Source organism: Panthera tigris, chromosome B3 (assembly GCF_018350195.1).
Source record: "Panthera tigris isolate Pti1 chromosome B3, P.tigris_Pti1_mat1.1, whole genome shotgun sequence".
Taxonomy (NCBI): Eukaryota; Metazoa; Chordata; class Mammalia; order Carnivora; family Felidae; genus Panthera; species Panthera tigris.
The window spans coordinates 83,692,524-83,836,702 of record NC_056665.1 but is presented as its reverse complement, the minus strand read 5'-3'; the positions used below and the strand labels follow the sequence as shown (position 1 = coordinate 83,836,702).

General features: G+C 41.0%; 3 protein-coding genes, 1 long non-coding RNA gene and 5 other non-coding genes across 11 annotated transcripts; 5 read left to right on the top strand and 4 right to left on the bottom strand.

The window, feature by feature from the left end:
• The first annotated feature begins 1,327 nt into the window (after positions 1 to 1,327).
• On the top strand, positions 1,328 to 5,344 carry CFL2 (cofilin 2). Of its 2 annotated transcripts, none has more exons than XM_042989556.1 (4): positions 1,328 to 1,494; positions 2,570 to 2,877; positions 2,994 to 3,070; positions 3,153 to 5,344. In XM_042989556.1, the coding sequence occupies exons 1-4, from the start codon at positions 1,492 to 1,494 to the stop codon at positions 3,263 to 3,265; spliced, it is 501 nt and encodes a 166-aa protein (XP_042845490.1). In that variant the 5' UTR covers positions 1,328 to 1,491; the 3' UTR covers positions 3,266 to 5,344. The 2 variants fall into 2 exon arrangements, with proteins under 2 accessions (XP_042845490.1, XP_042845491.1); XM_042989557.1 differs by lacking the exon at positions 1,328 to 1,494 and adding an exon at positions 1,652 to 1,728.
• Positions 5,345 to 56,557: 51,213 nt separating this feature from the next.
• SNX6 (sorting nexin 6) lies at positions 56,558 to 116,857 on the top strand. Its single transcript, XM_042989552.1, has 14 exons — positions 56,558 to 56,609; positions 56,766 to 56,813; positions 73,004 to 73,108; positions 73,983 to 74,093; positions 76,931 to 77,052; positions 79,042 to 79,165; positions 86,971 to 87,066; positions 88,775 to 88,880; positions 98,082 to 98,157; positions 100,602 to 100,641; positions 105,841 to 105,927; positions 108,552 to 108,711; positions 108,799 to 108,884; positions 116,111 to 116,857. Exons 1-14 carry the CDS (start codon positions 56,604 to 56,606, stop codon positions 116,162 to 116,164), a joined length of 1,221 nt encoding a protein of 406 aa, XP_042845486.1. The 5' UTR covers positions 56,558 to 56,603; the 3' UTR covers positions 116,165 to 116,857.
• Positions 116,858 to 119,235: 2,378 nt separating this feature from the next.
• Positions 119,236 to 119,399, bottom strand: LOC122239914. Its single transcript, XR_006219302.1, has one exon. It is a non-coding gene; the product is annotated as a U1 spliceosomal RNA (small nuclear RNA).
• A 494-nt stretch (positions 119,400 to 119,893) lies between these two features.
• Positions 119,894 to 128,995, bottom strand: LOC122239586. Of its 2 annotated transcripts, XR_006218799.1 has the most exons (5): positions 128,313 to 128,995; positions 127,855 to 127,924; positions 127,042 to 127,154; positions 124,116 to 124,301; positions 119,894 to 120,266 (listed from the first exon to the last, which is right to left on the bottom strand). It is a non-coding gene; the product is annotated as an uncharacterized LOC122239586 (long non-coding RNA). The 2 variants fall into 2 exon arrangements; XR_006218800.1 differs by lacking the exon at positions 127,855 to 127,924 and having other exon boundaries at positions 128,313 to 128,990.
• On the top strand, positions 125,841 to 126,004 carry LOC122239903. The gene has a single exon (XR_006219289.1). It is a non-coding gene; the product is annotated as a U1 spliceosomal RNA (small nuclear RNA).
• Positions 126,548 to 132,673, top strand: LOC122239584 (SNRPN upstream reading frame protein-like). The gene is given in 6 exon segments (XM_042989553.1): positions 126,548 to 126,660; positions 126,900 to 127,022; positions 130,512 to 130,634; positions 131,248 to 131,376; positions 131,379 to 131,405; positions 131,408 to 132,673. Coding segments are annotated over 3 exon segments (186 nt in total). The 5' UTR covers positions 126,548 to 126,660; positions 126,900 to 127,022; positions 130,512 to 130,634; positions 131,248 to 131,324; the 3' UTR covers positions 131,515 to 132,673.
• On the bottom strand, positions 130,141 to 130,230 carry TRNAY-GUA. The gene is given in 2 exon segments: positions 130,141 to 130,176; positions 130,194 to 130,230. It is a non-coding gene; the product is annotated as a tRNA-Tyr (tRNA).
• Positions 132,674 to 133,560: 887 nt separating the features above from the next.
• Positions 133,561 to 133,723, top strand: LOC122239958. Its single transcript, XR_006219345.1, has one exon. It is a non-coding gene; the product is annotated as a U1 spliceosomal RNA (small nuclear RNA).
• Positions 133,724 to 143,210: 9,487 nt separating this feature from the next.
• Positions 143,211 to 143,373, bottom strand: LOC122239925. Its single transcript, XR_006219315.1, has one exon. It is a non-coding gene; the product is annotated as a U1 spliceosomal RNA (small nuclear RNA).
• Positions 143,374 to 144,179: the final 806 nt, after the last annotated feature.

Below are 144,179 nucleotides of genomic sequence, written 5' to 3'. Positions count from 1 at the left end.
TCACGGAGTGTGAGATCATGACCTGACTTGAAGTCGGCCACTTAACTGACAGAGCCACTCAGGCACCCCAATGAGAGTTTGTTTTACAGATGAAGTATGTGAGGTCTTCTGGGTAGAAAGCCCTTCAAGGTTACAAAGATAGGGGCAGTGCCAAGATTAATCCCCAAGTCTCCCAACTCCCAGCCCAAAGTTCTTGCCTGTGCACTGCACTTCTGGCTTAGTCTGTATCAAGGTGTATCTGGACTTATGATTTTCTTCCCAACAGTTTTAGGCAAAAATAAATGTGCTTTTTTTAGTGCAAGTCTTTTTCACAAAGTAAGTTTAACTATTGATCAGAGCTTTAAATTTAGTTTACCAATTTTACAAATGAAGGGAGTTAGGAAGAAATCGTCAAACTTTAGGAGAAAAGGCAGCATACAAAATCAACCCCAAATAGTTTAACACTTTATTAAACATTCATTACAGATAAGCACATAAAGTGTTTCACTGATAATACAGTATTTTCATATAAACTCATGAAACATTAAATTTTTATGAAAATTTTCCTCAAGTATAAAGTGACAATTTTTTCTTTGATAATTGGGACACATGTGTAAGTAACAAAAAGGTTTAGAGAAGAGTCTTGGCTCAGTTACATGGCATTGCTAGAAGAGGTTGTGATTGCCAAGGAGGAGGAATCTCTACTCTTGGGTCCATTTATTTGATGTCAGCTGTCACAGCCGGGGCTTCATGAAGAAAAGACTACCAGCAGAGAATACATCCATATCCTATGAGTCTAATATACAAAACGATATTACCAAGGGATGTTACTACCCGATTTCCCCCCGTTGTTATTATGTCAACCACAGACTTGGGGAAAGTGATTTTCCACTTCTGTTTATCATTTTGTTTTTGCTGAGTAATTAAGTCAACTGGGGTAACCCTCCCGCCCCCCTAGTGTTTATTCTCATTTAACTGGAGGAAGGAAATCGAAACAATTCACAGCATCTCAAGTGGGTTTTCCAAAATGCCTCAAAACACTGGACTCTAGCCCCTTCGTTGGAAACCACAGGTGAATAAAAGAAAGACACCTTGGAGCACCGTTCCCCTCGCCAGCGCCCAATCCCGAGAGCAGCGCCCCTCGGGGAGCCGAGCGCCTTCCCGGGCCGGCTGACGGGTGGTGGCCCGGGCCGGAGGCGGCTCTGCCAGGCCCCCGCGCCCTAGCCACAGTAGCGCGGCCGGCCAGGCCCGCAAGGCGCGCGCGCCGGGGTCAGGTCGAGGACGCGGGCGGGGCCGGGAGGCGGAAGGGCCGGCCCGGGGCGTGTCCACGTGACTGCCCCGCCCGCCGCCCGCCGCCTGCAGCCCCCCAGCCACCGCCGCCGCCTCCGCCTCTCGGGCTGCAGCTCCCGGCGTGCCCCGCACTCGCCGCTGGCTGCCCGCCCCTCCCTCTCCTCCTACCAGTGCCACAGAGCCGGAGCCGGAGCCGCCGCCGCAGCCACAGCCGCGGACACTATGGTAAGGTGGGCGCGCCGGCCCGGGGGGCTGAGAGCGGGGACGCGTCGAGCAAAAACCCTCGCACGGCCTTGCAGGACCCTGGGAGTGAGGCCGCCATTTTAACCTGATTTAGGCCTTAAAGGTGGGGGCTCCTGCGCTGCGTCCGGCCCCGCTGCTTTCTTTCCAGCCACCCGGCCGGCCTACCCGCCCGTCGTCAGGCCAGGCCCTGCCGCTTTTCGGATTCCTGAGGGCGAGGTGGGCGCGCGCGTGGGTCGGGGGGTCGGGGCCTAAGTCGGACAGGCGCCTTCTGGAGAGGTCGGGATCCTGGGAGCGGCGGCCGGCGGCGCGGGGCTCATCCCGCGCACGCCGTGTTTGCGCGGGGCTTCCTTATTTTACTCAGCGCTCGTCTCTAAAATTGGTACGCGCCTCAAAGCCCTTGCTGAAGACTTTCGGTTAAGGGTCTCGGTGCCCTGTAATAAAACCCCTAAGAGGAGTTCAGGAGGTGAGAAAACGCTTTTAAAAATGCTTTCTCGCCGTAAAAAGCTTTTACACTAGCTCCGTTAGTTTTTAAGTGTCGGCGTTTGAGCTGTGAGGCAATTATGTTGTAGCCGTGGGCGGATTGGAGTTCACACTTGATTCTCTTTCCTTATGAGGAAACGGCACTGGCTAGGATGACTTTAAAGAAAAAAAAATAGTAGAAGCTTTAACTGAAATCCAAAAGTGTTTTTTTTAAGGCCTGCAGAGTTGACACAATACAGAAGGTATTTTTGCTGCTGCTCCTGAAGCTCTGACATCACCCAATGAAATAGGAAACATTTCAGGGATGGAACAGCTTGTATTTGTCCCTTTCCCTCTACCTTCCATTTACTTCAACCTCCAAACCCCTTTAAAAAGGATGAATGGGACAGGATGAGCTAGAATCCTTTGGGTGTATCTCATACACTGCTACTTAAAATGTGGCAGATCTGACTGGACTGCTTGTACTGTAGGATGCAATTTTTGGTGTCCAGATTAAAGTGAATCCTCTCTAGGCAAACAGTAATTTTGGTTAAAACCAGAATACTTGTTCTGAATTACTGTTCTTTTTTTATTTCAGGCTTCTGGAGTTACAGTGAATGATGAAGTCATCAAAGTTTTTAATGATATGAAAGTAAGAAAATCTTCTACACAAGAGGAGATCAAAAAAAGAAAGAAAGCCGTTCTCTTCTGTTTAAGCGATGACAAAAGACAAATAATTGTAGAGGAAGCAAAGCAGATCTTGGTGGGTGACATTGGTGATACTGTAGAGGACCCCTACACATCTTTTGTGAAGTTGCTACCTCTGAATGATTGCCGATATGCTTTGTACGATGCCACATACGAAACAAAAGAGTCTAAGAAAGAAGACCTAGTATTTATATTCTGGTGTGTAAAAACAAAAGAAAAAGTACTTTTAAAATGCAAGGATTGTTATTAACATAGTCAGTTTTGCCTTTGTTATTCTTTTAAGTGGGATTCAACAATTTTTTTTTTTTCTGTAGGGCTCCTGAGAGTGCACCTTTAAAAAGCAAGATGATTTATGCTAGCTCTAAAGATGCCATTAAAAAGAAATTTACAGGTACAAACGTTAAAAATTTTGTGCAAAGGAATTACTCTTTCTTTATTATAAGATTTAATGCTATCATGTTTTTCCTTTTTAGGTATTAAACATGAATGGCAAGTAAATGGCTTGGATGATATAAAGGACCGTTCAACACTTGGAGAGAAATTGGGAGGCAACGTAGTAGTTTCACTTGAAGGAAAACCCTTATAAAATGCCAGTCAAGTGCCATCTGGATCTTAAGGAGCTTCCATTTCTCCAGCTCAATCAATTGAAATAGTGTTAGGTGTTTTTTGTTTTTGTTTTTGTTTTTTTTCTCTTCCCACTGGGTCCTTCCAATACAGTGAATGAAGGAAATACCATTCATGTAAGCAGCCTATCAGTGATTGCCATTAGACTGTTTAATACTGTTACTTTTATGTAGAACCCAAGGAATGCCTTCCCGTCATATTTTAGCCAAAACAACTGGTTATATGCCTCCCTTGCAGCAAGCACTACAATGAAAGTGATTGTCAATGTGAATAGCTTAGAATACTGCAAAGGGTAAGCTGATTGAATGCCTTGAAAGTATTATCCACTGGTCAGATGGTAAACTTTATTCAGTATTATTTATAGTTGCACTTGATTGCAGTTTTGTGAGGCTCGAGCATTCATACACCTCACCTGCCTTGGCAAGCCTATTTTTGTGACATGGCAGCACAGATATAACACTATGCATTGAAAGCACTTTTTTTGTAATGAGTTTAACTCACCCTCCCTCCCCCAAAAGGAATGCCAATTAGGTTTTGTTAACGGTGTCATCAACTTATCCTGGTACCTCAGTATTCATTCCTGTTACCTGCATATCTTAAAAGAAACAGCTGTTAATGCCTTTTTGTTTTACATTGAGTGTACACTACTGAATAAGTGTAGGAGTTTATGTTTACCATGTAAGTTTTGCAACACTAAAAATATTTTGAATATCAGTCATGATGGCAATTTCTGTATAAAAGAGCCTTAAATGGAACATTGTTTTTGAGATCAAACTCCCTACCCTCACAAAAATGGCCACGTCGCAATAAAAATTGTGGCATATTACAGAACGTTGCCTTGTTTTCCTTGGACATTTTGCAAAATGTTATGTGAAGCAACTTTTAGAGTAAACAGCTATTACTAATCTTTGCACTGGTCATTTAAGAATTTTTTTGTACAACATTCATGCATGATATTTTCCAGTTTGTTGAGTTTAAAAAATATTCTATCCTAAAGCCAACAAATAGAAAATATTGTTACAGAGGGATACTTTTATAAACATTAGTTTATTTATTTCCTTATATGTTAATATGAAGATCAGAAGTTATTTTTTGCACTTTGACATAAATATTCTTCAATACCAGATTTGTTTTCTGGATAAATTAGGGTAGTTATTTTTTAATTCACGTTTATGTTTCTAAGTAACTGAGTAGTAGAAGCAGGAAGCTCTTAACTGCATATTTGGTCATGATGAAAGTAATTTATAAAATGTCCTTCAAAAGTTAATAATACTTCTCGTGTTTAGGACCTTTCACTTCAGCTATTATTTCTTAATACATCTTGCAAATTGGGGGAAAAAAATGATGTAGCAATCTTAAGTATTAGTAGTGAGATTTGGCTGTGGTCCAGACTGCTCTCCTTATAGAGAATTTGATCTGCTCAGTGTGAGCAGTTTGCTGTTAGCCAGAGCTATTTATGGCAAACACATGCTTTTGTATCTTGTCATAGTTATCCACAAATGGCAAAACTGGACTTGATTCTACTGGTATGCAAAACAGGCATGCTAGTAAGCAGTCAATCGTGGCTTAGAACTTAACCCCATAGCTCTGAAGAATGCTCTTATCAGAAAACAGGAAACAAAAATTCTTTTTTTTTTTTAACGTGTTAGTAACTTAAGTACAATTAGGTATTTTCCCATATTATCAGAAGATTTTTAAAGGTGAAAACAAAAGTAGGACTTAAATGTTTAGGCTTCCATTTAAAATTATATGAATGGCTTGGGATCTTTTGCACTGAGCTATCTTATTTCAGGCTTCCAGCTGTCCTTTTGAGTTATCCTGGACATTTTGATGGTTTTTTGGTAAGGCTGAACTCATAAGGAAAGTATGAGAATACTGACATATACTGAACCGTATATGTAACTGATTCTTAGAATTTTCATTATTTTCCTCATTCTAAAAAAATAGGGACTTTAAATAAGTTACGTAGTACTGTTTGTTTTTATAGCTGACTTACCAACTTTCTTATATGCCTCGTATAGTAATAATTTCAGAGATTATTGCTTTAAACTGTGGTACTTTGATTTGTTAGACTGACAGAACTGAGTTCATCTTTGAAATACATCTTTGTGCATAGAGCCAAAAATAATGATAAAATTAATGGTTCACATGTTACTTGAGACTAATTTGGCATTTGAAATGATTTTATTTTACAATCATTTACAATGAAACAATGTTCCAGTTAGCTTTAAAAGGTATACGGTGCTAATTAGTAAAATATTGAGGGCAATATTTTACTGCTAGCTTGCAAAATTATAAGTGTTTAAAAAAATAAAATGTATGAAAATATATAAAGCTGTTGAGATGTGTTTACTTATACTTCAGAACACTAAAATTTTAAAAACTGATGTTGCAGATCAAAGAGGCACCTTTAGTCTTTTTTTAGGGTTTTAGTTGATATACTTTCTCATTTACAGATACCAGTATTCTTTGAAAACTTAGTGTTATAGCAATTTTAACATTTTTAGACAAATGGGAACAGTTGGCATTTGTCCCAAACTGGCTGTCATCAGCTGTTGTTTTCAATCATTATCTAAAATGTGGCTTTTAGTAGATTGAAAGAAAAGCCTCTTACTATGTTTGAGTTTTTCTGATATAGATCTTTTATAGCAGCTAATTTATGGAATCTAGCAAGTGAGTTTTGGGAGAAAATTAAGTGCTTCCTTATTAAGGAATAATCTCAGCAATGGTCAATCATAGAAGGGTTGAGAACACCCTTCGTTAGGTTTTCCACTCTGAGAAAATAATCTGGTTCTGCTCTTCATAGGTCCTATTTTTGCTTGCAAATTTAATAGTAGTTTGAGATCAAACAAACATGAATATTCATTTTTTGGTGAATATTAAAACAATCAGAGATGTGTAAGCAAGCTCCAACGAATATTGCTTTTCAGACAGTTCGAATTTGTAAATGCTCTGTCTCATCTCAGGCAATAAAGAGATCTGAGGCTTTTCTTTTGCTCTAGAATATCCAAATTGCTTTTTTCCTTTTACATTGGGGAGTCATCCCTCTACTTCAATTTCTTATCCTAATGCAGTTGGGCAAATTAATCTTTCTGAGCCTCAGTTTCTTAACCATAACATGAGAATGACGATAATCTATCATACCTCATTGTAGAGGATCAAATACGGAAATGTTTTTGGAAAATGCTATCTAAACATAGTAATTTGGTTAAGTAGATAACCATGTTAAAAATAGGATTTATTGTAAGTCTTTGAACCTCTTCATTTTGTAACTATTCCACTTAATCTCATAGTTTAAGGATTAATTAGCTGATATGTAGCATCTGTTTTTCAGTAGTAAAGTGTAGCCTCTGAATTGATGTTTGTTGACTGCTATTAATCTTTTTAGTGTAGTTTTCTTTTTCACATGTAACCAATCAGTTACTAATTTTTTCTCCCAAATAATTGTGAAGTAAAAAATAAGAGAGGAAGTAAAGTTAGAAATACTGGTTTGGAATACTTGTCATAAATTCATAAGCCATGTTGTTGAAAACCTGTGACTATTTATTATTAATATCATAGATTTATGTAGTCCTTTCTATTTCCCACAGAACTTGAAATTTATCTAATCACCTTAGGTCCTCTTAACCAGCTAACCATAGTTCCCTGCTACACATGAAGAAACTGAAGTCTGGAGAGGTTAAGGGACAGCAAATCTGATTCCAGTCCAGTATACTTTTCAGTCTGCATTTATGTAGCATATAGTGAGTTACTAATTTTCTTTCTCTATTTTTTTTAAGATTTTATTTTTTTAAGTAATTTCTACCTGGAGCTTGAACCCATAGGCTTCAATCCCAACATGGGGCTTGAACCTCTAACCCGGAGATCAAGAGTCGCATGGTCTACTAACTGAGCCAACCAGGCACTCCACAAATTTTCAGGGAAAAAAAAAGGATTATCTGATTCTTTTGAGCAGGACATAATTATTCAGTATGTTTTCAAAGTAACGTCTCAATATTTGAAAAATAATCTTGGAATTTTTGTTTCCTAAGGAAACCTATGCTCATAAAAGAAATAATTTCACACTTCAAAGATTTTCTTAGATGTTTCAGTATTGTAAATGTATGGGATTGTGGAAACCATAAGGACTGTATGGACATATTTTCCAGAAAGTTCATACCTCTAATCTTGTTCCAAAAACTTGGATATCTCCCTCCCTTTGTTCCTCAACCCATCTTTCTAAGGAGAGATAGTACTATGTATTAGAGTGGTTCAGTACTAGAACTTTGGTATCAGACTGCCTGGGTCATTCACATATAGGCCTTTAACACTTACTAATTGAGTGACCTTAGGAAAATCAACCTCTCAGAGCCTTAGTTCATGTAAAAGAGGAGGTAATAATTGTACCCTGTCATAGGATTTGATGATAAATGAAAGCACCCTGAGTAGTTACTAGCACATAGAAAGCATTCGATAGGATGATCTTAAAATTCATAGCCCAAACAGGACAATTTTTTGAGAGTAAAAGTGAAAGCTATTAATAATTATGCCAGGACAACAGGCTTAAGTTGGGACAGTCCCTAGCAAACCAGCTGTAGTCACACTGCCAAGAAATAGGCTGATATCAAAATGTTAATACTTAAATAGAAGAAACTATTAAAGACGAGGTGGTTAATTTGAATTTTATGAGGTACTAGTATGCTAAGTTTCTTTTGAAGTATATAATTACTCTTTTTTTTTTTTTTTTTGAATGTTTATTTATTTTTGAGAGAGACAGAGACAGAATGTGAGTGGGTTAGGAGCAGAGAGAGAGGGAGACACAGAATCCGAAGCAGGCCCCAGGCTCCGAGCTGTCAACACAGCCCGATGAGGGGCTTGAACTCACAGAGCTGTGAGATCATGACCTGAGCCGAAGTCAGACGTTCAACTGACTGAGCCACCCAGGTGCTCCAGTATAGGATTACTCTTAAGTAATTAACCCCAGAAAGGTCAACTTTGGACTTTTTTTATGCTGCCTTTTTTTTTTGTTGTTTTTAGCTTTCCTTTTGACCGTCATACTTGTAAACTCTCAGATACTGCATTTTGCTATTAACAGTTTGCTTTACTTATAGTGTTGGTTTCCATCTCATGTAGATTTGGAAAGCCAGTGTGTTTAGAATTGTGTATAAGAAAGTGAATAGACTCATTGTGGGCTTGAGAGCAAAAGTCCTGAGCACATGAACCTTCTAACATTCCTTCTGGCTATTTAAAGAGGTTTGATGTAGTTTCCGGGTTTTTGTTTTTTGTTTTTTTTGTTTTAATGAGTGAAGTGTGTAAGATAAGACAGCTGAGCTGTAGATAAAAGAGGCATCACTGTATCCCAGTAAGGTGTCTAAAATGTCATTTATTTATTTATTTATTTATTTATTTATTTATTTATTTATTTTAAATGTCATATTTTTAAGTCATATTTCTCTTTGAAAATACTTGTATCATTAAAGGCACACAAATAAATTTGTTCCCATTCAGAGAAAAGGCTTATTCTTGAGGCGCCTAGGTGGCTCAGTCGGTTGAACGTCCGACTTCAGCTCAGGTCATGATCTCACGGTTCGTGGGTTTGAACCCCGCATTGGGTTCTGTGCTGTCAGCTCAGAGCCTGGAGCCAAGGAAAGGCTTATTCTTGACCCAATTTTTTTTAGATTATTGAAACAATAGAATATGAGAACATGCATTTGATAAAGCAAAATAATCTTTAAAAAATGTAAAATGCCAGTTGATTTTTTTTTTAGCTTATTAGATTTTTCTTAAATGTACCCTGGATGTGTTCACTTGGAAGTACCTTTGATTGCACTTCATAGATAATATGCTTTCATTTACTCTTGACCTCTGACAGCTAATTAATTATGCATATACAATGTTTTAGTAGTTTATTTGGCATAACATGAAAGTTTAGACATAACCTGAAAATTCATGGCAGATTTTTGTTCAAACGTGTAATTTTCTCACAGCAATGAAAAAGCACTTAAGTTAATGGTATACTGTCTTCTTGTAGCTCTTTTTTCCTCATTTTGTATATTCTTAACGGTGGAATTTCAAATATTTCCTTTGGGAAGTTGATAGTTACTGAGAGAATCACAAAATTCCTGGGCATTTGGCCCATAGTTCCTATGTGTTCCTGTGAGCTCTCAGGACCTTTTTTCTTTTATTAGTAACAAACTAAATCACCAGATAAAAAGAAAGTTCCCAAAAAGGCATAATTAGTTTTATCAAAGGTAAAAATGGCAGTGGAGTACTTTGTTCTAGAAATCATAAAATTTTGCTATACAATACAAAGAATAATACAGGAAAGAGATGTAGGGGCGTTTGGGTGGCTCAGTTGGTTAAGCGTCCGACTTCGGCTCAGGTCATGATCTCACAGTTTGTGGGATCGAGCCCCACATGGGGCTCTCTGCTGTTAGTGCAGAACCCGCTGGGATCCTCTGTCTCCCTCTGCCTCTCTCCCCAACTCTCAAAAATAAATATTGTTTTTAAAATTTTGTAATGTTTGTTTATTTTTGAGAGAGAGCATGAGTGGGGGAGGGGCAGAAAGAGGAAGACAGAATCTGAAGCAGGCTCCAGGCTCTAAGCTGTCGGCACAGAGCCCGACATGGGGCTTAAACCCACAGACTGCGAGATCATGACCTGAGCCCAAGTCAAACACTTAACCAACTGAGCCACTCAGGCACCCCAAAAATAAACATTTAAAGAAAGATATGGGGGCGCCTGGGTGGCTCAGTCGGTTAAGCGTCCGACTTCAGCTCAGGTCATGATCTCACGGTCTGTGGGTTCGAGCCCCGCGTCGGGCTCTGTGCTGACAGGTCAGAGCCTGGGGCCTGCTTCGGATTCTGTGTCTCCCTCTCTTTCTGACCCTCCCCCGTTCATGCTCTGTCTGTCTCTGTCTCAAAAATAAATAAACATTAAAAAAAAAATTTTTTTTTAAAAGATAATGAAAGAGATGTAGACTTCATGAAATAAGTGTAAAAGAATTTTATGTGAGGATTAATGTGTAAACCTTTTGTGTATAAAATAGCTATGGATCAGGGATGCCTGCCTGGCTCAGCTGGTGGAGTATGCAATCTTGATCTTGGGATTGTGGGTTCGAGCCCCACGTTGGGTGTAGAGATGACTTAAAATTCTTAAAAAAAATTTTTTTTTAATGTTTATTTTTGAGAGAGACAGAGCTCAGGCAGGGGAGGAGCAGAGAGAGAAGGTGACACAGAATCTGAAGCAGGCTCCAGGCTCCAAACTGTCAGCACAGAGCCTGATGCAGGGTCTGAACTCATGAACTGTAAGATCATGATCGAGCTGAAATTGAATGCTTAACCAACTGAGCCAGCCACCCAGGTGCCCCTAAATAAAATCTTAAAAAAAAAAAAAAAAAGCTATGGATCAAAGATTGAGAGAAAGAGTGGCAATCCTTTTACTCATTACTGCTTATTGATAATTGTGTTAATGAAGAGTTGTATAGATACATAGTTTTCATTTCAAAAGTCTTTTATATGAGGGGGAAGAGGATGAAGCACTAACAAAACTGGTGTCAACCGTTTTCCTAATTTGCAGTCTATTTACATTTTAGAATGTATCTGGGCTTTTTAGGCTTAACTGATTTTTTTTCAAGATTTAAAAAATTTTTGAAGTAATCTGTCCCCAACATGGGGCTCAAAGTCAACCCCAAGATGAAGAGTTGCATGGTCTACCAACTGTGCCAGCCAGGCATGCACTAATTTTTAAAAGTAAAGTTGCTGATTTACAATTTGTATTACTGTTGCATATTGAGTAATGTGTACACTTTGAATAATTGCATTAGAATTAAATTTGTTATGAAGTTGATTTAGCAGTACTTCTCTCCTTATTTTGGCTTTGTTTTTATCTACTGGCTAAAGAAAAGTGCCTTATAGTTATCCCTGAATACCAATGTTTAAGAAACATTGACTGAATTAGATCATCTTGTGTCTTAGCTATAGAAAAAAGTTTTGGGATTAAAGTGCCATTGCCACTGCAACAATAAAGTTTTCTTCTCTGAGCTGGGATATTTTATTTCATTCAAATTTTCTCTTGGCAATATGTAAAATAAATGAATAGAATTCTAAAAAATGAACCTTAGGTAAAACAGAAACTAATGACATTCTCATAGGAAAACCCTAAAAACTGGGTAGTCTAACATGATTGATATTTTTCTGAGTTAACTTTTTAAAATGATTATATTTTTATTTCAAAAATAATGTGTGTAGTGTGGAGTCTACAAAATACAGTTAAGAGCAAATAAAGTTAAATCATGAGCTGATTTTAAAAATTATTGGTGTATTTGAATTTATGAGTAATATGGATGTATCTGTAGTTAAAACTAGTTTTTAAGTTGGGGCGCCTGGGTGGCTCAGTTGGTTAAGTATCTGACTTTGGCTCAGGTTGTGATCTCAAAGTTTGTGGGTTTGAGCCTCGTCATGCTCTGTAGTGACAGCTCAGAGCCTAGAGCCTGCTTTAGATTCTGTGTCTTCCTCTGTGCCCACCTCCTCCACCTGTGCTCTTGCTCTCTCTCAAAAATAAATAGACTTAAAAAAATAGTTTTAAGTCGTTTGTACATGCTGGTAAGAGGATAGACTTTATCCTTAATTACTTAATTATTGTTTCTGCAATTTCTTAGTATTTTTTTATCCCAGAAAAAGAACTTTGTTGTGGCTGTAGTCACAGAGGAGCAGATTTGGATCTTGAAAATTATGTGTTGCACCTACCTATATGCTTGCTGTGACTTGGTTCTGTCTACCTAAATATTTGAAGCCACAAAATTTCCCTGTATCTCTTATGCCACCTACTTTGGTTTCATAATAGGCACCACTTACATAACTTTTAGTGTTCCCCAAAGGAATTATTCTACAAAATAGTTTCCAATGTATCAGGACTCTACTTTTCTCCTGGTATGCGTATGATCAAATTGAATAAGTACTAATTCCTAGTGCACAGTATAAATAATCCATCCTTTAAGGTACTTTGTACTCTGCTAAAATTAAGATTAAAACATAATATATATATTTTGCACTAAGCCAGAAGCAATCTATATTTAAGGATTTGTGTTTTGTGCGCTGTTCCAAGAGGGTCTGATAATCCCTGTGATTAGAGAAACATAAGATTTATGTTTGCTGTGGAGAAACATGATCATCTTGGTTACTATGAATCATTCTGGAAACATCCTATCTCTGTTTCCCAATTACTCAGATCATTAGATCAAATTTAGTTCAGTTCAACAAACATGAAGCACCTTTTAATGTCTCAAAAAGTCTACAGTGATACAGGGAGCACAAGCATATAAACAATTACAATGCAATGTGGTAAGTACAGTGATACAAGATTTGAAGAGGGAATGATTACCTTTGGAGTTGGATGGGCTTCAAGAAGGCCTTATAGAAGAAGTAGTGTTTGAGCTGGGTCGTGAAGGATGATAGAGTTATCCAGGACTCTATGAGAGGATGGCCCTGGAGAAAGAAAAACTGTGCAAAGGCCCTGCAAATAGTTCATTACCGCCGATTAGTGTGAGGCACTGTGATGAGAGAAGTGCAGGACAGGGAAGTATGAGCCAGATCATTGAGGGTCATGGGATACTGTGCTAATGAACATGAAACTTGTCCCTGATGAGGAGCCAGTGCAGGGTTTTAAGCAGAGGAGTGTCATGATCTTTCTGAAACACAAGTCTGATCATTTTATGAACATGCTGAGAATGTATGGGAAGGTGAGGAAATTGGAGGCAGCTAGGAGGGCTGAATTAAGGCATTGACAAGTGCACTTGGGATGGGTGTATTTAAGAGGCATGTGGGAAAATTAACAGGACTTGATTGATTTCAGAATTGAAGGGTACAAGGCATTAACCATTATTTGGAAAATGTTAGCTATATTTTTTAGTATCGTTGACATTTCAAATCATTTAAACATCAGATTTGTTCAGAAGAGACTTAATAGGAAATTTGTAAACGTGGAAAGAAAAAATATTCACCTTTTTAATGAAAGCATTTTGAAATAAATCATTGGCTAAAAAGTCATAGGTCTGCTACTTGAATTTAGATGTACAAGCCTGATTGGCAGTAATTTTCATATAACAATGGTTTCAGTAGATAAGAAAAAATTAAAACTACTATAACTATAACATCTTTGAAATGGAATATATCCTATAGTTTTTAGAAATCATGGTTATATTTTCATGGTTTTATGGAATGGAATATATCCTATAGTTTTAGGAATTATTGTTGTATTCTATGCTTGAACTTTCATTGTAAAACTCTTATTTGATCACATATAAGCCATGGCTGAATTCCTGAGTTAAAAATTTTAGAATTTAGTAATATTCATATAATCTCATTAGAGAAAGCCTGTCCAACTCTGCTGGTGATAGAAAATGGAATTTTCAGATCATTTGCAAGATCACTTTCCATTAAGGAAGATTTTTAATCCTTACTCGTAAGTAAAAGCTATTTATAAACATATGTCTTAACTCCTTTCACAAAATACTTTCCAGAGTCAAAGATTCCTCTTTTTTAGCACCTTATAAACATTATTTAACCATATTGATTTTTAATACTGCTTTTATGGTAAATAAGTTCACTTCTGTGAAAGGCCTTATATTCATCAGGAAACATGTATTGAGTGTCTATTTGTAGAACACTATTCTGGCCATCCTGAGAAATAAACTTCTCAAGGGCACTTTTATAATCCAGTTGGCGAGACAAAATAGCCTTGTGAACTAGTAAGTGTTCAGTGATAAGCAATTGAATAAGCATCAAGGGAATGCAGGAAAAAAGAATCTAAAGAAAAAAGGTTTTGTAGAAGTGAGTGTTAAATAACATTTGGAGAAAAATGTTTTTTAAAAAGCCATTTTCCTTTCAAATACAGGATTATTATTTGAAATGAGGTTCCAACAGGCTCTTTCTTCACTGAATATCTCTTTAAAATTAAGAACAAAAGGGCCTGTTTGTCACCACTTCCATTAAATCCTTTTAAAGAAGGACTAAGGCCAAAGTAGAGACTTTACTTGTGAGCTCTGTGTTCCATGTGGGTAATTGCCATGGAACCTTGAGTTTCTATAGGGGTTCTTAACCTCTTCCTGTACCACCGATCCCTTTCTATGAATCCCTTCATAGCATAATGTTTTAAAATTTATATTGTATGGAAACCAATTTGACAATAAATTTCATATTAAAAAAAACACTGAATAAATGTGTAAAAATAAATAAAAAATACAATTTATATATATATATATAAATATATGTATATGTATATATGTATAAATATATGTATATATTTATATATATATATATATACATATATATATATATATGGGGTGCCTGGTGGCTCAGTTGGTTAAGCATCTGACTTCGGCTCAGGTCGTGATCTCACAGATCATGAGTTTGAGCCCGGCGTCAAGCTCTGTGCTGACAGCTCAGAGCCTGGAGCCTACTTTGGGTTCTGTGTCTCCCTCTCTCTCTGCCCTTCCCCCGCTCGTGCTCTGTATCTCTCTCTCTCTCTCTCTCTCTTTCAAAAATAAACGTTAAAAAATTTATATATATGTATTTTTAAAATATATATAAAATATATCATTCAAAAATGATACCTTAATGTATATGCTTCTTTATTAACACATTATGTAACAGTGTCTAGTGGCAGTATAATAACTACCATAATATGTAGTGACGAATGTAAATGATTATTTGAGATCTGTAATAACATAACATGACTTGAATGTGTGATTTCTATTGGTGATGAACCCATAAGTACTACTGATAGTATAGTGGTTTATGGTCTATATTCACAATTTTTTTGGTCTAAATTCATAATTTAAGGAGGTATAATAGATTTCAAGTAGTGGTTGGTTAAAATCAAGATGTAATTTTTCATGGGCCCTGAATTCTTTCCATGGATTTCTTGGGCATCCAATGACCCCAGGTTAAGAAACCTTATGAGAAGGGCATGGCTGGCTCAGTTGGTAGAGCATGTACCTCTTGATCTCAGGGTTGTGAATTCAAGTCCCATGTTGGGTATGAAATCTACTTTAAAAAAAAAAAAAGAAGAAGAAGAAGAAGAAAAGAAACCCCATGGTTCAGCAATTACCTGAGAGCCCCAGAAAGTAAAAGACTAAATGGATAGGGCTCACAGCCATTTGAAAGAAACTGTTTTTATTTTGTTTCATATATTAGAATTCATATAAGATTTTATTTGGAATAAAAATGGTTTCTTGGGGTAAATAATATTTAATTTTTGAAAAAAATTATAAATGAAAAATTGGTTCTCTGTTTATCTTGCTTTTTAAACTTAAACTGAATGCTTTTCTAAATCTTCTAAGCACATTAGTGTACCATCAAGTTTATAGCCCTGGAAACAGAGATTTAGAAGTCAACAGTATATAGTCGAAACCATGGAACATCAGTAAGATTGTCCTGCAATAATCTGTGTGAATGTAACATGAGAAGAGAAATAGGCCAAGGAGTAGGCAAAAGAGAAGCCTGGAAAGACAGAAGGTGTTGTCAGCGAGGTGAGATAACACAACTTTGTAATGTTACAGAAGCAAAAGGTGGAAAGTGCTGGAGATGTCATTTATCATATCATGAAGACAAAAAAGAATCCACCACACTTGGCCATAAGGTCAGTGACATTTCCTGTGGCATTTTTAGCAGCATGGGGAGGGCTGATGGCAGTTTGAAATGGCTTGAAGCCCGAATGAAGTGATGAAGTGGAAACAGTGTGGTATAGACCAGTGCTTTTCAAATGTCTCTGGTGAAGCACAGTATCTGTAATTTCCACTCTGTATGGACTGACTGCAGTCTTGCTATGTGTGCCTATGTCACTTGCACCAGGTACAAGGTACCCTGAGAGTTGGATGACACAAACTAATGTATACTCTTCAACAAGACAAATTTACTGATGACAGGCTTGGATGTCATGGCCATGTCAAATTGCCACAAAAGTTCTAAAAGTTTGTTCTTAATTCTGTACATTAACAGAGGAATAGATTTTTCTTTCAAGAAACTTATCTGTCAAGGAAGAGAGAGACTAGTTAGTATTCTGTGGGGCGTTACAGGGTTGGTAGAAGGTTTCTGCCAATATTATTTCTTCCAACTTTCTCCTCTGAATATTTCCTGATATTCTCCATGCTTCACATTCTTTCCAAGCCCTAATTTGGATCTCCAGTACCTAAAATAGTTCCTGGTATATAGAAGCATTTAAATTAAAGGGTTGTTGGGCACCTCAGTGGCTCAGTAGGTTAAGAATCTGACTTCGGCTCAGGTCATGATCTCACAGTTTGTGAGTTTGAGCCCCACGTCGGGCTCTGTGCTGACAGCTCAGAGCCTGGAGCCTGCTTCGAATTCTGTGTCTCTCTCTCTCTTCCCCTCCCCTGCTTGCACTCTGTCTCTCTGTCTCTGTCTCTGTCTCTCTCATCTCTCAAAAATAAACATTTACGAAAAGTTTTTTAATAAATAAAAGGTTGTTGAACAAATGAATGATCTTTCATTTGAACTGTGGAGGATCCACATTTTATAGTAGTATATCCTGCCTCATTTAATCTCTGAATATTTATTTTGCCTGTAGTCAGGGAATTATCAGGGAGGCTCAGAATCTTCACAGTCTTTGCATTAAAGCCTTACCTTGTTATGAAAAATGACATCACTGACGTTTACTTAGTAGGACCCATGTTTTGAGAGATTTTTTTCCCTTTCAAAATTGGTTTTGGATTTCCTTTTTGCTTTGCCTTCCCTTCCCTCTTTAAGGGCATACATTAATAGAAGATGACAGGTTTGGGACCATACCATGGCCACAGAATAAAGAGAATTAAATTGGCCTGCACAGAGGTCAAAACTTAAGATAGTATTTTATGTAAAAGAACTCTAATCTTTTATGAATCTCTTCACTTTCCTCTTTCTCTAACTGGACTGATTTTCAAATATTCCTCCTATTTTTTCATCTAAAGTGTCACCTCTAGTCCCCACAGTGGAACTCAAATCTGTGCCTGGAAAAACGAGATCTCTAATACAAAACGTGGGCAATATGAATGGGAGCCAAAGAAAAGCAGACAATTTCAGTCACTCATGCAGCAGACATTTACTAAATGCTTAGTATGTGGTAAACACAGCACTGAGTGCCAGGTATGAAATTGCCATCCAGGAAGTTGTAAACTCAGGTCCAGTTAGGTGTAGCAGGCTAGACTTCTTTTATTTATTTACTTATTTAGGTATTTATTTATTTATTTTGACTTCTTTTAAATATTCAGCCAGACTGGTTACCTACAGTAGCTGGAAGGCTTTTCACACTTGTATTGTACCACTTAAATGCAGCTCTGGTACATTCTACACTAGATTGTTAACCTTCATCGGGCATTGTTTTACAAATTTAAGGAAGAAGCAGGACAGTCCCAGCTGGGTACATGTGTATGGTTTGGAGAATGGGGTAAAGAGGGAAGTGATTAAATGGGAACTTTCAGTACTTTTTGGAAATACATGGTACCTGAATTTATAGCTTAATCAATAAGGGTTATTAGGACTTTTTGCCCAATTCTGGGATGAGGAGTACCTTAACTCTTTAGTTGTAAATCTTATTCTCCCCATCTGGACCTTAGCATGAAGTACACAATCTATAAGATAATATATTGCCAGTATTAGAGCCAGTGACTGTTCAAGTGTGTGGCTTACATGTATTTGTTCATCCTTCCCTTCATTTGCTCACTCATTCAAAAACAATTTAGCAAATCCATTCTATGTTTAGCATCCTTAAATGCCCTAAAGGAGCTGGGCTGACAAGAGAAGAAAAATACCCCTAACACAAGGTGGGAAGTGTTCAGTGCTGGACTTAGATAATACATGCTTAATTCCATTAGCCTGGCTGTGAAAATAGCCCAGGGCCATTCAGGTATACCACATGAATAGATGGAAAGTCAGTTTGTTTTGCTAACAGTGACAAATTGTCATCTTATTGATCCACTTCATGTCAGATGATCAAGCTAGAGCAGTTTGGGGAACATTAAATAAATAATATCACTTTGGCATAAAAGGCTGTGTCAAAATTAGACATGTGGTTTTATTTAGCACATTAATTTCTCACATGCAGATACATAATTCTTTTTTTACATGATTGATTGATTTAGAGAGAGTGTGAGCAGGGTGTGGGCAGAGAAAGAGAGGGAGAGAGAATCCCAAGCAGGCTCCATGCTCAGCTCAGAGCCCAACGCGGGTTTCATCTCAAGACTGTGAAATCAACCTGAGTCAAAATCGAGTCAGACGCTTAGCCCACTGAGCCACCCAGGCACCCCTGCAATTACATAATTCTTAAAGCACCTTCTATAAATGCATATTGTACCACAAAAAATACATCTACTCTGGCAAGCAAAATGACATGGTGGAAGAGCCTGGCTTTTACAGTCATATATTATTAGAATGCTTTCTCCTATTTTCTGTTAGGTGCATGACCTTGGGCAAAGTATTAACTTTTGTGGGCCTCAGAGTCCTCATCTGAAAAATGGGAATAATACCAAACTCTAGAGTTATTGGATAATCCATCATCATCATAATAGCTAACATTTGTTGAGAATTTACTAGGGGTACTTCACATAGATTATCTCATAGATTATTCCTCCAAACAAAGCTAGTAGTGGTGTTATTACTCCTCTATTTGCAGCTCAGAAGTGGTAGCCTAGGGGCACCTGGGTGGCTCAGTTGGTTAAGCATCCGACTTTGGCTCAGGTCGTGATCTCACAGTCCATGAGTTCGAGCCCCGCATCAGGATCTGTGCTGACAGCTCAGAACCTGGAGCCTGCTTCAGATTCTGTGTCTCCCTCTCCCTGACCTTTGCATGTTCGTGCTCTGTCTCTGTCTCAAAAATAAATAAACATTAAAAAAAAAATTAAAAAAAAAAAAAAAAGAAGTGGTAGCCTAGAGGTTAAATAACTTGCCCAAATTTACATGACAAAGAAGGTGGTAAAGAAAGTGGTAGAGACAGGATCCAAACCCAGGTAGTCTGGATTTGTCATTCTTGTTTTTAAACAGCTTTAATTGAGATATAATCCATATGTCATACATTAAAGTGTATAGTTCAGTGGGTTTTTAAATTTTTTTTTAATGTTTATTTATCTTCGAGAGATAGAGTACAAGTGGGAGAGAGGTAGAGAGAGAGGGGGATACAATACGAAGCAGGCTCCAGGCTCTGAGCTGTCAGCACAGAGCCCGATGCAGGGTTCGAACTCACGAACCATGAGATCATGACCTGAGATGAATTCTGACGCTTAATGGACTGAGCCACCCAGGTGTCAGTGGTTTTTAGTATATTCACAGTTATGTAACTATCACCACAATCTAATTTTAGAACATTCTTATCCCCCAGCCCCTACCAAAGAAACCCCATACCCATTAATAATCACTTCACCTCAACTTCCTATTCACAGCCCTAGGCAGCCACTAATCTACTCTCTGTTTCTACTGATTTGCCTATTCTGACATTTGATATAAATAGAATCATAAAATATGTGTTTTTTCTGTGTTGGTTTCTTTTACTTAGCATGGTTCTTTCAAAGTTTATCTGTGTCATTGCATATATCAGAACTCCATTCCTTTTTACTGCCAAATAAAATAATACATTGTATGGATAGATGACTTTTGTTTCTCTCTCCATCAGTTGATGGGCTTTGGGGTTTCCACTTTTTGGCTATCATGAATAATGAATAGGGCTATGAACATTTGTCTACAAGTTTTCTTGTGTACAGATGTAAATTTTCACTTTTTCTTGATTATATATCTAGTAGTTATATGCTAGGTCATATGATAACTACATTAACTATTTGAGGAATTTTTCTTTAATTGCAAAAAATTTACAAAGTTGATATTCGTACAGACTACCTGTATACCCTCCATTTGGATTCCGTAATTGTTAACATTTTGCCAGTTTTATATCCCCACTTCCCCCCCCACACACACACACACACATACATCTATCTCTCTCTTTCTCTCCCTCTCTCTCTCTTTCTGATTTCAGTTTTTAGAGCCAGACCTCTTAACTACTACTTTATATTATCCCCAATTAAATGATTGAACATAGGTGAAATAGTTTAATGCCTGGCCAATAATAGCTACTCAGTAAATATAAATTCCCTCCTTTCCTCTTTTCCCCAATACTTAGAAATGTTATGTAGGATCTGGGCTGCAAGCTCTACATTGAGATAAGAGAAGTGAGATCTAGGGGCACCTGGGTGGCTCAGTCAATTAAGCCTTGGACTTCGGCTCAGGTCATGATCTCACAGCTCATGAGTTCAAGCCCCGCATAGGGGCTCTGTGCTGACAGCTCAGAGCCTGGAGTCTGCTTTAGATTCTGTGTCTCCCTCTCTCTCTGACCCTCCCCCACTTGTGCTCTGTCTCTGTCTCTATGTCTGTCTCTCTCAAAAATAAACATTAAAAAATTTTTTTAAAGAAAAGCTATTCTCTCTCTCTCCCTCTGCCCTTCTCCCCCACTCATGCTCTCTTGTTCTCTAAAAATAATAAATCTTTCAAAAAAAGAGAGAGAAGTGAGATCTGAAAGACTCATGGAGCTTACTTTCTACAGTATTCCTGGACCAAGGTCAGTGGAAATAGGTAGGTAGTCACCCAAACTGTGGCGACCTAGCTGTCCAATTTCTGGTTGATTTTATTAGGGTGATAATTAGAAAGAGCAAGATAATTCTACAAATAGTTACATTAATTTTCATATCTCCACATTTCCTGTGTGGACATGAGGAAGGAGCTGTGAAAGAAAGCTGACTGAAGCTGAAGTTTTACCAAGAATGCTAACAGGAAGGGTCTGTTTCTTCCTGGACATTGACATAGAACAGGTGAAAAGTAGGGCAGCACATGACCTACTTATTATTGATTTGTTTAGAAGAATCAATCATAACATTGGATCCTTGGGGGTTCCAGAACAATCCTCACTCCAGTGATATCCACCAGCTTTCTAAGAAACTATTGGGCTTACCGGAATTTTTATGAATTCCAGCCCTGCCATTTATAACTTTTAGACATCAGACCCTTAGCAGCCACTTCTTATCCAGCTATATTCTTGGAGCAGAGGTTTTCTCCTCACTGCTGAGATAAATCCAGAGATATTATGACTACTCTTGGTCTTGCAGGCACCTAAGTCTGCTTCTTGAGTCCTATTGGGCCTGGACCTGACTATGTATCAAAAAGAGACCATTATTGGGGCACCTGGGAGGCTCAGTCAGTTAAGCATCTGACTTTGGCTCAGGTCATGATCTTGCAGTTCATGGGTTTGAACCCCACATCGGGCTCTTTCCTGACAGCTCAGAGCTTCGGATTCTGTGTCTCCCTCTCTCTCTGCCCCTCCCCTGCTCATGTTCTCTCTCTTTCTCTCTTAAATAAACATTTTAAAAAATGAAAGAAAGAGAGACTATTATCACACCTAACAAATTGTTTCTTAATATAATCTAATACCTGATATATAGTTGAATTTTCCCAACTATCACCAAAATGTCTTTTTTTTTTTTTTTTTTTTTACATTTTATTTATTTTTGAGAGAGAAGACAGAGCACAAGTGGGGGAGGGGCAGAGAGAGGGAGACACAGAATCCAAAGCAGGCTCCAGGCTCTGAGCTGTCAGCACAGAGACCGACGTGGGGCCTGAACCCACAAACTGTGAGATCATGACCTGAGCTGAAGTCAGTTGCTTAAACAACTGAGCCACTCAGGCGCCCCTCCAAAATGTCTTCTTTTTTTTATGTCTTTTTTTTTTTTTTAAGTTTTTTAATTTATTGTGTGTGTGAGAGAGAGAGTATGAGCAGGGGAGGGGCAGAGAGAGAAACAGTCCCAAACAGGTTCCAAGTTCATCACAGAGGCTGACATGGAGCTCGATCTCACAAACCATGGGATCATGACTTGAGCTGAAATAGTTGGGTGCTTAACTGACTAAGCCACCCAGGAGCCCCCAAAATGTCTTTTTATAGCTTATGTATTTGAACCACTATCCAACAAAGTCCATGTTACATTTGGCTTTTATTCTTCTTAAGCTTCTTATAATCGAGAACAGTCTCCAAGAAACCTTTTTTTTTTAATGCCACTGACTTCTTTTTTTTTTCTTTGTCAGAGAGTTTATTTATTTATTTATTTATTTTTCAATATATGAAGTTTATTGTCAAATTGGTTTCCATACAACACCCAGTGCTCATCCCAAAAGGTGCCCTCCTCAATACCCATCCCCCACCCTCCCCTCCCTCCCACCCCCCATCAACCCTCAGTTTGTTCTCAGTTTTTAAGAGTCTCTTATGCTTTGGCTCTCTCCCACTCTAACCTCTTTTTTTTTTTTTTTCCTTCCCCTCCCCCATGGGTTTCTGTTAAGTTTCTCAGGATCCACATAAGAGTGAAAACATACGGTATCTGTCTTTCTCTGCATGGCTTATTTCACTTAGCATCACACTCTCCAGTTCCATCCACGTTGCTACGAAGGGCCATATTTCGTTCTTTCTCATTGCCACGTAGTACTCCATTGTGTATATAAACCACAATTTTTTTTATCCATTCATCAGTTGATGGACATTTAGGCTCTTTCCATAATTTGGCTATTGTTGAGAGTGCTGCTATAAACATTGGGGTACAAGTGCCCCTCTGTATCAGTACTCCTGTATCCCTTGGGTAAATTCCTAACAGTGCTATTGCTGGGTCATAGGGTAGGTCTATTTTTAATTTTTTGAGGAACCTCCACACTGTTTTCCAGATGCTACTGACTTCTTGATGAAACTCAGTATGTCCTGTAGAATGTCCCACCTTCTGGATTAGTCTGATGGTTTCCTTGTAATGTCATTTCCTTTGTTCCTCTATTCCATGCATTTCCTGTAAGCTGACAGTTAGATCTAAAAGGTTGGTTAGGGACACCTGGGTGGCTCAGTTGGTTAAGCATCTGACTTTTAATTTTGGCTCAGGTCATGATCTCATGGTTTGTGGGTACCAGCCCCATGTCTGGCTCTGCACTGATAGTATGGGGCCTGCTTGAGATTCTCTCTCTCTCTCTCTCTCTCTCTCTCTCTCTCTGCACCTCCCCCAATTGTGCATGTACAAATGTTCTGTCTCTCTCTCTCTCTCTTTCTCTCTCTCAAAATAAATAAATAAACTTAAACCAAAAGTTTGGTTAGGTTCAGACTAAACATTTTTGGTAGGATACTTCCTAGGTGATTCTGTGTCCTTCATACTGTATCACATCAGGTGCACACAATATCTGGTTTTCCCACTGATAGTGAAGCCATGATTGATCAGTCTGATCCTTTACAAAGTTGTGTTTTCCCCTATGACCAGTAAACTAATCTGTAGGATGATACTTTCGTTCTTCTATTAACTGCCACCATGTGACATGCTGAGTCCTGGAAGATTAAAGGGTAAACAAAATAAAAATTGTCTTTGCCTTTCTGGTTTGAATCAGTGGGTTGAAACAAAATATGTTCCCTGATGACAATGGAGTGAAATTAGAAATTAATAATGGCAAGTAATTTAGGAAATGCCTAAATATATGGAAATTAAACTCCTAAATTTTAAAATTTTCCATTAAACCAAGATTATAAAAATTATTTCTCTTAATGTTTATTTATTTTAGATACAGAGAGACAGAGCATAAGCTGGGGAGAGGCAAAGAGGGAGGGAGACACAGAATCTGAAGCAGGCTCCTGGCTCTGAGCTGCCAGCACAGAGCCCGATGTGGGACTTGAACTCATGAGCTGTGAGATCATGACCTGAGCCGAGGTCAGACATTTAACTGACTGAGCCACCCAGGCGCCCCAAAATTGGTTCTTTACAAAAGAAGAAAAAGATTTCCTAACCCAGCTTCATGATTGTATGACCTCCCACAAACTTGCTTTTTTGCCAGTATTCCTGATTGAGGGAGTGTGCCTCTGGTTCTGTAAGTCAGAAACCAGGGAGCAGTCCTACAACTCCTTCTCCCTCACACTTCCTTAACCAGTCCATCACCAATTCTCTAAATCTTATCTTCTAAAAGATCTGGAGGATTTGTTTACCTCTTCCTGTGTCCCTGGCCGAGGCTGCTATCATCTGTCAGCAAGATGACAGTTAAGATTCCTCACGGTCTTGCTCCATCTCCTGTATGTCCTCCATGCAAGCAGAAGGACCTTTCTCAACTCAGAGTTCATCCTGTTGACAATCCTTCATTCTCTTCACATTTTAGGATAAAGCTCAAGATCTTCAATGAGGCCTGCAGGGACCAACCCTCACCCTTTTGCTATCTCCCCCACCTCTCTAACTCCTATACCCTCTTGCTTTCCGGGCTACATCTACTCCAACTATGCTGACTGTTCCTCAAGTGCCCTGTGCTGCTTCCTGTTACAGGACCTTTGCATTTACTGTTCCACTGCCTAGAATGCTATTGTCCAGCATCCTTGCTCAGCTAACTCCTACTTTTCATTCAGATCTCAAGCCCATTATTACTTCATTGGACAGATTTTCTGTAATCCCCTAGACTAGAGCAGATCTCTCTTTTGGTACATTCTCATAGCAACATGTGCCTTTCCTTTTTATCACAGTATGTATTTATAATTTTTTGTGCGGTGGATTAATGTGGATAAGACTCTTTCACTAGATTGCTAACTCCCTGAAGGATGAGATCATGGCTCTTTTCCTCACCATTGTCTCTCTTATACCTAGCCTGGTAGGTAGCACATACTAGGAGTTCAATACATATTTGATCATTCATAAGAATAGAACAAAAATGTGGGGCACCTGCGTGGCTCAGTCGGTTGAGCGTCTGACTTTGGCTCAGGTCATGATCTCGCGGTTTGTGAGTTCGAGCCCCGCGTCAGGCTCTGTGCTGACACCTCAGATCCTGGAGCCTTCTTCGGATTCTGTGTCTCCTCCTCTCTCTGTCTCTCCCTCCCATGCTCATGCACTCTCTCTGTCTCTCAATAATAAATAAACGTTAAAAAAAATAAAAGAATAAAGAAAAGAATAGAACAAAAATATATGTAGATGTTCACCACACTTTTATTTATGATAGAAGGAAAGGTATCAATATAAAGACTAAATGATGGGAAATTTACATAATGAAATATGGCCATTAAAAATTGTTTCTGAGTAATATTTAATGATATTAGAAAATACTCATTACATCACGTTAGATTAAAAAACATGATGAATGTGGAGTAAGAGTCCTATATGTTGATTTTTTTTAGAAGGAATTATTCAACATAGTTTTGTTTCCTGCTTTTTTTTTTTTACTGTTTATTTCTTTTTGATAGAGTGAGCAGGGGGGAGGGGTGCAGACAGAGGGGGAGAGAGAGTATCTCAAGCAGGCTCTGAGCTGTCAGAACAGAGCTTGATAAGGAGCTGGAACCCACAAACCGCAAGATCATGACTTGAGCTGAAATCAAGAGTCAGATGCTGAACCAACTGAGCCACCCAGGCGCCCCTTCCTGCTTTGCTTTGCTTTTTTTTTTTTTTTTTTTTCATTTTTTTCCTGCTTTTCATTTAGCATTGTTTGAAAATATATACATTGTGTGTATGCTAAAGATATATATGCAGAGAGAAAGGTTGAAGACAATGTTACTGGTGATTTATTTCGGTAGATGGGATCTCAGGGAATTTATTTCTTCTTCAGACTTTCTGTATTATCCAAATAGTTTTACAATAAACACATATGTTTTTATAGTTTAGAGGCAGCTGTAATTAGGAATATGGACTCTGGGACACCTGGGTGGCTCAGTGGGTTGAGCATCCAACTCTTGATTTCAGCTCAGATCATGATCTCAGGGTGATGGGATCAAGCCCCATGTCGGGATCTGCACTGAGTGTGGAGCCTGATTAAGATTCTCTCTCTCTCTCTCTCTCTCTCTCTCTCTCTCTCTCTCCCTCTCTCCCTCTCTCCCTCTCTCCCTCCAATCCCCTCCCTCTCCCTCTTTCTCTCCCTCTCTCTCTCTTTCTTTCTGTCTCCCCTCTGCTCCTCTCCCCTGCTTGTGCTCTCTCTCTCTCATAAAAAAGAGAACAAGAAGAAGAAGAATATGGACTCTGCTGTTAGCTAGATCTGAATTCCAGCCCCAGCCCCACCTTTGCCACCTAGTAGTTGAGAGGCCTGGGCAAGTTACTTCGTTTCCCCTCAGAAGAATACCTACCCATGAGGTTGTTGCAGGAAGCAAATGGTATAATACTTATAAATCACTTAGTACAATTTCTGCCACATCAATAAATAGCAGCTCTTGTTATAAATTTTGATCTGATAAAAATGTTACTTAAAAAAATAAAACCTTCCATTGGGAAAGAAAAAATGATAACAAAACCCACATCTAGTTTCAAATAGTTTAAAAAAAAATTTTTTTTTAACGTTTATTTCTTTTTGAGACAGAGAGAGACAGAGCATGGACAAGGGAGGGTCAGAGAGAGGGAGACACAGAATCTGAAACAGGTTCCAGGCTCTGAGCTGTCAGCACAGAGCCCGATGCGGGGCTCAAACTCATGAACTCACGGACCCTGAGATCATGACCTGAGCCGAAGCCTGCCGCTTAACCGACTGAGCCACCCAGGCACCCCTAGTTTCAAATAGTTTTAAAAAGAAAGGAATGAACATTGCAAAAGTGAAAGTCTACCGGACCTGGAGGAACAGCAGCAGGAAGCAAGATCATTGAAATTCAGGAAATTATTTCCTGAGTCACTTTCTGAAAAGCAAAACCAAAAACCCTGATGTTGCCAACTTAAAGAGAGGTGAGACAGCAATCTTGGAATGGATTCCTCTACTGAACTGCGGCTGCTTCAGCCGAGCCCCTCAGAGCTGTTAATACTGTGCTCTCAAGCAGGAAAGAATTTAGCCAAACTGTTTGACCTGACTTGTGTCAACAACATCGTGGCCAGCTCTGGAAGCTGGATAACCCTCTACTCAATGGGTACAGAATTACACAACCTCCAGCTTCTCTGTAGCAAATGTCGATTTGGCTCTACAACCAGGTTGATAATATGTTAACTATCCAGGATTGTGCATCCTGCTCCAGTCAGGGCAGCGTGGATCAGGGAAACAAGTTTTGTAACAATTGTTAGGTTTCCAGTGTGGAAAGACCTGCTTTGAATCTCGGCTGCCACACTTAACCCACTTTTATGACTTAGGGCTAAAACTTAGTCACTCATGAGCTTTGTTTTCTCATTTGTGGCTGGGAATGATCATTCCTACCTCCCAGGAGGCTGAGCAGAGGAAGGGAGGTGATGTATGTGAAAGCTTAGAACAGAGTTTGACAACTGGCAGGAGCAATGTGTTACTTCCCACCTCTGGTGGAGACCGTCTCTCGGAGAACCCAGTGCGCCATGCCTATATCTGAACATAGCTACTGGCAGTAATACCAGTAATACGTGCAGCCCAATTTCTTCACGGAGCATGTGTCCAGCCCACAGGGTTTTCTGCCAAGTGGTGGAGGCCTTTGGAGAGAGGATTAACGCAACCCCTGCCTTCAGGAAGCAACATTCCTGAACGGCCTTCCACCCATTAGAACAGTTCAAACTGTTATTAGTTTTAAATAGACAGTGATCACATCTGCTTTCTTGAATGATCATACCTCCCAAATTTCTAAATATAAATTTAAACCATGATCACCCTACACACATACACAGAGTCCTTGAATCAGAAGAGTGATTTTCTCTACCAGTCACAGCTTTTCCCCAACTTTTTATTTTGAAAATTTTCAAACAGAGAGAAGAGTTAGAAGTAGTGCCACGAACACCATATGCTGTTTACTTAGATTTATGAGTAGAATTTCACTGCATTTGTTATCTTTCGTTCTGCTTTTTAATTCTTAACTTTTTGCTGAACCATTTAAGAGTTAATTATAGACACTGTGACACTTCATCCCCAAATACTCCCGTGTGTATTTATTTCCTAAGAAGAAGGACATGCCTCCCACATAACCATAGAATTAAGTATCTCACTCAGGAAATTTAACATAAATGCACTAGTATTATCTGATATACAGTCCATATTCAAATAGTCCCAATTATCCCAATAGTATCCTCCTTAGGGTTAAAAATCTAGACTTCAAAAAGGAAAAAAAATCATACGTTGCATTTAATTGTCATGTCTCATCCAGTCATTCTGAAATTTAGCCCTTCGCCCTTTGGTGCTAAAGCTGTTGTTTTCCTCTTAATTTTTATTTCCATGATGAGCCTCAAAAGTAAATGCAAGCCCCAGTAATTTTTCATCTTCATTTTTGGTCCCTGTACTTTTTTGAAAAGATGGCCTGAGGGCATCTCAGTGGCTCAGTCGGTTAAGCATCTGACTCAGGTCATGATCTCACAGCTCATGAGTTTGGGTTTGAGCCCCACATGGGGCTCTGCACTCATAGCACAGGTCCTGCTTGGGATTTACTCTCCATCTCTCTCTGCCCCTCCCCTGCTCACTCTCTCTCTCAAAATAAATAAATAAACATTTAAAAAATACATAAATAAATAAAAGGTGGCTTGTACTGAAAATAATCCCACTATTTTTCAGTTCTTAGCTTTTTCAGTTCTTAGCATATTTAAACAGAGTAATAAATGTTAGCATCTACAGAATGACAGGTGTGAAGAGGGAAGGGATGGGGCATTCAGGTTGGGGCATGTTCAAGTTAAAGTAATGACAGAACATTCAGGTGACAAGCCCAATAGGTTATGATTGGAGATGGGAACCTGATTCTCTTCCCTTTTTTTTTTCATGTTTGTTTATTTTTGAGAGAGAGAGAGACAGAACACAAGTGGGGGAGGGGAAGAGAGAGGGGGAGACCCAGAATCCGAAGCAGGCTTCAGGTTCTGAGCTGTCAGCACAGAGCCTGACACAGGGCTCGAGCTCACGAACCATGAGATCATGACCTGAGCTGAAGTTGGATGCTTAACCCACTGAGCCATCCAGGCACCCCTGATTCTCTTCCTACATAAGGTAAAGAAAGTCACTTACAGAGAAGTGAAGGGGAAGCCACAGAATGGGTGACTTTCACAGGTCGGGGGACTATTCTGGGGGAGGCTGGTCTGAAACTTGGGGAGATTTCTAGGCCAGAGGAGAAGCAGCAGGGTCTGCTGGACACCCAGACAACCAGGGGAATGGTGTGCAGAGGGAATGAGGAAGAAGCAATGAATCCCACCCCTGAGCTGCTTATGGTTTTTATTTTATTTTATTTTATTTTATTTATTTATTTAGTTTATTTTTTTTTAGGGAGAGAGGGAAAGCACAAGAGGGGGAGAGGGCAGAGGAAGAGCGAGAAAGAGAGAGAGAGAGAGAGAGAGAGAGAGAGAGAGAATCCCAGGCAGGATCCACACTCAGTGCAGAGCCTGATTTGGGGCTTGATTCCACAAACCGTGAGATCATGACCTAAGGCAAAGTCAATAGTCAGACCCTCAACAGACTGAGCCACTCAGGCGCCCCTACTTATGGTTTTTAATTCAAGGTGCAAATTAATTCTCAACACTAGGCTAGGAGAGGGGCCCTGGGACACAGAGCTATGCCAGCTGGAGTCAGATCAGGTACCCTTCTGGAGAAATGGGAGAGGTTAGCCTAGACCTGCAAAGCCTCAGATCTCCTGAGGCAAAACTCCTGTAGGTAAGGAAACCAGAAAAAGAAACAAGAATAATCAGGAAGAGAAGCTAAAGAGGAGACTGGGAAGGGACAGGCTGGGGGACAAAAGCCAATTCAGTTGGGATGGCCAGAGAACAAATGGAAAGAATCTGTGTCCTTGACAACATTGAGCCACCAAATTAACCAACTCCAGAACCGCCCCACCTCTGAACTTCTCGTTATGTAAAATAATACATTTCTGTACTGTTAAAAAACAAGAGGTAACCAAAATTGATGGATTAAGAAACTCCGCAAAGAGCATTTTTACCGTGAAGTCTTAAGAACCAGGAGAATGAAGTAAAAATATCAAATAGGGGAACATAAAATGGTCACAACGACTGCAGCAAATCCACTCAGCTTATGAACCAGATCTTATACATATGATTACATTTAAAAGTTTATGAAGGGGGCGCCTGGGTGGCTCAGTCGGTTAAGCGATCGACTTCGGCTCAGGTCATGATCTCATGGTCCATGAGTTCGAGTCCCGCGTCGGGCTCTGTGCTGACAGCTCAGAGCCTGGAGCTTGTTTCAGATTCTATGTCTCCCTCTCTCTGACCCTCCCCCATTCATGCTCTGTCTCTCTCTGTCTCAAAAATAAATAAATGTTAAAAAAAAATTTTTTTTTAAATAAAATAAAATACTATTAAAAAAAAAAGTTTATGAAGAACAAGCCTACGAGGCAGCAATTCAGTGATTTTTATTTTTTATTTCTTATTTTTTAAAGATTTTTATTTTTAAATAATCTTTACACCCAACATGGGGCTCAAACACACAACCCCAAGGTCAAGAGTCACATGCCCCAGCAACTGAGCCAGCCAGGTGCCCCTCAGTGATTTTTAAAGGATCACGAGGGGCGCCTGGGCTGGCCCAGTCAGTTAAACATCTGACTCTTGGTTTTGGCTCAGGTCATGATCTCGTGGTTCATGGGTTCGAACCCTTCATCGGGCTCTTTGCTGACAGTGCAGAGCCTGCTGGGGATTCTCTCTCTCTCTCTCTCCCTCTCTCTTCCCCCTCTTGCTTGGGTGCGCATGCACTCGTGCTCTCTCTCTCTCTCAAAGTAAATAAACTTTAAAAAATAAAATATCAGAAAAGGCAGGCAAAAGGAAAATCTGCTGTATAGGCCCTCAGTTTCTTAAGACAAAATATATGAATATATGTATACACATATGTATATGTACATATACATGTGTGTATTGTATATAAATCTACGTATATGTGTGCACACATACACATAAATGTGTGTGTAGTATAATATATATGTATTTATGCACAAAATTTGCCCTGCACAGGAGGCACTGAAGAAAACATAAGCAGTTCTGATTTTTGAGGTGAAAGCGAAATCAGGGTAATGATTGCTGAAGGTTGAAAAAAAGCTGAAGGTGCCCTTGCCACCTACCAAGGGGATTTTTGCCAGAATAACTGGAATAAATAGAGCTTTCACAATGCACCAATTTTAATAAGGTTTCAAAGCAGTGTGAGTAATGGAGGGGGAAGTGTCGTGACACTGTTTCCATTGTCGTGCTTCTCTGCGGTAAACTCTTCTCAGCTGATACTGAATCATCAGGGGAGGTTATTAAACCCTTTTCATGTCTAACAGTTAACCCCAGAGTACTTCAATTTACTGGTACAAGTTTGACTTTAGAGTTGTTTACAGGACCGCGAATGAATTTAACAGGCTCTAGTTTACACATCTAACCCTAAAATTTTTAAACTTATTTCCTTCAACTTATGAAGATAGTCTGTGCTGGAGTTATGGAGAAGAAAGGGGGAGGCATATTTTCACCCCTTTCACCCTCAAATTAGTGGTACAGCTGTTTAAATGAAGCATCCATAGTTCCTTTAGAGACTAGTAGCAGTGACTAGATCTTTCTTGTCCCTCAGACCCTCTAACCTCCAGGCGTGGTGCTCCTCAGGATTCGAACAGCTGCACATTTCCAACATAGTATTCCCTACATGGTGTCAAATGACTGGGAATGAAGTTTTGGTGACTGGATGATTTATTCACTTAGTCATCGTTGTTCCATCAGGGGAAACAATAAGAGGCTTTTGTTTGTGTTTCTGTGTGTAGGGTGTGAGGGATGAAGAGAAGAAAATAGCCATATAATGAAATCTTGGTCCTCTTTTTTCCTCTCTCAAAAGAGGTCTTTATCTTCAAATTACTATAAATGTATCATAAATATATCATAAAAAAGTACTGCACTGTGTCTCTTCCTATAGTATGTTTTCATATTTTCCTGGAAAGATTCTTTCTTCCTTTTCTGTTAAAAAAGTAATGCATGAAGATGTTCTAATCATAAAACATTCAAACATAACAAAAGTATACAGAATGAAAAACAAAGGTCTCCCTTCATTGCCTCTGCCCAACCCCCCTCTCCTACCATTCTGCCCCTACAAAAAAGTTCTTTTTTTTTTTTTTTTTTTTAATTCTATTGCCCCAGTTTGGGGCACTTTCAGAACAGATGGCATATTGCAAGCAACAGGCAAATTCCAAAATACAAGCAATCAGAAATCACTGAAAATGAACCTCACGGTGGAACACATTCCCAAAAAGTGCCAGGAAAAGTCATGGCAGAGTGACTGAGTACAGATCAGAGAGCTCTCTGGAAAAACAGGCACACAGAGCCAGAAACATCTGGGTTTGCTTCTATCCTGCCACTAGTTAGCTGGATGTCCTTGAGCAACTTCTGTTTCCCCAGGTAGGCATGTCAGCAGGAGCGTGAAATGAGATTGCGTATAAAACACCTAGCCAGTGCCTGACGAGTGCTAGTTCTTTGGCAAATATTAGTTTTCCTCCCACTTCCAGAGGATCTTTGCTGCATCTAAAATGCACATTGGTTTATTTCTGCTGAGGTTCTAGTTATGTCTGCACGTTTACAGGGAAAGTTATAATCCTATTCTGCATGCTGCTTATAAAAAGATGAAAAAGAGCACGCTTTACTCTCCTGCCAAGTTGCTCAAAGCACATTACAAGTTCTTTAAAGGCTGATGTAGAAATAGATCTGCATTACATTTGGGTTCAGGCAATGTATGTGGATTCAGGCAAGAGCATTCAGGATTAAGAAATCCTGACAATCATGCGTGTGTTATTTCCTGAAATCCTGTATCATTAAGTGACTGATTCAAAAGAAGTTGACTAGTGGGGCAACACTGATACAAGAACTTTGGGTTATTTTTTAATTATTCATGTAATATTAACATGACTGTTTGGGAGTTCAGAAGTTTTGGGTTTGTCACCAAGAAAACTACTCTGCAATCATCCAAGAGGCAAGCTCATAATAAGGTGAAAATATCTTTCAGGAAGAAAAAGATTAAGGCTTCTGGATTGATCCACAAGCATTTTTTGCAGTCTATGAAGCCTGGAGTGCCCTCTACTGGTTACCTTCCAGAGAGCCAGGCAGCTAATGGTTCATGAGAGGACTCAAATTTTTGAAACACTTTAAATATAACCCTTTCCCTCTGTAACTTTTCTAGTGAGTGACATTTTTCTGAAGGCTTATCCTCTGAAAGAGAGAGCAATAACTTTTTTTTTTTGGAACCAACTTGATTCCTTAATCAGAAGTGTGTCTGAGATATCATTTACATGTGATCAATTGTCTGTTAACATACTAATTTCTAAAGTAATAAACATGTCAGAAGAATAACTAAATGGAATAAAGTGACCCCAAAATATTTAACTGGATTTTATATTTTTAAAAAAATATATTTTTGTAAGCTACACAGTTTCTAATGTACACTAGTCTCTCCATACTGGTTTTTCAACTTCTTGCAAGTCTATAATTATTTCAAGATAAGAAGTTGAAAAAAATCTAGTGACTACTTTGCAGCTTTAAATCATTTAAAATTTTTTCTGAACTTATTGAACCTTAAAAGAAAGAAAATGTCAATGACAGAGATAGAAAAATATGCATCATTTGAAATTTGTATTCTCTACTATTTTTCTTTCCCTGCTTCACTCCCTTTGCCAGTAGCCAATAACCCTTCCTGATGTCTTGAAGGGCTTGCAAGGGTCCAGTAAGAACAGGTATGCCCACACTCACTGGCCATCAGAGCTAACTGGACTTCTAATGTGAACTGGCTCACTGCTTTCCATTCATGTGTTGAAAAGCAGAATCCTTGGAGTGCCTGGGTGGCTCAGTCGGTTAAGCGTCCGACTTCAGCTCAGGTCATGATCTCACACTCTGTGAGTTCGAGCCCCATGTCAGGCTCTGTGCTGACAGCTCAGAGCCTGGAGCCTGCTTTCAGATTCTGTGTCTCCCTCTCTTTCTGCCCCTCCCCTGCTCATGCTCTGTCTCTCTCTGTCTCAAAAAACCCCCAAAAACCAAAAACCAAAAAACACACACATTAGAAAAGCAGAATCCTTATCTTCTGGTGCAGTGTAACCTAGAATTCATCCACTTTTCATTTATCCATGCATTCATTTATTCCCCAGTTATTAAGCACCTATTCTGTGCCATACACTGTCTATATGTCATGAGTATATGTCACTTCTACAAGATGAGGGTCCCAAATGTAATCACATTCCTTTTAATGTTAAAACTAAATAAGTCTACTGCATGCACACACATATGCATACCAATCCCAGGAATGTGTCTTTTTTTTTCCTTCGCCAGAATTCCTCTCTGTAATAAATCCACGAACTCCAGAAGGCAGACTCAGCCCTGGGACCCAGTCCTTCTCTTACTTGGCTACTGCTCTCTGTTGGGAGTGTGGGGACTCAGATTTGGACTAGTTTATATTGCCCCCCAGCATTGCCCTGGATTGTTCCCCACTCCAGATAATTTCAATGAGTTCTAGAAGAGGGAAGGACATTGTCCTTCCCACCCAGTTTAATGCACACAAAGGGCAGATATTCCAAACTGCTCTTTACACACACACACACACACACACACACACACACCAAAGCCACCTTTCCCTAGAGAACTGTCAGCTGGAACACCCCATCTTGCATCCATGGCTTCAGAAGTCTCTAAAACAAAGTAGCCTATCTTTGAGTCCTTGATCTGGAATCCTCAGTCACATTCTTGGTTATTTTGTTCAATATAAAGCAGACAACAGAGCTGTCCTGGTTGAAGTAGGGATGAGGCTCTTTCTCTTTCCTTCTGTCCTTTCTCTGTATCTTTCCCCTCCCAGGTTGGTGGACATTGAGGTGCCGCTGTGGAACTGTGGCATTTTGTGAAATACAGATTGAAAGCCACTCATCTATTTTAAAATTCTTATTTTACAGATGAGAAAAATGAGGCCCAAAGTGCAGTAAACTGCTGGTCTGGAATTCAAGCTGAGATCTCCTGGTTTCACACCCTTTGCTTTTTTGGTGGTGTTATGTTGTTTCTCTTTTATCTATGTGAAGATTTATTTGTTTTGTGTCTCATTCCCTCCAAGCCCAAACTTAGGTAATTATACCTTGAAAAGCAATCTCAAAAGCTAATTTATAATTGGATGTTTATGGCCAATAATAGCTTGGCAAATTGCTTCTCTCAAGTGTATCTAAGTCCCAGGAGGAAACAGATGGCACACTCAAATTAGGATAATCAAATGGGTTTAATAAAGGTCCCATTTACACAAGTGTGTGCAGTGTGTAGGGAGACCACCAAGGGTAACAGTATCAGAGCTAATCCTGTCCGTTGGCCTGGAAGGACGAAGGGAGGGAGCACACTCTTCAGAGAGACGTGGAGCCTGCCAGAGAGAGGAATGTGACATTTGGTCAAGGGACTAGCAGCCCAAGGTGACCTTTCGGGGATGAGGTTGGGCAATTATAACATCACCTTCTCTGTCTTCTCTTTCTCTAATCTCTGCTAGAGATCTTCTTGGTTGAACCCAACTGGAAGTCAAAAACATTGAACATATGGGTTAGTCACTCTACAGAGCAGGGTGAAGAAGAGTGAAGAGTAGATCTGGAGGCCAAATGGAAAATATCCTTTTTACAAAGGTATACAATTTCACAAGTTATCAGAGCTGGGGACCAAGATTCTAGAAGAAAAAAACAAACAAACAAAAACACAGAAATCATTTTAGTCTCTACCTTTCCGGCCACAGCCAATCAGTCACTTAATGGAGGCAGTCCTGGGGCACCTGGCTGGCTCAGTCAGTAGAGCATGTTACTCTAGATCTCAGGCCTATGAGTTAGAGCCCCATGTTGGGCTTGGAGTCTACTTAAAAAAAAAAAAATTTAATAAAAATATAATGGAGGAAGTTCTCTTTTTTTTTTATTTTTATTAAAAAAAATTTTTTTTTAACGTTTATTTACTTTTGAGACAGAGAGAGACAGAGCATGAACTGGGGAGGGGCAGAGAGAGAGAGGGAGACACAGAATCTGAAACAGGCTCCAGGCTCTGAGCTGTCAGCACAGAGCCCAACGCAGGGCTCGAACCCACGGACCGTGAGATCATGACCTGAGCCGAAGTCGGACGCTTAACCGACCAAGCCACCCAGGCGCCCCTGAAGTTCTCTCTTTTATAAACACTTCTTGATCCATTTCTCTAACATCCAGCTTGATTACTACTCATTTAGTTTTGGTCCCTACCACATCATAGCTGGATAGGGCGATAGCTTCCTAACTAGTATCCTGCCTTTAATTCCCCAACTTCCACACCACAGGTGGGATTATTATTATTTTCTAATGTTTATTTGTAATTTTTTTGTAATTTTGTAATTTTTTTGTAATCTAATGTTTATTTGTATTTATAGAGAGAGAGAGAGAGAGGGACAGAGAGACAGAGTGCAAGCAGGGGAGGACAGAGAAAGAGAGAGAGGGAGACACAGAATCCGAAGCAGGCTCCAGGTTCTGAGCTACCTGCACAGAGCCCAACATGGGGCTCAAACTCACTAATGGTGAAATCATGACCTGAGTTGAAGTCAGACGCTTAACCGACGGAGCCACCCAGGTGCCACAGGTTTTTTAAGTGTTTTTAAGATGCAAGTCTGACCATGTAGTTTTCTGCTTAATACCCTTCAATGACTTAACATCACCTCAGTACATTTGATATCAGTAATAATTTATCCTAAAATGTAGGGGCTTAAAACAACAATAATCATGTATTCTCTCTCATTGTTTGTATGCGTCAGGAATTTGGAAAGGGCTTGGCCGGGAAGTTCTTTCTTGGAGCCTTTCATGAGGACACAATCAGATTTTGTCTGGGGCTGCAGTTATCAGAGGCAAGGATCCCTGGGGGCCATCTTGGAGCCTGGCTATTTACACATACCTAGGATAATGTCTAATTCTAAAGTGTCCTATAGGGCCATTTACCCTTGTCATCAGGAATAAGGACCTGCCATGGCCATGTTCTACTACCTCTCAAGTTTGCTATTTTAGAAGTAAGAGGTATTTCTTTTATTTTTTTTTATTTTTATTTTTTGAAGTTTATTCATTTTTGAGAGAGAGAGAGACAGACTCTGAAGCCAGCTCCAGGTACTGAGCTATCAGTACAGAGCCTGACTCGGGGCTGGTACCCACGAACTGCGAGATCATGACTTGAACCCAAGTCAGATACTTAACTGACTGAGCCACCTAGGGGCTCTGGAAGTATGAGGTATTTCTTAACTGATTCACCTACATCTAAGGCCCAGGATTAGAGGTATGGGCTCTGTTTAACTCATTTATTTTAATTTTCTTGGGGAAACTGGGTTAGTGCTGCTTAAAAATAAAGCATTCTCGGAGTACCTGGCTGGCTCTGTCAATGGAGCATGCGACTCTTGATCTCAGGGCTGTGAGTTCAAGCCTCACACTGGGAGTGGCAATTACTTTACAAAAATTAAATTAATTTTAAAAATAAAGCATTCTTTGGTAAGCATTACTGACAAATACAAAATTATCTCTAAGTCATGTATATAAAACAGAATACATTAAACTAAACAGGTATATTCAGAGCAACATAATATACTTAACATATTTAATTAGTTTAATTTATTTAATATATTGGATAATTTAAATATACTCAATACTTAAACCCAAAATTCTGTTAATAAAATTAAATTTACCAAATATTTCTCATCTGCTGTCTTTTCCTAAGACAAGAAAATCATAACACTTTTCTTTATCTCCTTCTATAGCAGTTCCCAGCCCAATTCTTGGTATAAAGTAGGTGGTCATTAAATATTTGTTGAATTAAATTGAGTAATACCAAGAATAAATAATGATAATCCCCAGCCTTTTCTTTAAAGTTCCTTCTGAATTTCTGCAGAGTAGTAGGCAGTACTGTGTTCTAGGCACTCTGCTAAGCACTTTATATGCATTATCTCATTAATCTTCACACCAATCTTATGAGGGTGGTACTTTATTTTACCCATTTTACAGAGGAGAAAACTGAGGTTTAAAAAAGTTGGCCTCGGGGAGCCTGGGTGGCTCAGTCGGTTGAGCTTCCGACTTCAGCTCAGGGCATGGTCTTGCAGTTCGTGAGTTCGAGCCCTGCGTCAGGCTCTGTGCTGACAGCTCAGAGCCTGGAGCCTGCTTCAGATTCTGTATCTCTCTCTCTCTCCCCCTCCCCTGCTCATGCTCTGCCTCTTTCTGTCTCTCAAAAATAAATATTTTAAAATATTTTTTAAAAAAAGTTGGCCTCTACTGTTCATATCCTCTCTAATTCTTCATATTCCGTAGTTTGAGTCCAGAAAAAGATATTCAGTTAACTTTATGCCCTGTTATGAATATACTGATTTTATGGTTTCTATTTGAAAGACTACTGGGCATGTATTTAGCAACAATATTATTGAAATAGCTTTCTCTTCTGGATGTAGAGTATGCTGTATAAGACCAAAACAGAAAGTACAATATTCCTTGCTTCTAATATACAGTTTTATTTTTCTATTTAAAGTTTTGAAATCAATTAATGTAATCCCTATCAAAATACCAACAGCATTTTTCACAGAACTAGGACATATAATTTTAAAATTTGTATGGAACCACAAAAGATCCCAAATAGCCAAAGCAATCTTGAGAAAGAACAAAACTAGAAGTATCACAATCCCAGATATCAAGATATACTTATAAAACTATAATAATCAAAACAGTATGGTAATGGCATAAAAATAGACACAGAAGGGTGCCTAGGTGGCTCAGTCTGTTGAGCGTCCAACTTTTGATTTCACCTCAGGTCATGATCTCAGAGTTAGTGAGTTCAAGCCCCATTCTCTCTCTCTCCCTCTCTCTCTGCCCCTCCCCTGCTCTCTCTCTCTCTCTCTCTCTCTCTCTCTCTCAAAATCAATAAGTAAACTTAATAAAATAGACACATAAATCAATGGAACAGAACAGAGAGCCTAGAAATAAAGCCACATTTACATGGCCAATTAATCTTCCACAAAGGAGGAAAGAATATTCAGTGGGAAAAAGATGCTGTCTTCAACAAATGATGCTGGAAAAACTGGACAGCTACATGCAAAACAACGAAACTGGACCACTTTCTTACACCATACACAGAAATAAACTCAAAATAAATTAAAGACCTAAATGTGAGACCTGAAACCATAAAAATCCTGAAAGAGAAGACAGGCAGTAACTTCTCTGACATAGGCCATAGAACATTTTTCTAGATATATATCCTGAGGCAAGGGAAATAAGAGCAAAAATAAGCTGTTGGGATCACATCAAAATAAAAAGCTTCTGCACTGTGCAGGAAACAATCAACAAAACTAGAAGACATCTTACTGAAAGGGGGAAGATATTTGCAAATGACATATCCAGTAGAGGGTTATTGTCCAAAATATATAAAGAACTTACAAGGGCCACCTGGGTGGCTCAGTTGGTTAAACATCCAACTCTAGGTTTGGCTCAGGTCATGATCTTGAGGTTGTGAGATCAAGGCCCATATCATGCTCTGTGCTGAGCGAGGAGTCTGCTTTGGATTCTCTCTCCCTCCCACTCTCTGCACGCTACTCAATAAATAAAAATAAACTTAAAGTAAAAAAGAACTTACACAGCTCAACACCAGAAAACCAAATAATCTAATTAAAAAAGACATGAACAGACATTTTTCCAAAGAGGACATCCAGATGGCCAACAGACATATGCAAAAATACTCAACAACACTCATCATTAGGGAAATACAAATCAAAATTAAGTATCACCTCACACCTGTCAGAATGGCCAAAATCAAAAACACAAGAAACAACAAATGGTGGTGAGGATGTGGAGAAAAAGGAATCCTTGTGCACTATTGGAGGGAATGCAAACTGGGATGGCCACTGTGGAAAACAGTATGGAGTTTCCTCAAAAAACTGAAAATAGAACTACCATATGATCCAGCAATCCCACTACTAGTTATTTACCCAAAGAATAAGAAAACACTAATTTGAAAAGATATATGCACACCTAATGTTTATTGCAGCATTATTTACAATAGCCAAACCACAGAAGCAACCCAAGTGCCCATTAATAGATGAATGGATAAAAAGGAATGAAATCTTGTCATTTGCAACAACATGGATAGAGCCAGAATGTGTTCTACTAAGTGAAATAAGTCAGTCAGAGAAAGGCAAATACTGTATGATTTCACTCACATGTAGATTTAAGAAACAAAAGAAAAGAACAAAGAAAAAAAAAAAGACAGACCAAAAAGCAAACTTTTTTAAAAAAAGTTTATTTTTCAGAGAGAGAGAGAGAGAGAGAGAGAGAGAGAATGCCCAGGAGAGGGGCAGAGAGAGCACGCAAGCAGGGGAGGGGCAGAGAGAGAATCCCAAGCAAGCTCCACAACATCAGTGCAGAGCCCCACATGGGACTCAATCCCACAGAACTGTGAGATCATGACCTGAGCCCAAACCAAGAGTTGGACACTTAACTGACTCAGCCACCCAGGCACCCCCAAAAAACAAACTCTTAACTATAGAGAACAAACTGATGGTTGCCAGAAGGGAGGTCAGTGGGGAGATGGGTGGAATAGGTGAAGGAGATTAAGAGTACACTTTTTATAATGAGCATTGAGTAATGTATAGAATTGTTGAATCACTATATTGTACACTTGAACCTAAGATAACATGGTGTGTTAACTATACTGGAATTGAAAAAAATTTTAAACAAGTTTATTTATTTATTTTGAGAGATAGAGCAAGCAGGAGAGGGGCAGAGAGAGAGGGAAAGAGAATCTCAAACAGGCTCCACGCTGTCAGCACAAAGCCCAATGTGGGGCTCTAACTCACGAACCATGAGATCATGACCTGAGCCAAAACCAAGAGTGAGACATAACCAACTGAGCCACCCAGGTACCCCTAAAAATTTTTTTTTTTTACATTAAAACCAAGCCATCAAAGCAGTGTAGTATGTGAAAATAAATAAATAAATTTTTTTAAAAAATAAAGTTTTTAGGGGTGCCTGGGTGGTTCAGTAAGTTAAGCATCTGACTCTTAATTTTGGCTCAGGTCATGATTTCACGATTTGTGGGATCAAGCCCTGCTCTGGACTCTGCACTGACAGCAAGGAGCCTGCTTGAGATTCTCCCTCTCCCTCTCCTTCTGCCTCTCTCTCTCTCTCTCTCTCTCTCTCTTTTTCTCTCTCTCTGAAAAAAAAAATAAACTTAAAAAAAAGAATATAAAAAATAAAGTTTTGAGATCAGGATGTAGTTTATTGTTGGTGTCAAAATTTAATACACTGCCTTGTCTCCCCAAAATGCTATCGGTATATCTTGGAATTGCAGAAATACGTTATGTCAAAGATGTCTCTTGCTTCTGTGTGGTCTGTTAAAGAATGTGATGACTGTGACAATACATACGCTTCATAAAGCTGAGCTGACATCCTGTTGTCTTCCAGGAACTTCCTGGCTTTCTGCCATGCATATACATTTGCAAAATGCATCTGCAGAGTTAAGCATTTTTCAAGTTGAAAGCTTAAAGCGCTTTAGAGACTCTGGTTTCTATTCTGTGGTAAACAGGGGTATAATATGCGATCTCTTACATGTTAAAGAAAGGACCATTGATTTCCCTGGAAAAGCATTTTTTCACTTCATATAATGATTTAAGTATATTCACTTCAGGGTTATTGTCATTATGCTCATCATCATCATCACCAACACCATCGTTACCATGTACGTATAGTGAGGGGAAAAAATTTCAATACACACATGTTCTTTCTAGAGTTAAAACAGCTATAGTTTAGGAGCACATTTTTGCTTTTTTTCTTCTTTTTTTTCCCCCAAGTTTTTACTTCAATTCCAGTTAGTTAACATACAGTGCAGTATTAGTTTTAGGTTTAGAAATTAGTGATTCGTCACTTACATACAACACCCAATGCTCATCACAAGTGCCCTCCTTACTATCCATCACTCATTTAGTCCATCCCCTGCCCACCTCCCCTCTAGCAACCCTCAGTTTGTTCTCTATAGTTAAGGGCCTGTTGTATGGTTCTTCCCTCTTTGTTTTCCCCATATATTCATCTGTTTTGTTTCTTAAATTCCACTTTTGAGTGAAATCATATGGTATTTGTCTTTCTCTGACTGACTTATTTTGCTTGGCATAATACTCTCTAACATCATTGCAAATGGAAAGATTACATTCTTTTTGATCTCTGAGTAATATTCCATTGTGTATATGTACCACATCTTCTTTATCCATTCATCACTCAAGGGACATTTGGGCTCTTTCCATAATTTCGCTATTGTTGATAATGCGGCTATAAACATCAGGGGGCCTGTATCCCTTCGAATCAGTATTTTTGTATCCTAGGTAAATACCTAGTAGTGCAGTTGCTAGGTGGTAGGGTAGTTCTGTTTGCAACTTTTTGAGGAACCTAGGAACACATTTTTAAATCAATTATGAAGATAAGACTTTGGGGAATAACTTGGATGGCCTAGAGTTAGTAAGAGAAAGAGAGCTAAACTGCTCTATAAGAAATGAACAAGGATTTGGGGGATTAAGGACAAATAAGTTAGGGAAGAATGAAGGCTAAAAGCAAGATGAGGGGGCATTGGCGTTGAAATCTGGCCCACTTTCTGTGTCAAGCTGTGAATTGCTAGGCCTGCTGCAGAAAGGCTGCTTTTTTTCTCAATGTGCATATAGATGCCATATGGGCCAGCAGTGACCCCAAGAGGGACCCAGCGTAATGCCAAGAGACTACAACCTGTAAGGAAGAGATACAGAGTGATTTCTCCATAAGAAAGAATGGAACAGGGATTTTTAAGTTCAGAAATGTTAAAATCCAATTTAGGTCATTCTGCCCTAGAATATCATCTCCTCCATGAGTCTCTTCCTTTGATAATATCTGTTCACATACATTGTAGATGAGTAGTGCTTCAGAGAGAAGAGATTGGGGCAGTTTCTAGTGAGGGGGTGAGGTGAGGAAAAGACAGAAGAAACACTGAGGGGCTATAGTGTTGCTGGAAGCAAGACTTCAACCAGGGGACACCAAGGGGAAACTAGGCTCCAGAGAATCTTCAGAGACATTGGGGATGAGTATTTGAACTAAATGCAATTTGAATTTCAAAGAGCTTCAGGACATCCATGCAGCTGACACTTATATACACATAAATATCACTTAAGATCATTTGAGTTTTCAACAAATGGTGCTGGAACAACTAGACATCTTCATGCAAAAAGATTAATCTTTACACACTTCACAAAAATAACTCAAAATGGATCATAGACCTACGTGTAATATATAAAACTATAACATAGGAGAAAACCCAAATGACCTTGAATCTGCTAATGACTTTTTAGATACAACACCAACAGCATGATCCGTGAAAGAAAAAATTGGTAAGTTGGACTTCATTAAAGTTAAATTTTTCTGCCCTATGAAAGGTACTGTCAAGACAGTGAAAAGACAAGCCCCAGACTAAGGGAAACTATTTGTAGAAGACATATCTCCAAAAAAAGCCTGTTATCCAAAATATGCAAAGAACACTTAAAACTCAACAATAAGAGAACAAACAACCTGATCAAAACTGAGCCAAAGATTTTAACAGATACCTCACCGAAGAAGATCTATAGATGGCATATGATCTGCATGCTCCACATCATATGTCATCGGGGGAATGCAAAATTAAAAACAACAATGAGGGGCACCTGGGTGGCTCAGTCAGATAAGTGTCCAACTCTTGATCTCAGCTTACGTACTGATCTAAAGGTCATGAGTTGTAGCCCTGTGTTGGGCTCCATGCTGGGCATGAAGACTACTTAAAAAACAGAAACAAAAACAACAATGAGATATCACTACAGACCTATTAGAATGGCCCAAATCCAGAACATTTACAACACCAAATAGTGGCAAGGATATGGAGCAAAAGGAACTCCCATTCATTGCTGGTTGGATGGAATGCCACTTTAGAAGACAGTCTGGCAGTTTCTCACAACACTAAACATACTCTTGCCATACGATTCAGCAACCGTGCTCCTTGGTATTTAGCCAAAGGAAGTGAAACTATGCACACACAAAAACCTACACACAGATATTTATAGTAGCTTGTTCATAATTGCCAAAACCTGGAAGTGACCAAGACACCCTGCAGTGGGTGAATGGATAAACCGTGAAACATCTAGGCACTGGAGTAGCAAGCTGTGAAAAGACATGGAGGAACTCTTAAGTGTGTATTACTAGATGAAAGGAGCCAATCTGAAATGGCACATACTGTATGATTCCATCTATATGACATTCTTGGAAAGGCAATACTATAGAGACAGGAAGAAGATCAGTGGTTGCCAGGGGTTGGGGGCAGTGAGGAGGTAGATAGGTGGAGCACAGACTTTTAGGGCAGTGAAACTACTCTGTATGATACCATAATGGGGAAACTTGTCATTATATATTTGTTCAAACCCATAGCATGTACAACACAAAAAATGAACCCTACCGTACACTATGGACCCTGAGTGGTAATAATGTGGCAATGCAGGTTCATCAGCTGTACCTAATGTACCACTCTGGTTTGGGATGTTGCTAATGTGGGAGACTATGTGGGGGCAGGGAGTATATGGAGAATCTCTGTACCTTCACTCAACTTTGTTATAAACCTAAGACTGCTCTAAAAAGTAGTCTCTTTAAAAAAAAAAAATCACTTGAGGAAGTGAGGTCTGAGAGGTTAATGAATTTGTTCAGGGAAAAATAGCCCATCTGTGACTGAAATATGGTTGCTAGGACTTCTGCTTCCTGCCATGATGAAGTAAGAGGAACCAAATTTGCTGACTGCCTTAAACATTTTTTAAACTGGGCAAAATATTTGAAACAACAGTTTCAGACATTCGACAATAGGCAGCAGAGAAAAGCCATCTCTGAAGGGAAACAAAAAAGATGAGGTCTATGGTCATCCTAGCTCACTGCCTGGAAACTTTCCAGGCAGTGGCACAGAAAGGGGGAAACTAGGTGGAGCCCTGCAGTCTTCCTGAGTTAAGGAGACAGAGTTGAGAATTTGAGAACACTGGGGTGGCTAGAATTTTCAAGGCAGAGGCCCCAGAGAGATTGGCTGCAGAGAAAGAGAAAGAGAGCTCCAAAGATCTGAAGATAGTTACCATCAAATCTTCAGCTGAGTACTGATAAGTGCATGTGAGGAAATTATTATTATCTTACAATTTGGGAGGTCAGAGGTGAAAAGAATTCTCATGGCACTAAAATCAAGGTGTCAGCAGGGCGGTAGTCCTTCTGGAGGCTCTAGGGAAGAATCTGTTTCCTTGCCTTTTCCAGCTGCTAAAGGCTGGCTACATTCCTTGGCTCATGGCCCACTTATATCTTCAGAGCCAGCAATATTGGGCCGAGTCTTTCTCACACTGCCACCTCTCTGGTTCTCCTCTTCTGCTTCTGTCTTTCACCTACAAGAACTCTTGTGATTATCCTGGGCCTACCTAATATAATTCAGGATAATCTCCAGCGTCTCGAGGCCAGCTGATTAACAAACTTAATTCCATCTGCAAATGAAATTCCCCTTTGCTTTGTAAGGTGATGCATTCACAAGTTCTAGGGATTAGGACACAGATCTCTTTGGAGGCTGTCACTCCGCCTATGACACCATGTAGACTACTTGGAATTGTGCCTCTGCAGTGCCATCTGTAAGGAGGACAGGAAGCTGTAGTCTGTTGTAGAGGGCAGCTTTTGTAACTTTGCTGGAAAACGAACTTAATATTCTCAGGATGTCTTTAGAGCTGCAGGAAGAAGTAAGTTATGAACACTTCCAGATCCTCTTTATTAAATGTTTTTAAAAGTTTTTTTCTTTAATGCTTATTTATTTTGAGAGAGAGAGAGACACGACGTGAGTGGGGGAGGGGCAGAGAGAGAGAGAGGGAGAGAGAGAGAATCCCAAGCAGGCTCCACGCTATCAGCCCAAAGCCCGACTCGGGGCTTGATCTCACAAGCCATGAGATCATGGCCTGAGCGGAAATCAAGAGTCAGACACTTAACTGACTGAGGCACCCAGGCACCCAACTTCCCGATGGAGCACTCAAACATCAAGCCTGTTATTGTATTGTTAGCAAACTTAATTTCTACAAAGGACATGTAAAACACTCTCGTGCTATTTCTTGCCCTTTTATTTGTTAATATTTGTTTTTGAATTATACTTGTCTTGTCCTAAAATCTATGAAAAAATGAACAAATTGATAAAAAAGCAGTTATCAAATAAATGTGCCAGTGGGAGATACTTCTGCATTTGCCCTTAATTCAGGCCTTGTGGACGTACCCAGCCAGTGCCATAGTTCTTTGGTTCACTCAGCAGAAGCTTCAGTATAACCTCACAACATTTGTGTTTAATGAAGCCTTCCCATCCCCACTGCCTTTCTTCTTCTTCCGGGGAGACTAAATCAGACAACTGAGATCAAACACAGCTTATCTTTCCAAGCAACGATCTCACCTCTCAACTACTCCAGCCTTCCGTTGTTTCCATATAATGGGAGTTTGGAGGAGGTCTCCCACTCCTAGTACAATTCATAGGGTCCTTCTAGAATTTCTGAATTTTCTTCTTGCCAAAGTTACCTGATTTTAGCTTTCCAGTCTCAAGACCAGCCCCCCTTATTCAGTGATGGCTCGGGCACTTGGCTTGTAGTCAGTCTTCCATTCCAACTCAAGTTCTGTCATTATCTTTGATCTGCTCATCTCCAGTGACAACGCCTCCGTTTAGTTTTAGCCATTCCCTGCCATGGTTATACCCTGATCTTGCTGTCACTGGGAACTGCTACTTCACTGGAATAATAAACTCCACCCTCCCACTCTCTGGCCACAGCATTCTATTCTTCCATCTCGGTCTTCCCCTGCTCAGTCTTCCCCTGCTTTAGTCTAACTGCCTGTAATAAGCAAATTAAAAGCTCAGTAGTTATATTTGTTAACCTTTGCTATCTAGTAGGCCATCCTAAAATTTATTGGTATAAAACAACAACCATTCCATTATGAAGCACTAGACTGGGCTCATGGCAATGGCAGAGACAAATGAATGTTAAGTGGACATACAAGTGACCTTTAAAACCTGGGCACACTGTCAGTCACATGCCATTGGCCAAAGTAAGTCATATTGTCAAGCTTAGAGTCAAAGGGCTAGGGAGTACACTCCTCCCATAATGAGGCCATTGCAAAGGTGTGGGCACAAGGAGGGTTAAAGCATTGTGGCCAATAATTCAATCAATCACAATGGCTCACCACAATAAAAGATTTTTCTCTCTCATTTCACAGTCCAGTGTGATCAGCACAGGAACTGTGTTCTACCCAGTCATTCAGCAACCTGGCCTTCTACTGTAGGACTTTCCCACCTCTTTCAGCTTTATCGTTGTCCACAGGGCTGGAAAGAAAGAGTGTTCAGGATTACTGCAGTAGACTAAATAAGGATCCCCAAAGATGTTCACAACCCAATCTCCAGAACCTGTGAAAGTTATCTTATATTGTAGATATGGTTAAATTAAAGATCTTGAGATGAGGAAATTATCCTGGTTTATCTGGGTGGGCCCTACATGTAATCACTAGAGTCTTCATAAGAGGGAGGCAAGAAGGTCAAAGGAGGAAGGGAGAGATGTGAGGATCAAAGACGTTGGGGAGCGCCTGGGTGGCTCAGTCCGTAAAGCGTCCGACTTCAGGTCAGGTCGCTCGCGATCTCGCGATCTCGCGGTCCGTGAGTTCGAGCCCCGCGTCGGGCTCTGGGCTGATGGCTCAGAGCCTGGAGCCTGCTTCAGATTCTGTGTCTCCCTCTCTATCTGCTCCTCCCCCGTTCATGCTCTGTCTCTCTCTCTGTCTCAAAAATAAATAAACATTAAAAAAAAATTAAAAAAACAACAACAACCAAGATGTTGGAAAGGGGCTGTGAACCAGGGCATGCAGGCAGCCTCTAGAAGCTAAAAAGAAAAAAAAAAAAAAAAAAAGGCAAGGAAATGGACTCCCCACTAGATCCTCTAGGAGGAACCAGCTCAGCTAACATATAGTCATAACACCCTGACTTTAGCCCGGGGAAATTGATTTCAGACTAATGGCCACTAGCAGTAAGAGAATAAAACTGTTGTTTTAAGTAACTAAGTTTGTGGCAACTTGTTAGAGAAGCAGTAGGAAAACTAATATGTTCATATAAGAGAGTTTTTACAGGCAGCCATGTTTACGTCTTTTTCACTCACATCCTATTTAACTTAGTCACACAGGTACTCCTATCTCTGTGGGGGTCTGGCTAATGTAGTCTCTTTGAGGGGCCGGGGTTGGGGGGGAGAAAAGAGGGTTTGGTGAATATCTCCTCCACATGGAAGCTGCTAGACCATAAAGCCACCAGCCAGACTGAACATCTTTCACCTCCTCGAGAGCACCACACTCCTGCCCCAGACCAGACCTTTACAATTACTTCAGTCTCTGTCTTTTGGTGAATCCTGTAGCAGGTGAATTTCTGAGACCCTTCCATAGCGAGTTTATACAAGATACGAGTTTAATTAAATACAAGAGGGGAGAGAATTACTTTTAATAAGTTAGAATTTAATGTATTCTGCCAATATGCCTTTAAAATGAGGATATACATGTTCTGACTTCCCTTTTTAGAAACTGCAAGGCAAAGGAAATTGTTTAAATAGCAAGGTCACAGAAGTGACTAAAAAAATGTGGTTGTAGACTATAAAAGAGTGAATAATTCAGTACATTTGCTGATTCGAAAAGCACAGAGAAACCTCAAGAGGTCGTTGGCCCAACTTTCTGCTTCTGGGAAGGCTGAGACTAAAATCATCCCAGTTGGGGCAAGTTTGGGATTTGGAGCAGGGAGGGATGGAGACAGGAAAGAGGCCTGGGGTAGGATCTCTTCTGTTCTAAGATCCCTAGGCATAGAGAAGGCATTGTATAGACATTTCAAAGTTTTGTCTGAGTCCTCAGAACATCTTTACAGTCGCTAACATACTCAGTATCTGCTAGGTGCCTTACACATGAAGACTGCGGGCACCTGACTTAGCTGTCTTCTGACTTTGAGGAAGGGCTGAGCATTGGGGAAACTTGTGGGTCTCAACCGTAGCCCAGGGAAAACTAAACCTCAAGACTTCTTTCTGCTTGATAGGGCTGAACTGCCAGGTTAGCATTGGGGCAGCTGTCCAGACAATTCATCTCAAGAGGGTCTTAAAGTGATCAAGAACAAGAGTAGCTCCCTATTATCAGCGTGTGCCTCAGTGTGTCTGATGTCCCCATTCCCTCCAGACCTAAAGTCTGAAGAGAGGAAATCAAGACCTGTGCATCTGCCCATGCCCATGTTTTCTTGTCCCCCATCAGGGCTAAAAAGTGCTAGAGCTACCATGTCCCTCTCCACTCCAGCCTCCTGCCAAGGTCTCAGGAGCAGGCAGAAATCTCTTGTTTACATGGTCAGGGGAGCTCTATGTCCTAACTACACCACCAGCCAAGTGTCCTGCAATAAAGGGCAAGTGACTGCTCTCTCTTCCTCTTGGGCAATAAGCCTCAAGGCTCAGGCCAGACATGGACAGGTAGGGAATAAGATTTAGGGATGTATTTATAGTCAATATTTTAATATTTCACAGAAGCAGGTCCTCTTTTATTAAGAAGTGGCAAAGCTAGGGTGGCTCGGTTGGTTGAGCATCCAACTCTTGATTTCGGCTCAGGTGATAATCTTATGCTTTGTGGGATTGAGCCCCACATAGGGTTCTGTGCTGAGCCTGCCTGGGATACTCTCTCTCCCTCCCTCTCTTTCTCTCTCTCTCTCTCTGCCCCTCCCCTGCTCACATGCACTCTCTCTCTCTTTATCAAAATAAATTTTAAAAAACATTCAAAAAATTTAAAAAATTAAAAAGAGAAGTGGCAAAGCTAGAACTCTAAGGCAGGTCTGTCTGATCCAAATCTTTGTACTTAAAGTTATTCTTTAACTTTTCTGCTCAAGGTCAGCCTTGCTTTATAATATATTTCCCAGATTTTTCATACCATTTGATTGGAATTTAATTTAAACTATTTGTTGAGGATCCATTAAGGACTCCTTACTATGTTACTGCAATGGTGGACTTCTTCCTGCCCTCAAGATTTCAATCCTTTGGGGCTTCTACTAGCCTGGGTTTTGCTGGCCCTGGTCCTGTGTAATTGCCACCTTCAAGTTTGAACTTTTTCCCTCTGTAAGTGAACCTTTCTCGAATCTCTTAATTTGAGTGTGACATCTGTTTCCTATTAGAGTCCTGACTGATGGACAGAAGTACATAACTCCACTGCCAGAACTCACGTGGTGGGTAGATGGCTAGCCGAGTTGTGTGCCCTTTCCATAGTGCAGAGTTGCTGACCAGTTCAGGAGTGACTGTCATTTCCCAGACCTTCTTGTATCAGGACAGAGCATGTGACTGCAGGCAGGCAGAAGAGATGGTCCTACCAGCAGGCCTGGCTCACAAAAGCTTCCCACTTGATCCTGCTGCTCTCTCTTCCCTTGTTCAATAGCATCTGAGGCTCTAGGGCAGGCATGAGTCATTTTGTGCCATGGATGCCTGATTCCCTTCTCAGAATCACGCTTCTTTTTAAAGAAACTTTTTTATTTTGGAATAATTTTAGATTTACAGAGAAGTTGCAAAGATAACGTCTCAGTCCATTTGGGCCACTATAACAAAATATCATAAACTGAATGGCTTATAAACAAACAGAACTTTATTTTGCACTATTCTGGAGGCTGAGAAGTCCAAGATGAAGGCACTGGCAGATTCGGTGACTAATAGGGACTTGCTGGGGCGCCTGGGTGGCTCAGTCGGTTAAGCGTCTGACTTCAGCTCAGGTCACGATCTCACGGTCCGTGAGTTCGAGCCCCGCGTCAGGCTCTGGGCTGATGGCTCAGAGCCTGGAGCCTGCTTCGGATTCTGTGTCTCCCTCTCTCTCTGCCCCTCCCCAGTTCATGCTCTGTCTCTCTCTGTCCCAAAAATAAATAAACGTTAAAAAAAAAAAAATAGGGACTTGCTTCCTCATAGATAGCTGTCTTTTGTCTTATTACTGTATCTTCACTTGGCAGAAGGGATGAGGGGTCTCCCTGGGACCTCTTCTATAACGGCACTAATCCCCTTCATGGGAGGCAGTAATCACCTTTCAAAGGACCCACCTCCTAATACCATCACATTGAACATTAAGATCTCAACATATAGATCTGATCTTGAGGCAGTAATCACCTTTCAAAGGACCCACCTCCTAATACCATCACATCGAACATTAAGATCTCAACATGTGGATTGGGTAGTGGGGGTGAGAGGACATAAATACATAAACTTCCAGTCCATTGCAATAGATAGTAGGGAGAATTTTCTTATACTTCTCATTCAGTTTCAATTTCCTCTAATGTTATCTTCTTACATTAGTGAGGTACATTTGCCAAAACTAAGAAACCAATATTAGCATATTATCGTTGACTAAACTCCAGACTTTATCCAGATTGAGCTCATTTTCCCATTAATGTCCTTTTTCTGTTCCAGGATTTAATCCAAGATACCATGTTGTACTTAGTCGTTAAGTTTTCTCAGTGCTGTTGGTCTGTGACAGTGTCTGTATTTCCTTTGTTTAGTTTTTTTTTTTTTCCTCAGTAATCTCTACACCCAACCTGGGGATCGAACCCACAACACTGAGATCAAGAGTTGCACACTCTTCTGAGCCAGGCAGGAGAACTCTGTCTTTCCTTTTTTTCATGACCTTTAACAGGTACTTTCGGGGAGTATCAGTCAAGTATTTTCTAGAATTCCAGAATAATGTTTTAAATACATCAGCTAGATGTATCAGTGCACTTAACCAAACCCCATTGCTATTTACTTTCAGAGATATATGTGTGCAAAGGGACAATTTCAATTTATTCTAACATTTCTCCTTAAAAAACACATCAGTTAAGATCTGGCAGAGCACTGGGGGAGCCTAGGTGGCGCAGTCAGTTCAGCTCTGGTCATGATCTCCCAGTTCATGAGTTCAAGCCCCACATCAGGCTCACTGCTGTCAGTGCAGAGCCCGCTTCTGATCATCTGCCCCCCTCTCTGTCCCTGCCCCACTTGCTCTCTATCAATAATAAGTAAACATCTAAATGATAATAACAATCATCAGAGGTATTTCCAAAGATTTAACTACTAGGATATGTTTTACACTTTTTTCTTTTTTAAGTTTATTTATTTACTTTTGAGAGAGAGACAGACAGACAAACAGACAGAATCCGAAGTAGGCTCCAGGATCCAAATTGTCAGTACAGAGCCCTATGCAGGGCTGGAACTCACCAACTGTGAACTCATGACCTCAGCCGAAGTCAAATGCTTAACCGACAGAGCCATCCAGGCGCCCTATATTTTGTTTTCAAGTAACAAACCAAAATATAAACAATATAAATTTCAAACAATGGGGATTAGTTAAGTACACTGATACATCTAGCTGATAGAATGTGTTTCTTAAATTTTTTAAAATGTCTTTTTACCTATTTTTGAGAAAGGGAGAAAGAGACAGAGTGTGAGCGGAGAGGGGCAGAGAGAGACAGAGATACAGAATCTGAAGCAGGCTCCAGGCTCTGAGCTGTCAGCACAAAGCCCGACGGGGGTGGGGGGGCAGGGGGGGTGACTAGAACCCTCCAATGGTAAGATAATGACCGGAGCCAAAGTTGGCCACTTAACCGACTGAGCCACCCAGGCGCCCCTAGCTGATAAAATATCGTACAGTTATTAAAATTCATGTCAAAGAATAGAAATTTACCTAATAATAATATGACATATTATGAAACATGATATTGATTATGTCAATAAAAATATTGGATGAGGCATATGCATGGGGAAAACATTTAAAAGTATATTTGCTAAAATATGGAGAGTGATTATCTCCAAGTACTGGATTACAAGTGATTCATTTTGTCAGAGCAACCATTGCTGGACATAGCTCACAGTCTGCCATGCGATCACAAGGGTAAACAACTGATACACTTACAACCATTCTGTACCCATGCAACCATTCTGTTCTTCATTTTTAGTACAGAATTCAATGAATTACATGAGATATTCAACACTTATTGTACAATAGGCTTTGTGTTAGATGATTTTGCCCAATTGTAGGCTAATGTAAGTGTTCTGAGCATGTTTAAAGTGGGCTAGGCTAAGCTATGATGTTCAGTAGATTAGGTGTATTAAATGCATTTTCAACTTAAATGATATTTTCAACTTACAATGGGTTTATCAGGATGTAACCCCATTGTAAATTGAAGAAGATCTATACTATGCCCAGAGGCTCCTTATTTCTTGATTTTTTTGTTTGGAGATAATAAATTTCTATTTATTTGAATTGGTATTTTCTGCTACTTCCAAGTAAATGCGTCCTAATTGGTGTAATTGGAAAAGACAGAGTTCAGCAACCTTCCTGTAGATAATTTTGTTGTAGCACAACTACCAGGGAGGAGGGAAGAATCAGGACCTAAAGGCTACCCCCCAAAAAAAAATGATCTAAAAGTTGAGGAAGTGAGGAGTTGGCAAAAATACATTTTGGTGAAACCTTCTTTGATCAGAATGTAATAAAAGGAATTAAGCAGTTTTCTTTTACATCTAATTAAATAATCACCATTTCATATTTTTCAAGTTTTTCTTCTAGAAAAAAACTTGAGTTTTGCTTGACAAAAATGTTCAAAACAAATACAATTTTTGGTTTTCAAAATTTTAAAGTGACTCATGTATTAGTCTCTAAAAGTTTACTCTTCTCTAAAGTCTTCCAGTACATTTGTTTTTTATTTGTTTTTTAATGTTTTTATTTATTTTTGAGACAGAGCATGAGCGGGGAAGGGGCAGAGAGAGAGGGAGACACAGAATCTGAAGCAGGCTCCAGGCCCCGAACTGTCAGCACAGAGCCCAACACAGGGCTCGAACTCACAGACTGTGAGATCGTGACCTGAGCTGAAGTCGGACGCTTAACCGACTGAGCCACCCAGGCGCCCCTGTTTTTGAAGCACACTATTGGGAAACTACTCCCGATTGTAATATTTTATTTTCATGTACCTAAATCTATGAAATGATCAGATTGTGGTTCAACATAATTTGCTCATGGAACTTAAATAAAAGTAGGCAATTTCATAAAAACCTATTAAAACAAGATGAAAAATTGATTATTTGGTTAAGAGTACTAGAAAAGTAATTAAGCTTTAATATCTTCTTGATTTATCTTATAAGGAGCAGAAAAATCTATTGTATGAGCTTCTCTTAATTTCTTTTCCTTTGATGTTTCTTAAGTTCTGTAACTGCCTTTTTGATAGTTGTTAGCGTCAGTTACTAATAATTCCTTCTTATCATTTATAAAATATAGTTTGAGACCTTTACCCAGAAAGGTCGGCTCAGGTATTAATGAATAACTTTATTATTTCAAGGTTGGGTTCTCTATTCATGTGAGTTTTCAGTTATTGATTTTGACTCTAGTAATTACTATATTTTTTTTGTTGATGATTTTATTTGGTTACTCATATTTTTTTTAAATGTTTATTTTGAGAGAGAGTGTGAGAGAGAGTGTGTGTGCATGCACACACACACGAGTTGGGGAGGGGCAGAGAGAGAGAATTCCAAGTAGGCTCCACACTCAGCATAGAGCCCGATTGAGTGGGGCTCGATCCCATGACCCTGGGATCATTACCTGAGCTGAAATCAAGAGTTGGACACTCAACTGAGCCACCCAGGCACCCCTATTTGGCTATTCATATTTTAAATCTTGTTTTTAACTAATGATTTCTAAGTTTTGACACTTGATAATCTGAGTGTTTCTGTACGATGTGTCTGGACTTGGCTTAAGTACTGAAACCTTTGGTTAATGATCAGAGACATTTAGGTGGTCCTAGGTGGTACTTCTCAACCTTTGTCCACAGGACACACTTGACCCTCCTATCAGTTGTATGCAAAAACCATTCATTAATTGTAGCTCCATTCGTCTTTTCATCTGGGAAGCAGAGCTTTACAGGCATTACCTTCAAACCAAAAACAAATCACTAGAAAATATTGGCACTTTCCATCAGCAACAAATTACCAGAACATCCCTCCTGACACTTCATCACACTACACTGACGCCGCATGATGCCTCATGACTCCCAGTGAAAAACACTACTCCAGTAGTTATTACAATGCACTGGGAAACAAGGAACAAAAGACAAAAAATAAAGCCCCCCCTGCCCCCCACCATTGGAGAATAACCCTTGTTAGGGCAGTAACTTAACTTCTCTGTGCCTCAGTTCTCCTTGCATACAAAATGAAAGCTACAAGAAATTCTCATGAAAATATTAATTGTTTAACATTATTGTTTTGAGAGTTTCAATTCAACAAAATAGGGAGGGAATCGAGTGTAGAAGGCCTTAAATGCTTGGCTGAGGAGTTGGACTTTAATGTAACAAAGATGTGTAAAGATTATTGAACAGGGTAGCAGCATTATCATCAATGTTTGTGTGTTAGGAGGAAAACTAGCAGCAGTATGTAGAATGGAGGAAAGAGGTGGAAATAAGAAAAGTTAGGAGAGTATTGCAAAGGTCAAACAGATACTGAGGGTAATTGCTGTGGAAGGGAGGAGAGGGACGAGTGGGAGATTTAAGAGATAACACAGAAAATCAATTATAAATGTAACGATTTGTTACTAAATGGTGTGATGAGTGAGGGAGAAGAAGGAAGGATTTGTATAGGACTTTGAGGCTTCTGGTCTGAAAATTTAAAGATGCTGATGCCATTAAGTGACTGGAAGCACAAGGATAGCTTGGGTGTGTGCTTGTGTGTAAAGGTGACATGAGGCAAAGGTTTAGGAATAATTTGTCTCATCTTTTGGATTGGACACCCACGTGGTGCCATCCGGCTGGACAGTTAGAGTGGATCTGGAGGCACTTGTTCATACAAATGAAAGGAATACTCTTGTAACGCAAACAACTCATTTTTATAGTGCTCAACCATTAGTGCCCCAAACCCTGAGGTTATTACCTCATCAACAGTAAACGCTTGATTACAGCTGACTGTGTGAAGGCCCTTAGTTCTCACAGTTTCTATGGGCAAAATATTAATTGTGATTAATTATCGTGTGGCATAATACAAAGACAAGATGATTTATTGTGGCTTCTGGAGAGCGCTTGCTTGGTTTTTTCACTGCAGCCCTCGGGGAAAGGGAACTGGACAGCTCCCCGGGTGGCATTGGGCTCCTTCCGGGTCAGAGCCGGCCAGCTGAGACCTGCCAGCAGCCATGTGGGTCTGGGCCTTTGGGGCCTTTCCGACTAGGGTGCTTCGACCTTGGGCGGAGGGCCCTGCCTTCCTTTTTCCTACCGCTCATGGCCCCCGGCCCTCGGCTCCAGGGCGGGGCGGAGCGGGCTGCTCCGAGGCCCCGCCCCCGCCTGCCGCCACCAGCCCCGCCCCTCCCGCTGCTGCCGGCTCTCTCTCCGGCCCCGCGGTGCGGTGCGCGCCTGCGCTGGCCCTCGACTCGGAGCAGCCATGATGGTGGGTGTTCTCAGCGGCGCCGAGCCCCGGGCGCGCGGTGGGGGCGGCGGGCGCGGGGCGGGCGCGGGGGCCGCGCCGGCCTGGCACTAATGTCTCCCTTTGTGTCTCCCCAACTCCATCTTCTCCCCCGGTGTGCCGGGCCCGGCAACCCCGCAGGAAGGCCTGGACGACGGCCCCGACTTCCTCTCGGAGGAGGACCGCGGAGTAAGTTCTGCCTCCTTCTCGCTGACGGGACCCTCCCGCCCCCGTCTTGGCCCCCGGGTGTGGTACCCGGAAGGGTCCCGGGTCCCACGGCCCCTTTCCCCCGCCGTCCTCCTTTCGGTTTCCTCGCTGCACCGCGCCCCGCCCTCCTGCAGCCCTTCCTCCCTCGGGGCCGCTCCGTTCTGATTTCCCGAGGACCCAGGACCGCTTGCTTGCCCCTGACTCAGACCCTCCGTTGGACCTCCTCCACCGCTTGGGTCGGGACAGGTGGGGAAGTGGAGGTGGAGGCCGGAGCTGGATCCCTCCGTCCTCTCACCCTCGACACTTTCGGGGCTGTGAAAACCCATTCTCAGATCTTCTGGCGGCACCTTCTTGTGGACCTCCAACCCGCTGCCGCCCACCCTTCTCTCCTAAAACATAGTACAAGCTTTTTCTAAATTACCCATTTGCAAGGAATTTCACTGTCGCGGAACCTTAACTCTTCTCCAGTATCCTGCCAGATTTTGCAAAGTGCTGGAAGCTCACGGTATCTTTACGTTTCTTACTGTCCAAAAAATACATCTTTTGCAGAGTTCCCTTGGTGGTAGTTTGAGGCCAATTGCATGCCACTTAAGAAAGGGCCTCCAGGCCTCCGATTCCTCCCTCCCACTCTCCCCCCCCTCCCCCATTTGCCTTGGCTGAAGGGTGTAATCTGTATAGTGCCTTGTACAAGTGAGCACTTGAAAAATATTGATGTATGATGATTGCAGCTCAGCAAGGTTCCTTGGTTCCATTACATTTAACAGACTGCACTTCAGTTTTCCATTTGCCTTTACTTATTCATGTTAGATGATGTGGGGGATCCATCAGTTAGTTGATTTTTGGCAGGTGATAAAATATTCTTGAAGGATATTATTATTGTTTTTTAAATACAAGCTGAGGTAGTATTAACTGATGAGCTTTATAAAGCTTTCAAATGATAAAAAGGATGCAGAGGGGGCTGCATACTTTTATAAATGATGTTTTAATAAATTTCTCAGTTTACACAAAAGCATCATTTAGAATTTCTAGTTAGTGTGAAAGCATCATACGTATGGATTTCTGGTTGTTTTAAATGTTTATTTATTGATTGATTTTGAGAGTGAGGGGCAGAGAGAGAGAGAGAGAGAGAGAGAGAGAGAGAATTGTAAGCAGGCTCCACACTCAGCATGGAGCCCAAAGCCTGGCTTGATCCCACCACCCTGGGATTATGACTTAAGCCAAAATCAAGAGTCGGATGCCCACCCAACTGAGCCACCCAGGCGTCTGTAGATTTCTGGTTATTTCTAAAAAAAAAAAATTAGTTTCTAATGAATTTTTAAAAAACTGTGTGTGTATATGCATCTTCTGGGATAAGGCAGTGGAGTTAGATAGATGGTCACTTATAGATTACATTTAGGATTTTAAAATAGGGGAAACCACTAGAGTTGTGTAACGAAAGGAGATGAATTGATTATAGTCCAATTAAACTGATTTTTCTAAATATAAAGCAGTTGGCATTGTTTGTTTAGATAACTTTGTGTCTAATTTTTGTGGTCTACCAGAAAAAGCAAACAGGATTTGCTTTCCTATAAAATCTGACTAATGTTGAGTAAAAATATTAATTTTTTTGAGTATTTATGTTGATATGAAAAGTATTTTCTGGTTAATATTCATGTTCACTGCCTTATGCCTTTGGTACGATTTGTTTATGAAATTGGAAGCACTTACGTAATGTGGCCAAAAACTTTTTTCATGTATTCCAAAATTAAAGGAAAAGGGAGACAAAGAGCATGCCTGACGAGGAGATTTTTGTAGAATTTTAGAGATGAAAATTTTAATATGAAAATGGAAAAAACATTACCATGAATTACAAAGCATTTGGAATGTCATGGTGATGAATATGTATATATGTCTAGTTCTTCCTTATTTTTGTCCTGTGGAACTGGATAAATCATAGTAATAATTATAGGTGTGCACTGTGTTAAGTACTGTATAAGCATTGTTTCATTATATCCTCTCATCATCTTTGTGAAACTTAGTATTCGCCTTTTACAGATGAAAAATCTGAACCTTGGAGAAACTAAGTGGTCTGAGGTCACACAACCAATGAGTGGGAGAGGTGGACTTTAAACCATGTTTCTGATGCCAGAACCAGTACAAGTATTTCTCAGAGTGGCCTTGAAACACTTGCTTCAGAATCACCTGAGGTGTTTGGAAAACAAAACAAAAGTTTCTGGGTTCTGCCCTCCTGAAGCAGGGAAAAGGACAGATAACTAGTTTTTTTTATATCTCTTGTTTCTTTTTCTTCTTTTTTTAATCTGAGTGTAATTGACATACACTACTTTTTCTTTCTTTTTTTTTTAAATTTAAATCCAAGTTAGTTAAAATATGGTGTAATAATGATTTCAGGAATAGAATTTAGTGATTCATCACTTACATATAACACCCCGTGCTCATCCCACCAAGTGCCCTCCTTAATACCCCTCGCCCATTTAGCCCATCCCCCCACCCACAACCCCTCCAGCAGCCCTCAGTTTGTTCTCTGTATTTGAGTCTGTTGTGGTTTGTCTCCCTTTCTTTTTATATTATTCTTGCTTCCCTTCCCTTATGTTCATCTGTTTTGTATTTTAAATTTCACATGAGTGAAATCATATGATATTTGTCTTTCTCTGACTGACTCGTTTCACTTAGCATAATACCCTCCACTTCCATCCACGTTGCAAATGGCAAGATTTCATTCTTTTTGATCGCTGAGTAATATTCCATTGTGTGTGTGTGTGTGTGTGTGTGTGTGTGTGTGTGTGTGTATACACACACCACATCTTTATCCATATAACTGTCAGTGGACATTTGGGCTCTTTCCATACTTTGGCTGTTGTCGATAGTGCTGCTATAAACATTGGATGCATGTGCCCTTTTGAATCAACATTTTTGTATCCGTTGGATAAATACCTAGTAGTGCAATTGCTGGGTTGCAGGGTAGTTCTATTTTTAATTTTTTGAGGAACCTTCCTACTGTTTTCCAGAGTGGCTGCACCAGTTTGTATTCCTGCCAGCAGTGCAAAAGGTTCCTCTTTCTCTGCATCCTCACCAACATCTGCTGTTGCCTGAGTTGTTAATCTTAGCCATTCTGACAGGTGTGAGATGGTTTCTCATTATGGTTTTGATTTGTAGTTCCTTGCTGATTGAGGTTGAGTATTTTTTTCACATGTCTGTTGGCCATCTGGATGTCTTCTTTGGAGAAGTGTCTATTCGTGTCATTTGCCCATTTCTTCACTGGATTATTTGTTTTTTGGGGTGTTGATTTTGATAAGTTTGTTACAGATTTTGGGTAGTAACCCTTTATTTGATATGTCATTTGCAAATATCATCTTCCATTCATCGGTTGCCTTTTAGTTTTGTTGATTGTTTCCTTTACTGTGCAGAGGCTTTTTATCTTGATAAGGTCCCAATAGTTCATTTTTGCTTTTGTTTCCCTTGCATCTGGAAACCTGTCTAGTAAGAAGTTGCTGTGGGTGAGGTCAAAGAAGTTGTTGGCTGTTTTCTCCTCTAGGATTCTGATGGCTTCCTGTCTTACGTTTAGGTCTTTCATCCATTTTGAGTTTATTTTTGTGTATGGTGTAAGAAAGTGGTCTAGGTTCATTCTTCTGCATGTCCCTGTTCAGTTTTCCCAATGCTGTTTGCTGAAGACTGTCTTTTCCATTGGGTATTCTTTCCCACTTTGTCAAAGATTAGTTGGCCATATGTTTGTGGGTCCATTTCTGGGTTTTCTGCTCTGTTCCATTGATCTGTGTGTCTGTTTTTGTGCCAGTACCATGCTGTCTTGATGATTACAGCTTTGTAATAGAGCTTGAAGTCCAGAATTGTGATGCCTAAGCAGCTTTGGTTTTCTTTTTCAGGATTGCTTTGGCTATTCAGGGTCTTTGCTGGTTCCATACAGATTTTAGGATTGTTTGTTCTAGCTCTGGACATATGCTACTTTTTCAGCAAGCATCCAAGAAGTTTCTGTCACTGAACTTTGATTATAGCTACACAGTTATCCTGCTATTTCCTCATAAGAACAGAAATATCTAGCCTGTTTAAATTTCCTTATATTGTGTTTGTCCTGATAGAAAGAGGTTGTCATTAGAATTTTAAGCATTGTAATTTTAGTTTAGGTTATCTTGTTCAGCTTTTTTTTTTTTTCTTTTTTTTTTTAACGTTTATTTATTTTTGAGACAGAGAGAGACAAAGCATGAACGGGGAGGGTCAGAGAGAGGGAGACACAGTATCTAAAACAGGCTCCAGGCTCTGAGCTGTCAGCACAGAGCCCGACGCGGGGCTCGAACTCACGGACCGCGAGATCATGACCTGAGCCGAAGTCGGCCGCTCAACCGACTGAGCCACCCACGCGCCCCAAGACTCTCATTCTTAAAAGGCTGAACAAGGGGCCCCAAGACTCTCATTCTTAAAAGGCTGAACAAGGGGCCCCAAGACTCTCATTCTTAAAAGGCTGAACAAGGGGCCCCAAGACTCTCATTCTTAAAAGGCTGAACAAGGGGCCCCAAGACTCTCATTCTTAAAAGGCTGAACAAGGGGCGCGTGGGTGGCTCAGTCGGTTGAGCGGCCGACTTCGGCTCAGGTCATGATCTCGCGGTCCGTGAGTTCGAGCCCCGCGTCGGGCTCTGTGCTGACAGCTCAGAGCCTGGAGCCTGTTTTAGATACTGTGTCTCCCTCTCTCTGACCCTCCCCCGTTCATGCTTTGTCTCTCTCTGTCTCAAAAATAAATAAACGTTAAAAAAAAAAAGAATGAGAGTCTTGATAGAGAAAAAGCATGAAGTGCATATATTGATAGGAATTTTGATATGAATCACAGATTCAAAAATAATGCAAGCATTTCATACAGAGCAGCAAGTAGGCAAAGTTAAAGTCAGTATTTTAAAATACATTTTTAGGGGTGCATAGGTTGCTCAGTCAGTTAAGTGTCCAACTCTTGATTTCAGCTTGGGTCATGATCTCGCGGTCCGTGAGTTCGAGCCCTGCTATTGGGCTCCGTGCAGAAAATGCAGAGCCTGCTTGGGATTCTTTCTCCCACTCTCTCTTCCCCTTCCCCACTCATGTGCTCACTCTCTCTCTCTCTTTCAAAATAAATAAACTTAAGAAAAATAAGTAATAAAACACATTTTTAAGCAGCCTTAAATTTTCATGATGATATTTGGAACAGAAGAGAATCTTACAGCCTTAAGAAAATACTGTTTTATGAGTAACTTAAAAAGCAGGCTTTAAAAAATACACAGTATTGAAAAATACTGGCCATCCTGTAGCCATACCTCTACATAATAGGCTATTTTTTCCCCAAAATGAAAGACAGTAACATATTATTTAGTAAACAAATGAGCCCTTTGAACTGGACACATTTTGCTCTGATGTGCTTGTGCTTGTTAAATAAGAGCAGTGGGTGCCAGTGTGATGGCATAATTCTTAGCATTTGATTTTAGTTCTAAATAAAATGTTTATTGTTTTCAGCATTACTCCAGGTGGAGTAACTACAGCTCTCCTAGACTCCTAGTCTTACTCCTCCCCCTCTATTCCTTATCTTCGTTAATGTTATTTTCCATCGTGCAGGCAAAGAACCTGAATCATCCTTCATTTCCATATTAGTATAATCACTGAGGCCAGTTAATTTCATCTCAAAAATATTGTTTATCCCATCTTTCATTTGTATGGCCCCACTTAATGTCCTTGCTGTTTCTTGCCTGGATTGTAGCAATTCCTGTCATTGGTCTGTGTCTCCTGTCTGTCTGCCTTCCAATCCAGCCTTGTTAAGTATTTCAAGTTACCTAATTAAAATGACTAAATCATATAATGCCACTAGTTAAAAGTACTTACTTGGACCCAGTTCTTTTGCAGTAAGGTTCAAACTCCTTACACAAGCATTAAACACCATTCATTACACTTTTAGTCTGGCTTATTTCTCAGTATGTCCTTCCCACACATACACACTCTAGACATACTCTAGTCCATTTGTCATTGCCCAGGCACCTCTGCACTTTAATGTCTGCTTTATGCATGCTTTTTAATGTTGTAGAGTGGCTTTTTTTTCTTCACATTTTTTTTTCCACTTCAAATTTGACTTGTTTTTGAAGACTTGGCCAGATGTTTGCATTTTCTTTTGTACCTACATAACAGTTTGAATACACTCCACATTTATTGATAGTTGTTTTAGATAAAAATGTGACATCGATTCTATTGGCAGAGGATAAGAAGATGAATGTTGGCAGAAGAAAAAGAAAGTTCCCGCCCTAAGACCATCACACTGTAGTGACAGACTTAAGATAAAGTGCCATGGGAGTACAAAGGAGAGAGTGTTTACCTTTGAGAGAAGGGGAAGTAGTGAGGACATAATGATAGCTGCATGCCAATGTAGCATTTACTCTGTGCCGGCTACTTTCCATATATTAACTCAATTCTCAAACCCCTGTTAAGTAGTTGCTACTATTCTTTGGAAAGGAGAACTGAAGTTCAGAGACATTAAATAGCTTGTCCAAGGTTTTAACAGAGCTGGATTCAGACTCAGCCAGTCAAGCTGCAGGTCTGGCACTCTTAGCCACTATGCTATTACCTAAATGAACTAAGCCTTAAATGTTGAGCAGGAATTTTGTAGGCTCTCAGGAAGAGGAAGGCTTGCCAGCAGAGTGAATAGCATGAGTAAATAATTTGGTTCTACTTGGAGTACTTGTTCTTACAGGAAGCAGGGGCAGATATGGGACAAGGGCAGATATGTACAGATTAAGTGTAAGGTGCATAATAATTAAAATTCCAGTCAGTGTGAAGTCCTGAGGGATTTTAAGCTGCGAAAGGCCTATGCCTAGATGAAAATAGCATTGTAGATAACTGATGTGGAGGGTGGATTGATCCTTCCTTTCATAAAGCAGAGAAATCAGTTAACAGGCCGTTGCAACAGTCCAGATGAAAAATGATGAAGGTATAACTAAGGCAGTGAAATAGGGGATGAAGGAAGGGACATAGCAAAGAGATGTTTAGGAGATAGATTTAACAGGGCATAGTGACTGAATAAGTACATGGGCTGGGCAAAGGAAAAAGAGAAAATGAGGAATGCAGGAGAGAGAAACAGAAGGTTAGATAATATGTTTGGTTTCATATATGTTGGATTTGAAGTGCCTATAAGGCATTTAATCCCTTTCCTGCCAAACTAGAATGTAAGATCTGTAAGGATGAGGATTGTGTCTTCACTGCTCTATCCCTAGCACCTAGGACAGTGGTTTGTACATTGAAGGCATTTATTTGTTAATAAGTGAATACATCCAGGTGGGTATGTCTAGTTGGTAGGGTGAAAGTATAATTGGGAACTTAGAATAAGAGGTCTGAGTTGATGATACAAATTTCGGAGTTATAGTCAAGGACGACTGAGATTGCCTAGGCTAGATAGCACTGTAGAAACCAACATTTAAGGGTTATAGAGAAGAAATGGATCGATTGACAGGGCTGAGAGAGGTAGGAAGAGTATGAGAGAAGTCCCCAGAAGGTGAGAGAGTTTAAAGGAAGTAGACAGAATGATCACCAAGGCAAAATACTCCAGAGAAGTCAAGAACACTAAAAAGTATTGGATTTGGAAATTAGGTGCTCAGTGTGTGAAGGGTTTGTGGGACCGAGGCTAACTTGACTAGAAGAGCAGTATATGAACAGGTTGTGGAGCAGACAGGATGATTAAATGCTCAGGTGGGCAGACAATTCTGCCCTCCATACCACTTATGAGAAAGTGGAGATGATGAGGCTAGAAGAGTTTATTGATGGGTCTAAGGAAAAAACAGTTGGTAGTGTTTATTTCTTTGGGATGTGGGAAACAAAGTCACTTGTTGAGAGTGGGCGTGGAAATATAGATGGTTGAGGTAGTAAAAGTTTGGTGTAGTTGCTGAAAGGAATCAGAAGGGGGAGCTGAACAGATCTTTCCAGGAGTGTTGAGTGGTTTTAAGAGCCTAATGCAATTTGAAGACCATTAATTTGTATTAGACCAGTTGTGACTTCTCTAGCCACACTCAGCAGCTCAGAAAGCAAAGATGATTGTTGAATTGATCCTGAGTGTGGGAATTTGCAAGCCAAGTATGGCAGAAAGAGCAATGAGAATTGTTAGGACCAGTAAGAAAAGTATTGGAGTGATACACCATGCAGTGGGGTGGAAGAGGAGGGAAGTAGAAGAGAAAGGGGTAACGGACTGGAGATACATGGAAAGGTCACAGGACAGGAGGTATTGATAAGGTTAAATTGTACACATAGTAAAAACTGGTAAGGAAAAGAGAATAGGAAACACTTAATTTTTGTGTTTTATTACATAAAGTTGATTTGTCTTCCTCACTACAGATTTCTTGAAGGCAAGGCTTTTTGCTCACCTTATATATTCCATAATACCTAGGACTGTTGTTTGAATATACTTTTAAGTTCGTTAAAAAGTTTATTAAATAAATGTGTATTAGTATATTGTGTAAAGAGTAAAGTGTTGTATTTGTACACTTGTACATTTGTATTAACTTTGACTTAGAGGGAATGCAGAGGTGAACACCATTAGTACTTCCCTCCCTACTAATACCCTAGTAATATTTTATTGTGTCTGATATGGTATGCGAGAGGAAGTCTGCTTGCAAATGCCAGCTGTAACTTTATCCACATACAGCAAGCAGTTCAAAGTGTAAACACAGAGAGTTGATGGTTGAATTGATACTAATTATGGGAATTTGCAAACCAGGTATAGTATATGAGAGAAAATCTGGCTGCAAATGCCAATTTCCAGAAAATGTATATATAATCAAGCATTGATTTGACTGCTCAGTATAAGATGTACAGTAATAATAAAAATGATGTATTAACAGGACTTCCAAAATCATATTTGTGCTAGGAGTTAAATAAATTTAAAATTTGGCCTGAATTCGTGAGCCTAATGAAATTTACTTCTGTCTGTCTCAGGGGTGTTCTGTTGATTATACTCTTAATTACAGTTTCTTAGCCCAGTTATGGTTACCACCTTTCTTTCTACTCTTCTCTACATTCAATAAATATTTATTGAGGTCCACCACTGGGAATATAGCAATGAACAAAATAAAAATCTGTGTCCTTACAGAGCTGACATTATAGTTATGGAGGACTGTTAAAAAAATAAAATATAGTAGATGGTAAACAAGTACTATGAAAAAAATGAGGTGTGGGGTGCATGAGTAGCTCAGTCAGGTAGGCATCAAACTCTGGATTTTGGCTCAGGTCATGATCTCAAGGTGTTGTGGGATTGAGCCCTGAGTCAGGCTCTGCACTGACAGCACCTAGCCTGCTTGGGATTCTCTCTCTCCCTCTTCTCCTTTCCCCCACTTGTGCACATGCTCGCTCTCTCTCTCTCAAAATAAATAAATATTGGGGTGCCTGGGTGGCTCATTCGATTAAGTATCCGACTTCAGCTCAGGCCATGATCTTGAGGTTTGTGAGTTCAAGCCTCATATCGTGCTCTCTGCTGGCTTTCTGCTGGCTCTCCACTGTTAGTACAGAGCCTACTTCAGATCTTCTGTCTCCCTCTCTCTCTCTGTCCCTCCCCTGCTCTCTCTCAAATAAATAAACAATAAGTTAAATAAATATTTTTAAAGGGGGGATAGGGATTTGTTTGGGGGTGGAGGGGAGTTGAGTTGCAGTCTTAGGGTTGCCAGGAAAGGCTTTCTTGAAAAGGTGACATTTTGGTAAATAACTTGAAGGAAATGAAGGAGTGAGTCATGCAGATAGACACCTGGGGGCAGAATGTTCCAGTAGAGGGATCAGTGAGTGCAATGACTCCTGAGGTGGCAGCATGCTTCTGTATTTAAGGGGCAACAAAGAGGCCATATGGCAGGGCTGCAGTTAGCCAGAGGAATAATAGATTAGCCTGAGAGATGATGTCTGATGCAGACTTTGTAGGGCCTGGTGGACTTTGGCTTTTCTCCAAGTAGGGACCTCTAGGTTTTGAGCTGAGGAATGATTTTTAGTTTAATAGGATTATAAGGAATAGATTAAAGACGGAAAAGGACAGGGGCGCCTGGATGGCTTGGTCGGTTGGGTGTCTGACTTCGGCTGAGGTCATGATCTCACGGTCTGTGAGCTCTAGCCCCGCGTCGGGCTCTGTGCTGACAGCTCGGAGCCTGGAGCCTGTTTTGGATTCTGTGCCTCCCTCTCTCTCTGCCCCTCCCCTGTTCATGCTCTGTCTCTCTCTGTCTCAAAAATAAATAAATGTTAAAAAATTTTTTTAAAAAAGATCGAAAAGGACAGAAGCAAGACACCAGTTGGGAGGCTATACAGTAGTCAGTTATTTTCCTTTTCTTCCTTCTTCCATCCATCCATCTCTATACATTTGCTTTTCTGGCAAAAGATGAACAACTAATTTTTTAGAAGTGTTCTAAAGTAGATATTTTATAGTAAATGAGTCAGTATAGTAAACTAGTAGTGAATGTTTTCTTTACTAAAAATTACATGTGGAAAATTAATCAGCAATAGGACAGTGTCTTCCAAATTATCTTTTTAATGGTACTGTATTTATGTTGCTTAATCCATTTGCTCTCTCTTGTCTTTTTCTTGACCATGACACTAATGTTTAACCTAGCCAGTCTTTGACAAAAGACTGCAAAGTTTGTCAGCCCAGATGAGGATGAAACTGGTGAATGTAGTCTAATGAGAATTTCTTCACTTACCTCACTAATTTCAAAAAGTTAATTAAATGTTGATGAATCATAAGTTGTTTGCTTTCACTCTTTCCCTTATTAAAAACTAACATTAACTTTTCTCTAAAAAAAGAATACATGCCTGAAAAATGTTGTGTATATTTTATGAAATTAATATTAAATTTACAATAAAAATTTATCAAATCTAAGGCACAATTGACTGGAAGGTATACTTTATATGCCACTAAGAAAGAAAAAAGATTGCCAATTAAACTGGAATTTGTCATCAGTTATAAGGCATTCCTATTTCAGATGTTAAAATGTGCAAAGTATGCATCTAGAATTGATGAAATAATAGCAGATTAGCTTTCATTGGAAATTTTGTATTTGTGTAGGGGATGATTTCATTTATTGGCTGGCTTTTCCATTACACATCTTAGTTATTAGAAACAGGGCTTAAAACAAAACAAAACAAAACACCCTGATGTGTGTGAAGCAAATCTATTGTCAAACAAAATATTCCTTTTTGTCTCCTTTTCTCTGTAAGCTCGGAAATGGAAAAAAAAATTGAGATGTGAAACTGATATTTTGAATCTAGTATGAAAAATAAATTAAAGGAGTCACAATCTCAGCATCAGCAGTTTGCTGTGACCCTGTTTATGTATGATTCATGCGCTTTTCCTGAGATCAGTTCTAGAACATACTTGCTAAAAGAATGAAAAAGACAAATGATAGATTGGATTAATAGCTGTAAGACCGTATGTGAAGGACTACAAGCTTTCGTAAGGCATACAAAAGAATTTATAGAAGAGTTAGAAAAAAAAGTAGAAACGTAAAAGTAATGGGAATTTCTGGGGATGATTGTGGTCATGATTACAGGCGTGTAACCTGTGTATTTGTCAAAACTCTTCAAATTATATACTTAAAACCTGTGTTTCGTTGTATGTTAAGGTATACCTGAAAAGAGAGAATCCAAGAACAAAAGCAGTAAATACATAAGAATATTTGTTATCAAAAAAAGTTACAATTTAAAAAAGCCAAGCGTTGTGCTATCAGAAAAAAGGAGGCAAGTATATTTGATATACAGAGATAAGGAAATGGAAGAAAGAAATAATTGGGAATAACTTTGAATTGGAAGAATAAATAACAGCTATTCAGATGTAGAAATCCTGAAAATTGATAATGCAACAGTTAAAATAAATCTGGAAATTAAAATGTACATACAGATATAACACCTGGGAACAATGTTTTATATAATCATTAAAAACAAAATATTAGCAGTTGAGTTGAAGTTTTCAAAGATTGTAAAGGCAAAGACAACCCTGTAAGTCTAGGCTAGGGTTTCCAAACACAGTTTTTAAGGCTATTCCCTGATGATTGTTTTGATAAACCTGTGATCAGGCCGGGGGTTCTGTATTTTTAACAAGTACCCAGGTTGATGCCTGTCAGTTGTATTTGGGAAATGCTTGACAAGGCAGAGAAAACATAAGAAAAGCCAAGATTATTATTCCAAAAATCGTAATGATAAATTTATTAATTTCCTGTGGCTGCTCTAACAAATTACTACAAATCTGATCACTGAATACAGCAGAAATGTATTCTCTCACAGTTCTGTAGGCCGGAAGTCCGAAAACAGGATCACTGAACTGAAATCAAGGTGTCAGCAGGGCCATGCTCCCTGGGATTCTAGGGAAGAATTTGTTGCTTGTCCCTTCTGGTTTCTGGTGGCTGCCAGCAAACCTTAGCTTGTGGCTGGATCACTCTAATCTCTGCATCCATAGTCCTGTTGCCCTCCCCTTTGTCTGTGTCTAATCTCTTTGCACCTCTTATAAGGATATCTGTAACTGCATTTAAGGCCCATTTGGGAAATCCAGGATAATCTCCCCATCTCAAGATCCTTAATTTAATCACACCTGCAGAACCTTTTTTTTTTTTTTTTTGGCCATATAAGGTAATGTCCACAGGTTCCAGATATTTGGATGTGCATGTTTTGGGGGGAACCATTATTCACTCTACCACAATAAGCATCTTAAAAGTGTCCTGATTGTGAGTAAAGAGAAAAAAGGAAACACTTCTTTTTTTTTTTTCCTTTTAATGTTTGTTTATTTATTTGTTTGTTTATTTGAGAGAGAAACCCCAAGCAGGCTCCACACTGTCAGCCCAGAGCCAAATGTGGGGCTCAATACCACTCAATAAACCATGAAATCATGACCTGAGCTGAAATCAAGAGTCAGACGCTTAAGTGACTAAGCCACCCAGGTGCCCCTCAAGGCAACTCTTAATTTCATTTCTTTTATCAGACAATGGTTACATATAGCATTGAGTACAATAACAAATTTTTAAATAATTTATGTAAGGTTATAGTATAAACTTTAAAAAAGATGATTACTGATGAAATTTAACTTCATATAAACTTAAGTTACCTATAAAGTTTTTACTAAAGGCCATCAGAGATAGTACTACATAATTTAAGTGTTTGGTTTTTTTTTTAAGTTTATTTATTTATTTTGAGAGAGAGAGGATCTCAAGCAGGTTCTGAGCTTTCAGCACAATCTCCCAAACCATGAGATCATGACCTGAGCTGAAATCAAGAGTAGGGCACTTAAACAACAGAGCCATTCAGGCACCCCAGTACCATGTAATTTATTTTTTTGTTAAAAATGTTTTTGATGTTTATTTTTGAAAGAGCACGAGCAGGGGAAGGGCAGAGTGAGAGAGAGACAGAGAGAGAGAGAATCCAAAGCAGGCTCAACATGGGGTTTGAACTCCTGAACCACGAGATCATGACCTAAACTAAAGTTGGACGCTCAACTGACTGAGCCACCAAGGCACCCCTGTAATGGTCTTTATCTTTTAAAAACAGGTCTACTCAATCTAGAACCAATAGTACAGAAGTGAAATGTTACTTTTGTTCATTACTAATGGAAGTTAAACAACTATTTAATGAAAAAATTCTTAAAATTAATATTTTAATAGATCATGGGATTTCCATTTTAAGGGGGCTCCCCACCATTTGTAAAAGTAATGCATGCATATTGTGGACAATTGGGACAATGAAGGAATATATAAAGAAAATCCACTGATGGTCACATTTTGTTATATTTCCTATAAGCCTTTTATGTATGCATTTTTTTTAAGTTTGTTTATTTTGAGAGAGAAAGAGAAAAATGCGAGCGAGGGAGGGGCGGAGAGAGAGAGGGACAGAAAGAATCCCAAGCAGGCTCCATGCTGTCAGCATAGAGCCCGATGCAGGGCTCGATCTCACAAACCGTGAAACCATGACCTGAGCTGAAATCAAGAGTCGGACACCAACTGAGCTACCTAGGTGCCCCTGCACTTTTAAATATATGACTGGGGTCATAAACAATTCTGCTTCCAGCATTTTTTTCCTTTTACATTGTAATTAAAATTTGAAATGCTGATGATTAGGTGAGATTCCCAAAGTAAGACCTGGGTTTTACAATTGGAGTATTTGAAGCAGGCTGGGTAGTTAATTAGACTTTAAATATTTCATATCTTTGCAGCTGGCTAAGACTTTATTTTCATCTTTTAGTGTGTTTGATTTTTTTTATAGGTTTCCAAATTAGTCAAACATTTTAGAATGCATATTTGTTTAAAGGGGAAGAATATAGATGAAATTTAAGAATTATAAATATGGTAAGAATTAGAGGGGTGCCTGGCTGGCTCAGTCAGAGCATGTGACTCTTGATCTTGGGATTGTGAGTTGGAGCCCCACGTTGGTGATAGAGTTTACTTTAAAAAAAAAAAAGGCGGGGGGGTGCCTGGATGGCTCAGTTGGTTAAGATTTTAGTTAAGGTCATGATCTCACAGTTCATGAGTTTGAGCCATGTGTCAGGCTCCTCCCCCGCTCAAGTGCACACAAGCTCTCTCTCTCAAAATAAATAAACTTAAAAAAAAGAATTATAGGGGCGCCTGGGTGGCGCAGTCGGTTAAGCGTCCGACTTCAGCCAGGTCACGATCTCGCGGTCTGTGAGTTCGAGCCCCGTGTCAGGCTCTGGGCTGATGGCTCGGAGCCTGGAGCCTGTTTCCGATTCTGTGTCTCCCTCTCTCTCTGCCCCTCCCCCGTTCATGCTCTGTCTCTCTCTGTCCCAAAAATAAATTAAAAAAAAAAAAAAAAAAAGAATTATAGAGAAGTCTTCTCATAGACGAGTAAATGGAAGCACTACATAGAGAACGTATTCAATCATTTAAGTATATTAAAGCTTGTAGAGTAAAATGTGAGATTTAATTCCTACACAGGAGGTAGTTATTGAGTATTATGTTGCCATTTTTTAGCACTATAAATATGTTATATGTAATATATTTAATAGTTTCATTGTAAATTCCTGAACTAAAATAAGCAATAGAGTTAAAATTATTAGCCTTTTCATTATTTTTCTTGTTCTAAAAGGTAGATACTTTCCTTAATTTTAGGACACTTGAATGTTAATGGACCATCTTCTTGGAAAATAGTTTATTTTATGTATTTATTTCTTTCAAACAAAAGGTCCTGCATATTTATTACTGAGTCATCTTACTGGTGCAGAAGCATAGTAACAGAGAAAAATCATTTTTCTAGTAAAACATGTTTATTGTTGAGGTGGTAGTGATGTTTACAGAGTGATAGAATACAAGTATGTAACCTTCATGCAGCATAAATATATATGTCATCTCATGTGCTATCCATTCTAGAGCAGCTTGGTTCTTCTCCAGTGGCTCCTCTTGGAGTTGTACCTGATTTTATTACCAGTTTTCATCCGAATTCACTGGGGAATGGGATGATTCTGCTTTTGTTTCTTGGCCACGTTTTTTTGTTTTGTTTTGTTTTGTTTTTTTGTTTTAATCTTTATTTATTTTTGAGAGAAAGAGAGACAGAATGTGAATGGGGGAGGGGCAGAGAGAGAGGGAGACACAGAATCCGAAGCAGGCTCCAGGCTCCAAGCTGTCAGCACAGAGCCCGACGTGGGGCTCAAACTCACAAAACATGAGATCATGAACTGAGACGAAGTCGGACACTTAACTGACTGAGCCACCCAGGCACCCCTGTTTCTTGGCCACATTTTAAGCGTGATTCTGCAAGTCTTGTGAGAAGACCCAAATCAGAGTATATTAATGTGCGGAGATGGGATTCAAACCCAGGTCATCCAAGCTCCTAGGCTAGGGTACCTTCCAGACTTCCCTGCTGCTACCCATGGTAAGAAGCAGTTAACTTCACACACCACAATGACAAAGAAGAGGAGAGAGAAAAAATAGTTTACTTTTTGAGTGAAATTATAATGAATAATGGTTAGCCCATTGACTCATACAAAGCGTAGTTGAATACTATAGAATGAAAAATTGATTAAGATAATAACATACCCAAATAACCTGCCCTTCAAAATATGTATGTAGTTCTAATGAACTTTAGTACTTTTTTAGATTTAAGATTATTTTGTTTTGTTTTGTTTTTGCATTGTGTTAATGTCTGAGAAAAGAATGAGATTCTATAAATGCCCATAGGATTTTTATTAAGGTATTATCTTTTTCTAGCTTAAAGCAATAAATGTAGATCTTCAAAGTGATGCTGCTCTGCAAGTGGACATTTCTGATGCTCTGAGTGAGAGAGATAAAGTAAAATTCACTGTTCACACAAAGGTAAATGTGATTTTGTACTTGTACTATTTTAGCTATTTATTGTGCAGATGTTATATATGTGATAATATATTGACTGGAACTTTGGTTTTGAACATAATTAGAAGTAAACTATATTTTAGTTTATAAGCTACTGCTTTTATTGTAACAGTTTTAAGGAAATGTACTTGTTAAATTTTTTTTTAATTTTTTAAGTTTATTTATTTATTTAGAGAGTATCCGTGAGGGAGGGAGGGAGGGGCAGAGAAAGAGGGAGAGAGAGAGAGAATCCCAAGCAGGCTTTGGGCACGCAGGGCTCCATCCCACAAATTGTGAGATCATGACCTGAGCCAAAGTCAGGAGTTAGACACTTAACCAACTGAGCCATCTAGGTGCCCCAGGGAAATGTACTTTTTTTTTTAAAAATGCACTTTTTAAAGACTAACATTTACGAATTACTCACAAAACCTAGGTGTAATGCAGGTTTAATTTTCTTTAGACTTCTATTAATATCTTTCATCATTCTTGTTTTCAATTTTGTTTTGTTCTTTCAGTTAATTAAATTACTGTCTTACAAATTATTTTCTTCTTGGATTTCAGTTTTTAGGCATATTTTCAGACTGTAGATCTATTTTTCTTTGAATAGTTGAGTTTGATATATATTAGTAAGATAACTTTTAAATGGTGGTAGCAGTATAAGTATAATAAGTCTGTCAAATTATTTTCTCAAACATCCCAGGATAATTTTGTCTGATGTCTCCGAGTTTTCATAATAGAGTTTAAAAGTGCTGATAATCTTTCGCATGAGACTAATTTACAAAAATAAGATTAAAAATATTTACTAAAAACCTTTTAGTGCAATTTTGATTTTTATTCAAGAGAATCTCTGTCTTTGCAGAGTTCGTTGCCAAATTTTAAACAAAATGAGTTTTCTGTTGTTCGACAACATGAAGAATTTATCTGGCTTCATGATTCCTTCGTTGAAAATGAAGACTATGCAGGTTATATTGTGAGTATTGGGGTTCCATTTTAATCCCATTTTCTAGGAGCTTTTTAGGTACTTTATTATGTGTTAAATTTTTAGTGAACTGGTGTAATTTTTTTAAATTGCCAATTAGAAAACACAATGTACGATCACCTTTTATCCTAAATTGCCTAGTTTGAAAGTGTGGAGTTATGGCTATGTTATGCTCCTTCATTTAAATTTAAATTCTTATTGTTTACTGGAAGTGAAATGGGTTTTTCCTAGGGATTAATTAAGGGGATGTTACAAACCATACTGGTTTTGAACACTTAGGTAGACAAATACTTAGAGTTGGAGGTACCTTAAGAAGTCATCTAATCTAAGTATGTACCAGATGTTGTGCCTTAGCCATTGTCCACACTCAGATTCCTGAAATTTAGTTTCATTTGATATCCTTGAAATTATCCTGACTTGATTCTTTCTCCATCCTTGTGCTACTTCTTCTCAGTCATTTGCTTTTTCTTTGTGTAACTCGAAATTTGGTTGACCACTGGCCGTACATTTTTTTCTTTTTTTTCTTTAAAAAAAAATTACCAGTTTATATAAAGGATACAACCAGACAGCCCAAAGGAAGAGATGCATAGGACAAGGTACAGGGATTGGGGTTGGGGCATAACTTTCATGCCCTCTCCAGGTATACCACCTTCCACCTCCATAGCATGTCAGTGTGTTCACCAAACTGGAAACTCCTTCTCTTCCCATCTTATTTCCACCTTTTCTTCCTCATCTTGTCTAATGGCATTTTCTTACTACAATTTCCTTCTATAGACTAAACACTCCTCAAAGATCAAGACCATCTTTGCTTGTTTTTTTTAATATTTTTTTTATTATTACATTATATGTTAACTAACTTGGATGTAAATCTTAAAAAATAATAAAAATGATAAGTAAAAAAATACTTAATCACATATAAAAAAAGTTTGTTTTTGTTTTTGTTTTTTTTTTTCAAATTATTTTAGCTAGCAGGAACAGGGAAGAGGAGCAGAGAGAGAGAGAGAGAGAGAGAGAGAGAGAGAGAATCTTAAGCAGAGTCTATGCTCAGCACAGAGCCTGACACAGCGCTTGACCCTATCACACTGAGATCATGACCTGAGCCAAAATCAAGAGCCAGATGCTCAACCAATTCAGCCACCCAGGACCCAGGCACCCTAAGATAGATAGATAGGTAGATAGGTAGATAGGTAGATAGATAGATAGATAGATAGATAGATAGATAATTAATTACTTATTTTGGAGAGAATGCAGGTGGGGGAGGAGCAGGGAGAGGGGGACAGAGGATCTGAAGCGAGCTCTGTGCTGACAGGCTGACAGCAGCAAGTCCGACGTGGGGCTCAAACTCACGAACCTTGAGATCATGACCTGAGCCAAAGTCGGATGCTCAACCGACTGAGCCACCCAGGTGCCCCTATTTATTTATTTTTAGTGTTTATTTATTTTGAGAGAACATACATATGAGAAAAGGAGGGGCAGAGAGAGAGGTAGAGAGAATCTTAAGCCGGCTCCATGCTCAGGAGCCCAGCGAGGGGCTCAGTCTCACAGCTGCAAGATCACAATCTGAGCCAATATCAAGAGTCAGACGTTTGACTGAGCCACCCAGGCCCCTGCTCCAAGATTTTATTTATTTATTTATTTTTAACGTTTTATTTATTTTTGAGACAGGGAGAGACAGAGCATGAACAGGGGAGGGTCAGAGAGAGGGAGACACAGAATCTGAAACAGGCTCCAGGCTCTGAGCTGTCAGCACAGAGCCCGACGCGGGGCTCGAACTCACGGACCGCGAGATCATGACCTGAGCTGAAGTCGGCCGCTTAACCGACTGAGCCACCCAGGCGCCCCTCCAAGATTTTATTTTTAAGTGATCTCTACACCCAGCATGGGGCTTGAGCTCACAACCCCAAGATTAGGAGTCGCATACTCTACCAACTGAGTCAGCCAGGCACCCAAGACCATGTCTTGTTTATCTTTATATGCACATTGTTCAGTATCATGTCTGGTGCATAGTAGATGTGAATATGTGCTTAGCTGTACTTGATGCTTCCTTCCCTATTGCTTTCCTCAAGCATAACTCTTTTCTTGTATTCATTCTTTAACTTTTCCTCTACTTATCTTTTCTTCTTGCTTTCTTTGCTTCCCATCATTTTCCCTTAACAATTCTTATTTGTAAGCCCTTCCTTTTAAGGTAAACTTTTTTCTTCTATCCTTCCCTTGAAAGGTATGTCTCTTCTAGATACTATATTTTTACTTAAGATAAGTATTTACTCCCTTACTGTGAGTGAATGGAATGAGGTTAGTCATTAATCTCTGTTTTGTTGTCTTGGTTTTAAGTCCGTGCTGTATGCTTCTGGTGCACTCCTCCAATTAAGGAACCCTTTTTAACGTCCCTTGCTGGATTGTACTGTTGGCATCCATGAATTTAAGAAACATAGAATAGCATAAAGCTACTATGAATTCATTAATTTAAAAATATATGTTTGTATTTGATCAAACTATTTACATACTTCTGAAAATTGGTATGCATATTAATTTAGTGTATAGTCAGAGCTTAATGTGTTTATACATTTGAAGACTCTAGGTTGCCACATAGGAATCTGCAGATTAAAGTTTGGGAACTACTGTTCTAATACTAGAAAATAGTGCTCTGCCATATTTCTTCATTGTGCAAAGGACCTAATCAAATTTTCTAACCTGAATTGAGATATTCCTGGTGCCGTGTTCATTCAAGATGTCTTTAGCTCTCCCAGACACAGTCTTTTATGGTAGCAGTAGTACAGTTGCTGTGAAAACTAAAAGTCTTTAAAATTAGTGATTTGGTTTTCTTACAGATCCCACCAGCACCACCAAGACCTGACTTTGATGCTTCAAGGGAAAAACTACAGAAGCTTGGAGAAGGAGAAGGGTCCATGACAAAGGAAGAATTCACAAAGATGAAACAGGAACTGGAAGCGTATGTGATTTTTGTTGTTGGTTTTGTTAATTGTGCTTATTTTAATGCCTTTTTTCTGTGCTCTCTGATATCCCATCCTTTTAATCATTTCACCACAGTGACCCTCTCTGAAAGATGCAGGTTTAAGCCAAACAACCAGTTTTAATGATCATGATCAGAGCCTACAGGAAAATTATAGAATAATTGTCTACATTGTAAAATTCTTTAAATTAATGTTTTAAATAGACTCTGAAAATTGAAAATGGGGGGTCCAAAACTTTATTTAAAAATAGTAGAAAGGGAAATAGGACTTTTTGAAGCAGAATATAAGTTGTTTTGGTTTTTATCTACAAGGCCTTAGTCATTGCCAACCTGGTTTTCTTTTTTCGATGTGTGCATACTACCCAAACTTCTGTTTTCTGTTTCTCATAGAAATATGCACCGAGCAACTCTGCACATACTCTGTTTTCTTTTTTAAAAAGTGTGTGTGTGTGTGTGTGTGTGTGTGTGCGCGCGCGCGTGTATGTGTGTGCACGCATGCACCTGTCTAAATGGCTGTGTCTTTGTTTAATTTTTGCCCTCTTTCTGCCTATGGCTTCTGGCTAAGGGGAAAAGAATAGGAGCAAAGTAAAAAGAGAATAGTTTTAAAATGTTTTTCATTAAATGATTATTAGTTTCACATATACTAGAAATGCATTAAATCTTTGAAAAAACTGGAGATAACTTCTGTTTTGCGTTTAGCATATTTGCTGAAAATGCAGAATCTTTCCCTTCTTATTAGACATTTGAAGTAATTTTAGATTTACAGGATATCGTTTTCTGTATTTTGAGAGCAGTACAAGTAAACACTTTCCCTTGTATCATCATCACCTCCATCACTCTTTTTCTGATCATTTCTCCTCTTCATTCATTTCCTTTTCTCCTCTTCCACTTAGTTTCAGTTTTTAAGCATATATGCACCTGGCTACTAGACTCCTCTTCAGAATGCTAAACTCGTTTGACAAGATAAATTAGCAAAGTAGATCTTTTTTGTCAAAGTGTAAGGTGACATATTTTAAGATTTTTGTCCATGCTGGGTGCAAGCGATAGTCTGAGAGACAGAGATACATACTTTTATAGTTATAAGACTGAAAACTGGAAATTAGCAGAGCACATTAATATTAAAGAATCTGTGGTTTTCCAGTGGCCCTGATCATGATTCTTTTGTGGTCTGGTTAGGGGTTGGATAACAGAGAACCTTGGGTTTATTCTACTGCTACCTCCATCCTCTGCATCCTTCTTTTTTGTCTTCACTGAATGACTACCCTCACAGAGATCAAACTTCTCCCAACATTGGTCCTGCTGGTTTGCTGGTATGTAAAATTTATCCTCCTTGCACGTAGTTGAAGCAAGAATATTGGGCCTTTTCCTTGAGTGTTTCTTTTTTCAAACTGACGTATATTACTATATGATCACTGTGATTCACTGATGAAATTAAAATATTTTAAACATAATTTTCCAATGTAATGACAAAAATTAGTCTCTCTGTGGTGTGCTTTTTTTCTTGTGTGTTTGGGTCATTAGATGAAAATAATTATTAATGTTGAAAATATGCTTACTGAGGTTTGAGTTTAGATTTTTTTTTGTACACAGGTATTTAAAAGCAGTAATTATCGAGAAATTGATCCATAAAGATTGTATCAAATAATTTGTAGTGTACTTTCTCTGGAGCTGAAAACAAACACCCCTATAGTTACCTTTAACATCAACTTGCATAGGAAGAAAAGTTCATAAAACTTAAAAATATTAACATTTAAATATAATAAATACTATTAACTAGCATGAAGTCTTTTCAGAGCTGGATTTTATACATTTTATTAACAGTTCAACTAAAACCTTTGTTTACATGGATTATATATTTGTATCTTTAATTTTGCATTTAGAATAATTTGGAGTATTTGTTGAAAACTGTTACAGACTATTTTCTAGTTGATGCAGTGTTTTACCTTTAATTATGTGTATTGTTTCTAGTGAATATTTGGCAATATTCAAGAAGACTGTTGCAATGCATGAAGTGTTCCTATGTCGTGTGGCAGCACATCCTATTTTGAGAAAAGACTTAAATTTCCATGTCTTCTTGGAATATAATCAAGATGTGAGTATTGATTAAAGCAGTAATCAAGGTTTATTTTTAGAGTCACTGTAAAAGGCAGGGAGTAGTTAGAAAAAACCCTTTTTTTGTAATGTTCTTATTTTTCAAGGTAGTGTAAAATGACATTTTTTTTTAGTGGTAATAGAGTATTTCAATACAACTAGAGAAGAAATGAAGAAATTGAAGAAATGAGGCTAAATCATGTTACTGCATGGGACATTGATTTTCATCTTGAATTGTGAACCTCTTAAGAAATAGGATTATCAACTTGATTGTTTCCTAAATTTGAGTTTGAAGTTTTCTGAAATTCCAGGGAGGTGCTTGAGCTAAAGAATTCTAGATTACTTTAGGGTTAATCATTGCCTTTTGATCTGTTTAACTGACCTTTTTCAGTGCCAATTGCTCCTAATCTTCCTCCTTCCCTGCCTGAAAACTCTGTTACAGTGCAAATAGAAAAATTGATGTGGTTGAGCTTTAAAGATTTCTTCATTCATAGTACTGGCAAAAGTTTTTTTAATGGATAGGTGATACAGATCTTGGGATTTATATTTGAATGACAAGATTAACTCATTTTAGCAGAAAATAAATGTAGCATAGTGCTTATTTGCTTATAAGTTGACATCAAGATCAAAGAATTTTATGTATATAAATTTGCCCTTCTGGTTTGGTTTTAGTAGACATGACAATAAAATATCCTAAGTCTAGCAATAGAGAGAACACATTTTTTTGAAAGGGTATGAAGTAATTCAGGATCACAGAAACAGCATTTTAAGCCTGGATACTTTCACAAGTGTAAATATGGTATGTGATACTGGCATGTGGTCGTTTACAACTAGGAACTGTAAAAAATTCTGGCTATGTCATGAATTATAGAAGCTGAAAATAACTTGTGACTGGGTTGCCAAAGAACACATGATAGAATGCTGTCATCACTTTTTTTACTTTTATGTGTTTGTTTTTGCTTAACCTTATTCATGGCCTTGGCCAAAACCTTAATAATAATTGGTAGAGCAGCTTAGGCATACAGTGAGTATTATCAGTGCAAGGCCACTTGAGCTAGAGGAGCCTCATGCTCTGTGTACTCTGTCCCATCGCCAAATCCCTTAGTACTATCTGAAATTATATGTCTGTATTTTAAATTTTTATGTATTTATTATCTGTCCTCTCTACTAAAATGTAAGCTCTCTGAAAGCAAGGCTTGAATTTTACACCATTGTATCCTCACTGCTTTAGAATAATGGCTGACAATTAAGATGTAAAATAAGTATTTGTTAAAATGATAAGTGAAAGATTATTGATTGTTTCCCAGTTGTGGTGATGGTTTTTTAACTTTTTTTTTTAATTTAAATTTTATAGTTAACATACAGTGCAATATTGGTTTCAGGAGTAGAATTCAGTGATTTATTACTTACGTACAACACCCAGTGCTCATCCCAACAAGTGCCCTCCTTAGTACCTATCATTCATCTAGCCCATCTCCCACCCACCTCCCTCTGTCAACCCAGTTTGTTCTCTGTCATTAAGAGTCTCTTGTGGTTTGTTTCCCTCACTTTTCTTTCCCCCCCCCTTCCCATATGTTCATCTGTTTTGTTTCTTATATTTCACATAGAAGCGAAATCATATGGGATTTGTCATTCTCTGGTTGACTTATTTCACTTAACATAATATATGCTAGCTCCATCCACATCATTGCACATGGCCAGATTTCATTCTTTTTGATGGCTGAGTAATATTCCATTGTATATATGTACCACATCTTCTTTATCCATTCATAAATTGATGGACATTTGGGCTCTCTCCATAGTTTGGCTATTGTTGATAATGCTATAGACATTGGGGTGCATGTACCCCTTCGAATCTGTATTTTTGTATCCTTTGGGTAAATACCTAATAGTGCAATTGCTGGATCATAGGGTAGTTCTATTTTTAGTTTCTTGAGGAACCTCCATACTATTCTCCAGAGTGACTGCACCAGTTTACATTCCCACCAACAGTGCAAGAGAGTTTACCCCTTTCTCTGCATGCTTGCCAGCACTTGCTGTTTCTTATGTTGTTAATTTTAGCCATTCTGACAGGTGTAAAGTGGTATTTCATCATGGTTTTGATTTGTATTTCCCTGATGATAAGTGATGGTGATCATCTTTTATATGTCTGTTAGCCATCTGGATGTCTTCTTTGGAAAAGTGTCTGTTCATGTCTTCTGCCCATTTCCTCACTAGATTATTTGTTTTTTGGGTGTTGAATTTGGTAAGTTCTTTATGGATTTTGGATACTAAGCCTTTATCTGATATGTCATTTGCAGATATCTTCTCCCATTCTGTAGGCTATCTTTTAGTTTTGTTGGTTTCCTTTGCTGTGCAGGAGGCTTTTAAGTTTATTTTTGAAAGAGAGAGAAAACATCAGCAGGGGAGGGGCAGAGAGAGAAGGGGAGAGTGAATCCCAAGCAGGCTCCACACTCAGCATAGAGCCCCATGCAGGGCTCGATCCAACCATCAGATCAGGACCTGAGGTGAAATCAAGGGTCTGACACTTAACCGACTGAGCCACCTAGGTGCCCCAGAAGCTTTTTATTTAAGGAAGTCCCAATAGTTCATGTTTGCTTTTGTTTTCCTTAACTTTGGCAATGTGTCTAGTAAGAAGTTGCTCTGGCTAAGGTCAGAGAAGTTGCTGCCTGTGTTTTATTCTAGGAATTTGATGGTTTCCTATCGCACATTTAGGTCTTTCATCCATTTTGAATTTATTTTTGTGTATGGTGTAATAAAGTGGTCCAGGTTCATTCTTCTGCATGTTGCTGTCCACTTTTCCCAACACCATTTGTTGAAGAAACTGTCTTTTTTTCATTGGATTTCTTTCCTGCTTTGTCGAAGATTAGTTGACCATATAGTTGTGGGTCCATTTCTGGGTTTTCTGTTCTGTTCCACTGATCTATGGATCTGTTTCTGTGCCAGTACCATACTATCTCGATGACTACAGTTTTGTAATATAGTTTGAAATCTGGAATCGTGATGCCTCCAGTTTTGTTTTTCTTTTTTGGATTGCTTTGGCTATCAGGGTCTTTTGTGGTCCCATACAGATTTTAGGATTGCTTGTTCTAGCTCTGCGAAAAATGCTGGTGGTATTTTGATAGGGATTGCATTAAATGTGTGGATTGCTTTGGGTAGTATTGACATTTTAACGGTGTTCTTCCAATCCATGAGCATGGAATGCTCTTCCATTTGTTAGTGTCCTCTTCAATTTCTGTCATAAGTGTTTTATAGTTTTCAGAGTACAGATCTTTTACCTCTTTAGTTAGGTTTATTTTCCTAGGTATGTTTTTGGTGCAGTTCCAAATGGAATCAATTCCTTGATTTCTTTTTCTGCTGCTTCGTTATCAATGTATAAAAATGCAACAGATTTCTGCATGTTGATTTTATGTCTTGTGACTTTGCTGAATTCATGTATTAGTTCTAGCAATTTTTTGGTGGATTTTCTACACCAGATTTTCTACATAGAGTATCATGTGAAAGTTTGACTTCCTCCTTGCTGATTTGGGTGCCTTTTCTTTTTGTTGTCTGACTGCGGAGATTAAGACTTCCAATAATGTGTTAAATAGTAATGATGAGAATGGGTATCCTTGTCTTGTTCCTGACTATAAAGGAAAGGCTTTCAGCTTTTCCCCATTGAGGAGGATATTAACTATGGGTCTTTCATATATGGTTATGATGTTGAGATATATTCCATCTATCCCTACATTGTTGAGGGTTTTTATTAAGAATGGATGCTGTATTTTGTCAAATGGATTATTGATTGTTTAGATCAGATTTATAAATAGCTTTGGAAAAAAATTAAGGTTTCATAAATTTTCTCCCTTCAATATAGATTTCTTTTTCTTCCTCCCACTAATATATGCTTAATAGAGATAATGATGTCATGCATTATAATAACCCTTTTAATACCAGCACATGGTATTTTGGAGAAACTCTAAAAAGACAGGAAAGTGGTTTGCAAATATTTTTTAATCATTAATTAATAGCAAGTATATTAACAGGTTATAGAAGATTAAAGGCCCCAGGGCACCTGGGTGGCTCAGTCAGTTAAGTAAGATCAGGTCATGATCTCACAGTTTATGAGTTTGAGCCCAGGATTGGGTTCTCTATCAGTGCAGAGCCTGCTTCAGATCCTCTGTCCCCATCTCTGCCCCTCCTCCGCTTGTGCTCCCTCCCTCTCTCAAAAATAAACAAACATTAAAAAAAAAGAAGGGACACCTGAGTGAGTCAGTCAGTTGGGTGTGTGACTTCAGCTCAGGTCATGATCTCACGGTCCGTGAGTTTGAGCCCCGTGTCGGGCTCTGTGCTGACAGCTCAGAGCCTGAAGCCTGCTTCAGATTCTGTGTCTCCTTCTCTCTCTGCTCCTTCCCCACTCACACTCTTATCTTTCTCTGTCTCTTAAAAATAAATAAATGTTAAAAATTGAAAAAAAGAAGAAGAAGAAGAAGAAGAAGAAGAAAAGGTGTGCCTGGGTGGCTCAGTTGGTTAAGCATTTGACTCAGTTTCAGCTCAGGTCATGATCTCATGGTTGGTGGGTTCTAGCCGCGCATGAGGCTCTGGGTGACAGCGTGGAGCCTGTTTGTGATTATCTCTCCCACTCTCTGTGCCCCTCCCCTGCTCTCTCATTCCGTCTCTCTTGAAATATAAACTAATACAAAAAAAAGTTTTTTAAAAAGAAGGAAATTATAGGCCCAAAACTAAGAGGTTTTTCTCAATGTTCTAATGCTGTTTCATGGATCTTTACATACTTCAGTGGGGCAGGAAAAGCAATCTGCATGTGCTGTTTTGTTTTCTAAGTTTCAGAGAGCCATGGGACTGATAAGTTGCTGAAGTAGAGCTAGGGTGTCTTAAAGTCTAAAGAGGCCATCAGGCAGCTGGGAGGCCTAGAAAAGCTTATTCTAGCATTGAGTTGTTTGAGAAATAGTTGCTGTTGTAAGGAATGATTGCCTTTAATGTTCAGTGCCTTACTTAAGTAGTTGTATATCTTCTCTGTTTCTACTAGGTATAGTCTGAGTCTACTTAAGAGTAGAGTAAATATATAACCTCTTCAACACCCTAATGTCCATTCAGTTCTTGCTGCCTTATCAGTGGACATACCCAGGACCCTGCCTCATATCTGAGTTCTTAAGCCCTAGTATTAATAGACTCCAAACATAGACAGCTCTGTTTTTCCCTATTCATATTTTGATTGTTCTTTGACTCTGGTACATCTAGACACTTGATCTCTTCTGCATTTTGACCCTGTTAGCAGCCCTTTTGTCTTTACTTTGTTCTCATGTAGCCTAGATTGCCTGCTCCATCATTTATAACAAGGTTATATATGACTTCAAACAGCTCTCTCCCATTTTCCATAAAAGCTAATTTCAACTTGCAGCAGTTCCTCCTTGATGTAAAATGACCTTGTTCACTAGGAAATACAAGCCAATCAGAGATCAAATCCCACAACTCCACGTGTCTCCCACAACCCTCATCTGCCTTGGCAGCCACATGCATATATTAGCTTTTTTTTTTTTTTTTTTCTTCCTTTCCAATCTGGACAGCTTTTAATTTCTTTTGCTTGCCTAACTTCCCTGGCTAGAATCTCCAGTACAATGTAAAATAGAAATGACAAAAGCAGACATCCTTGGTTTGTCTATGATCTTGGGAGGAAAGCATTCACTATTTCACTATTAAGTATGATGTTAACTGTGGGGTTTTCATTGATGCTCTTGATCAAGTTGAAGAAGTTCCCTTCTAATCCTAGTTTGTTGAGTGTTTTTATTATGAAAAGGTATAGCTGTTGAGATGATAATGTGGTTTTGTCCTTTATTCTACTAATACAGTATATTACATTGTGCCTTTCCACTTTGACAAAGGTATCTTTCTAGCTATCCTGGATCCCATGTACTTCTGGATCTTTGGGATCTGTTCTGAGTTTCTTTCTTAACTCTGTGGCTCCTTCTTAGTGTCCTTTGTGAGCTTTTACCTCCATATATCCATTCATTTAAATAGGATCCTTCCAAGGTTCCTCACTGATTTCTCCAGAAATTTAGAAGTTCCTTTAGACTTCTAACTCTAAATTCTCCTGAAGTGATCTCATTGACTCCTATGGCTGCAGGTACTTTTATATCTATTAACTTATAAATCTGTATCACTTGTTTGAACTCTTCTTTAAATGCAGGCCTTCTTTTATGTTCTCTGTCTCAAAGAAGATACCAGCACCTTCCAATTTCTTAAGACCTAAAAATTACTCATGACTTTACTCCCTATTCCTTTTTTTTTTTTAAGTAGGCTCCATGCTGAGGCCTGAACTCAGACCCCGAGATCAAGACCTGAGCTGAGATCAAGAGTTGGACAGTTAACTCACTGAGCCACTCAGGCATCCCCCTGCTCCCTATTCCTATTAGGAAACACCAAATCCTGTCTGTTCTACTCTCTTACTATATTAGGAATGTGTCTACTTCCTTCTATCACCAGACCTAAAGATTAGTTCTGACTTTTATAACCCTTGATTGGGTTATTGAAACAGCCTCTGACTGGTCTTTCAACCTCCAGTCTTATCTTTCTCATTTTCTAAGTCTGTATTAAGTTCCCTTGGTGTTCTCGAAGTGCCGTATGGATTCCTCTAACATTGTACTGCTCACCCTATGTTTAATCATATGTTTCTCTGGATTCTCCTCTGCACCATAAATTACTCTTATAGAGTATGGACCACCTCTTAATCATCCTTATTTTCTGAACACCTAGCACAGTGCGTGATTGTAATATACATGTGTCACATTTGTCAATAGTTTTTAAATAAGTGAATTAGTTAATATAAGAACACAGTTTTGAAAAACACCCAGAGTGCATTCAGAGGCCTAAAGATAACAGCAGTTTAGAAAGGTTTCATGAAGAGAATGTGTTTTAATTTCGATGTTTAATGAAGTCTGAATAGAATTTTTGGTGGGAAGAGAGACACTATTTCAGGAACAGGGGAACCTAAGCATTTAGAGCTTCTTTTGAGAACTATTTGGAACATAAGGTTCTGTGGGGGTTTGGTGGTGAGTACAAAGGTAAATTGAACCAGATTGTTGAAAGTCTTGAATACCATGCCTAGGGGATTGGCTTTTATTCTCTGAACATTGTGAAACTCTATAAAGTTATTGAGTAGGGAGGAGATGCTCACAATTTAATTTTGGAAGTCCTCATCAGAATGGATTGGATTGAGGAAATGAGAGATGTTAACTAGTAGTCCAATGTGGTAGTTAAGCAAGAAATAATGAGGATTTTTACTAGGACAGTGAGAAAGGAAAGGGACAAATTTCAGACATTTGATGGTAGAATTTGAGCTTTGAGAGACAAAAAGAAGTTGTAGATTATTTCAAGATTTTTAATGACTGGTATGGGGTTTTAGGGAACATGTGGGAATCTGAGAGATTGGTTGGATGGAGGGACCATGAAGGAGGGACCATGAATAGGGAGAACCAAGAAAAGGAAAGTTTTGGAGATTAGATTATAATGAATACTGCTTTAGTCTAATGTGAGGTTAGCAGAATTTCCATTTATAAGGATATGATCTAGGCAAATGGAAATAGAATCTAAGGTTCAGGAAAGAGCTTAGTGGTAGTGATCATGATTTGTGAGTCATTTATATAATGGTGAGCATTGAAACCATGGTAGTAGATAAGGAAATTAGATGGGCTATTCCTTTATGGGACACCCTGGTGCAGCAAGTGGTGAATAATAATGAAAGAGGCATTACTTTCCATATGTAATCTAAAAAAGAAAAAAATTGCCAACTTAAGTTTACCTTTCTTTCAGCTGAGTGTGAGAGGAAAAAATAAAAAAGAAAAACTTGAAGATTTCTTTAAAAACATGGTTAAATCAGCAGATGGAGTAATTGTTTCAGGAGTAAAGGTAAGATTTTATTTGATTAACAGAGGTATTGGTTTAAGAATCCACTTATTTTAAGAAGATAGAGATTTCAGATGTGCAGGTGACCATTGGAGTAAAAGAGAAGTTTGAATAGTAGAATGTTTAGGCCTGAGAAACTGGGCCCCCTGCCCTGGAATCCACTCTTTAGAGCCCTTCCTTCTCCCAACGGGCGAGAGTTCTGCAGTCCAAGGGGATTTGCCCACCTGGAGCACATACCCCTTCCTTCCAAACTAGACCATGCTTGAAGTATCTGGAACCCCGTATTTCTTTGCCCAAATCTGAAGCCAAGTCTTCCTCTTCTGTGGGTAATCAAGGGTGACCATGGGTCAGCTGGGGAAAGGGAAGGCACAGGGGAGGTCAGTGTGCAGAATGGAGTGTCCTGTTACATACATCTGAGGTTTCTTTAGGTGCCTTACAGAACTGCAGGGTGGGGCACGAAGCGGGGCTCCATTTGTACATTTGCCCTTGGTCTTACAAATGTTAGGGGCAGACTTGGGTTCAGATCTGGAGTTAGAAGAGCTTCTTTGAGGTTTTAGTCTTTCTTGGGGTGCCTGGCTCAGGTAGAGCATGAGGCTCTTGATCTCGGGGTCATGAATTCAAGCTCCACATTGGGCATAGAGCTTACTTAAATAAATAAATAAAAATAAAATTTAGGGGCACCTGGGTGGCTCAGTTGATTAAGCATCCGACTTCGGCTCAGGTCACGATCTCACAGTTTGTGAGTTCAAGCCTGACATCGGGCTCTGTGCTGACAGCTTGGAGCCTGGAGCCTGCTTCAGATTCTGTATCTTCCTCTGTCTCTGCCTTTTCCCCATTAGTGCTCTCTTTCTCTCAAAAATAAAATAAAATACATTTTAAAAAATAAATAAAGATTAAAAAATTTTTAAATATATAAATAAATAACACCTAAGTATTACATTATGAAACAAACACTAAGAAAGAGATAAATGATGCAGCTTTGTCATCATTACCTGTTTTTATAGATACATCTACAGTAAAACTTAGGTGGAAAGTACTATTCATTTGATTTATACTTTGGTTTTCAGAGATGGGTCACTTGGTATGTTGACATTGCATATGCCGTGGCTACTTTCTAATAAGAACCCTGCTTCCTTCCATTTAATGCTCTGTATTGAGTATGATTAGTAGTAACTAATATTTTTTGAACATTTACAGTGTGGTATTTGGTAGCACATACTTTATTTAATCTTCAGTCCTACAAGTTGGATGGTTTATCCCATTTTAACAGTCAAGGAAAGTGGTACATACGTATTACAAATTTTAAAGGACATTTTGTCAGCACTGATTCTTCTTGTGTTCTGTTGATGTGGGTCTTATATCATTTCAACTGCTGCTTTTTCAAAAACTCATTGCTATTTTAGAAAGGAGGAAAGTATTTTTATTTTTTATTTTTTAATTTTTTTAAGTTTATTTATTTATTTTGAGAGAGAGAAAATGAGCAAAGGAGGGACAGAGGGAGGCGGGGACCGAGGATCCAAAGCAGCCTCTGAGCTGACAGAAGAGAGCCTGATGTGGGGCTCTGAAGTTACTGATGAAATCAGTAGAACATCTGATTATTAGAGGATAGCTGTGCTGTTTTACTGGTTTTTTGTATTATAATGGTAAAGTGATTTATGTATTACACTAAAGCAAATAAGTGAAAAAATTATATTTTCTTTTGATCCCATAGGACGTAGATGATTTCTTTGAGCATGAACGAACATTTCTTTTAGAATATCATAACCGAGTTAAGGATGCATCTGCTAAATCTGATAGGATGACAAGATCCCACAAAAGTAAGGTTTTTTTCTCTGTGGCTAAAGCTTACCTTTTTTTAATGGAATAATTATAAAGTTGTTATGTTATTTACAGTTTGTAAAAGTCTTGATATAGAACAGTGGTTCTCAAACTTTGGTCTGTGAAGCCTTGACCCTAGGGCTCTTTTTATTTTTAGCAAGTCTGTGAGGTAAAAACTATCTTCATAATAATCCATGATGCTTTTTGTATTTTTCACCATGTTGATATTTACACTGGTAATGCAAAAGCCATGGTGGATAAAATTACTGATGCCTTAGCACAGACCAGGGCAGTAGCACCAAATTATGCTAATAGTCACTGTATTCTTTCTACAGTGCATTTGCAGTTAGAACAGATTTTTCAATTAAGGATATCCTTGATGAAGCAGTAAAAATTATTAATTAATAAATCACTTCCCTTGGATTCACATTTTTTAATATCTGAATGATGGAGGTATGTGTAAAGCACTTTGATTACATATGATGGTTCTCTCTAGAAAAGCATTTTAGTGATTGAGTTGCAACTAAACTAGTTGCTTTTTTCATAAAACCCCATTTTTACTTGAGAGAACAACGGACAAATGATGATTATTCATAGTTGAGTATTTGGTAGACATTTCCTTAAAAATTAAGTGACCCTGTCATTTTAAGGAAAACAACTGACAGTACTTGTTGACAATGATAAAAGTCAAGCTTTCCAGCAATAAGTAGAATTTTGGAAAACTTGTATCCATCCCCATGAGCTTGGTTCCCAATAATTAAAGACTGGTCTGAGGGAGGAGATTGATGGGAATATGTGAATTTTTGATACTGTTTATGTATACTGAAGTGTGTCAACATTTAGAAGGTCTGCATCATTCATTGAACCGATATTTTCTAAATGATCAAATACGTGATGTTACAAAATCACGTATGTAAAAGATTCATTCAAAGTTCAAGATAGGCTAATGGGGTTTTTTAACATCTTTATTGAGGTAAAAATTGATATCAGTAAGCTGCAGTATTCAGAGTATACAATTTGATAAGTTTTGACATATGTGTAAAATCATCACTACAGCCAAGATAATTAATATATCTATCACCACCACAAGTTTCCTTATAGCCCTTTGTAATTCCTCCTTCTCACCCTGTCCCCAGGTAACCACCGATCTGCTTTTTGTCTCTGTAGATTAGTTTGCATTTTCTAGAATTTTATATAAATGGAATCATACTATATGTACTCTTTATTATTTGGCTTTGAAATTCAACAAAATTATTTTGAGATTCATTCATGTTGTGTGTATTGAGAGGTTATTCCTTTTTATTGCTGAGTATTATTCTATTGTATGGATATATTACAGTTGTTCATCCATTCAGCTATTGGTGGACATTTGGGTTGTTGTTAGCTTTTGGCTATTATAAATAAAGCTGATGTGAACCATCTATATGTAAGTCTTTGTATGGACATGTGCTTCCGTTGCTCTTGGGTAATACCTGAAAGAGTAACCAGGTCATGTGGTAAGTGTATAATTAACTTTTTAAAAACTTTGGAAAAAACTGCCACTTTTTTCCCAAAATGATTGTACCATTTTATATTCCTACGAGCTGTACATGAGTGTTCCAGTTGCTCCACATCTTTTCCAACAAGGATACTCATTCTTTCTCATTTCAGCCATTCTCATAAGTCAGTAATGTCTCTGTGTAGTTTTAATTTTTAATTTGAATTTCCCTAATGACTAATGATGTTGAACATCCCTTCTTACATAAATCTCCTAGCTTTTTTCTTCTTTACCAAAGTTGTTTTGGCCCCTCTAGGTTCTTTACATTTTCATATGGATTTTATTTTTTTATTTAAATTTTATTTAGTTAACATACAGTGCAACATTGGTTTCAGGAGTAGAATTTAGTGATTCATTACTTACAATACTCCGTGCTTGTCACAAGTGCCCTCCTTAATTTCCATCACCCATCTAGCCCATGTCTTACCCACCTCCCTCTGTCTACTCTCTATCGTTTGTTCTCTATTGTTAAGAGTCTCTTGTGGTTTGTTTCCCTCTCTTCTCTTCCCCTTCCTTTCCCATATGTTCATCTGTTTTGTTTCTTAAATTCCACATATGAGTGAAATCATATGGGATTTGTCTTCTTCTGATTGACTTATTTCAATTCATATCGATTTTAGAATTAGCTTGTCACTTTCTACACAAATGCTGTCTGGGATTTTGGGGTTGTGTAGAATCTGTAGGTCAGTTTGGGGAAGATTGACATCTTAACCATATTGACTCTTCTGATACGTAAATATAGTATATCTCTCCATTTAGTTTGGTCTTCCTTATAATTCTCTCAGCAGTGTTTTTTAACTTATATTGTACAGGTCTTATACACCGTTGTTTTTTTTTTTAATTTAATTTTTTATTTTTTAAAATTTATATCCAAGTTAGTTAGCATATAGTGCAACAACGATTTCAGGAGTAGATTCCTTAATGCCCCTTACCCATTTAGCCCATCCCCCCTCCCTTCAGTTACCTTCTGTTTGTTCTCCATATTTAAGAGTCTCTCATGTTTTGTCCCCCTCCCTGTTTTTATTTTATTTTTGCTTCCCTTCCCTTGTGTTCATCGGTTCTGTCTTAAAGTCCTCATATGAGTGAAGTCATATGGTATTTGTCTTTCTCTGACTAATTTTGCTTTAATACCATCTAGTTCCATCCACATAGTTGCAAATGACAAGATTTCATTCTTTTTGATTGCCAAGTAATACTCCATTGTGTATATATACCACATCTTCTTCATTCATCCATTGATGGACATTTGGGCTCTTTCCATACTTTGGCTATTGTTGATAGTGCTGCTATAAACATTGGGGTGCATGTGCCTCTTTGAAGCAGCATACCTGTATCCCTTGGATAAATACTTAGTAGTGCAATTGCTGGGTCATAGGATAGTTCTATTTTTAATTTTTTGAGGAACCTCCATGCTGTTTTCCAGAGTGGCTGTACCAGTTTGCATTCCCACCAGCAGTGCAAAAGAGATCCTCTTTCTCCGCGTCCTGGCCAACATCTGTTGTTGCCTGAGTTGTTCATCTTAGCCATTCTTGACTGGTGTGAGGTGGTATCTCATTGTGGTTTTAATTTGTATTTCCCTGATGATGAGTGATGTTGAACATGTTTTCATGTGTCGGTTGGCTATCTGGATGTCTTCTTTGGAGAAGTGTCTATTCATATCTTTTACCCATTTCTTCACTGGATTATTTGTTTTCTGGGTGTTGAGTTTGATAAGTTCTTTGTAGATTTTGGATACTAACCCTTTATCTGATATGTCGTTTGCAAATATCTTCTCCCATTCTGTCGGTTGCCTTTTAGTTTTGCTGATTGTTTCCTTTGCTGTGCAGAAGCTTTTTATTTTGTTGAGGTCCCAATAGTTCATTTTTGCTTTTGTTTCCCTTGCCCCTGGAGATGCATTGAGTAAGAGGTTGCTGCAGCCAAGATCAAAGAGGTTATTGCCTGCTTTCTCCTCGAGGATGTTGATGGCTTGTCTTACATTTAGGTCTTTCGTCCATTTTGAGTTTATTTTTGTGTATGGTATAAGAAAGTGGTCCAGGTTCATTTTTCTGCATGTTACTGTCCAGTTTTCCCAGCATCACTTGCTGAAGAGACTGTCTTTATTCCATCAGATATACTTTCCTGCTTTGTCAAAGATTAGTTGGCCATATGTTTGTGGGTCCATTCTGGGTTCTCTGTTCTGTTCCGTTGATCTGAGTGTCTGTTTTTGTGCCAATACCATACTATCTTGATGATTACAGCTTTGTAATACAGCTTGAAGTCCGAGGATCTTACACACCTTTAGTTGAATTGATCCCTAATTATTTTTTGATGCTATCATAAATGATGTGTTTTTTACATTTCAGTTTCTAGTTCTTTGCTAATATATAGAAATACAGTGTGTTTTCTGTATTGATCTTGTATCTTGCAATATTACTAAATAAACTCACTTATTAGTTCCAGTAACTATTTCGTAGATTCCTTATGATTTTCTACATAGATGATCATCTGCTAATAAAAACAATTACACTTGTTTCCAATTTAGATTCCATTTATTTCTTGTCTTTGCCCCGTTGTACTGAAGCTATACCTATAGCTCCAGTGCAGTGTGGATGGAAGTGGTGAGAATAGGCATCTTTGCCTTGTTCCTTAGCTTATGGGGAAGGCATTCATTTTTAAACCATTAATTATGGTGTTTGGTGTAGGTTTTTCCTAGATGCTTTTTATCAGGGTGAAAAAATTGTCTTATAAATTTATCTGAGAGGTTGTGTTTTTTTAAATCAGGAATGAGCGTTAGATTCTTTTCATAGGCTCTTTTTGCAGCTGCAGTGTTCAGATAATCCCGTTTTTTCCTTTTAGCCTATTATGTATTGATTGATTTTCAAATGTTAAACCAACTTTATGATCTTGGGATTAATATCACTTATTTATACCAATGGAGTTTAATGTAATAGAGCTTAGAAAGTTTATTGATATGATTTTAGATTCCCCACTGCAACTATTTTTTTTTAATATGAAATTTATTGTCAAATTGGTTTCTATACAACACCCAGTGCTCATCCCAACAGGTGCCCTCCTCAATGCCCATCACTCTCTTACCCCTCCCTCCCACCCCCCCATCAACCCTCAGTTTATTCTCAGTTTTTAAGAATCTCTCATGGTTTGCCTCCTTCCCTCTCTGTAACTTTTTTTTTCCTCTTCCCCTCCCCCATGGTCTTCTGTTAGGTTTCTCAGGATCCACATAAGAGTGAAAGTGTATGGTATCGTCTTTCTCTGTATGACTTATTTCACTTAGCATATCACTCTCCAGTTCCATCCATGTCATTACAACTAACTCTTAAAGAACTACTACTTGTTGAGTTTTGGGGTGGTATCAAAGAAGAATATCCACGGGGCGCCTGGGTGGCTCAGTCGGTTGGGTGTCCGACTTCGGCTCAGGTCATGATCTCGCAGTTGACGAGTTCGAGCCCCGCGTCGGGCTCTGTGCTGACAGCTCAGAGCCTGGAGCCTGCTTTGGATTCTGTGTCTCCCTCTCTCTCTGTACCTCCGCTGCTATACTCTGTCTGTCTGTCTCTCTCTCAAAAATAAATATAACCATTGAAAAAAAAATTTTTTTAAAAGAATATCCACAGTTAATCTGAAAATATAGCTACATATCTGTTTGAGACTGCATTTTCTCCACATATTTGAACAAAAGCAGTGTATTATAATACTACGATTGAATGCAGAAGCAGGTAAGAGAATGCAGCTGTCTTCTATTAAGATAAAGACACAAAATTTGCAAAAATGTAATAGTGTCACTCTGCTCACTAATTTAAAAATACATATAGTTATTTTTCATTTGAAATATTACTTATGTTAACTATGATTTTAATACTTTTAATCATTTTGCTTTACTTAAAAAACATACAGTACATATTGATAGACATAACCCCCATGAACACAATTATTTAGGATCCTCAATAATTTCTAAGAGTGTAAAGGAGTCCTTAGACCAAAAAGTTTGAGAACCTCTGTTATAGAGACAGTTCAGCTGGTACCTAGAAATAAGAACCTCTGTTTTGGAGTACTGTTACATGCTGTAACAGAAAGGAAATAAAGTCTCTGGCTTGATACTTTCTATTCTTGTGTCATTCTTTGGAGAAGGTTAAGAGTTATTTTTATATTTTATTCTATTTTTGTAACTTATAGATTTCTTCTAAGGAAGTAGTTATTTATATTTGCTTGTTCAGTACTTAAGAACTATAAAGTGTGGGAAGCTTGAATTCCTTCCTAGATTTATTACCAATTTGCTCTAGGGCATTGGGCAAGTCACATAATTAATTGGTATTATACTGGTTCCCTTGTTTATAAAATGACATTAAGATGAATTATCTCACACGTTTTACTCCTCTGTTAAGAGAAACTTTGTCCTAGTCTGTCCTCTCCCTGTCCCTCCATCAAGACCTGTACTTACTCCCTCTACACACCCAGAGTCACATAGTGCACCCTGTGGGGCTCCAGCAGTACCCTGTTTGCTTTCCTGGGGAACCCCATACTCCACCAACTGGACCAGGCTGGAGCCCACAGGCCTCGCCTGTACCCCCTCGAGAAAGAAAAACTTTGTAAATATGAAATGGTATATATACTAGTGTTAGTTGTAATAATTAGGAGTATCCTTAAGTTTATTTTCGATTATTTAAAATGGAATCCTATTAGAGGTGCCTGGCTGGCTCAGTCAGTAGAATATGTGACTCTTGATCTCAGGGTTGTAGGTTTGAGCCCCACATTGAATGAAGAGATTACTTAAAAATAAAATCCTTTAAAAAATTAAAATAAAATAGAATCCTACTATACTTTAAAAATTGTTTTAAAGTTATTTAGCTCAGGGGCACCTTGCTGGCTGTCAGTAGAGCATACGACTCTTTTTTTGTTGTTTTTTTAAGAGAGAGAATGAATTCTAAGCAGACTCCATGCTTGACCTGAGCCGAAATCAAGAGTGTGATACTCAGTTGACTGAGCCACCCAGGCACCCCTGAGTCTATGACTCTTAATCTCAGGATAATGAGTTCAAGCCCCATGTTGGGCGTGGAACCTGCATAGGATAGGATAGGATAGGATAGGATAGGATAGGTAAAATTAAGTAAAAAATAAAATAGTTTATAAACATTGGCCTGTTTGCCAACCATAATGTTAGGCATTGGTAATTTCAAGATGAAGAAAATATAGTCTTTGCCCTTCAGGAATTAATAATTTTGCAGAAATTTTGCAGAAATCTGAAAAGCAGAAAATTACAGTGTATTGTAATCAGTCCTTTAATAGAGGTATATATTTGTGCTATGGAAACATAAAGAACTATAAAGGTAGAGAGTCATCTGTTAAGATAACATAATTCTTATTTATTCTATTTGGCCAAATGGAACAGTACTTGTAGAAGAGATGATGGCGAATCTATTTTACAAAATTATAATTATTACATAATTATAAAATTATAAAGTAAAAATTTTTTTCACAACGCATGAACTTAACTAGCCTGGACTATGAAAAACTAAGCTTTTCAGCCTCACTGTGATGTATATAAAATCAAGGCAGTTTGCTTATTTTCTGTGATCGTATAATGATGTAATAGCCGAAAAGGGTAGTGTTCTCAGAGCCAGATACTAGGAGACAGGAATTTCTTGCTCTAAAAAATAATCTCAGGGGGCGCCTGGGTGGCTCAGTTGGTTAAGTGTCCGACTTCGGCTCAGGTCATGATCTCATGGTTTGTGAGTTCGAGCCCCGCGTGTGGGCTCTGTGCTGTCAGTTCAGAGCCTGGAGCCTGCTTCGGATTCTGTGTCTCCTTCTCTCTATGCCCCTCCCCCACTTGTGCTCTGTCTCTCTCTGTCTCTCAAAAATAAATAAATGTGAAAAAAAAAAAAAAATCTCAGGGGCACCTCGGTGGCTCAGTCGGTTAAGCCTCCGACTTTGGCTCAGGTCATGATCTCACGGTTCGAGACCCGTGTCAGGCTCTGTGCTAACAGCTCAGAGCCTGGAGCCTGCTTTGGATTCTGTGTCTCCCTCTCACTCTCTGCCCCTCCCCTGCTCGTTCTCTCCCTCTCAAAATTAAATATTAAAAATAATAAATAATTTCAGGGTCATTTTAAGTATAAAATATTACTGTATGTGATACTGGACACAAATCATTTTTGATACCTGCCTTGATAAACCAACCTTTATGTGATTTTTTTAACTTAAAATTTTAGGTTAATAGTGAAAAGTCTCGCATATAGAAGTTCCTATTCAGAGTCCAAAATTTGTATTCAAAGTATCTTTATGAAAGATACCAGAATAGATCTGTTTCTGAATAACAGTAAGTAAATAGTCACCAAATTTCAGCCTTATCTGTTGAATGTAACTTTGTACAACATATAAAGTATAATGTAAGGATTACGGTTTTGTTAAAGAATAAACACACTAAAACCTTATAAACATACTACTGAGGATAAGTGGAAATTTCCATGCAAAGTACACGTCTTGGATTTCATTAATAATAGCAAACATTTATATAGTACTATATTCACTGTGTGCCAGATAATATAGTAACATTGATTAACTCACTTAATCCAAGTAATTTTATAAGACTGGTACCATTATTATCCCCATTTCCAGATGAAGAAAGCAAGGCTTTCACAAGTTAAGTGATAAACTCAAGGTCATATAGCTGGTAAATTGGGATTAGACTCTAAGGAGTTTGGTTCCAGGACCATGAGCTTAACCATTGCACTGTACTATCCTTTTTCTGAAACAAGTAATCTTTTTTCAACAAGTTGTCCGTGGGTGAGTGCTAGGAATAGGAAGAGTATTGTGCTAAAGTTGAATACTTTGCTTCCTAGCACCTAAGGGTAATGGTGCTACCACCATTCATCTAGCTTCCCAAGCTCCATAATTTTTCTTCCTACCTCAGGTCTCCTGTTTGTAATCCTACCTATTAGGATTTCCTAATTGTAAATCCTACCTATTAGGTTTCCTCAGTATCTTCCAGCCTTGTTGTTCCTCTCTGCTGTCAGTATTTTTGCTACTTTGATCCTAACAATCAGTATTGGACCCAAAAATGTCCTAGTTGGTTGCTCTGCCTTCTGTGTCTCTCCACTTCTAGTCTTTATTCCAGGCAGTGGTTGATTTTACCACTACTGTTATTTTTAAATGTTTAATAACACCCATTCTTATAAGATCAAATCCAAACTTTATCATGGCACCCAAAAACCCATTTTCCCTCCAAGATACCTCTAATTTATTTTTCCATCTTCAACTCCTTCCACTCCCCTCTGTATCCTTGTAGTGCCTTCTTTCTAGAAGGCTGTCTGAATATACTGTGTTCTTTTATGTCTTACTAGCCTGTATCCATGCGCTGCCCTTTATCCAGAATGCTCTCCCCTCTTTTGTCTGGTAAAGATTTTTCTTATCCTGCAAGTTCTGACTCACTCGGTAGTGTCTATAAATCCTTCCCTAACTTACTCAGGTTTCCCCTGCTCCCAAAGTAGTTTTTACCTACTTCTGATAGAATATTCTGATATAATATTCCATCAAATTATATTATAGTTATTGTCATTTCCTTCACCAGACTTGGAATATCTCACACTGTATACACATTTGTTTAGCGGGTGAATGCTCAATAAGTATTTTTGAATCAATGAACAAATATATGAAATTCTAACAATCTTTTCCATAGGTGCTGCAGATGATTACAATAGGATTGGTTCTTCGCTATATGCTTTAGGAACTCAGGATTCTACAGATATATGCAAGTAAGGATTCTGATTTAAAACATTAAATAAAACACAGGGCGCCTGGGTGGCTCAGTTGGTTAGGCGTCTGACTTTGGCTCAGGTCATGATCTCATGGTTTGTGAGTTCAAGCCCTGCATTGGGCTCTGTGCTGACAGCTCAGAGTCTGGAGCCTGCTTTGGATTCTATGTCTCCCTCTCTCTCTGCTCCTCCCCTGCTCACACTCTGTCTCTCTCTCAAAAATAAACATTAAAAAAAAAAAGTTTTAAAACATTAAATAAAACAGAAAAATTTTGCTAGCAGCCTGGGCATGTAGAATGCCTGACCCAGCAGGCATTTAGAATATCTTCATCAAAACACATCAGTAATAAGGAACTTTTTTATAAACTTGGATCAATGTTATTTTTTCCTCTATTCTTTCTCTCTTATTTCTTAAATCTGAAAAATAGAGGCGCCTAGGGAACTCAGTTTAAGTGTCCGACTTCTGCTCAGGTCATGATCTCACGGTTCGTGGGTTCAAGCTCCACATCGGACTCTCTACTATCAGCACATAGCCTGCTTCGGATCCTCTGTCTCCCTCTCTCGCTGTCCCTCCCCAGTTCACGTGCTCTCTCTCTCTCAAAAATAAACATTTAAAAAGAAAATCTGAAAAATAAAAATTGACTTTAATGTATATTTTAACATTTACAAAGTGTTATTTGATGAAAATTGGCTGACGTGTGTGTATGTGTAAGGAAGAGACACAGAACTTATGTCAAAATGTTCTTAGGTTTTGATGAAGTTTATTATAAATAAACGTTCTGAAATTAGAATATACGGTATATATATGTATGTATGTATTTCTTTGGAGGCCAAATTGACTTTTAAAGTAAAATATGATGGTATCAGTTTATACTTTTTAGAGAGGCTAGTTCTAGTTTTTAAGTTTAGTGAATCTCAGGGTAGTCCTAGGGTGACCAGAGGGTAGCTGTTGTATGTGTTAGTATGGAAATACTCTCTGAATGTTTACTTACACAGTTGTCCCTTATTTAATTTATGTTAGCTTTCCACATTAATCTAACCATGGTTAATTTTAGTTGTTCCTATAATATTGTTTAAACACAACTGTTTATTGAAAAATAATCCAAACTTTTTTTTTTCAAACTTAAGTGGCAAAACTATTTTCCTAGTTTATGCCTTTTTCTAAACCACATCCTTGAATCTTTTTTCTAGTGTATCTTGTCTTAGTAGACCTGTAAGATCCAAAGATCCAAGTTTTTCAGCAAAGCAAGGTACTATGCATATATATATATATGGCTTACATTAATTAACATGCTACCTTTCCTAAGAATTCATAAGTCTTGGAGTGCCTGGGTGGCTCAGTAGGTTAAGCATCTGACTTCAGTTCATGATCTCACGGTCTGTGAGTTTGAGCCCCACATCAGGCTCTGTGCTGACAGCCCAGAGCCTGGAGCCCGCTTTGGATTCTGTGTCTCCCTCTCTGTCTGCCCCTCCCCTGCTCACACTCTGTCTCTCTCTGTCTCTCAAAAATGAATAAACATAATTTTTAAAAAAAGGATTTGTAAGTCTTCGATAAGAAGAAAAAGTCAACCTTGCCATGTGTAACTGGGCATAAACCTGTCAAGCAAGTTCTTTTTAGTAAAACAAAGTTCATAAAATAGTGTTTTAGCTTTCAATAGTACTTGCCTTCATCCAGTTATAACGTCACCAGTAATTACATATTTTACAGAATACTCTTTTAAAAAGCTGTGCATTGGGGTATTTTTTAATTGGTATCACCATTGAGAGATAGGCAATTTAGTTAAAAGTGAACGTGAATTTTGAGATACAAATTGTTTACTCATTTCTGTTATTTTCTAAAACAAAGCAGCTCTATTTGAAGGTATTTAAAACATAACTATCAAATAACTTCAAGAGCTGTTCCAGCCTTAGTGTTTTCCTTTTAAATCAGCCTTTTGTCTCTTTGGATCTGATTGTTCTGTACTTCTATAAGAATTTTGAAATCATGGGCTTTATTTAGTATTATGTGGCATATTACTTAATGAATGTAAGGAAAAATTTTTTTTTGTTTAAATGTATGTATGGCTTAGGGGTGCCTGCTGGCTCAGTTGGTGGAGCATGCACCTTTTGATCCAGCGGTTGTGAGTTCAAGCCCCACATTGGATATAAAGATTAGGGAAAAAAATTGAATTTTAAAAAGTTAGAAATTAATAAATATATGGCTTAGATTGTTACTTTGAAAGGGTAAGATTTTCTGTAACAACAGTTTCCAAGTTATCTGTTATATGGGTGGAAGTACAGAGATGTTGAACTAAATGAAGTCTGCATTGAACAAGACCATCAAATATTACTGTAGTGAGATAACAGTGTTCATTATTAATACAGTTTGGGGGCATATTCTCTCAACATTTGACTTGGAAAATCATTTCAGAGCTGACTTCTGATGAAATATTTTTCCCTTCCAGGTTTTTTCTCAAAGTTTCAGAACTATTTGATAAAACCAGAGTAAGTACTATCAGTTAACCTTTGGGAGTCTAAATCATTGCATACAGTACTGTTTAACCTGTTATGATTGTGTTTAACTTTGTTGAGAAAGATGAGTTCTACTTCAGAAGGATGAAGAAACAGACTTAGATTTGAAAATTGTAAGTTGTTTTTCAGGAAACTTATTTTTTTTGTTGCTGTTGTTATGGCCTTTTGGTATTTGTAAAAGTTCATATTCTTCATCAGAGAACATGTTCATTATAGAGACTGGGTTTACTTTTATGAAGAACGGTCTTTTTCTGGGGCTTTGTATGCTAGAAGAAAGTTTTAGATTTATTACAGTTTTACCAATATTGCATTGCTTTTGATTCCCCTTGACACACTGGTTTAAAAGTGAGTTATATCTGTGTCCTTGGGTGACTCAACTGAGCGTCCAACTTCAGCTTAGGTCATGATCTTAGGGTTCACGAGTTTGAGCCCCACAGTGGGCTGGCTTCTTTCAGCACACAGCCCGCTTAGGATCCTCTGTCCCCATCTCCCTCTGCCCCTCCCCTGCTCACGCTCTCTCTCTCTTAAAAATAAACATTTAAAAAAAAAAGTGAGTTTAACAATATGAGGCAAATACACAACTGCAAAAAAGGTTAAATAGCAATAATGCTTTAATATTGATGTAGTCTTGATTTTCAGGGATTAGTCTTAGATACAATATTAAAACACTTTGATGAAGTTCAGAGAATAATGAAATGTTTATTATGTGTTTAATGGCACTTACCTGAGATTGGAAGTGGCTAGTCCATTGTAGAAATCTGATTTCAACGTGACTTTGTCAATTGAATAATAGATAGTGAAGATAAGTAAAAGAAAAGGAGTTATTTTCTTACAAAGGAAACCATCATTAAATACATAAATGTTGTTGTAGTGAAGGGTCCCGAAAGCCCATTATTTCACTTTTGGTATTTGTACAAATGAGCATTTTCCAGGAAGATACAGTTGTTTCCTGTGTGTTTACATCAAAAGAATAGGGAAGTATCATAGAATAGCTTTATGAGTTAGTATTTTTGCAGAAGTAAATGTCAAGATGAGATTAGACATGCAAGAGATTCATTGGGAAGAACAAAGAGGGAGGAGCAGGATAGACATGAAGAGACTTCAGACCATAGTGCAGGTCTACACCTGGGAAAGGAGAGGGACTTGGTAGGAGGAGTTTCAGACTATAGCGCAGTCTTAAGAAAGTTTTGTCCAGATCAAAAGGGAGTCCTCAGCCAAAGTTGCTCATTAGAGGCAGTACTGCATAAGCAAGACTGGGCTAGTGCTACTGCCCCTGTGCTCTGTCATTGGGTGCAGCTGAGGCAAGGAGGGAAGGATGTATCATAACCTTGGGATGAATATTGTTCTGATCTAGAGAGATTGCAGCTGGGACTCTGAACAAACTATGCTCCTTGCAGCAAGCAATTTCTCATGAAGGAGATCTAGATGGCACGTTGCCATAGGCACCACAGTCTTCATTTCTTTTGGTGTCTTGGTGTTGTTCTGGTTATTATTGCTGTGGCACAAACCATCCTAAAATCAATAGCTTAAAACGACAGCCATTTTATTATGCTAATGAATTCTTTGGGTCACGAATTCACAAAAGGCAGAACAGAGGTGGCTTGCCTTTACTCCATGATGTCTGGGGCCTCAACAGGGAACATATGAAGGCTGTGGGCTAGAATCCTCTGAAGGCTCTTTCACTCAGATGTCTGGGGGTGATACTGGCTACCAACCGAGACTTTAGCCGGGGCTATTGGCTGTAACATTTGCATGTTGCTTTTCCATGGAGCTGCTTAGGCTTCCTCACAGTATGGTGGCTTGAAAGCAAGCATCCTGAAAAATGGGAAGTGAAAATTGCTAGTTTCATTAAGGCCTTGAAACTGGCACAGCATCACTTTTGTATTGATCAAGCAATGTTAGGGCCCAGAATCAAGGGAAGGGAATACATACATACATACCCCTACTCCTTCTTAGTGGAAGGAGAGAGGAGCCATATTTAAAAGCACCCAACTTTAGGGGCGCCTGGGTGGCTTAGTCGGTTAAGCGTCCGACTTCGGCTCAGGTCATGATCTCATGGTCCATGAGTTCGAGCCCCGCGTCGGGCTCTGTGCTGACAGCTCAGAGCCTGGAGCCTGCTTTGGATTCTGTATCTCCCTCTCTCTCTGACCCTCCCCCCATTCATGCTCTGTCTCTCTCTGTCTCAAAAATAAATAAACATTAAAAAAAAAAAATTTAAAAGCACCCAACTTCCATCTAACATGTTACCTAGATTTATCTAAATCAGTTTATCTAAATTTATGTAAATCAATTTTGAATATATTTTATGTCTGTGCATTTATTGTTAGGTTCATAAGTTTATTTCTCTGTAAGGGAATGTTTCTTAAGCTTCAAGGTTTTTGCTAACTTTTTATTGAAATATATTTTACATATAGGAAAGAGCATATATGAGAAGTATACAGCTCAGTGAAATTTAACAAATTTAACACACCCATATAATGAACACCCAGATCAAGAAATAGAACATTTAGGGGCACCTGGGTGGCTCAGTCGGTTAAGCATCCAACTCTTGATTTTGGTTCAGGTCATGATCTCACGGTTCATGAGTTTGAGCCCCACATTGGGCTCCACAATGACATTGCTAAGCCTGCTTGGGATTCTCTCTACCCCCTCTATTTTGCCCCTCCCCCCTTCTGCACATGCACACTCGCTGATTCTCTCTCTCAAAATAAGTAAACTTAAAAAACAAAAAAAGCATGCCCTGCCCCCCTTCAGCTGCTTTCTGAGTCACCACCTCCTGCAAGGAAAACCACTATCTTAGCTTCTAACAGCAGAGATTAATCTTATTTTCATATTTTATGTAAATGCTTCATGCACTATGTATTCTTTTATGTCTGGTTCCATTTACTCAGCATTACATACAAAAGATTCATCTGTGTTCGTTTTTTTTTTTTTTTCCTTTTTCAGAAGAGAGAGAAGTACTTTTCCTTTTTTTTTTTTTTCTTTTCAGTTTATTTACTTTGAAAGAGAGAGAGCTGGAGAGGAGCAGAGAGAGGGAGAGAGAGAATCCCAAGTAGGCTCCACACTACAGCATGGAGCCCCATGCAGAGCTCAAACTCATGAACCATGAGAAACCTGAGCCAAAATCCAGAGTCGGATGCTTAACTGAGCCACGAAGGCACCCCTGCATTTTTTGTTTTTTGGGGTTTTTTTGGTTTGGTTTTAAGTTTATTTACTGAGAGAGAGAGAGAGAGAGTATGCGCGAACAAGTGCACAAGTGGGGGGAGGGGCAGAGAGCGAGGAAGAGAGAAAGAATCCCAAGCAGGCTCCATGCTACCAGCACAGTGCCCGGCTGGGGGCTCAGTCTCACAAACCATGAGATCATGATCTGAGCCAAAATGAAGAATCAAACACTTAGCTGACTGAACCACCCAGGAGCCCCAATTCATCCATGTTGTTGCATGTAGGTATAGTTCCTTCATTCCTTCATTCATTGCTATATACCTTTCCTTGGCAAGAATATGACTAAATGTATTCATTTGTCCTACTGTTGGTAGGCATTTGGATCGTTTCTAGTTTGTGACTCTTTACAAATAGTACTTCTAAGACCATTCTTAGATAGTTTCAGCTGAAAACAGGTAGATACTTGTTCGGTATATATAACCAGGAGGGGAATTAGGGGTCTTACGGTATCCATGTGAAAAGCTTTCATAGATCGTGCCAAACCGTTTCCCAAAGCGATTGTACCAACTTACATTCCCATCAGAATAAATGTGAGCATTGGGGTTGCTACACAGCTTGCAGTACTTGCTGTTGTCTTTTTTTAGTTATTCTGTTGGATGTATAGGGTTTTTATCTTTAATTTTTTTTAATGTTTTATTTATTTTTGAAGGAGAGAGAGAGAGACAGAGCATGAGTGGGGGAGGAACAGAGAGAGAGGGAGACACAGAATTCAAAGTAGGCTCCATACTGAGCTGTCAGCACAGAGCCAGATGTGGGGCTTGAACTCACAAACTGAGATCATGACCTGAGCCGAAGTTGGATGCTTAACTGACTGAGCACCCAGGTGCCCTGGATGTGTAGGGTTTTTAAATTGTAACTTTATTTCAACAGGAATTTCAGACCCACAGAAACATTGTGAGAATAGTACAAGGAATTCCTATACATGGGTCACCCAGATTTCCTGAATGTTAACATTTTCTACATTGCTTAAAGTGCTTTTTCCCCAAAATGTCCATATTCATTCTGTTTCTGCCCTTTGTGCACATCTGTCTTTTTTTTAAAGATAAGAATTAGGGGCACCTGGGTGGCTCAGTCAGTAAAACCTCCAACTCCTGATTTCAGCACAGGTCATGATCTCATGGTTCGTGGGATCGAGTCCTTTGTTGGGCTCTGCGCTGAGTGCAGAGTCTGCTTGAGGTTCCCTCCCTCTATCTCATTCTCAAAATAAATAAACATTTTTTTAAAAAGATAAGAATTTTAATATAGTCAATACAGTTATCAATGATTTCCCTTGATGTCACCAAATTCTTGCTATATACATGTTCCCAGTTGCCTCAAATGGCTTTTTACAGTGGAGTTCATCTGACTTAGATTCCAACAAGGTCCCTATATTATATTTGGTTGACATAATACATCTTTATCCTCTGTCTCTCCAGACTGAAGAGTTGCATCTTTTTAGTCTGAAGTGGCTGTTTCCCATTTTATCCCAACTCAAACTAACCACATCTGTTTATTACTCTGTGGTGTCTTCAGGCACATTTTGGTAATGTTTTGACTGTATTTTCTGGTTGTTCTCAGTAGGCAGATTGGTTTGTTACCTAGCCTACCATCGTCAGCCTCTAACGCTTTAAAATCATGTGTACATATCATTGAAAGGAAGTAACAAGAGAAAATGTAAGTGCTGAAAGATGGTACTGAAACACAGTCTAGCTGGGAACTTGAATCAGATATCGAGTCCTTCCATAAACTCACTAATTTCATTTGATCTCCTTCTTTTTTCTGTTCATTTCTTATCATAATCATGAAGAAAAGTAATAGGCTAGTAGAAAGGAGAGGGTGGGGAAACTTAGGTTAAATAGGAGTGGATACTATAGATATTTATAACTTTAATTTTTTTACAGTAATTGAGAAAGAAAATGTGGGGTATAGACTATGTGTTAATTAAATGCCTGGTTTTTTCCCCTTTTTCAGAAAATAGAAGCACGAGTGTCTGCTGATGAGGACCTCAAACTTTCTGACCTTTTAAAATATTACTTAAGGGAATCTCAAGCTGCTAAGGTAACTTGACTGTTCACTGTTTTTTAAAAAGGACTGTTTTATTAAAAGCCATCTCTTTAGAAGTTAGATTTAAGGTTATTAAAAATTATTTGTTGATTTTAAATTATATTCTCAAGTGTTAATTTTTTTCTCCTTTTATAAATTGTAGGTCAGGGAACCCCACATAAATGTTTCCTCTATTGGGGTGCCTGACTGGCTCAGTTGGTAGAGCATGCAACTCTAAATGTTGGGGTCATGACTTCATGCCCCGTGTTGGGCCTAGTGCTTATTTAAAAGAATAAAAACTTGGGGCACTTGGGTGGCTCTGTCAGTTATGCATCCGGCTTTGGCTCAGGTCATGATCTTGTGGTTCATGAGTTCGAGCCCCACATTAGGCTCTGCGCTGACAGCTTGGAGCCTGGAACCTGCCTCGGATTCTGTGTCTCCCTTTCTCTCTGTCCTTTCCCGGCTTGTGCACACATGTGCTCTCTCACTCTGTCTCTCAAAAAATAAACATTTTTTAAAAAATTATTAAAAATAATAATAAAATTAAAAAATAACTAAAAATAATGTCTCCTCTATAAGCTTCTGATACAGTATAGATTAGAATTTTTTTTTTTTTTAATGAATTTGGTGTAGTAATTCAGGTAAAATGCCTACAAAACAAAAAGTAAACCCCGTAGCTAAAGGAGTCCTAATTTGGTCTATATATATCTTTTGGGGGTAAATGAGCTCTAAAATCAGAATGTGTTTTATTTTAAGGCGACTCAAATTTCCTTTTTTTTTTTTGAGAGTGAAGAGGGGGAGTAGGGGCAGAGAGAGAGGGAGACTGAGAATCCCAGCAGGCTCTGCACTATCAGTGCAGAGACCGACCTGGGGCTCAAACCCACCAACCGCAAGATCATGACCTCAGCCAAAATCAAGAGTCAATCACTCAACCAACTGAGCCACCCAGGGAACCCAAATTTCCTTTGGAAGTCTGTGTATGTGCAAGACTAAAACTCTTACTATCCAAAAAATGTTTAACAGAAACAACTGAAAAAAGCACTGAAACTTAGTGGCTCAGATATTCCAAATTTTGTGTTAATTTATGAATCGGTATGTATTGTACAGAAAATTCCCATGTGGTCAGTGGTGATTTGTACACCAGCTTTTCATTCCTTATCAAATTATAAATAGGCCTTGGGGCACCTGGCTGGCTTAGTTTATAGCACATGTGACTCTTGATCTCAGGGTCTTGAGTTCAAGCCCCACATTGGGTGTAGAGATTACTTAAAACATAAAATCATTAGTGGTGCCTGGGTGGCTCAGTTGAATAAGTGTCTGACTCTTCTTTTTGGCTCAGGTCATGAACCCACGATTCATGAGCTCAAGCCCCACATCAGTCTCCACAATGATAGTGTGGAGCCTACTTGGGATTTTCTCTCTCCTCCTATCTGCCCCACCCACTCTTGTTCTCTCTCCCAAAACAAATGAACTTAAAAAAAATTAATAAGTAAGGGGCACCTGGGTGGCTCATTCGGTTAGGTGTCCAACTTTGGCTCAGGTTATGGTCTCATGGTTTGTGGATTCGAGCCCCACAACGGGCTCTGTGCTGACGGCTCAGAGCATGGACCCTACTTCAGATTCTGTCTCCCATTCTCTCTGCCCTCCCCCGCTTCTGCTCTGTCTCTGTCTCTCTCAAAAGTGAATAAACCTTTTTTAAAAATTGCTTTCAATAATTAATTAAATCTTTATAAAGTAAAACCACAGCGTGATACCACTTCACACCACCAGGTGGCTTTAATCAAAAAGATAAGTGTTGCCAAGGATGTGGAGAAATTGGGACACTCGTACAGCGTCTGCAGAAATGTAAAATGGTGCAGCCACTTTGGAAAACAGTCTGGCAGTTTCTCAAAAGGTTGAACATAGAATTACCAAGTGACCCAGCAATTCCACCCCTAAGTAATGAGATAGAAAGAGAAAGGAAGACATGTTCCCACACAGACTTATACACAAATGTTCATAACAGCATTATTCATAATAGGCAGAGTGTGGAAACAAATGTCTCTCCCCTGGTGAACGGACACATCCATGTGGTGTGTCTGTCCTTACGGCGAAATATTATTTAACAGTCAAGAGGAATGAAGTACTGATTCAGTTATAACATGAATGAACTCGAAACTTTATGCTGTGTGAAGAAAGCCAGACAGAAAAGGCCACATATTACGTGATTCCATTTTTGTTTTCATGGCACACCCAGAATAGGCAAATCTATAGAGACAGAAAGCAGATCAGCGGTTGTCTAGGGTTGGGGGGGGGGGGGAGGGGTTGGGGGGTGGCAAGGAGGAAATGAAGAATGACTGCTGATGGATGTGGGGTTTCTTTTTGATCGACAAAAATGCTCCAAAATTGATGGTGGTGATGGTTATACAACTCTGCCAGCACACCAAAAACCCGTGAATTGTGCACTTGGAACGAGTTGTCTGTGTGTGAATTACATCTCCGTAAAGCTGTTATAAAGGCCATTTGGAGGGTGACTGGCATGTGATCTTCATGGCGTAAGCGTTAGCTCTGATGATGATGGGGGCAGTGGGGTGGTGGTGGTTGCCCGTAACTGTTCGAAACACGCAGTGTGTCTTACTGTGAAGCATTCTGTTGTATAGGATCTCCTCTATCGAAGATCTAGGTCACTAGTGGATTATGAAAATGCTAATAAAGCACTGGATAAAGCAAGAGCGAAAAATAAAGATGTTCTTCAGGCTGAGACATCCCAACAATTATGTTGTCAGAAATTTGAAAAAATATCTGAATCTGCAAAACAAGGTACTGTTATATTAACCTTTAATTATACGGTATACCTTCAACTATTATGTGAATTAAATAGTTAATCCTAATTTCTTTTGTTCACAGAACTTATAGATTTTAAGACGAGAAGAGTTGCCGCATTCAGAAAAAATTTAGTGGAACTGGCAGAGTTAGAACTGAAGCATGCAAAGGTTAGTGTCATAGTCAAGGTTTAATATTTTACGTGACTTATAATTTAGAAATGAGTCAGTCTTGGGACACCTGGGTCCTCACGATTGGTGAGTTTCAAGTCCCACGTTAGGCTGTGCGGCCCCCTTTCAGATCCTCTGTCCCCCCTCTGTGCCCTTCCCCCGCAAAAGTAAAAAAATGCACATTAAAAAGAAAAGGGAGGGAGGGAGGGAGAGAGAGAGAGAGAGAAAGAAAGAAAGAAATGAATGAATGAATGAATGAATGAATGAATGAATTATGGGGTGCCTGGCCGGCTCATTCGGTGGAGCATGTGACTCTTGATCTCCTGGATGTGAGTTTGAGCCCCACGTTGGGTGTTGGGTGTAGAGATTACTTAAAAAAAAAGAAAGAGGGGAAGGCAGGGAGGAAGGAAGGAGTCAGTTATGGAATTGATAATAATCCTTTAATGACAGTTTCTTTCTGGAGGGATATTGGAAGAACCATTCCTGGATTAGAATGAATTATAATTGGAATGCTAATTTTTGAAGATCATTTTAGTACTTCAGGATAATTTAATGTTAGTAAATAAATATCCTTCGCCCAGGGTTTTTTATAGTGTTTGTTTCCTCCAGATTCAGCCCTTTCTTGTAGTTAAGATAAAGCTTGGCCCAAGCCTTCTAATAAGGTTAGAACTAGAGAATCTTAGAATTGCCAGCGAACTTAAAGATCATCTAATTCAAGCAAGAATAATACGTACAATTTCTCTAAGCGGTCAGCTCTGCAAGACCCTAGTACCTAATATGGAAACCAGTATCATTTTTGACTGCTTAAAAAAGATAAATCTATCTTTAATAAAAACTTCTTTAAAAATTCAATATTTGCTGGCTTCAATCCAGAAGGACTGAAAGTAAAAATATATTCAAAATTCCCCAAATTATAAGTATTAATGAAATTTAAATAAACTTGTTAGTGTTTTGTTTTGTTTTTTTAATATATTTATAGTATTTACACTTTGAAAGTCATTAAAAAGCTTGAGACTCTACTAAGACGTTCGGGACACTCCATAACGCACAGAAAGCTGCTTGTGTGTCACTTTGACAAATTGGTCAGAGTTTTGTCATGTGAAATAAGAAAGATAAATTTGACGGATGCCTGGGTGGCTCTGTCGTTTGAGGATCCGACTCTTGGTTTTGGTCAGGTCATGGTCTGTCTCACAGTTTGTCAGCTGGAGGAGCCCTGCGTCCAACTCTGCGTGGAGTCTGCTTGGGGTTCTCTCTCTCCCTGCCCCTCCCCGCTCGTGCGCTCGCTCGCTCGCGCTCTCTGTCTCTCTCAAACTCTCAAAATAAATGGGTTGGCTTTAAAAAAAGAAAGAAAAATGAATTTAATTTCTCCCACAGAAACATTTGGATATATTACCCTCAAATATTTGAATATATTCTCTCCTACAAGCTAGACATCTTTGAGCTAAATATATTTTATCCCATACATTTCAATAAGCTTTTTATATTATTACACTAGGTCATTGCTGTTTTCAAATATTGCATGCAGGGGCCCCTTGGTGGCTCAGTTGGGTAGGCCTCTGTCTTTGGCTCAGGTCACGATCTCACGATCTCACAGTTCGTGAGTTCGAGCCCGACGTCGGGCTCTGTGCTGACAGCTCAGAGCCTGGAATTGCTTCGGATTCTGTGTCTCCCTCTTTTCTCTCTCTGCCCCTCCCCTGCTCATGCTCTGTCTCTCTCCGTCTCTATGTCTCTCTCTCTCTTTCTCAAAAAAAAAAAAAAAAAAAAAAAAAAAAAGTAAATAAACATTAAAATTTTTTTTTTCAATATTGCACCCAGAAATGGAAACACCTTTCCATACGTGGACTTATTATTGTATACGTTTCTTCTTACGGCAGTTTTAGAGGCATAAGGGTTTTTTGTGTTTTTTCTTTTTTTTTTTTCTTTTTCTTTTTGCTTTTCGTATAAGGGTTTGTTTTTTTGTTTTTTGGTTCTTTTGTGTTTTGGGTTTTTTTAGCACCATCTTACACCAGCTTGATTTGGCTTATAATCACACATCTTCTCCTCCTTCTCCTCCTCCTTCTTGGTCTGTTTTCGAGCCTCCAACCTATAGTTGTGTGTTTAATTCTTTGTAGTAATAGTTTTCATTTTTGTGGTAAAAAACACATAAATGTACCGTCTTACCCACTTTTAAAGTGTACGGTTCAGCCTTGTTAAGTATATTCACATCGTCGTGCAACAGGTCTCTAGAACTGTTTCATGTACGGAGCATTTAATTTTTAAAATGAAGTTGCAGGCCACAGTTATGTCTGTCAAATTGTAGCTTGCTAGTTTCAGCCCAGCGTGAGATCTTTTGGAAACTTCGATTTGATCATATAGTAGTTGACTAGGAGAGTGGTTATTACTCCCAAGTGATGGACATTTGTAGTTTGTATGAACTTCCCTTTTATGTCGTCATCTAAGTTTTACTTTAAAAGATTGATCGGGACCAAAGGAGTCAACATTGGTTCATCTAATTGGATAAGTGCACGGTACCCAAAAAGGCTGAATTTTTAGTTCCCTCCCTTTCTTTCTATACTAATTGATATTAAGTTATTAATGAGTATTCTTTGGTGATGGTTATTTGGGTAGCTAGGAATTCACCTATTTATACTATCATCAGCCGTTTCCCTTTTATCTGTGATGGATACAAGAAGCATCCAATTCCTCATTACAATGAAGCTATATATTACGGATTTCCTGGTCTAATCACCCTCTCAAAAGAAAATACTTCGATAAGGTTGGCACGATTTATTGTTACTGCACCCGTGTTGGTTTCTAATGTTCACCATGTTTGTTCTTTGTAAGGAGGTTATAAAATCTATTCAGGATTTTGTTAATAGGTTTAAGGAAGGATTAGCAAAGTACAGTCTGCCTGTTTTTGTGTAGCCTGTGAGCCAAGAATGGCGTTGGTTTTTTGAGAGGGAGAGAGAGATAGAGCACGAGCAGGGAAGGGGCAGAGAGAGACAGGGAGAGAGAGAGGGAGAGAGGGAGAGAGGGAGAGGGGGAGAGAGAGAGAGAGAGAGAGAGAGAGAGAGAGAGAACACCAAGCAGGCTCCTCACTGTCAGCGTGAAGCCCGATGTAGGGCTTGAACTCCCTAACCGCCAGACCATGACCTGAGCCGAAACCCAAGAGTCAGACACCTACCCGAAAGAGCCACCCAGGTGTCCCGGAGAGAGAGTATGTTAAGCAGGCTCCACGCCCAGTGCAGAATCCCAGGCGGGGCTGATCTCACGACCAACCGTGAGATCATGACCTGAGCCGAAATCGAGAGTCGGACGACGCTTGACCGGCTGAGCCACCCAGGTGCCCCTCAGTGGTTCTTTAAAAAAAGGCGAAAGAATAATATTTCATGACACGTGATAATTACGTGAAATTTAGATTTCATCTGTAAGTGAAGTTTTACTGGAATACAGCCAAGCTCGTTCCTTTGTGCCCTGTCTGTGGTTGCTTTCATACTACAGCAAAACAGAGACCACATGTCTCTCAAAGTCTAAAATGTTTACTATGTGTTTACTAAGCCCTTTACAGAGAGTTTGCTGACCCTTACTATATACATGGTTGTCAGCCTCTGGTTTCCAGATTTCTGTGCTTTTCAGGTCCTTTCTGAAATGTGTTCTCTGATGGGTCTTCTACTCCAGTGGCTCTCTCGACTAGAGGCAGTTTTGCCTCCCGGGAGACATTTAGCAATTTCTGGAGACGTGTCTGGTAGTCACAACGGAGGATGGGTGGGTTTACGACCGGTATGTAGGGCGCAGAGGGCAGGAATGCTGCTAAACTTTTGACAGGGCACAGGAGAGCCCCCATTGGAAAGGATTCCACAGCCCCAAATACGTCAAGTGTGCCGAGACTGAGGGACACTGAGACTGGATGGCTCAGTCGGTGGAGCGTGCAACTCGTGTTCTCAGGGTTGTAGGTCCGAGCCCCACGTCGGGTGTAGAGATGACTTTAAAAATAAAATCGTTCAGGGGCGCCTGGGTGGCTCAGTCAGTCAAGCATCCGCCTCTTGACCTACCTAAGAAAATGATAATAAATTTTAAAAATAATGATAAAATAAACTTTTTTTTTAAATGGGGGGTAGGGTGGGTGGTGCCTGGCTGGCTCGGTCGGAAGAACGTGTGACTCTCGATCTCGGAGTTGCCAGTTCAAGCCCCACGTTGGGTGTAGAGAGATTACTTTAATAAACAAAACTTGGGGCGCCTGGGTGGCTCAGTCAGTTAAGCGTCTGACTCTTGGTTTCCGCTCATGTCATGATCTCACGGGTTTGTGAGTTCGAGCCCCGTGTCCAGCTCTGCACTGATAACCGTGGAGCGTGCTTGGGATTCTCTTCTCTCTCTCTCTCTCTCTCTCTCTCTCTCTCTCTCTCTGTGTGTGTGTGTGTGTGTCTCTCTCAAAAATAAAATAAAATAAACATTTAAAAAAATAATAAATAAAGCTTAAAAAAAAAAAAAACAAAAAACACCGAGGTTGAGAAACCCTGCCCTCTCGTCTGAGGTTTCTTGATGATTTTGCAAATCTGAACAAAGTCCCATTTTGGTCCCAGAATCCATATAAGTTATTCCAAAGAGATTAGACATTGGTTAAATTTACATCCAGATGGTTTAAAACTACTTAGGATTTCATTCATTATAACCGGGATATGTCTTGCCATGTATTGGAACCTGGTTATAACAGAAAATTAGGTCATTTGGTCACTTTTGTGTCCTTGAAGATAGTCTCAGATACTTTATTAATGAAGCATAGAATGTATGATAAAGGCAGCGGACCAAAAAAAAAAAAAAAAAAAAAAAAAGGTGATGCTACTGCTGCCTATGAGGGCGTGGAGTCCTCGTGCCTGGTGGGTAAGTGTGGACCAGGGTACACCCTTCTGCAGGGCTTTGGCAGTGTGTCAAGTGCAGGATGTGTATCCTTGGACTTAGTCCCACTGGAGGGATATACCTTTAAGAAGATCATGTCAGAAACACAGACAGGCTCAGAATCATCTGTCACAGTTCCATCGTTATACTGGCACAATATTGACAGTTACTGGGGCACTTGAAATTCTTAAATGTTTATTGTCACCCAATTTCAGGCGCTCAGTAAAGTTGCAAGAAAAGTACAAAGAATCCCTGGATAGTTGTCACTAGAGTCCTCAAATGTGCATATTGTCATGTTCGCTCTGTCCTCCCCTCCCCCTCTTCCTCCCTCCCTCTTTACTTTTCCTCTTTACACAGTACACACACACACCACACCCCTGCCCTTATACATACCTGTTTTTGTCTTAAACCATTTAGGTTGCAGATAGGAAGTCTCTTGGCTCTTAAACACTTCAGTGTCGATTTCCTAACACCAAATAATTCTCTTGAATACTTGGAGCAATTACAAAGATCAGGAAATTACTATGGATACAGTACTATTATCTAATCCACAGACTTTTATGCCACCAGTTGTCTAATAAAGAATAATGTCTTTAGTGGCAAAAGGATACTCAAGATAATACATGACATTCGGCGCACAGGTCTTTTTATTTATTTTTTAAGTTTATGTATTTATTTTGAGAGAGCGAGCGAGAGAGAGCACGAGCGCACACGTGGGAGAAGGGGAGAGGCAGAGCGAGCGAGAGAGAGAGAGAGAGAGAGAGAGAGAGAGAGAGAATCCCAAGGCAGGCTCCGGCGCTGTCAGGGTGGGGTGGGGGAGGGCTCCAACTCACGAAACCGAGACTGTGAGATCGTGACCTGAGCAGAAACCGAGAGTCGGACACTTAACCGACAGAGCCACCCAGGCGTGACTTTTCGTTTTTATTGGGATGAGCTCTACACCCGCTGTAGGGCTTGAATTCAAGACCTCCAGGATCGAGAGAGTCGAGAGTCGCGCACTCTACCAACTGGGCCAGCCAGGTGCCCTCCCCGCCCCGCACCCCCGGCACGTGTTGTTTTAGACTTCCTGAACCCGGAAAGTTCCTGAGTCTTTGTATTTCATAACATTGGACACTGAAAAGCACAGGTCTGTAAAATGTCCCTCGCTTTGGGTTCGTCTAGTTATTGAGTTTAGATTCCCCACCTGTGGCAGGAATTGCCCAGAAGTGGTGCTCGGACCTTCTCGTTGCTGCATCCTTTCAGGAGGTACATGCTGTTGATGAGTTGCCTCGCTGGCAATGTCTGACTTTGATCATTTGGTTCAAGTGATGATGTCTGCAGGTTTCTCAGTGGCCAAGTTACTACACTTTGAAATGAAGAAGTATTCTGTGGGGAGATACTTGGGACTGTGTAAATACCCCATCGCTTACCCAGCACTGTCCCATAGAATTTTGTGTGATGATGGAAGTATTCTGTCATCAGCACTGTCTGGTACGGTAGCCACTAAGTAGCCACACGTGGCCGTCAAACGCTTACACTTGAAATGTGGGTGGTGCAACTGAGAAACTGAGTTTTTATTTAACTTTAATTAACAGAAATTTAAATTTTCCATCGCCCTACGTACCTAATGGCTACGGTATTGGCATTTCAGCCTTATGCTCAAAGCCACCGTTCATGACTTTTGCCTCAGTCGATTATTGTGGTGGCTGCCAGACGGTCACTTTTCTAATCGCATCGTTTTAGTTGGCTTTCTACTTACTGGAAGGAAGAGGTTTTCCTTTACCCCATGTATTTATCGGTGTAATCCATATATGCTTACATTTGTCCGGACACGTGTCTAAATTTGGATGCCAGCGCCCATGCTTTACAAATGGGTACGTAGGTCTGTCTGAATGTTACAGATTGCCGTTGTACGGGAACTTACGGCTATGTGTATAAAAACTGGTATCACTCACTACTTTAGTCGTGAAAGCGTATGTTATAATTTAATATACCTCTACTCTAATACACAGATTTTAACGGCTAGAGGAAAGTGATAAGAACCGGTCTTGCAAAACGTCCGGTAGTTTGACTTGGACACACAGGGCATGTTTCATCCCTCATTAGAATCATGCCGAGTAATTCAAAACCATAATACTGATCTAGACGGAAATGTCCTGAAGAAATCTGGTGTGTGGAAAACATTGTACGTGAAACAAATGATACGGTTTTATGTCTTTAAACCCGTACGTGTGTGGATAGTGAGTAGCTGTTTCCGGAGTTCTGTTGTCTTAATAAAGGTGGCGTTAGTTACGGGATTCCCAGCGCTGTTATATTTTCACTGCAACTCTTCCAGGCTGTCTGCACTTCATGATTTATTTTCCCTTCCTTTTTAGGGTAACCTACAGTTGCTGCAGAACTGCTTGGCAGTGTTAAATGGAGACACATAAGCCACACTCCGCCTTTGGTTAAAAAGGGCTGCCTTCCTTCAGATTTTATTTTTGTTTTCTTAATGAGATTAGGCATTTACTGCTCACTGGAAACAAAAGAAACAGCTGACCAAGTGCATCTACTCTCCTTTTTTTCTGAGAAGCGATGGAGCGGTGCCGTCCACGGGTTTTGCGGGTCCGTCCGTCTGTGTGGTGGAACGCTGCCCTCCTGCAGCTCCCCGTGTGCTCCCTGGGACGGTTGTCCATCACCGTGCGCTCCTCCTCTTCCGAAGCCCAGCGTTCAGTCCTTTTTTTAAGTAGCCTCTGTAACCGTCTTTATTTTCTGAATAGCGTTCCTTACGGCTGCCAATCTTATTTCCCTTTAAGTAATTTCTGATGTTTAACCCTTTCAAAGATGCATTGTTCAGACAAGATAAAGGTTGCCATTACCTTTTGTTTTCTCTTGGTGTTTTTGTTATGTTTTGTTTTGTTTTTTTAAAAACATTGTATGCCACCTTAGTTCATCCATGTATCCTGGTAAAAGCATCTTAATCAGACTTATTTTTAATTAATGAACATTTCTTAGAAGTTTTGGGACAGACTTTATGTAATCTTTATAAGTATGATTTCTGATGAAAAGCAACTGCATTAGTATGTTTGCCTTAAACTTGTAGACTAAACCGACTATTGTCAAATAAACCGTGGTAACAGTGATAGTTTTTAACTCTGTGGTCATTGTATCACTCTAAAATTTGGAGTAGCTATAATCAATCTACTCCTTCGTTATGCTTTACAGTGCAGGTCTTTTCTCTTTTTTCTCTGAAAATGGCATGTTGAACCAGGTTCACCAATCCCCTTATGAAAGAATGAACTGCTTCTCTGTGTGCTCTCAGCCTTTCCTAGAAGATGGAATTGGGCAGAGGCAGGTTCGAAACAGCTGTTTCTAAAATACAGGAGGCAGCAGAATGGTCCGTCTGTGATGGTTTCCTGAATTCCATCCCTAGCCGGGCCAGTTAACCCTGAGACACGCCATCGAGCCACTTGATAGTTCTACTAGTGTACAGATTGGTATGGAGAGAGAAAGAGTGCTGTAAGGAACAGCCCTGGGGGGGGGGGGGGGGGGGGGGGAGTTGGAATATTTGGAATGGAAGGCTCCAAAAAGGATACTAGTTACAATACAAATATGATTGGCCTTTTTAATGTGAATTATCGCCGCGTCATTTCTAATTTAAAATTCGATTGTGTGGTTTGGTTTTTTTCACTGTCTAACTTTTCTTCCAGTTGGAAACCACAGGTATTTGGGTTGGTCACCTTGTAGGTGGGTTCCTCGTTTACATTTTCCCCACCCCTGGTCTAGGTCTTCTGAGTAGTCACCATGATCCCAGCCTTGCTCTCCAGCATGTTCTCTTGCCTTACTGGTGTGCTGGTTCACGTTTCTCTCTTTCACTGGCGTTGTTCCCTGGTTATTCCCTGATGTCGTTTGTACTACCCCCCCCCCCCGGTTGCCTGAGAAATCTGTGTGTTTGGTCCTCCTGTGTGTCCCCTTCACTGGTGAGAAGACACCCACGCGATGCTCACCAGTGGGTGAACGGGACAGAGAGCCCTGGCTTCGGGACTCGGGTGCAGTCCCTTCGCCGGCTGCCCTTGTGGCCTAGGCAGGTTTGGTTCGCTTGACCTCTGTCTGCCTCAGTTTCTCTACTACAAAGGACATACTGACCTACCTACCTCACAGGGGTGTTGTGAGGATTAATAAACATTGGTACAGTGCTTTGAAAATGTGAAGGTGCTGTGTAAATGCTAAGAAACAGCAAGTACGGGGCAAAAGGCAGTAATACAGTGTTGCACCTATCCATCAGCTAATCTGCTTGTTTGTACCAAGGGGGCCTTATTCCGGGCAAGGGTAGGAGAGCGGTAGGTACATCCCTTGGTCCCTGGTTTACATGTTTACGGTGTCTGTTGGGGTGGGGGTAGAGTGGAAGCAGCAAGTTACATATTAGTGCGGGGCAGGGTGCTTAACAAAAACACACATAAATGAGTTGGCCGCACTATCCAAGGACCTTGTCACAAAACACACAAAGAAGGTGAAGAGTGTAGGTTACTCCCTCAAGGGCATACTTTAGGAAAGATGCTACTTTGTACCTCCAGAACAATGGAAGTATTCCACAGCTCAGCTGCTGGTTCCCCGGAAAACAAAACAAAACCAAACCAAAAACTGGTTTCAATATTCTCGTGGTGTGGCATTTACGAAACATTTAGGGACCATCTTGTGCCTGGGGGACACAAAGGAGAAAGAGGAAGACGCCCAATAACAGAGACAAAGCCCTGCACTGGGTAGTAGTACAGGGTTTCTCCCACAGGTGTCTTTACTGCACGCTCTGAGAGGAAGAGAGTGACGGGAGCAGTAGGAATGAACGACCCAGGAGGAATGAAGGTGGCGGGGTTGGTGGCAGTGAAGGTGGACGATGGTAAAGAAAGGAAATTGCAAAAGAAAGTGGGGGTCCCCGGGCCGCTAAGGCCCGTGAGGCTTAAAGACTGGGCGAGGTTCTCCTCTGCCCCTAGTTTGGGAAAGCGCCTACAACACAGATTCCGTGGTGAACTACTACAGAAGTTGAGCTCAAACAGACCTTTTTGAACGGAGGCACTACGCACAAGTTAACAGAACAGGGTGGTGGATTTCAAGGAGACACTGCGGGGGGGGGGGGGGAAGGGGGGGAACGAGGTGTCGCAGAACTTACAAAGAAAAGAAAGCAACCACGAACCCAAGATGTACTTCCGCGCCGAACCCAAGATGTACTTCCGCGCCGTCTCCTGGGCCCCCGCAAACTCGCACGAGCCCGCGTATCACCATGTCCTCATACGACCGGAAAAGCCTTCTCCGCGCTGCCGCAGCACGCGGGATATAGGTGGCGAAAACGAGATAAAGGAAAAAACAAACGAAAGTAAAAACCGAGAAACGCGCGTCCAGTTTGTGTCAGGCTTGTTTTGGGCGTCCCAGGACCCGTCAGCACGAAGAATAACGCAGCGACAACAGCGCTGTCCTGCTACCGCTGTTGTGCCTAAGGTCGAATTCTTCCATTCAGACCACGAAAAGCCAGGGGAAAGCGCGAACGCAGTCCCCCACTACCACAAATTATGCAGTCGAGTTTCCCACATTTGGGGAAATCGCAGGGGTCAGCACATCCGGAGTGCAATGGATAAGCCTCGCCCTGGGAAAACCACCTTCGTGATCATGGTATCTCCCCTGCCAGGTAAGTATGAGCTGCTCGACCCGCCTCGACCCACACCCTCGCGCTCGCCACGCTTCTTACACACGGTCACTTGCCCCACGCGGCTTCCGCGCCCCGGATGCCCGCAGCACCCCCTCAGCTCCAACCTCTCTCGGCCGCAAAACAACCGCGGGCGCCTTGCCTAGCCCCCACGCGGGACGTGCGCGCCCAGGCGGTCCGGGACCGGCAGCCTCTGCGCGCTTGTTCATCTACATACGCCACGCCTTGTCGCGCGCTTCCCAGCGTCGCGGCTCCAGCTCTGGGACAACGGATGTGCTAGTGTCCCGGCAGACCGCCGGTGCCTGGAGCGAAGGATGGGGGGAGGGCGGCGAGGAGTCGGGACCCGGAGGGGAGACCCGAGAAGACGGGGTCCCGCGGCGTCCAGAAGTTGCAGGCCCCACCGAGGCGGTGGGTTAAGTCTCCCCTTGCTTGCAACGAAAATTACATGCAATACGCAACAGAGAATCAACTCAACCTTAAATACTAAGAGTTTTGTCACCAATTTAACATGAAATTGTCTTAATCCTCAGTATGACCTTTCGGATTACGTAGTAACCTAATCTTGCGACAACGAAAGGAAAATTTGAACAGAGGGCGTCAGGACAAGGCGTCCATTCTCTAGAGTAGATGTGTGGGCTGGGGAGGGGCGTCGAATGGTCTCCGAAAATCAAATGAACGGAAATATCACGTTTTCATCCTGTGGGGTTCGGCTGCCTCTTTCAGCCTGCCCGGATTTGTCTTTTCCTCTTCTGTACAAGAAGATTCTTTCCGGAGATCGAGTGGAGGTAAAGGTAAATATCCTCTTCAGATAGGGGCAAAATGATTGAAGTGTTGTGTGTTCCTGGGTGATCGGGTCCCTGGAGCAAAGCAAGGCAAGAGACAGGACTAGAGATTATTGGGTCAGCAAAGACTGCTCTGAGGTTCTAGCAGCATCAAGATCCGAGTTAACGTGTTGTACATCCTTTTACTTTACTTTTCTTTTCTTTTGTTTTTTAATTTATTTTGAGAGAGAGCGGGAGGACGCGCGAGAGCAGGGGAGAGGGAGAATCCCAAGCAGGCTCCGTGCTGTCAGCGGGGGGGGGGGGGGGGGGGGGCCACGCGCACCGAACCCCCTCCCCGCCCCCAACCGTGAGATCATGACCAAGGCTCGTTCTCTTAAGGGACTGAGCACCCAGGTGGCCCACGTTTTTGATTGTTAGTTGTTTCAGGAAGTTTCCTTTCTTAGGGTGTATTACTCCTCAAAACAAACAAATGGTTCTCTTCCCTAACCCCAGGAAAATTATCAAAACCAAGAAATGAACATTGATACAATCTTACTACTCTACAGACGTTATTCCCTCTTCCATCAATTGTCCCAATAATGTCCTTTATAGCAAAGGAAAATTCAAAATCATGTGTTGCATTCAGTTGTCATGTCTCTTTATCTGAAATAGTTCCCAGGTAGTTCTTTGCATTTCATTATGCAGGCCTTTTTGAAGACTACAGGCCAGTCATTTTGGAGACTGTCCTTCAGTTTTTGAGTTGTCCTGGCTTCCCTCGCAAGTACATTCAGGAATGCATTTTTGACACGAAGGCTACGTAAATGATACCGTGTCTGTTATGGGTGGGTTTGTGTCCCTCCAAAAAAATATGTTGAAGTCCTAAGTCCTGGTACCTAGGACTGTGACCTTCTTTGGAAATCTGATCTTTGCAGATACAGTCGAGTGAAGGTGAGGTCACTAGAGCGGGCCCTGATCCAATGTGACCGTTTTCCTTACGCGAGGAAGACGGCAATGTGAAGAGACTCGCTGACAGAACACCATGCGATGGCAGAAGCAGAGAGTGTAGTGATGTAGCCACAAGCGAGCCAAGGATTGGCTTGTCACCACCGGAAGCTGGGGAGTAACGAGGGACGATTCCACTCAGAGCCTCAGAGAGAGTATGGCCCTGCTGGCACCTTGCTTTTGGACCTCTAGCTTCCAGAACTGTGAGAGAATACACTTCTGTTTTTTTTAAGCCACCCAGTTGGTGGTATTTTATTATGACAGACCTAGCAAATGTATACAGGCCTCCTCTGGGCACCACGTTTGGAGGCACGTGAAGGCAGTTTGTTCTATTACTGGTGGGGTTAACATCGACTACTTAGTTAAGGAGGTGTATCGGTTACCCGTCTCTGTGTAACAAATTGCCGTAAAACTTAGTGATTGGAAATAATGACCGTTTCACTTGCTCACAATTCTGTGGATCAGCGATTCTGGCTGGGTTCCACTGGGCAGTTCTGCCGGTCTCAAGTGGGATCGCTGGAGCCGCGGCGGCCAGCCTGCAGGTCACCTGGGGCCTAGTCGGTCTAGGGGACTTCGGCAGACACGGTTCACGTTCACTCCGGCGATTTCATCCTCCAACGGGCTAACCCAGGCTTCTTCTCATGGTGGCCTCAGGACAGGCAAGTGAGAGCCAGTCTTAATGAGCAAGTGATTTTCAACCTTCTGCTCGCATCCCATTTACTAATGTCCCATTAGCCAAAGCAAGTCACATAGCGAAGGCCAAAGTCAGTAGGCTGGGGTGTTGCAGAAGCACCTGGGTACTGGGGCCAGCACTGCAACTGTCGGCCACTGGAGGTGTTCATCAAGTTTTCCCTTTGTAATTATTAAGTGATTTGTATGGAGATAATTTGAGGATATGTGAATATCCTGTTTAACACAACAGTTTTTAGCATCCACTGGTGGCTCTTGCGTTATGATTGCCAAATGTCCATTTTCTAATTCCATCATTCATTCTTCAGTTATCAGCTGGCATCGTAAGGTAGGACTTTCCCTCCTTCCCTATGTGCTAATGATACGAACTCATGGTTGTTATTTTGTTCAGTTGTTTGTAACCCAAAACTGTTTTGAAATTTATTTTGATGTTCTAATGTTCTCAGATCGGGCCTATAAAAACCCCTTCAGGGTGCCTACTGTGTCCTTTGGACATGTCCATAACATTTTTGGAGCATTTCCGTGTCTTCTGGCACAAGATGTTCCAGGGCCATTATGTATCTGTCTTGGCTCGTGAAAATTATCTATTTCTCCAAAGAGGCCTGGTTCTTTTTAGTGGGGAGTGGTTTTAGAAAACAAGATCAAGGGGCGCCTGCGTGGCGCAGTCGGTTGGGCGGCCGACTTTGGTTCAGGTCGTGATCTCACGGGTTCGGTTGGTGAGTTCGGCCCGCTTTGGATCCTAGGCCCCCTCTCTCTGCCCCTCCCCCGCTCACGCATTGTCTCAAAAACAAATAAACGTTAAACAAATAAACGTTAAGAGGAGGAGGAGGAGGAGGAGGAGGAGGAGGAGGAGGAGGAGGAGGAGACAGAAAGAAAAGAAAAAAAGAAAAAAGAAAAAGAAAGGAAGCAAGATCAAGGCGGTAGTTATGTCTAATGCTACTGTCTTTGCCTCTAGGCCCCTTCAGTGGATAGAGGTAGAGAATACGTGTATTTCCTAACACCTATCTACAGATGTAGATTAAAAGCAATGAGCCCAGGGACAGCTACGTGGGTGGTTCAGTTGGTTAAGCATCCGTCTCTTGATTTTGGCTCAGGTCATAACCTTGGGGTCATGATATTGAGCCCTGCCTCCGGCTCCCTGCTAGGTGTGGAACCTGCTTGAGATTCTCTCTGCCTCTGTCTCTGCCCCTCTCCCCCCTCTCAAAATAAATTAATAAACTTAAAGAAAATTCTCTCTCCCTCTCTCTATGCCCTCTCCCCCACTCGCTCCTTCTCTCCCTTTAAAAAAAAAAAAAATTAAAAAAATAAATAATGAGCCCACACCAGTACCTTAAATTCCAACTCTCAATTTTATGCAAGTGGGTCCTCCTTGCCCTCCACCATTCCATATTTGTTTGTTTGCTTGCTTTAATTTTTTTAACATTTATTTATTTTTGAGAGAGAGAGAGAGACCGATCACAAGCAGGGGAGGGACAGAGAGAGAGAGAGAGGGAGACACAGAATAAACAGGCTCCAGGCTCCGAGCTGTCAGCACAGAGCCTGATGAGGGGCTCGAACTCACAAACCGTGAGATCATGACCTGAGCTGAAGTTGAACGCTTAACCAACTAACCGACTAAGCCACCCAGGCACCCCGTGTTTTTGTTTTTGTTTTTAATGTTTATTTATTTAAATGTTTATTTTTGTGAGAGAGAGAGAGCGCGCGCGCGCGCGCGCGCGCGCGCGCGCATGAGCAGGGGAGGGGCAGAGAGAAAGGGAGACACAGAATCAATTCAAAGCAGGCTCCAGGCTCCGAGCTGTCAGCGCAGAGCCCGATGTGGGGCTTGAACCCATGAACTGCGAGATTGTGACCTGAGCGAAAGTCAGGCGCTTAACCGACTAAGCCACCCAGGCGCCCCAAATGTTTATTTATTTTTGAGAGCAAGAGAGACAGAGCATGAGCAGGGGCAGAGAGAGACAGACAGACAGACAGACAGAATCTGAAGCAGGCTCCAGGCTCTGAGCCATCAGCACAGAGCCCGACGGAGGGCCCAAACTCATGAACTGTGAGATCATGACCTGAGCTGAAATCAAGAGTCGGATGCTCAACAGACTGAGCCACCCAGGCGGACCATCATTCCATATTTGTTTGTATCTCCTTTCTCCAACAGTAAGAACCTTGACTCCCAACATCCATTTAGTCATTAGCTCAATCCTACAATATACACAACGTTGTTACAGAACTGTTACGACCATACAGCTATGAAATACAAACCTACTATGGGACAGTTCAGTATGTGTTTGCAGTTCTTGTCTTTGGACTTGAAGATGTTTATAGTCGATGTACTGCGCCCAAAAGTCATTTCAGTTGGTTATTTTTTTTTCTTCCAGTGTGGCTACATTATTCATCTCAGATCGCTAGGTTCAGTTATGCTTATGTTCAACGTTAGGGATGTTCCCCCTGTGATTTAAAAATATATGTAAAATATTAATAGAATTCCAAAAGTCAAAATTACAGAGAAAGGTGTACTCAGGTGTACTCAGAAAAGCATCACTCTCTCCTTCCACTCCCCTCCTCCCCCCCCCCCCCCCCCCGCCCCAGGCAATTTCATCATTTATCTATTTAGAGAGTGCTAGTCTGGGAGAAGGGGAGAGGGGCAGAGGGGGAGAGAGAGAATCTTAAGCAAGCTCCACACTCAGTGCCCAGCCCACGACCCTGGGATCCTGACCTGACCTGACCTGAAGTCAAGAGTCAGACACCCAGGTGTCCCTAGTCTTCTGTTTCTTTTGGCAAGACTGTATAATTTTCTTGTTTTCACACTTTTCCTACACAAACGGTAGCATACTACATATATTTGGGGGCTTTTTTCTCCCCCCCCCCCCCACTTAACACAGTCGATGTGTCATACCTAAAGCGAACCCACAAGTCAAGCAACCCTGTCCTAACCTCCTGGAGGCCACAAGGTCAGCCAAAGAAAAAAGTAAACAAACTAGAAAACCCAAACGAGGGCTCACCAGCCTTTGCAAAGACTGTGATTTCTCAGTGGGGAAAATGTTAGAAAAAAACGGTGACAAAATCAAACCCCTCAATCCAACTGCAAACTGCAAACTGCAAACTGCTGTGCAGTGCCTGGCTGGCTCAGTTGGTAGACCATGGGGCTCTGAGTGAAGAGTTCTAGCCCCACATGGGTGTACAGATTGATGAGGGAAACAAAGGCAAGAGAAACGTAGCTTAAACTAGATCTCCTTACAGCTTGCAGCCCACTGATGGAGAGCTGAAACATGCAGAGCGTGACCTTCCTCAAGGAGCTCACGGCTGCCGTAGTGCCTTAATGTTTATATTTCGTTAAAAACTAAAAGCAACCTTACCATGACAGCAGCTAGCCCCTCAGGGTCCTGAAAGCCTTGCTTCAAAATTCCTTGGAAACTTACTTTATCTCTATCCCCCCTCCCTCCACAAATTTAAAAATATATCATCAAGTCACTCCTCACAAGCCCAGTGCAGCTCTTTCTGCCTGCCCACCGGGTGCTGTGCTGGTGCTACGTATAATACCAACACCTTTTTGCACTGAAACGTCTGGAGAAACCTTTCTTAGCCATCTGCTCATGAATCCACGTCATAATTAAAAAACAAATAAATAAAATAAATAAGAGAACTACAAACTAATGTTCATTTTAACTGGAAGAATCACAGCCAGGCTCCCCCGGTTCTTCTACTTTCGTCCCCCAAGGGTGTGAAGTTCCTCCGCCCACTCGGGCGACAGGGCGTGGCGTATGTAGATGAGCATGCGCGCATTGGCTGCCGGTCCCGGACAGCCTGGGCGCGCACGTCCCGCGTGGGGGCTAGGCAAAGGCGCCCGCAGTTGTTTTGCGGACGGGAGAGGTTGGAGCTGAGGGGGTGCTGCGGGCATCCGGGGCGCGGAAGCCGCGTGGGGCAAGTGACCGTGTGTAAGAAGCGTGGCGAGCGCGAGGGTGTGGGTCGAGGCGGGTCGAGCAACTCATACTTACCTGGCAGGGGAGATACCATGATCACGAAGGTGGTTTTCCCAGGGCGAGGCTTATCCATTGCACTCCGGATGTGCTGACCCCTGCGATTTCCCCAAATGTGGGAAACTCGACTGCATAATTTGTGGTAGTGGGGGACTGCGTTCGCGCTTTCCCCTGGTCATCTGGGTTGACGAAAAACAGCGGTAGCTTTTCCCGCTCGCGTTGGGCGCAGGAGGGAACTTTTGGGTGTTCAGTTGCCCGCAGCTGGCGTTTATGGCGCTTGAACAGCAGTGTCGCCAGTGTTTTGAGCTTTTTTTTTTTTTTTTTTTTTTTTTTGGTCTCCTTTCTCGCGTTACTTGTTTTCTTAAAGCGCTTTTGGTTTGGAGAACGGTAGGCGCTTTTAACGCGTGCTCTTGGGCCGACAGTTTCAGCAACGCCTGGTCCCGCGGGGGGCTGGCTGATTACGAGCGCGGAACGCAGCAACGTTTTGCATAGACCTTACTTTCACAGAACCCGCCGAACTAGAAGCAGCCACTTATGTAGTACAGGATTCCCAGTTGATTCCAGAGACGGTATTAGCTTTGTCTTTTTTCTGAAAAACTTTTAGTGTTTGGTTTTCGAGATAGCGAGCGTGAGCGAGGAAGAAGCAGAGAGAGAAAGAGGGAGCCCCAGAATCTGAAGCAGGCTCCAGGCCCTGAACTGTCAGCACAGAGCCAGATCCGTGCCTCGAACTCACCAACCGTGAGTTCAAGACCTGAGCCCAACCCCACGCTTAGCGGACTGAGCCACCCAAGACCCCTGCATTTTAGTTTTCTACCTATACCCCCTGAGAGGTAAGTTCCACGAGGCCAGAGATTCTTGTCTATTTTGTTGATTGCTCCATTCACACTTGGCTACAACAGTGCATGGCAGCATAATAGGCTTCTAGTATATACTTCATTAATTAACTTATAGATCGCGGGGTTAGAAAAAAAAAAAAAAAAAAAAAAAAACGTTTCTGGGGCGCCCGGGTGGCTCAGTCCAGTGGGTGGCTCAGTCCAGTCAAGCATCCTGACTCTTGATTTCGGCTCAGGTCACGATCTCCCAGTTTGTGAGGATCCACCCACCAGTCTACCCCATCGGCCTCCAACCTAGCCTGGTTCAGCCCCTTCTCACTTTAGAAGAATGGGATCATTTTACAAACCATCAGAAAAGGGTAAGTCAGGGGTATGCACCTTAGTTTTTCTCCCATGCCTTCCTCTTCTGTTCTTCCATCATGCTTCACTCTGGTTCAAGGTGTAGGGGAGACCGAACTTTACTTTTACCCTGTTAGGGTCTCCAGCAGGGCCTGAGAATTAAATTGGACGCAAAACAGAATATCAGAAGGAAAGCATACAGATTTTTTCCATGTACGTGGGAGACCCCATAGTAACATGAAAACCCAAAGAAGTGGCTAGGTGGGTCTCCAAGGAGCCCTGGTTCCTTTTTTTTTTTTTTTTTTTTTTCTCCATTTTGTGTATCTGGAGGCCAAGATCCGGTGGTGCTTAGCGTTCACGGATACTGATGTGTGATTGCATTTAGGCCCTGCACCTGTTTTACTCCACGGATTATGATCGATTATTTTTTATTTTATTTTATTAAAAAAAATTTTTTTTAACGTTTATTTATTTTTGAGGCAGAGAGAGACAGAGCATGAACAGGGGAGGGGCAGAGAGAGAGGGAGACACAGAATCTGAAACAGGCTCCAGGCTCTGAGCTGTCAGCACAGAGCCTGACATGGGGCTTGAACTCACGGACCGTGAGATCATAACCTGAGCCGAAGTCAGCCACCCAGGCGCCCCTATGATCGATTATTATCATGATCTCGATTTGGCCAGTGGGAGCCCTTTCAAAATGGCTCTTGTGTGCTTGACATGTCCACATCAGTGGCACATTGCTTTACTTTTTGGCACAGCTCCATGTTTCAGGGCATGATGAGGCCGATTGATACCCAGCCGTGTCGGCCAGTCTGGTGGCCTGGCTCCTTTGACCCTCCTGTGCGCACCGACCTGGATTCCTTTGAGGGAGGTGGTTACTTCCTGAAACAGGTCAAGGTGCTTTGGACTTCCTGGAGAGGCACTGGAGTCAAAGGCGGGGGAGAAGAGAACACCAGTGCCGGGGTTGGACTCCTTGCCCTGGCTCCATGTATTTTAACATCCCCTCGGTGTGTGCCCACCCACCCACCCAGTGAAAGTCCCACAGAGGCGCAACAGGTCACATCTACGTGGCCTTCCCTTGACTGTGTCGCCACTGCCTGACTGGGTGGCAGGCACTGCTGTGCCTGCAAGGATGTGGGGCCGTACCTTGGAAGCACCCGGCTACTCCCCATGACACCCCGGGCAGGAAGCGTCGGCCATGCTAGGGCCCACTCTTGCATTTGCTGGATGCCAAAACCCACCTCCCCCCTCCACCCCTCACCCTGCTATTCCCCCAAAGCGCCAAAGCTAGGTCCCCAGGGATTCCACACCTCCACATCTCATCAGGGGGGGCAGGCACATCCAGTGAAGGTGGTTGAGGTTTTATCTTTGGTGCCTGTCTGCTGGTCTCTGCCTGTAGATGGTGACATTAGAGGCTGGGGTCTCTCTGTGGCTTCCCGAAGGTCAACTGTTGGACTTCAAAGGCAGGGCCTCCTGAACCCGTGGAGGCAGTGGGACAGTAGGACTGAGACTGGGCTGGGGAGCGAACCAAGAGGAAGGGCGGGGGGCCGGGGGAAACACAGTCTCCAGTTTGGGAGGCAGAACTAAAACCGAAAAGGCGCTTGTGGTCTCAGAGGTCAGGGATGGCAGTAGCCGGGTCCCTGAGGCCTCAGAGAGCCACACTCCCGGTGCGGTTCCGCTGCCAGCCCCCTCTGTGATGCTCTCCAACTGTACTTTGAGTCTCTGGAGTTTCCTTCCCACAGGAGGGAAGAGAACAAGGACCTTTCCCTGGCGTTCTTCTCTGCACCCACCCGCAGCCCCAACAACCTGGCTCTGTCCCCAGGATGAAGCCCGTTTTCTCCTGGGTGGGTGCTCTCTGACAGGCCCTCAGTGTCTCCCTCTTCAGGCCCTGCCAATTTAGCCTTAAGGGCCCAGCGCTAAGTCAGCCAGCTGGTCAGAACCCACAGGCCAGCTGCCTGTGTAAGTAAGGACGTGAATTTGTGCGCCCGACCGACCGACTGTGACGACAGCTGCCCCCGTCTCACTCCACCCCTACTCCCACTCTTCTGCGCCCCGATGACTCTTAAGTCTGCGTTTTGCCGCCACACTCCACCCCACCCCACCCCCACCCCCGCTCGCCCCCGCCTCTTTCTGCATACAGGTGGAGACCCCAGCGGTCCGGTCGGTCCGTGGCCGGAAAGCGGGTAAGATAGAAATATTTCATCCATCTCCCTCTCCCTCCGTCCGATGTAGCGGGAGAATCGGTACGGGTGGATTTACCACCCGTGCACAGAGTGTGAGTAATCACTGCCCTCTCAGCGGGAGCGCCCCCAGCCCCGCCATCCGTGGCTACAAGAACAGGTGCGAAGGCACGGGAAAACGGAAGTGTACCCGGACCACCGCCCTGTCCTCAGACTGACAAGAAACCTGAAGGGGCCGCTGAAGTTCTCGTCACGACTGGCAAGGCCCATGAGGGGGGCCCTGCTGCATTTCGTTTCTGCCAGTGTCAGCTTCGATGCAAGCGCACAATTGGCGATGGCTTGGAAAACCTCAGAGTGACAGTTCTGTCCCACAAGTAGATTAAGCTGGTCGGGGAAGAGGGTTTTCTGTCTCCGTAGAGCTGTATATTTATAGACCCTATGAGAAACAGGGAAGGAGGAGACAGAGAGACTGCAACTGGAAGCGACCGACGCAGCGACCGTCCTCGGAGGCAAGGCAGGAGATCGAGGAGGGGGAGTTTTCATGAAGGACGCCATGGTTGTTCTCGACCCGCGTGACGACCTGTACGCTTGTCAGCCTCGAGGGCTTGCCGAGGGCAGAACCTCTTTGCCCACGCGTTTGTCTGGAGCGGGAGCAGTGGGCGAATAAAAGTGGGGAAGGGCGCGGGACGGCGTGGGGCTGAGACAAGGCAGGAGCGGCGGGGACGTGGAGCGTCCACGGGCACGTGCAGGTAAACTGCGGGAAGAAGGCGCAGGTGTGTTCCGTGGCGGCAGCACACGAGCAGACGTAGGCAGGTGTTCCGTAAAGGTTTTACTTACTGACTTTGGCCTGTGGGAGAGGGGCTGCCGCGAGGCTGCAGGTGCCCGGGCGGGGCAGAGTTGGGGCGGGGCGCTGGGGGGGCGGTGCCCCCCGCCCCGTGGCGCAAAAGCTTCAGGCACTTCCTTCGAGCCGGAATCGAACCAGCGACCTAAGGATGCCCACACGTATCCAGCCTACAGTCCTCCGCTCTACCAGCTGAGCTATCGAAGGGTGCACGCTGACAGGCCCGGGTCATTGCTTCTTCTTGAAATGACAGAGGCCACCACACTGGCAAGCCGGAGGTCCAGCATGCCTTGGCGTGGTTGGAAGGCCCTTTAGAAAAGAGCAGGGCCGACGCCGCCCCAGCGCCCCTTTCCGGGCAGAGGGAGCATATCCCCTGCGTTTGGCGGCTGCCCGGCCGGTGGCCCCAGCCTCCCGGGTCGCGATTGTCAAGATGCCTGGGCCGGGGCTCTCGCCTGTTGCATTTCCCCTCCCGGCGCTCCTTTCTACAGGTGGGGACTACAAGCGGTCCGTGGCGGCAGTGGCGAGGAGGGGCGTCGGTGAAGCTCGCGTGTTGGTTGTGCGGGGCTGGCCTCGCGGAGGAGCGGAGGAGAACCCACTGGGATGGGCACTAGGTAGGCGGCTGCGAACCGCCTAACCACCTGCTGGTTTTTAAATGCCTTTAGTTCAAAATAATCCTTAGGCCAAAATGACATTTTTTTGGTGTGGCAGATTATGCCACCATACGAAGGCAATATCGTCTTGCCTGGATTATGCAAGCCTCCTGAACTAACTGACTGATTTCCCTGCTTTTGTCCTTAACAGCCTGATCTTATTTTTTATTAACAACGATAATAATAATTATAATGGTAATTATTATTTTGGGTGCCAAGCGGAGTGGGAGGCGGAGGACTCAGATCAAGGCACTCCTCTGCTCAAAACCTCCCAGCTTGGGGTTGCCTGGCTGGCTCAGTCAGTAGAGCATTTGACTCTTGATCTTGAGGTTGTGAGTTCGGGGCCCCGCATTGGATGCTGTGTGTGTGTGTGTGTGTGTGTGTGTGTGTGTGTGTGTGTTCCTTCTTCTTAAGATTTTATTTTTAAGTAACCTCTACACCCATCTTGGGTCTCCAACTCACGACCCCAAGATCAAGAGTCGCATGCCGCACCCACTGAACCAGCCGGGACCCCGATGTAGACCTTACTTCAAACACTATACAAAACAAAAACTTTTGGTTCACTCACATTTAGAGTGTTACAATGATCTGCGCAGAGCGGAGTGGTCTCCGGAGATGCCTGATGGTCTGTTCTGAGGAGCAGCCAGCAGCATGATGGACCCAGCCAGGGACCACTTACACCTGAGACGGACTACAGAAAAACACTCCCAGAGATGGAAGTCCAAGTCAAGAGCGTCACCTGTACCCAAGGAGACGGCGGCAGCAGCAGCAAGTACCTGTGGTCGATTTCCAGGCGGAACTGAGACAGGCATTCTCAGCCGAGATGCCAAGAGGTGGTTAAAGTGGTATTGGAACATCTAGGTAGCTGATTTCCAAGTGAAGTAAAAATATTATCCATGGGGAGCGGGGGTGGTGATGGTGTGGGACCTCTTACAATGATCTACAAGACCCTCATGATCTTATCTCCAACCTAGTCACCTCTCTGACTTAATTTTGTACAACTCTTCAGTTTTGCGCTGGACGCAGGGCCTCCTTGCTATTCTCCACACACAGTCCTACCTGGGCCTTTGCGCTAGCCGACCTTTGTGCCGGGGATGCTTCCTGGACCCCTGCCCCCTCCGTGATTGACTCCCTCACCTCCTTCAAGTCTTTGCTTGAAGCATAGCACCTTCTCGTGTAACCTCTTCTGAGCACCCACTAACAGCTAACACACTAATTAATTTACCTATTGTGTCCATTGTTGATTTTCTCCCACTCCCTCTGCCCCTTCTACAAAACATGAACGCCAAGAGGCCTTTTTGTTACCAGTTCCTCAAAGTGTCTGGCACAACAACAAACAGTTGTTGAATGGGCAAACAATGTCATCAAAGAGAACAGAATATAAAAGGAGGGTCCAGGAGCCAGGGTTCAGCCAGGGGGAAGTGCCGGGTTATCTTGTTTCATCACCAGAGACTTTCTTAGGCTGAGAGCTGCAGAACTCTGAGCACATAAGGGCCCACCCAGACTGTTTCCTGCACTGAGACTTGACCAGACTCTAGCATAGCTTCTAGCAGCACAAGGTTCTGTCCCTAAGTTTGACTCCCAGCCTGAGGAAGTTAAACACCTGACACAGGCCCCCAGCCTGTGTTGTAAATAGGGCATTTATTGAAAAGGGCTTGCGATTGCGAATGTGGATCTCTTACAACTCTGAAGGGTCCCTCCCATCTCAAGGACTTTGAAATGTGATCGGGGAAGGAAGTAGGGCCTATCTCCCGGTCTGTGGGAGGAGAGCATCCTCAATTCAGTAACTGCCAGCTAGCAAACACAACCGCCTAACAGCAGTTACACCGAACTACCCTTTGTAACCTTTCACTTCTCTGACTGGGCTGAGCCCGCTTCCTCTCATTCTTCCGGGAAAACGCCCAAATCACCTCCGCACAAATCGGATTGGAGCTCAGCTCTTTCCCCTACTGTCAGTAGTCACTGAATGACATCTTTTTTCACCACTTTACTTACTGTCTGCTGCGTTTACCTTTGACGGAGTCCAAGTCAGAAAGGACCAGAGGGCACTTGGTGGGGCCACCCTGTGTGCGTGGTGGGGTGGTACGAGGGGGAAAGGGCTGAAGGGCACCTGACCCTGGCCGCCCGGGGTCTCGGGCGACACGACTGGCTGCGGTTGAAGGGCACTGTTTAGCGTTTTACTTAGTTTTTCGTTCTTCAACACTTAGAATCCTGGTTTTTCTTCTAGCGTTACTAGGTCAGGCTACTGCATATTACTGAAGCCCTTTTATTCAGAAAGTCGCCATGGCTAAACATCGCCACGACTTCTTACTAGGGCAGCTGAGCACTTAACGTCAAGCGGCAGAAAGACCTTTCCTGAGTTTTCGATTATATTTGAAAATGAGTTTCGCACAAGCGAGGACAAAAATGGGCCGAAAGTTTCTTTTTGTTGAAAGGCAGGTTGACACCACATCCGAGCCCTGACCCGCCACCACTCCCGCTGGGCGCCGGGCGACCCCCGCCTTCTCGGGTCTCGCTGCTAGGTCCCGGACCCCTCGCCTCCTGCCCACCTGCGCCCGCTCCACCCACCCCCCAGGCATCGGCGGGTCTGCCCGGCCACTAGCACATCCGTTGTCCCAGAGCCGGAGACCGGATGCGGGGGACGTCATGGCAAGGCGTGGCGTATGTAGATGAGCATGCGCGCATTGGCTGCCGGTCCCGGACAGCCTGGGCGCGCACGTCCCGCGTGGGGGCTAGGCAGAGGCGCCCGCGGTTGTTTTGCCGACGAGCGAGGTTGAGGCGGGGGGCGTGCAGAGAGCGCGGGGTGCGGAGGCCGCGTGGGGGAAGTGACCGTGTGTGTGAAGCGCGGCGAGCGCGAGGGTGCGGGTCGAGGAGGGGCAAGCAACTCATACTTACCTGGCAGGGGAGATACCATGATCACGAAGGTGGTTTTCCCAGGGCGAGGCTTATCCATTGCACTCCGGATGTGCTGACCCTGCGATTTCCCCAAATGTGGGAAACTCGACTGCATAATTTGTGGTAGTGGGGGACTGCGTTCGCGCTTTCCCCTGGCTTTGTGCGTTTCCAAGAACAGACCGCCCGTGTGCTCGCTGGTTCTCGAGTTTTTTCTCTTTTCGGGGTTGGCGCCTAGGGCCGCCTGAGACGTCAGCGGTTACGGCGCTGGTAGTCCCGCTGTAGTGTGCATGCTTCGGGGCGGTGGGTTGCTGCTGGTGCCGTCGGGCTTCTGTCCTCAACTGCATTGAGGGTCACGAGGGTTTTAGCGCTGGACAGTGTGTAGGGCCGTTTCGACGCTTGCTCTAGTTAAGGCAGGGTTAGTTTCTCATTACGTTGCGGGTGTCACGCGCCAGAAGCTTGGCTTTCTTTCGAAGGGTTAATGCCCACCGTTAACAGGGCCAAGCCTTGCGGTAAGTAAGTAACTATGCTAGAAAGCTCCAGCTGGCCCGGTCAGGAACTCTCGACTGCCTTCTTTGCACCTGCTTGGGGGTGTGATTTTACCATGACTATTTCTGGAGCTGGAAGTAGTTGCATTGGCTGATGGAGGTGAAAGAAACACTCACCAGTGGAGTTTACTTACTTCTACGGTTTTGTATAGTTTTAAGAAAGATTCCTTCCGGTCCCCATCAGTCAATCCGGTTAAAACATTTTTGTGTCAAATTTAGGGCTGGGGTAGCTCTCTGGATACATACTGTATTAGTTTTACTTTGGTATTACTAGCCAAAGAAAGATTACTAACGGAGATGGCCCGGCCTTAGCTCTGCCAATAATCACCAATAATTGAATTGTTGTTGGGCCTCTGTTAACTGTACGAATCATTTATACCTTGTCAGTTGCGTTCAGTACCAAAGTCAGTTATTTCTAGAAAGCTTCAGTGTCACGTCCTTGCGAAAACCATAGTCCAGTTCTGAACCTGAAGTGCTGCTGGCTTCACTTGGAAAGCGTGAATCCAACTGGTTTTTTCTTTCACTTTTCTTTTCTTTCACTTTGATAGCTACGTAAGTGACCCCAGTGAGCCTTTTCAGAAAGGGTAGCAAGCTGCTTGCCACAGCGTAGAGGCACACCGGGGCAGGCACTCCCCCAGGGCACTGGCATCCGGAACTGAGAAATATGCTATTGGTTTAGAGTCTAATCCCCAAATTGGAGTTAAGCCTCCACTAGGAGCAACCTTTAGTTTCATGACAAAATAAGTGGAAAAGGTTTTCAAAATTTGGGAACAGTTGAGGGGATGACTCTTAATAGCTGGTTTCATTTCTTCACAATACTTTTTCTAGGAACCAAACCATCCACAGGATCTCGGGAATTACCGTGCAATGTTTTGTCACTGGTTTCGCCTGTTCTGTAAAAGCTGAAACCTACTACTGTCTACGATACCCTACCTAGTCCACCAAATTTAAATTTTCTTTTTTTGGTAGCAGACTGGTTTACTGCAAAATTTTGAGACTTTGAGATTGTAACACGTTGCAGCCCTCTCCAGCTGATAACACGTCCTAAATATTTTACTTCAGTTTCACAATATTGCAACGTGTCTAGTGAGGAGGCCTTATGTCCCTTTGAGGGAAGGGATTGTAACAAAGCCAAAGTGTCCATTCCAAGAACGTTATTGCCCTTTAGTTTGGGAGGCTACCAGCAAATCATCTACATATTGAATAATTAATTATAGATCCCGCTAGTGGGACTGTAAATGTCCTGATTTCCTTCATAAATCTTTTCCATAAATATGGGATCCCATAAATAAAAGCAAAAAGAATTTAGACTTGTCCACTAGAGGGACAGAAAAACAAGCAGAACATAGATCAGCTACAGAAATAAGCTTTGCAGATGACAGTGCTTAACGTCAAGATCATTGCAGAGTTAGAAGCTATAGGAGTTAATGGTGATGGCGTAACAAATTTATTTTTCTAAGATCTTATACAAATCTATATATTGGTCAAGCATTTCATCTCATAGATAAATGTCTCCTAGACTCTTTATAGACAGTGCTCTTTTAAAATGATTAAAATATCTCATTTTTCTAATTCTTTTATCACTGGTTTTATTCCTTCGAATTGAGTTCTTAACAAAGGGTATTATTGTTTTACACCTGAGTATGGCTTATCTTTTTGTTAAGTTATTTTTATTGGTTCTATGTCTCTAAATCAGTACCATTATTCCCTAAGGCCCAACTCCATACATCTGTTTCTTTCGGCTCTGTCTTCTCCAAGTGCAGTGAGAGACTGTCACTCTCTGCCATACACCCCTTTTCTTTCAGAAGGCACATACTTAGCAAATAACTAGGGACCTTTTCCTCCAGGGAGCTTCACCAGTATTCCATCTATAATACAGAGTATGCTAGCCTTTACTTTGCACAGCAAGTCTTCCCCAACATGCTAACAGGAGAATCAGGACAAAGTGAAAACATTATGTTCCTCAGTCAGAGGACCTAGCTGTATAGGAACTGCAGAGGAAAAGGAACAAGCAGAAAGGTGACCTGAAAAACCAACAACCTATATTGTTCTCTCACCAGCTGGAACAGAAGACATTTCCAGGAAATTGCAGAATAAGCAGCAACAGTATCTAGCAGGAAAAGTAAGGCTATATTAGGCCAAGGAAAGTCTTTGACACACAAAGTTGGTTCACCAGTTCCCACCTCTGAGATTCTCTTAATCACCCAAATTTGAACCATTTACTGGTCCTTCCTTCCTTCCTTCCTTCCTTCCTTCCTTCCTTCCTCCCTCCCTCCCTCCCTCCCTCCCTCCCTTCCTCCCTTCCTCCCTCCCTTCCTCCCTCTTTTCTTCCTTCCTCCCTCCCTCCCTTTCTCCCTTCCTCCCTCCCTCCCTTCCTCCCTTCCTTCCTTCCTTCTCAAAGTTAGCTAACATATCGTGCAATAATGGCTTGAGGATTAGAATTTAGTGATTCATCACTTACATATAACACCCAGTGCACATCCCAACAAGTGCCCTCCTTAATGCCCATCACCCATTTAGCCCACCACCACCCCCAACACCCTCCAGCAACCTTCAGTTTGTTCTCTGTACTTAAGAGTGTCTCCTGGTTTGCCTCTCTGTTTTTATCTTATTTTTCCTTCCCTTCCCCTATGTTCATCTATTTTGTTTCTTAACATTCCACATGAGTGAAATCATATGATGTTTATCTTCCTCTGACTTATTTTGCTTAGCATAATACAGTCTAGTTCCATCCACGTTGTTGCAAATGGCAAGAGTTCATTCTCTTTGACCGCCAAGTAATATTCCACTCTGTGTGTGTGTGTGTGTGTGTGTGTGTGTGTGTGGTGTGCGGTGTGTGTGCGCGCGCATGCGCACGCCACATTTATTAAAATTTTTATTTATTTTTAAATTTACATCCAAATTAGCATATAGTGCAACAATGATTTCAGGAGTAGATTCCTTAGTGCCCCTTACCCATTTAGCCCATCCCCCCTCCCACACCCCTGTAACCCTCCGTTTGTTCTCCATATTTGAGTCTCTTATGTTTTGTCCCCCTCCCTGTTTTTATATAATTTTTGTTTCCCTTCCCTTATGTTCATCTGTCTTGTCTCTTAAAGTCCTCATATGAGTGAAGTCATATGGTTTTTGGCTTTCTCTGACTAATTTCACTTAGCATAAATACCCTCCAGTTCCATCCACGTAGTTGCAAATGGCAAGATTTCATTCTTTTTGATTGCTGAGTAACACTCCATTGTGTGTGTGTGTGTGTGTGTGTGTGTGTGTGTGTGTATACCACATCTTCTCCATCCATTCATCCATCGATGGACATTTTGGCTCTTTCCATACTTTGGCTATTGTTGATAGTGCTGCTGTCAACATTGGGGTGCTTGTGTCCCTTCAAAACGGCACACCTGTATCCCTTGGATAAATACCTAGTAGTGCAATTGCTGGGTCATAGGGTAGTTCTATTTTTAGCTTTTTGAGGAACCTCCATACTGTTTTCCACAGTGGCTGCACCCAATGGTGAGTGATTTGAGCATCTTTTGTCTGTTAGCCACCTGGATGTTTTCTTTCGGTAAAGCGTTCATGTCTTGTGCCCATTTCTTCACTGGATTACTTTTTTTTTGGGGGGGGGTGTTGAGTGTGATAAGTTCTTTATAGATTTTGGATACTAAAACGTGTATCTGATATGTCATCTGCGAATATCCTCTCCCATTCAATTTGTTGCCTCTTAGTTTTTCTGTTTCCTTCACTGTGCAGAAGCTTTCTATCTTGCTGAGGTCCCAATAACTCATTTTTGCTTTTTGTTTCCCTTGCCTCCAGAGACATGTAAGAAGTTGCTGTGGCCAAGGTCTAAGAGAGTGTTACCTGTTTTCTCCTCTAGGATTTTCATGCTTTCCTGTCTCTCATGTTTAGGTCTCTCATCCATTTTGAGGTTTTTTTTTTTTTTTTTTTTTTTAAGAGAGGGAGAGGAAGAGAGGAGATTGAGAGGAGGGGAGAAAGAGAATGAGAGGAATTTAGAGAGTGCTGGAGAGAGCTGCTCAGAGAATATTCACTAAAGCGGACTCCACACTGTGGTCTGTGTGGAGCCCGATGTGGGGCTCACTCACAAAACCGTGAGGTCATGATCCGAGCTAAAATCCAGAGTCCAAACTTAACCAACTGAGCCTCCCAGGGATTGTAGAAAGAGACCACTGAGAACGAAGAGGTTTCAGGAACAAAGGAATCAGGACAGGAACCCTCCACTAAGAAATAATTAGTATGGACTTCAAGCTGTATTACAAAAGAGACTGTAGTCTTTCAAGACAGTATGATACTAGCACAAAAACAGACACACAGATCAATGGAACAGAATAGAGAACCCAGAAATGGACCCACACACGTGATGAGAAACTAATCTTCCACAAAGTAGGAAAGAATCATCCAATGTCTTGAAAAAGACAATCTCTTTCGCAATATGGCATTGGGAAAATGGACAGCGACATGCAGAAGAATGAACCTGGACACTTACACCATACACAAAAACAAACTCAAAAAAAGGGCACTGGGAGGCCTCAGTTGGTTAAATGGTTCTCTGTGGACTCTGGATTTTAGCTCGGATCTATGACCTCACGGTTTGTGAGTTGAGCCCCACATTCGGCATCCACACAGACTGAGTTTGGAGTCCGCTTGGGACTATTCTCTCTCTCTCTCTCTCCCTAAACTCTCCTCCCTCTCTAATTCCTTCCTTCTCTCCCTCCTCTCCCTCTCTTCCCTCCCTCTTACACTTTGGGTACATGAAAAAAAAAAAAAAACAAAAAAAACCTCAAAATGGATGAGAGACCTAAACATGAGAGACAGGAAAGCATGAAAATCCTAGAGGAGGAAAACAGGTAACACTCTCTTAGACCTTGGCCACAGCAAACTTCTTACATGTCTCTGGAGGCAAGGGAAACAAAAAGCAAAAATGAGTTATTGGGACCTCAGCAAGATAGAAAGCTTCTGCACAGTGAAGGAAACAGAAAAACTAAGAGGCAACAAATTGAATGGGAGAGGATATTCGCAGATGACATATCAGATACACGTTTTAGTATCCAAAATCTATAAAGAACTTATCACACTCAACACCCCCCCCCAAAAAAAAAGTAATCCAGTGAAGAAATGGGCACAAGACATGAACGCTTTACCGAAAGAAAACATCCAGGTGGCTAACAGACAAAAGATGCTCAAATCACTCACCATTGGGTGCAGCCACTGTGGAAAACAGTATGGAGGTTCCTCAAAAAGCTAAAAATAGAACTACCCTATGACCCAGCAATTGCACTACTAGGTATTTATCCAAGGGATACAGGTGTGCCGTTTTGAAGGGGACACAAGCACCCCAATGTTGACAGCAGCACTATCAACAATAGCCAAAGTATGGAAAGAGCCAAAATGTCCATCGATGGATGAATGGATATGAAGATGTGGTATACAACACCACACACACACACACACACACACACCCCCACCTTGGAGTGTTAAAACAATCAAAAAGAATGAAATCTTGCCATTTGCAACTACGTGGATGGAAATGAAGGGTATATTATGCTAAGTGAAATTAGTCAGAAAGAAAGCCAAAAACCATATGACTTCACTCATATGAGGACTTTAACAGACAAGACAGATGAACATAAGGGAAGGGAAACAAAAATTATATAAAAACAGGGAGGGGGACAAAAACATAAGAGACTCAAATATGGAGAACAAACGGAGGGTTACAGGGGGGATTGGAGGGGGGATGGGCTAAAATATAAGGGGCACTAAGGAATCTACTCCTGAAATCATTGTTGCACTATATTCTAATTTTTGTTTTTAAATTTAAATAAAAATTTAAATAAATTTGGCGTGCGCATGCGCGCGCAAATTCACACCACACACCACACACACACACACACACACACACACACACACAGAGTGGAAAATTAATTGGCGGTCAAAGAGAATGAACTCTTGCCATTTGCAACAACGTGGATGGAACTAGACTGTATTATGCTAAGCAAAATAAGTCAGAGGAAGATAAACATCATATGATTTCACTCATGTGGAATGTTAAGAAACAAAATAGATGAACATAGGGGAAGGGAAGGAAAAATAAGATAAAAACAGAGAGGCAAACCAGGAGACACTCTTAAGTACAGAGAACAAACTGAAGGTTGCTGGAGGGTGTTGGGGGTGGTGGTGGGCTAAATGGGTGATGGGCATTAAGGAGGGCACTTGTTGGGATGTGCACTGGGTGTTATATGTAAGTGATGAATCACTAAATTCTAATCCTCAAGCCATTATTGCACGATATGTTAGCTAACTTTGAGAAGGAAGGAAGGAAGGGAGGGAGGGAGGGAGGGAGGGAAGGGAGAAAGGGAGGGAGGGAGGAAGGAAGAAAAGAGGGAGGAAGGGAGGGAGGAAGGGAGGAAGGGAGGGAGGGAGGGAGGGAGGGAGGGAGGGAAGGAAGGAAGGAAGGAAGGAAGGAAGGAAGGAAGGACCAGTAAATGGTTCAAATTTGGGTGATTAAGAGAATCTCAGAGGTGGGAACTGGTGAACCAACTTTGTGTGTCAAAGACTTTCCTTGGCCTAATATAGCCTTACTTTTCCTGCTAGATACTGTTGCTGCTTATTCTGCAATTTCCTGGAAATGTCTTCTGTTCCAGCTGGTGAGAGAACAATATAGGTTGTTGGTTTTTCAGGTCACCTTTCTGCTTGTTCCTTTTCCTCTGCAGTTCCTATACAGCTAGGTCCTCTGACTGAGGAACATAATGTTTTCACTTTGTCCTGATTCTCCTGTTAGCATGTTGGGGAAGACTTGCTGTGCAAAGTAAAAGGCTAGCATACTCTGTATTATAGATGGAATACTGGTGAAGCTCCCTGGAGGAAAAGGTCCCTAGTTATTTGCTAAGTATGTGCCTTCTGAAAGAAAAGGGGTGTATGGCAGAGAGTGACAGTCTCTCACTGCACTTGGAGAAGACAGAGCCGAAAGAAACAGATGTATGGAGTTGGGCCTTAGGGAATAATGGTACTGATTTAGAGACATAGAACCAATAAAAATAACTTAACAAAAAGATAAGCCATACTCAGGTGTAAAACAATAATACCCTTTGTTAAGAACTCAATTCGAAGGAATAAAACCAGTGATAAAAGAATTAGAAAAATGAGATATTTTAATCATTTTAAAAGAGCACTGTCTATAAAAGAGTCTAGGAGACATTTATCTATGAGATGAAATGCTTGACCAATATATAGATTTGTATAAGATCTTAGAAAAATAAATTTGTTACGCCATCACCATTAACTCCTATAGCTTCTAACTCTGCAATGATCTTGACGTTAAGCACTGTCATCTGCAAAGCTTATTTCTGTAGCTGATCTATGTTCTGCTTGTTTTTCTGTCCCTCTAGTGGACAAGTCTAAATTCTTTTTGCTTTTATTTATGGGATCCCATATTTATGGAAAAGATTTATGAAGGAAATCAGGACATTTACAGTCCCACTAGCGGGATCTATAATTAATTATTCAATATGTAGATGATTTGCTGGTAGCCTCCCAAACTAAAGGGCAATAACGTTCTTGGAATGGACACTTTGGCTTTGTTACAATCCCTTCCCTCAAAGGGACATAAGGCCTCCTCACTAGACACGTTGCAATATTGTGAAACTGAAGTAAAATATTTAGGACGTGTTATCAGCTGGAGAGGGCTGCAACGTGTTACAATCTCAAAGTCTCAAAATTTTGCAGTAAACCAGTCTGCTACCAAAAAAAGAAAATTTAAATTTGGTGGACTAGGTAGGGTATCGTAGACAGTAGTAGGTTTCAGCTTTTACAGAACAGGCGAAACCAGTGACAAAACATTGCACGGTAATTCCCGAGATCCTGTGGATGGTTTGGTTCCTAGAAAAAGTATTGTGAAGAAATGAAACCAGCTATTAAGAGTCATCCCCTCAACTGTTCCCAAATTTTGAAAACCTTTTCCACTTATTTTGTCATGAAACTAAAGGTTGCTCCTAGTGGAGGCTTAACTCCAATTTGGGGATTAGACTCTAAACCAATAGCATATTTCTCAGTTCCGGATGCCAGTGCCCTGGGGAGTGCCTGCCCCGGTGTGCCTCTACGCTGTGGCAAGCAGCTTGCTACCCTTTCTGAAAAGGCTCACTGGGGTCACTTACGTAGCTATCAAAGTGAAAGAAAAGAAAAGTGAAAGAAAAAACCAGTTGGATTCACGCTTTCCAAGTGAAGCCAGCAGCACTTCAGGTTCAGAACTGGACTATGGTTTTCGCAAGGACGTGACACTGAAGCTTTCTAGAAATAACTGACTTTGGTACTGAACGCAACTGACAAGGTATAAATGATTCGTACAGTTAACAGAGGCCCAACAACAATTCAATATTGGTGATTATTGGCAGAGCTAAGGCCGGGCCATCTCCGTTAGTAATCTTTCTTTGGCTAGTAATACCAAAGTAAAACTAATACAGTATGTATCCAGAGAGCTACCCCAGCCCTAAATTTGACACAAAAATGTTTTAACCGGATTGACTGATGGGGACCGGAAGGAATCTTTCTTAAAACTATACAAAACCGTAGAAGTAAGTAAACTCCACTGGTGAGTGTTTCTTTCACCTCCATCAGCCAATGCAACTACTTCCAGCTCCAGAAATAGTCATGGTAAAATCACACCCCCAAGCAGGTGCAAAGAAGGCAGTCGAGAGTTCCTGACCGGGCCAGCTGGAGCTTTCTAGCATAGTTACTTACTTACCGCAAGGCTTGGCCCTGTTAACGGTGGGCATTAACCCTTCGAAAGAAAGCCAAGCTTCTGGCGCGTGACACCCGCAACGTAATGAGAAACTAACCCTGCCTTAACTAGAGCAAGCGTCGAAACGGCCCTACACACTGTCCAGCGCTAAAACCCTCGTGACCCTCAATGCAGTTGAGGACAGAAGCCCGACGGCACCAGCAGCAACCCACCGCCCCGAAGCATGCACACTACAGCGGGACTACCAGCGCCGTAACCGCTGACGTCTCAGGCGGCCCTAGGCGCCAACCCCGAAAAGAGAAAAAACTCGAGAACCAGCGAGCACACGGGCGGTCTGTTCTTGGAAACGCACAAAGCCAGGGGAAAGCGCGAACGCAGTCCCCCACTACCACAAATTATGCAGTCGAGTTTCCCACATTTGGGAAATCGCAGGGGTCAGCACATCCGGAGTGCAATGGATAAGCCTCGCCCTGGGAAAACCACCTTCGTGATCATGGTATCTCCCCTGCCAGGTAAGTATGAGTTGCTTGCCCCTCCTCGACCCGCACCCTCGCGCTCGCCGCGCTTCACACACACGGTCACTTCCCCCACGCGGCCTCCGCACCCCGCGCTCTCTGCACGCCCCCCGCCTCAACCTCGCTCGTCGGCAAAACAACCGCGGGCGCCTCTGCCTAGCCCCCACGCGGGACGTGCGCGCCCAGGCTGTCCGGGACCGGCAGCCAATGCGCGCATGCTCATCTACATACGCCACGCCTTGCCATGACGTCCCCCGCATCCGGTCTCCGGCTCTGGGACAACGGATGTGCTAGTGGCCGGGCAGACCCGCCGATGCCTGGGGGGTGGGTGGAGCGGGCGCAGGTGGGCAGGAGGCGAGGGGTCCGGGACCTAGCAGCGAGACCCGAGAAGGCGGGGGTCGCCCGGCGCCCAGCGGGAGTGGTGGCGGGTCAGGGCTCGGATGTGGTGTCAACCTGCCTTTCAACAAAAAGAAACTTTCGGCCCATTTTTGTCCTCGCTTGTGCGAAACTCATTTTCAAATATAATCGAAAACTCAGGAAAGGTCTTTCTGCCGCTTGACGTTAAGTGCTCAGCTGCCCTAGTAAGAAGTCGTGGCGATGTTTAGCCATGGCGACTTTCTGAATAAAAGGGCTTCAGTAATATGCAGTAGCCTGACCTAGTAACGCTAGAAGAAAAACCAGGATTCTAAGTGTTGAAAGAACGAAAAACTAAGTAAAACGCTAAACAGTGCCCTTCAACCGCAGCCAGTCGTGTCGCCCGAGACCCCGGGCGGCCAGGGTCAGGTGCCCTTCAGCCCTTTCCCCCTCGTAC

Excerpts from the sequence above, each read along its gene's own strand:
- CFL2 (XM_042989556.1), top strand. Across the intron at positions 2,878-2,993 it reads GACCTAGTATTTATATTCTG|GGCTCCTGAGAGTGCACCTT; the intron begins GTGTGTAAAAAC and ends TTTTTTCTGTAG. Across the intron at positions 3,071-3,152 it reads CATTAAAAAGAAATTTACAG|GTATTAAACATGAATGGCAA; the intron begins GTACAAACGTTA and ends TTTCCTTTTTAG.
- SNX6 (XM_042989552.1), top strand. Across the intron at positions 73,109-73,982 it reads AATTCACTGTTCACACAAAG|AGTTCGTTGCCAAATTTTAA; the intron begins GTAAATGTGATT and ends CTGTCTTTGCAG. Across the intron at positions 74,094-76,930 it reads AAGACTATGCAGGTTATATT|ATCCCACCAGCACCACCAAG; the intron begins GTGAGTATTGGG and ends GTTTTCTTACAG.